This window comes from Erithacus rubecula, assembly GCF_903797595.1.
Source record: "Erithacus rubecula genome assembly, chromosome: 2".
NCBI classification, from domain to species: domain Eukaryota; kingdom Metazoa; phylum Chordata; class Aves; order Passeriformes; family Muscicapidae; genus Erithacus; species Erithacus rubecula.
Window position 1 is genome coordinate 42,597,247 of NC_136685.1, and position 144,179 is coordinate 42,741,425.

The window sequence follows — 144,179 nt, forward strand, 5'->3', positions numbered from 1 at the left end:
AAATTCTGTGAAAAAACCCCAGCTGAATGCTGTTACTTTTGGTGATCAAGAAGTGAGAATCAGCATTCAGAACTGGTAGCAAGAGGGGTGGGAAGAGCTTCAATTTGCAGCCAAACCTTCAGATGTTAGTCAGGAAAACCGGAATGACAGACTTGATCCTGAAGAAAATTCATTCTGGTCTACTCCCCATAACCTGCTGTAGTCAATTCACATCACCTAGGCTTGCAAATACCTTCTCCTAAGTATCTTCCAACATTAAAGGAAGTTCTGCTTATGCTGGGAGTTTGAGATTAATCTTTTTGTCAGATTGTCAACTCAAACCTGTTAAATTTATGCAGTGCTTAATGAAACAGTGCCAGTGCTTTATTACAATACACACAGTAAGTGCTGAGAAGTAGTCCTCTGATGTTTTACTGAACAAGAACCATTTGAGGCAATATTCTATTTCGCAGAAGTTTTAATGCTTTCCTTAAAACTCTTCCATCCACTCTACAGAGAAACTAGTGATATGTTTAATACGAGAACCAGTTTTGTCTTTTTCATTAGAATGACTTAATGTATCAGCAAGGTGGTGGCTGTTCAGAGCAGAATAGCTGTCTGAGGTTGGCTGGAAAAAAGTCAAAAGCTGGAAAAGGTTTCAAAGAGCCATGTGAGGTTGTGTTTAAAAGCAGCTTCCCCTTGTGCTGTCTATCTTATTGTGTGAAAGAATACACTGAGATTCTGGGAATATCTCCTGTACTTAATGAGAGCTCAACTGTACTGATATGTTTGTAATAGAATACGATAAGCAAGACATAGAGGTGAGGTTGTGCTGGTGGTGGAGTGGCACAGGAAGAGGGAAACCTCCCTATTGAACATCATCCTTTGAAGGTTACCTGTAGTTACAAGTTAGTTTTCACAGCTTTGAGAAATCACTATGTTTTGAAACACTACAAACAAGAGAAAAAAAACCCAAAAAAACCTCAACGTTGGATTCTTCTCATGCTTGCTGCTTGTTGGGTTTGAGGCCAGACCTTGTGTTCCTGGGGTGCACGGAATGGTCCGAGGCTACAGCATGAGTCCTGCTGCGGCTGAACTCCTGCAACTCTTTGCTGTCAGCAGAGCCTTCTCGAGGGTCTCTGCGAGGTCCTGCTGCTCTGCCAAAAACAAACGATCGGGGCTGGGCTTTTTCCAACATCTGCCTGATTCTTACAGGCAGCACCCAGAGGGGAGTGGCAGCACCTTCGCCTCGTAGCGGCCGTGACCTTACCACCGCGGATGTGCTCTAGGATTTTACGGGCTCAATCTGGAAGCTATCTCATCTTCTGATGCTCGATGCTCTAACAGCTGAGACTGTGCAAAATCCCGTTTCTTCTTATTCTCAAAGTCACGGGGGAAAATGTGCCCCGTGTCTCTAATCGCTCTGACAGGCAGGCAGGCAAGGCTCATTTTAGTAACGAAACGAACAAAGTTGAACTCAACTTTTCATGCTAAAAAGAGCCAGTGATTTAAAGCTTCGGAAACAGAGAATGTAAATTAGACATTGTTGCACGCAAACCGAACTTGTCTTTGACAGGCTAAACAGAGATTTTTATGGGAAGCCTACTCATGCCCACACGGAACACAGTTTATCTCTCGACTGTGGGTTTGGATGTTTTTATAAAAAAAAAAGTATCATTTTAAGGTGTACCGCAGTCGCACTGAGAAACCCGGTACAGTTACAATTTTGTCTGTCGGAACAATGGACACCCCCGTGCCGTAACGTGTTGTATCGAGTAATCAGGGACCGCCAGGGAAAGCGGGAAAGCAGACCCTAGGAATAATCAATGTATCGCCCACAGTGTGTGCTGTAATCCGGCACCTCCTCGCTGAAGCGCGTCCCACCGAACCATTCATCCGCACCTCCCCGCCGCAGATAAAGGGAAAAACAGGAGTGATCAAGGGGAGAGCCTCGGCTGAAAGCGGCAGGGACGGGACGGGACCGGACGGGACGGGAGCGGTCGGGACGGGTCGGGTCGGCTGCGCGAAGGGGCACAGGCCGGGCGGACCCCTCGGGTGTTCCTGGGGGGCACCGGGCCCCCATCCCCATCCCCATCCCCATCCCCACGCCGGGCTGGGGGCGGGGGCGTGTGCGCACCGCCCCCTCCTCTCCGCCGCGCTCCGCTCCGCCCGGTGCTCGGCGCCTCCCCCCTCGCCGGCTCCCATGGCGGGCAGCGGCGGCCGATTCGGTGCCGGCAAGCCCCGCCCGCCGGCGGTCCGGGGCCGGCCTCCCCCTTCCCTCCGCCGCCCCCTCCGCGGCAGCCCGCCAGCAGCGCCACAGCAGGCGCGGGGCCGGCTCGCTCCGCGCTGCCTCCCGCCCGCCCGCCCCGCCGCTCCCATGCGGGCCGGCGGCGAGGCAGAAGATGGCTGACTCGCCGGGGCACCCGCGCCCCTGCCCGCCCGCGCCCCCCGCCCGCCCGCCGCCGCCGCCGCGCTCCCCCCGGGCCCTCCGCGGCGCCGCCTGCCACCACTGAGAGCCGCCGCCGCCCCCCCCCGCCCCTCCCCGCCCCCCCAGAGCACCAGCAGCCATTTCATCTCCACCACCACCACCACCAAGTAGGCGCAAAAAATGGCAGAAATGGAGAAAGAAGGGAGACCTCCCGAAAATAAAAGGAGCAGGAAGCCGGCTCACCCGGTGAAGCGGGAGATAAACGAGGAGATGAAGGTAGGTGCCTGTGATGGGGACGGGAGCGGGGTCCCCCCCCGCACCCCCGCCTCCGAGCATGGAGATGAAATAAGAAAGGATCTCTTGTCATTTTTTTTTTTTTTGTAGGATGCACTGAATGTGTCTCAACTCCGCCTCCTGGGCTGCAAACAGAGACGAATTCACAGGCTGCAAATCCTGTTCATTGACCAGCTTTATTTATTTTTTAAAAATAACTCTCTCGTTGGGCTTTTAAGCTCCTCGGGTGCCAATGATGAGCCTATTTTTTCTTTCTTTCTATAGACACCCCCTCAGGTAGCTGCGAAGCCCTTAAAGTTAGGAAAGAAAGACATCTCTTTTAAGCACCGCATTTCTGTCCTTTTTTTCACTAGCCAGCTGCAACTGTGTAATTAAATTGTCAAAGTGAAACGTTGCGGTCTGAGTCGCGCATCGGTCTCTCACTTGAGCGCGGAGAGCCCTTTTCTCTCTTGTCCCTGTCGCCTCCTCCTGCGCTGCTCCGCTCCGCGGCTCTCGGCAGCGCAGAGGTGTCGCTGGAAGGTGGCTTGTCCGAGGGCTGCTTTCGATGGAATTGTGCTTACCGCGCGGAGGGCTGTCCTGCCTGATAGGAACCGGTGCCACTCCAGCTGTGCCCTGGCGGCCGCTCCAGATGTTGGGATGGCTGCGATGGCACAAAACCGCTATTTTGGAACTTCTTTTACCATTAAGTCGCTGTTCGAGGCTGGACCGGTCTTATTTTTTTGCGCCTGTTTTCCATGTCTGTTTCATGCTTGTTTGTTTGGTGTCTCTAATTCCCCAAAGTTGGTAACAATGTATTGCTAGACTTCAGCTGAACTTGTTGTTGTTACATGCGCGGATAAAGTGACTAAAACAGCATAGTCTGGCTACGAGATAAAGCTGCTGAGATTTAATTTGAATATGTCATTTATTAAAAGGCTGATTGTAAGTGGAAGACTGCCTGGAAAATGTCAGTCGTTCACATAGTATGTATACTATATAGGCGAGTGTATAAATATGCATGATGCCTAGTGAAAATATCTTTGCTTTCCGGAACATTGATCTCCCCATATAAAATTAAACGGGAATGCGCCGTCCCCTCCCCTCTTTTGCACTCCACTAATTTCGCTTAGGTGCCCTTTCCTGCCCAGGGCAGGCGTTCTTGCTCTTGCTGCCTGTGTAATGAGCGTGTACACGGTTCTGTGTGCACTTCAGGTGTAAATGTGGGCAAGAGTAGTGTTAGAGGCACAAACAAAATAACGTGTTGGTGCATCTCTTTGGAAACAAACCGTAGTAGCTTCAAGTCCAGAGGAGCGGGATCTTTCTTCGTGAGATATGTGACACATCCTATTTTCGGAGAGGGCTCTGTGCAGCCACCGGAGAGTTATTGCTCACTGTAATCCCACATAGTTTTGAGGACTGCAGAGGTCTGTAGTACAGGGCATTGGCCCCTCAGAGCATCGCCTAATGCGATCTATATGGATTGCAGCTTTTAAGTTTCATAGGTTCTAGAATTACAAATTAGCTAATTTTAATCAAAACATGTGAAATGTTATCCTGGCTGGATATAAAGGCTGACTGTGCTGGATCCTCTGGGTTTGTTTTGTTTACTTTGGCTGCAGGCACACTCAGCGGTTTGGGAGATAGTTGTTCTTCTACAGTATAACAGATGTTTGTCTGAAAGGGTGAGGAAGAAACAAAAACAACATTGTGTGAAGGAGAAAAATTACACAATTTTAAACTAATGCTTTGGTATTAAGCACTGGCATTAACCTTCGTGCAGAGAATTTCTCTTTTTGAATCATGGCTCACTTCTTAAGGGTAGGAACCTCAAGATTTCAGCTGACTTAAAATGTAAGTGTGTGTAAAAAGGACATTTTGAACCCATGTGATTTCTGGTTGAGAGTGAGACAGCTGTGGCAGAACCTTCCATAGCCCACCTTTCAGCATAAACTATGCTATATATCTGCTATGCATTTTTAGTCTGACAGTTGTCTGCTATCATCTAAGGAGGGAAAAAGGACAGGGAGGAAAAAGAAGTAGCTTGAATTTTTGACTGGTTGAGAAAAGTAAAATCCTGTGGTGATCATTCACCCTTTTTCTTTACTGATTAATTAAGATGTCTAGTTGTTCTTAATAAACTGGGAGAATACAATAATGTAACAAATTGGTTACAGTGTGCAAAATGTTTGCAGTGAAATGACAGAGGGAGCACAATGTGCCCTTGTGTAGGTTTGTATCTGTAATGTTCAAACAGGCTGACTGTTTCCCTTCATCTGAACTGCTTTCATCTGGACCAGTGTAAAATAAGCTCTGGTAAGTAATCACAGCAGAGCAGAAAGAAAGGAATGTATACAGCAATAGACAGCCTAAGCTGTAAAAACTGTAACCTGAGTATCAGCAGCAGATCAGATATCAAGGCTTTAAGGTAGGGGAAATGAAAGAGATGAAGGGGAGGAAAAGACGAGAGAGGGAATGGAAAAGTCAGCTTGGAAAGTAAAGGAGAAGTAGGAGGGCCCCCTCAGGGAAATTTGGCTCAAGGGTTAGGGAATTTTATCATGGTGTACAGTGACCTACTCAGGTTTCAGCCCACGTTGGATCGAATTGCCTCCCTTTGCTAGCAGTAAGAAAAAGGACTGGTGTATATGTGATTTCTTTTTATCCCCCCCTTTGGATAATAAAAAGACCATTGGTACAAGTGTCTATTTTAAGTACAGTAAATTCAAGGCACTATGAATAAGCAATAATATTACCTCATCACAGAGACTTCCTTCAAGATTTGCTGTTTGGTACAGTCAGATATTTACTTGAGAAAGATCACAACACCTAACTGCTTGCTTTAGTGTTTTCCAACAGTGGTGTCGCAGCTTGGTTTTAACATGACTGGGTGGATATTCAGGTTGCTCACTCTTTCCTTATGCCAGATATTGGGTTACGTTTTTGTTATCGCTAACCTAATGTACAGGATGGTTATAACAAATTTTAATTTGATACAATGTTGTGTGTGAAAAGTACATGACTCTGCACAGTTTTCTGATATTCCATTTCCATGAAAAATATATTGAGGAGGAACTGTTTTGTTACACTGTGACCTTTACAGCCACTCTTTCATATTTTCTTGTTTTTCCTTTTGTCCTCCTTCCTCCTTCAGATGAGGCTTTCCAGTTTTTCTTCCCGAGGTAACATTCACCTCGTGCCTTGGAAGAAAAGCAGATAGTTATTCTGAAATTCAGTTTGGTGCCGTTTTTCACTTGCTGGTGGGTAGCAGACCTCACAGATCCAAGCCTATTGTCATCAGGGAACCCACTACTATTTTTAGACCAAAATATTTGTAAAAGTTTAATTGATGAAAACACTTGTTTAGGCACAGTGGTGGGTTCCTCATCCATCTCTCCTCAGCTTATTTCCATTTGCCATCCTGCTGCCAGGTAGCAGTGCTGCTCAGGAGGAATAGCTAGGTGCTCAGCAATGCTGTGAAGTGAGGTTACATCCAGTACTGAATTGCACTGGAAGCTCTCTTGCACAGATGAGGCAATGTATCCATGTGTCTCTAGAAGTTGAAAGCTAAGAATTAATTTACCTTGTAATTTCACAGGGCTGCTCCATGCACCCAAGGAGTTTGCTATCCATAAATATTCTCAAAAACTAATTTGTATATAAAATTTGGCTTTGTTCCTGGTGCCTAAAGCTTAGGGCAGCCCCATCTGTTATCATTTGATAGTAAACTCATCAGAATATCTTTCAGTTTAGTGTTTAAATAGTCCCTGTTTGGAATTTAAAAGTACTACTGTCAGAAAGAGGAAAGTGGTGAAGCAGGCATAGCAGCCCTGTGCCTGGAGCGATCCAGTTTGCTCAGAGCACTCGGAAGATTCCAAGGAAACTCCTCCCTTCTCTCCTGAAAAGCAAAAAATATCTTTAGGAAAGTGGAAAAGCAGACAGGCTTTATCAATTGTATTATTTCAGGAGAGCGAGGTGGAGCATGCATGGAAGTTTTGTGGGATGTCTGCACAGGGAGCCTTACCTGGCAGGGCACTGCAGAAATAGTGCTTCTCCAAACAAAGTGGATTCTGCAGAATCAAAGGTACTTGAGAGAACAAAGGAAATTAAACATCATGGAGTTTTGCTTTCTGATAGCATAAATGTCTAATCACAGAATTCAGTATGGCTAAAACATAAACAAGCAAATAATCTGAGGGCTGGAACAAAGATCCAGGTTTGAATAGTGCCTCCACAATAATTTTTATTTCCTTGATGCAGTGAAAGTGAAAAGTGAATTTGTGGGGCTCTGCACTGAGTGGGTTATGCAGGCAAGGAAATGGAATGGAGCCACTATGCTTCCTCCCAGATCTGAAATAAACATTCAGCAGTAAAACCTAGAAGAAAATGAGTCTGACAGACTCATTCTCCCCTGTGTTTCCTGCCTCCATGTTTGCCAGGCCTCATTCAGTGAAGCCAGGCCTTGCCCCCTGTGAATAAGGTTCATAGAGAAGGGAAAACAAGAGATCTAAGATGGAAACACACAAATGACATAGCTTGAGAATGTATTAATTAGCAAAGATTTGGGGAAATAGTGCATTGTAATGTGAAAATCAAACTGTAGGTGTACTGTTATGATTAAGTGAATACTGAAGTGGGAATAAATCTGATTATATTTTTACTGCCCAGCATATAAGTCAGATTCAGAAAGGAGGGAAACTGCAGTCTAGTGAGTCAACATGCTCTTCTTCATCTTTCAGGGGAATTAGGGAGCAAATTCAAGTAGAAATATCAATGAGCATAACAGTTAGTTATTCTGTCTCTTCCAGGAGGGAAGATCTTTCTGTGTAGTACAAGAATAGAGAAATCATACAGTTAAAACACACAAATAACACATTGCCCTACAGTGGTGATAAGTGGTTTGGGACTTAGCAGTGGGCAAAAGCTGAATTGCCATCTATTGGGAAGGAAGGGCTTTGGCTGTGGAGTGTGACTGGGGCACTGGAGCATTTTTGGGCCAGTTTCTTTGGCAGGCATGAGCTGGTTGTGCTGCAGCCATAGTGAATGCTCGGGCAGTCAGCAGCTGTAATGGTGCTCTGTCAGTAGAGAAGAGCAGGAGGTTTGGCTCCTGTGGGATGTCAACCAACTGCCTGGGTCCACTGGCAGCTGCAGAGGGGACTGTTGTTTCCACTGTGGTCTCTAAAGCTTGTCTGCTTGGTGCATGGTGTGGCAGAATGAGCACAGAAGGATGTGGGACAGTTATTCTGTGGTTTTCTTCTCAGCTCTGGTCACACTGTGTGGCACCAGGGCTTGGTCTTTTCGTGCAGGAGACTGGACATTGCCTCCACACCTGGCTGAAGTGAGGCTCTGTGCTTTGCTTTTGCAATGAAATCTGTGGGTCCCTGCGTGGGGGCTCCCTTTGGGCTGACTGGATGTTGGGTTCCCAGCTTAGCAGTGTGATTGCAGACTTGAGATTTTATTGATTTTGAGCAAGGTTTTCTCTCTGTCCTGGTCTTTCACATCGTCCCAGCCCTTTGGCATAGCTGTGGATTTGGGGTGGCAGCCTCAGTAGTGCCTCTGCTGTCCTGTTCCTGCTGAAGCTTTGAATTGCACATTCCTTGCAATTCTCATCCTTGCACATCGTCCATCTGGTCATCCACACCTGCCTTCACATTTCCTCCCTGGTCTTTGGCAGGTCTATTATCTTGCAATTCCTCTGACTCCTATCTAGCCTGCTTGATCACTGCTGCTTCTGCTTGCCTGCTCCAGTGTTGAGTCCACATTCCTGCTTTTCTCAAGTCTAAGTGTTACAATTGTCACCCTTTCTTTCATTACGCCTTTGAAACTTGTGTATCTTTCAGTGATGCTCTGCTCTGCATGTACAAGTTGTGTATTAATATGCTTTCTTCCTTTCCTTAGCTTCTCCAAGAACTGATCTTTGTCTCATTTCTTTTTCTTCTTTCCCACCTCCCCTGCATTCACATAGAGAAAAATTATCTCATCCTTTGTGTTTTGACTATTGCCACCACACTGGTCTTTACAAATCCCATCTTGTCACCATGTCTTGAATCCATGTGTATTGTGTCTACTATTGAAATGGAAGAAGGGAAAATACATTAAAACAATGGATTAATAGTGGGCAGCTTCAGCTCAGATCTCAATTGTCAGGGTGTTACACATCTCTGCAAATGGGTGTTGTAGTCAGGAGTCAGGGAAGGTGATGATGTTCTTTGGATACCCATCTATGCAAGAGAGTCAGCGTGGAAAAATAACATTTCTCAGGTTTGACACTCATCTTGCTGAGGATGGGGTCATGCTTTCCATTTGCTGTGAACACAGTGTGGTGTAATGGAGCTCTGGCTGCTACTCACAGAGAGAATGGTATTAAGGGTGACTTGCAGCATTGTAGTAGGTAAGATAAATTATGGAGGACAATGGCTGGGGTTTTTTGTTTGTTTTTGTTTGGTTGGTTTTTTTAATCCAAGCCACTCTTTTTGGGAAATCAGTGTTAAAAAGGTGCTTACTTTTGTTGTTGCTGGCATGCAACCTCATTGTACTCTCATTGAAGCTGGTAGAAAAGACCTCATTGATTTACTATTTTATAAAAGAATCAGATCTCTATGATGAGTGATTTTGAACTGCAATTTATTTTTTGTCAATATGAGTGTTCGTTTTGGTACATCACTTATCATGGGTAGTTTAAATGGGATGTGAAAGGTACTTAAATTTGGTGCCATTACAAACTCAATTATCATTTTGACTACATTTCGAAGGGACAGATACATGTATGAATTTTCAGGAAAAAGCAAACATATGTGCAACCTTGCTTATGTATTCCTTGACAGTAATTAGAAATTATTCATTGTCTGAGTTGATCAGCAGTGCAAATAAAACACAAAGCATCCACAGGAGGCAAATTTAGAGCTAGTCAATTAATTTGGTTGCATGGGGTTTAAATTGGTAAGACTTTGTCAATTGGTCTCTACCTTGCTAGATTAGTCTCTGGGGCTGTGTCTCCATAGTTGAAATTTAGCAAAGCAAGGGAAGCTGGCAGACCTTGGCTCTTTCACACAATTTTGGGTGAGCTGCAGTGGTGAGATTTGACTCCCCAGGTCCAGGTAATTTTGTTATTGGGCACCCATGGGTTTCAAACATCAGTATCATTCAAATGATGTAGGTATTAGCCACATTTACACTGCACTGTACTCATTGAAAACTGTAGTAGTGACATAATTCACATATCATACTTACAATGCTGAGTCTAGAAGCAGAGATGGGATGGTGGAATATTTTCCAGCAGTTTGGGGCTGCACAGGTCATCCCCAGAATTGTGACTTCCATCAGATAGGAAGGTGAAAATGCAGACAGGGAAAACCAAAAGGAAACGGATGCTTTAGGGGTCTGCCCTGGGGTTTTGTTTTGGGTTTTCTTTTCCTGAAATCTGTTTGTAGCATAATTGCACAGATGATACTCTTGGAAGAGTACAAATTGCTTGTGTTTATTGCTTATAGCTGCTTTACAGTGCTCCTTGAGTGACAGGAACACCTATGTAATCTAGTGTGATGAATGAGCCAGGAGCAGTGCAGCGCTCCGAGGTTCTGGGGCACAGCGCCTGCTGTAGCTTTGAATTCAAAAGCAATTATCATCTGATTAATTTTATTTATTTGTTTAAATGACTGGAGAATTGCTGTGTTCTATCATTAGACTTTCTCCCACTCAAAAATTAAGCTAGAGCAGTTACTAGACCAAATCTGGCAACCTGCAAATTTGACATTTACCGTTTGTTTTGAATTGGTGTTGTATTCTCCTTATTCCTTTGCCTCAGTCCTGGGAGACAGTGCTTATCAGAAGCATTATTTTAGAAGTCAAGATCTTGGAGGAATATGAAGTTTGGAATTTTTATAATAAAAAATATTGCAGAAACCAAATAGAAAGGCTCTGTGTGTGGCTTTTTTGTTTCAACTTATAGTTGTCATACTACTTTAAACTGATCTTTGCCATTGCAATAATTCATTAGCTGGTTTCCTGTGGTAGTTTCCTAAATCCATAAGCTGTACAGCTCTGTGGCACTATTTGGTTTCAAAAAGCTTTGTTGCCTGGCTGCAGATTTCTTAACTTACTCCACTAAATCTCCTGGCCCAATAATGAACATTTTCTACAGAAATATTTTTTCCTCATGACCTAGAGGACATATTTTTAATAGAAATCGAGGGTTATGACAGTCATGTTCCATACTTTGCATTTTCATACAAACATAAAATGTAACCACTCAGCCACTTGGAAATTGGTTTGAAAAAAAGTACGGCAAAATTGAGACAGGTTTTCTTAAACAAACATGATAAATGTTTGTATGAAAAATGATGGTAGAATGCTTTCACAGTGAAGAATCTTTAAGTGCTTTGACTATGCAAGGCCTTATAACTGAGAAAAAACGTCTGCTGTGATTTTATTTGATTTGGTTCATGGACACCTCAAGGAACTGTAATTGTGTCAGTGACCTGCTCCAGCTGAAAAGACTGTAATGCAGTAAGATTGATTAACTGCTGGTTGAAAAAAAACTCTTGGTTTTCTGTTATTCTCTTGCTGCAGTCTTAAATATTTTATGGCAACACGGACAAGTTCGTGTGAGGAATGTATGTTAAAATATTTCTGACATTGAATGTCAGAGCAAAAGTCATAAATTACTCTCCTTTTCATTTTCTTTAAATTACAGACATATGAGTCCCTGTCATAATTACATGTGCCAGTCGGAGATTTAAATGCATTTCACTTTATGCACTTGAGTTATGAAATGAACATTAGTCTTTGAGGAGGTGGGCCAAACCTGACACTTCCTCATGTAGCACAGATATGGTTCGATTTATGCAGTCTTCCTTTCCTTCCAAATGGTTATTGATTACATAAATAAGTAGGTAATTTTTCTCTTTCAGAACTTTGCTGAAAACACTATGAATGAGCTCCTTGGCTGGTATGGTTATGATAAGGTTGAACTGAAAGATGGAGAAGATATTGAATTCAGGAACTACTCAGCAGATGGGGAAAGCCGCCAGCACATTTCTGTTCTCAAAGGTAACAAGACTTCATGTTTCTGTGCTCATATAGAGAAGGATTAATAGCTCAACCTGTCTGGTGTTGATTGTGAAGCATGTTCTGCTGCTTGTGTCTTGGTTGCTTTACATAAAAATATCTGAGAGTACCTTGTGGTACAGGGAAGCCAATTGGCTATGAGGAAAGTCACTTAACAAATTTACTGTTGGTGTATTGATATATTGTTATATGTTGATATCTATCTTCACAAATAATGCCTTTTGTGTGTCAGTTGAAAGCCATGTGTCTGTGGTATTAGTAAACTACTCACAACTGAGAAAGGAGGGAGGACTTTCTTAGCAGGGTGGCCTTAAGGAACCCTTTTGCTTCCCATACTAAGGTTGGTTGGCCTACAGCTTTTGAAAAGATTAAGAGATTTTGGGGAATATTCACACATGTAGGAACAAGTGTGAAAGTTCACTAAAGACTTCTCATCCATGTTTGTACTACATTGTCTTCTGCACAATGGTAAAGGTTTTCCATGGATGGAATTTGTCTGAGACATTGCTAAATCTTTGTGATTCAAAATATAAAGGATGAGAGCCTGTTGGTTTGTTCAGTCATTCAGTTTTTGCCTTCTGACTCCTCAGTCTCAGGGAATGGATAGGGGCTTGTCATCAGAGTAAGGAGAAGAGTAGAAAATTGCTCCATCTTGACTTATCCAACAGAAGTTTCTCAAAGGTGAGGTAAAGAGAGGAAATTCCAGCAGCTTTTATTTTCACTGTGTTTGTGGACAGCAGTGTTTGGCTTTTCTTTCTGATAGCCAGCAGCAGTATTGTATTCAGTGAGTGTTGCAATGAGTACTGACAACAGAGACCAGTGCTGAGGGACAGATGGCTAGAAAAAAGGGGAAAAAATTAGAGGTAAGGTAGAACAACCTAATTGTGTTAAAATTGAATGTTTGCAGCTTGTTAGTTCTGTAACAGCATTGGTGATCAATATTTATTTTTCATTGAAAATGTAATGTCATTAAGCTACCTTTGAAGAAACTTGTTCCTGTATAGTAATGCACTTAATTTATTTCTTATATTTATTTATTGTATTTTACTGAATGATTGCTGGCTCCACTCTGTTTGATGAAATTTGTGACATACTTTTTTTTATAGGCACATGATACAAATAATGTTTTAAGTACCATAGGTGTCGAATGCCTGTGACAGGTAGAAATTTTTGGTTTATGCCAGGGGAAAAGGGAGGGGGATAAAGCACATTTCTTGTTCTGAAAGATGGGAGAAGAGGGAGTCCCATGGCTGACATATATTAGAGAAATTCCTACAAGAAAGAATCCTGAGGTGATTTGGGATTAAAGAATTAGAATAATAACTGTCATCATTTTATGCACACTTTGCTGTGATTTCAATATTTTGTTCCTTTCTTTAAATTCCTTTCATTATTACTACTCATATTATTTATAGAGAATAGGAATTCTTTTATTCTTCAGTTCATGCTCCTCGTGCTGGTGAAGTCGCAGCACACCGAATGTGATCACCATGCAAACTAGAAATGAAGTACAAGAATAGGATGCCATTGACTAAATCAGGCACACTAAGGCTATGCATGATAAAATAATCCCATCTTTTACCTTCTGCAAAAAGAAAGTGTGAGCTTAATTTTGAATAAAATGGAACACTCCTGAAGATTACTGGAAAGTATCAATTTCTTTTAAAGGGAAAATACCTGGGGGTTTTGTGCTCCATTCTTGTATTAGGGTAAGTAATTTAATGAAGAGATTGGTGAAAGTATGTAGGGCCATTTAAGAAATTTATGTGTCATACTGTACAATGTGTTCTTTGTGTTTTACAGAAAATTCTTTGCCAAAACCAAAATTGCCTGAGGACAGTGTTATTTCACCGTACAATATAAACCCAAGCTACCCAGGGCTTGCCACAGGAAATGGACTATCAGACTCACCAGCAGGGTCGAAGGATCATGGGAATGTACCTATTATTGTCCCATTAATTCCACCACCTTTCATAAAGCCACCAGCAGGTAAATCCAAACGAACATGTAAAAATGGTTGCTGTTATTGACTCCATCCTGAGACCACTGGATCAAGGTTTCTTAGCAAATGGGCTGATTTCTAAATAAGTAAAATCTAGTCACAGGGACCTTTAAAAATGAGTGGGGGAGTGGCTTTAATCCCTTGAGTATTCTTGAAAAGCTCTCCCTAATGCAATGACAACAAACTTGGGTTGTTTGTGACACTTCTCATGCTGGATTGTGCTCTCAGCTCTTCAATAGCATTTGCTTTTTGGAAAAAAAAATGTTCTGGTGAATAAAGCCTTTAACTAAATTAATGGAAGATTATTAAATTAAAAATAGGCTACATGAAGGAAACAGTGAAAGAAACAAAGCCATCAAATCAGCATCATGTCTTTATATCAGATTAACAAGCTCATACTGGGAAAACTGTTTCTTGATTCCCATTGAAATCCCTGACCGCTGTCTCTCAAGGGTTTAATATGATCTTGATGCTACCCAGGAGACTGCACTGAGGTTTTACATTTTCATTAGATTTTTATCAGGAGTGGTTTTCTAACGTGCCATTCCTCAGAGTTTGCATGAAAAATTATTTATTCCCCTCTGCATGCTGCTTACTGTAATCTGTGAGAGGAGCTCTTACGGCTACACCAGGGTGATTAATTGTTGTGTTATTGTTTGCTGCTCCACACGGTGAGAAAATTGGTGAATCCAGAGAGGAGCAGGCTGAGTCCTGCTTCCATGGACATCCCTGGGTGTTGTTGTGGTTGTTCTCAAGTGACCAAGGCACAGAGGAATACAGGGTGACGTGCAACTCCTGCCCAAGAAGACCAGCTCTCCACACACAGGGCTAAGGAGATGCTGGCAGGTGCCAGGGTGCTTCTGCAGAGCCAGAGCTGCTTGTAGGATCAGATCCCAGGTGTTGGTCACTTCTGCCTTTCATAACACTGTCTAAAGGCAGCTGTCAAATACTGATTGATCCATGAAAGCATTTGCCTGTTGTTGGTTGTATAATAGAGTACAGTTACCCCCCTAAATTATTGTTTTATGTCATTGAGTTTTATCTCTAAAGAAGTGTATAATATGCTATGAATAATTTTCAAATGTTACTCAATACGTGCTCCTTGCCAGAGACTTTCAATCTATTTTATATGATATTTGCTAATTACCAAAGCTATTTGGGCCCATTCCTGCAGCCTTTACACAGCTAAAGATCTCAGGCCATATGGGCTGGATCCTCAGCTGCTGTTGATTTGGCCCTAAAGCTTTAATCAAGGGCTTGTGCCATCCCAAGCTATTTTCCCCTCCAATCTGAGTCACGAATGAATCCAGAATGCTGAATTTGTGGTATGTGAACACAAGGCTATAGCATGCATTGTGCAAATTGCCACAGTTGCTGGATTTTTATGACACTAAATAAGCAGGAGGAGATTGAACTATGAAGTAGAAAAACAAATTACTGCAACAGTAGTTAAGTGGACACAGGGGAATCTTGGCCAAGTCAACTGCCTTCTGTTCTTTGCCTGTCCACCTACAACATATGATCCTGTGTTCAAATGTACCTCTAAGGGCAATGTGTAGAGAGAGCTCTTCATAAGTGTTTTCTACCTTTAGGTTTTTAATTAATTCATTAGCAATGAATATTTTTGTACCTGCACAGGAGATACGAATACATAATCTCTGCCTCTTCTGACTTTATCCCATGGTTGGTAATGAGCACTAGATTACCATGACTTCTGAGCAGATGAACTTATTTATCTCACCTTTGTTTTAGAGACCAAAGCTTGGGGGAATTGGAGGGGGGAGGAGAATCACCTCCTTTGTGGGATTTGCAACAGGCATGGCTAGTAATGGTTTGTTTTATCTTAGGGCGTAGGTGCCCTAGCCATGATCACCCCAAAGAGCCTGGCAAGAAACAACTGGTAGGAAAGGGAGTACAAAGGCTCCAGGAGAGCCAATGTGCAAGGCAGTGGTCTTGGCACTGCACTTTGACACCGTTTTGTGGGCACAACATCAAAGCAGAAAACTTCAGAGTGATACAAAGCCAGACAAGAGTAACTCTGGGGATGTTTTCTTGGAGTCCCTTGCAAGCAGAGGGGATGACTTTGGAAACAGCACAAGGGTGCTTCTTTAACTTGAGCAGGCAAATGGTTAGACTCACATCACTAATTAATAAGGAGAAAGTTTACATTTTGAGCATGGGAAACAGACAGGCTGTGACTGACCTGCCATGAACACCAAAGCGTTTATCCACGTTAGAGTGGATAAATTGAGTAAGTGCACAGGAGAGAGAGGCAGCAAGAGGCCAAGAGAAAGTTTCAAGGTTAAAATTCTGGGCAGAAAAAAGGATCTTAACAGCATGTTTTGTGTGGACACACAGAGGGCAAAGTTACATTACAGGCCAGAGAGAACACCAGGCAGTGATGAACTGTAGTGACTGGGAGGCTAAGAATTAGGATGTGTCCAGAGCTTATGAATGGATGAGAAAAGCTTTTAGATATCCTACAGGAGAAAAATCTACAAGACTTCAATTTAGCTCAAAAGGGAGTGCCCATAGGTAAAAATGATACCTAAATCATGAACCTGAAGGACAGGAAAGATGGTGCAGTCCATCCTTATTGAGCAAATAATATGGAGTGAGCACTCAGGGAGGAATTATTAAGACTTTAATTCTTGCTGTATTGATCTTGAACAGAAGGGTCAGCATGAATAAAGAGGTGTCAGAGAGACAGGCTGAGGTATTCATTAGGACAGGAGTGTGTAATGGTCTGAAGAGGATAAGCAGATCTATTGAAATATTAGTTGAATAATTTTGCTGGTAAGATTCAATACAGGTAAGAGGAAGTAGAGCAGAGCATAGGGTATGATCACAAACCTGAAGAGAAGGATACTCTGCAATGTGCACAGACAGCAATTGCAGAGGTAGAAAAGATGTAGTCAGGAAGCCAAGAAAAACAGGATTTCTAGGAAGGCAAATATGCTTCTTTGTCAGAAACAGCTATCAGTTTGAAAAAGAGGAGGAAGGAGTGCTGATCCTAAACTGTCTAGGAAGCTGTCATTGAATATTTCAGCAGATTAAGTTTTCCTTGAGCATGCTGGAAACTTTGAACAAGTGTCCTATTTGCATTCATATTTTATATGACCAGGTTAAAACCTTGAAGGGTTAACAAAATTACTATTTTATTATTATTATTTACAGAATTATTATTTTTCCCCTCATGCCTATTTTGCAGTAAAGTGGTTTTTGTTTTGGTGGGGGTTTTTTGTTTGTTTGGTTTGTTGGTTTTTTTTTAATTTGAAAACCAAATAATTTTGGGTAGTCTGACTAAAATTTTATCTTCAAGCTGTTCAGATTTCTGTTTTAGTCAAACGAAATGTTAGGTTCCAATTTGCTTATATGATTCTGGAAAACATCAGAGTGCTACTAAGCAAATATAAACAGCCCCAATAAAGGCACTCTCTCCTTGCTGTACCTCATAACTCAATCCAAAAAAGGCTGAGTTAAATGCATGAGACCTATGTGTAGCACTGAGTGTCTACAGACTCAGGTTATGGTGTGTCAGTGCAGGATGCTAAATCCAGCCGTGGGAAGCCTCCAGCAGGAGAATGCAAGTTACTCAGACGTGGAGGCTGTCTGCAAGAGCACTGCCCTGATCTGCAGCACCAGGCAGGTGGACCACACTGGAGCAGTGCCCTAATCAAACATGACTTTATAAGTCAGCATCAGCCATCCAACCCTCACCTGGAAGCATAGAAGTAGTAAATGCAGCCTCCAGAAAGTTGCTGTAAGAGTCTCCTTGTGGCTAATAAGGGTCCATCTTGCTCAGCTGGCAAGATGGCCCAGCAGCAGATTCTGAGTGATCTTCAGGCTTAGTCTTGAATACAGCCTATGGCAAGAAAATGATCCTAAGATTAGTTCTGCTTGGTGTTAGAAGGTTCTTATTTTCTGCATAGCAATGTAAAGAAGGCTGGTGGGATTTTTTTGGTTGGTTGGTAGTTTTTTCTAATTTAAAAGTCGCATAGAAATAGCGATGAACAGAAATGCAAGAGCCTGGAATGACCCAGAACTAAAAACCTGCACAGCTGTGCAGAGTATATGGCCTTAGTATACAGTGTGCAAATCTTCTGTTATTCTGCAGCTTTTAATGATAGAGTAAATTTGAGAGGGCACTTAGGGTGACTCTGCCCTTTTGCTGAGGCAAGTTTGGACAGCTCTTGTTGACTGGGATGAAGGAAGGCTGAAATCAAGAGTAGTCAAAGAAGAATGCAAAAAATTCTTTCAATGTGGGTAAGAACAAGCTGCCTCCTTCCCCTGGCACCTGCTGGAGGCTATGTTGTCTCAGTTTTCCCATTTCTTTGAGTGCTCTTTGATTTATTTTATCTTGTGATCCCCATGGTGGTGCCTTGGTAGGGGGATACAACTGCTGGTTGCTCTGTCCTTTGAGCAATGAGGCTCAACAAAATCCCTCCCTTTCCTGCCTCCTTCTGTGTACAAGTGAGGCACAGAGTGCTCCAGCTGCTCTGAACATGCCAAACAAGAACTGACTTCTTGTGGTACTGTGCTGTGAAGGGAGGTCACTGACAAGGGACACAGGAGAAGGGGAGGCAAAAATCATGATGTCATGCAGTTGGCTGAGCTTTCCACAGAGGAAAAAAGTACAAGGGAAAAATAATTCTCCCTCCTAAGGTTTTTACAAGATACTGAGTATATTTGGAAAAGGGGATGTAAATCCTGCAACCCACAGATGAGTATCTCAACATAATGTTAGTTTGCAAATTATAATGACTGGAGTTGTACCAGAAGTTATCAGAAACTTTGAAGGTGAAGGAGGACTGGGCTGGAGGAATGGTATCTGGTGAGGCAAAATGTCTTAAAGGAGAAGCATTTCCAGTGCTGACTAGTAAAATCAGCCTGTGACCTAGTCTGGCAAAGAAATATTCAAATACTAAAGTAAGTATTTAGTATCTTATAGAAATAAATTAATTTTTCTGTGTTACGGTTTAGCATCGCTTTAGAATTAAAGTTTATGGGAGATTTTGTAAATACAAGTGTAGATGAGTAACTTTGTGTAACATATGGGAATAAGCAGAGTTCCTGCCCTACGAACATTCTGGAACAGCCTGCTGAAACCTTTATCAATATTTAAATTGAATTGGAGCAATCTGAAAGCATAAACTATGTTTTAAGTGGTATTTAGCAGGCCATTAACAATTAATTCCAAGATCATCTGTCAAAATTCACTGAGGAATTTGATCTATGACTACAGTAGCAAGAAGTTTGATTCCAGGCAGAACTGAGTGGCAGTGTTCCTTAAGTAAAGACCATGTTTTCAGATCTAGCTAAGTCTGTATATGGAGGAGACTTTCATTTTACTGTGCTCTGGATCCCTCTTCAGTAGTTCACAAATATCTTCTGGTTGCTGAACAGCGTTACAATTTCTCTCACTGTAGGTTTTGTCCCCTGATAAAAGCCACTGCAACAAATCCTATAGTCACTACTCTTCAAATTATTTCTCTTGTTTTCAGTTTGAAACATCACCAAATTTACACTGATCGTAGGGTTATTACTCCCTGGGTTTTTAAATGCCAGTGGTTGCCAGGATGCCTGCCCCATCTAGCCCACTGCTGATGTCTTTTGCTCTCTGTGGAGGGCCAAGTGTTTCCTTTGTGCTAAAAAGATAATAATGAAGTCCATGTATGCACCTTAATAGCACATATTCAAAATACACAGGGAGTTCCCCCTCTATTAGCTGAAATAGGTGGGTTTTTTGTTTGCATGTTTAAAACCTGCCTAAATGCCAGCTTTTGTGTTGTGCATTCAGTCCCTACAGAACTATGCATAAGAAAAAACATAGGCAGGCCATGGTTCCACAAAATTATTTTTTCAAAAGGGGCTGGGACATTTTGCTTTATTGGCAGAGTAGTGAACTTGAAGAGATTGGTCCTTAAAAGGAAATGCATTGTAGAGGCTCTGATATTTCCATAGCCATGGCTGCAGCAAGCCTTCTATTGTCAACCCTGTATTTTAATCTTCTTCTGGTGATTACTTTTTGAAGGTACTTTTTGTACCTTATGTTTGTCACATGTCCCATTTGTTTAGAGGATGAGTGCTTAAGGTGATATCACAAGGGGATCTGCAGCAATGTCTCAGGATATTTGTTCCTTCACCGTTTTTAGTTTGAGATTAATTTGGTAAAGCATTTTGAGTGTAAGAAAATTGGCTGTAATGGTGCTTGTGCTTTGCTTGGGATAAACAGCCTCAGGAACTACTTGGGGATGAAAAATCTGAATACATGCTACTTGGTTTTCTTCAATGGAGATCTGGGATTTCAGGAGCAGCAGGCGAGTAACTCAGAATTATCCAATTCTGAAATCCTGGCAGGTCCCAGTGGAAACAGTGAGCCCTTACTGTTATTGCTGCAGATGCTCAAGTCAAGTTAAGATCTGAAGTCTTTAAAAAGGAAGTTTTACAGCTTTTCATTAGAAAGTAATAGTGAAAGCAGCTAAAATATTTAAATCCACACCAGTGGATTGAGCACAGTTCCCAGCTCAAAGTAAAAGAGCTATTATAGGTCCCTACCCAAAAAACCTGGGATCCAAACTACCTGTGTGAGGGGGTGGGGTGCAGCAAAAACAAAAAGAGAGGAAAGTAGATGAAAGTAGTAGTGGAGAGGCATGGCTTCTGATAGTGTGATGGAAAGAAACTCCTGCCAGAGATGAGTTGGTTGGTTGGGAGACATGGGATGCCAAAATATTTTGTTGTATCAGGTCATGGATACAACCACAGTCAAGATACAGGTTTCACAAAGGCTCACTCTGTCCTGGTGCTGTACTTGAGATTTCAATCCCAAACACTCCTTCCTCTTGGTCTTCCTTCTGCATAAAAGTATTGTGGTTGGGCACCTTTGGGAGAGATGTTATCTTCTTGCTAGAAGAATTGAGTATCTCCTGCCAAATTTCTTGCAAGGAATTATGGAAAGTAAGGTTTTGAAGTACCTGCCCTTGAATCATCAAATAATGCAGGATTAGAGCTGTAGCTGCATTTGGTTTCACCCAGCTTTTTGAAGCTGGAGTTAAAATTGAAAATACATCTGAGTTCAAAACAGTATTAATAGAGTGTTGTAAGTTAAAACTTAGTAAACTGATCAGGATTTAACTCCAGAATTGAAGGGATTTTAGGAACATTGCACCAAACACCACAGATCGTGCTAGTTTGCTTAGATAGAGACAGGGCTGTTCATGATGGATTTACTCCATTGCAGTCATTGCCTTCCTTCACTTCTCCTCACCTCTTTAAATTATAGCTCCATATAAGATCGATTAGTGTAAACTGCTGCTCATTGGGTTTAAGAGGAACAATTTTCTGCAGCTCCTTCACATGGGTTTGAAAGGAAAAAAATACCAAACATTCTGCTTAATTAAGATCTAAAGAGGCGGTGCAAACTTTTGATGATTAATTGAAGCATGCTTTAGACTGATGCATATTTAGTTATTATAATGTGATAATTTTATCTTGTTATACAAACTACTCCCTTTGGGAACATGATTTAACACTGCAAACATTCTGTGTTTATTGCATTGTTCATTATGAAAAATACACAGGATAAAAACCACAAGGAGATGTAACTGAACAGTATCTGTGTGGTGGGTGCAGGGAGTACTGCTTCCACCTGTAATGACACAACCCAGAGGCTGAAAAACACAATATTGTAACTCCCACAATATCTCTCCCTGTGAAGAGCTGAGAACTCGGAAAAGCGGAGGCTGGAAATTTAGATCTTGTGCAGTACGTAGAAAGATTTATATAGATTTATCCATCTATTACCTGGTCTAATTACAGAGGACAACAATATGTATGTTCTACTGAATGTCCTCCTGTTCCTATTCAGTTGTGTCAGTCCCATTTCCTCTTTGTCTCACCTGTAAGAGTACCCAGTTTTGCCTGTCATAAATGTGACAGATCTGAGAGCACTTTGCAAAAGCAGGTCATAAAGTTGCAGGCCCAGATGGAGGGGGGAAAAAAAAGGTGTTATTAAGATGTATTTTCTTTCACTTCAAAATTATCTGTGCCAGGACTTGCAAATGGTATTTTTGTACTTTACAAACATGTGTCAGCATAGCTGTGTGAGTCCTAAAAGTGATGGTGAATGATCTTCATCAGAAGAGCTGCTCCAGGGAGAGCTCACATGATGGATGTAGGCATGGTGTCAGGATGAGCTCATGTTACTTTAAGCAGATATGCTAAGCTGGACTACCAACAAAAGTCTGACTACGAGCAGAGGAGACCATTGCCGATGTAGTAAACTGGTATAATTATTGTGGAGAAGCTTTCTTAGTGCAGTTCTCATCAGGAAAAGATTAAAGACTGAAGACAGATAACCAGTCTTGAACTACTGGATTTGAAATTTCCTGCTTCCGTGTGATCTCTTAGCAGCAAGTTCTTCTAGCTGGGTGCTCTAGGAACAGGGATTTGTTACATTTTCCTGAAAGCAGGGCAGGAATCTGGTGAAGTGATTTTCAAAAAATTTGGCCTTGAAAAATGAAGGTCTGTGAAAAAGTGAGAGGAATTTTATCTTGAATGGAATGCAAGATACAAATTTCTGGTGTCAGGTTATTCCAGCTTGTGTTTAGCAGATGACAGCACTTAAATCCCAAAACTCTCTTATTTCACAGTCTGAATGTTTTGAGGCTACATTTTTTTATTGCTCCTCACTGCTGGTAGAAATACATGAATTAATACTTTCTGCCAGTGTTGCAGTCCTGATTTTTGGTTGCTAAGCTTAATACACTGTAACAAAACACACCTATTAGTTCTTTTTACAAGGTCTACTCAGAGCTCTGCCACAACCGCTGTGAAGAAGGAAAGCACACAGTCAGATTTGGATCTTTATCATTGTCCCCAGCTGTCATCCATACACATAGGGCACAGCTCTGTACCAAGCATGACTTCCTTTCTCTACTGTTCTCAGCATCTCTTGTAGCCAAAAGAAAAGATTTGATTTTAGATCAAGTTTTTCCTTCTGCTGGGCTGGACCCGGTTGATGGTCCATAGAAATTTGATACTGGATGTTTTCTCTTTCATTTGATGAACTGCATTACAAAAGGTTAGATTTGCATCAAAAATTGGCTTGGGCAAATGTACACCTGAGGGAGCAAAGATGACTTGAAAATTGATATATTAGTGTCCTGTTCCAGGAAGTGCATATTCTGAACCCCCTTCTGAAGTACTGCTATTCCCTGGCTGCTTCACATGGCCATACTCAATTAATCCTTCTGTAGCAGTGTTCCTGAGTCTATTAATTTGAAGAGGCATCTAGTTCTATTATTGCTGTTACCATGAAATGAAAAGGATTGCATTGTTTAATGGCTAGGGTGAGAAAGGAATAGAACAGAGAAATAGTTTGTCTTCTTTGTCTGTCATTAGACTATTTCCTTGCCTTTGCCCTTTCCTCCTTTCAAAATGATGACCATTTTGGCTAATACTGTTGATACCTCTTGGATATCACATATCACTTCCTGGAAGTGCATACACTGGCTGGAAGTAGTTTGTAGACCACTCTCTGCTATTTTTTTGACTGTCAGATCTGTGGACCCCAGGTGAAGCCATGCTGCTTCAAAGGATTTTCTGTGAGGTGGCAGTGAAGTTCTAGACAGTTGCAAGACAGCAACTTGACACAGAAGGTCCCTCTCCTGCCCTTGTCAGGATGCATCTTAGAGGGTCTTTGGTAGAAGGAGGTGGACTGAACCTGATGTCTTGCATAACTGCCTGCAGAAAAGTGCAGACAAGTGAATAACCTGGCTTTTCCATGCAAACAGCTGCTGAGAGCCTGTGTATTTAGAAATTAATATTTGTGTGGGTCTTTCTCATCATCTGTGGGAGACAGTTCATGTGCATCAGTGAACAGGAATTGAGTGACAGCTGAGGTGTTCCCCCTATCAAATCACTCATGAAAGCCCCTGAGAATCCCAGTGGTGCATCTCTGTGTTTCCCTTTAAAAACTGTGCCCCAGACAAGCTAACCTGCTTCAAAAAGAGCTACTTCAGCACCTACTTTGCCAGTGAACTCTCTTTCAGCTCTGTAATATTCTTTTTTTTCATTTATGAGAGTTCCTCTCAACAGAAATGAAGGCTATTAGAAAGGTATCACTGGTAGATCTTCTCTATTCCAGAGATAAAATGCTTCTTATCAGTAGGGGAATATATGTTGCTGTTATCTGAAACAAGAGTCTGCTGCCTGGCTCCTTTGATTCAGAGGATCTTCTGTTGTCCTGGTACATTCAAAGGGGCAGGTTCAGTCTGCAAGGAATTGGTTTATTATGGTGCAAAGGTAGCTGAATCAGGGTGCCTTTGTAAAACATAACTACTTCAAATGTGTCAGGATAAGAAAGCTCTTGGTCTGTGCTGGAGCATTGGCATCCTGGACAAGACCAGCCTGCAGAGAAAGAGGGAGTGACCCCGTGCAAAATCACCACAGCAGCACCCTGCCAGCTGTGTGCCTGGCTGATGTTACAGCCAGCTCAGGGAAGGCTTCTTGACCCTAGAGATGGCTAGTGATAATTTTGGCCAAGCTGTTTTGATTTCCCTTCATGTTCAGATATGAAGGTGCTTATAATAGTGGCAAATCCCACTCCAAAGGGTAAGTGATACAATACATTAAACACAAATCTGTGCTATAACTTGGCCTTAAATATAGGTTTAAAGGTAGACAGTCTGATTAAAACTAAAAGGTCATTATTTTGCATTGTAGTATTTTATTTGTAGCTGTAAATCACAACACAATTTGTGGAAGGAAAAAAGTTATTAAACTGGCAATATTTATTCCAATAAGGTGAGTAAAATGCAGCACGTAGTTCTGAGTTATGATAGTCAGGGAAAGGAGCCAAATCACTCTGCTAAAAATTAGTTTGCCAATAATTTTACAGAACGATGACAGCGTAGCTTCAAAAACAAATCCTTTATAGGGAAATAGGATGGCTGCATGACAGAATCTCTAAGCTATGAATTCTCCACAGCTCATGGACTAGGAACTGCTTTAGCAATTAGTCTCCAGGGATATTTTTTTCCCAGAAGTTAGACAATGGCTGCTGTCTGTAACTGAAAGGTCATTCAGTATCATAAACTGGACATAAGAACTGAAGAATTTTGAGTTTTAAGTCAGAAAGGGTTCTGCTAACAAATTGAGTTTAGTAAACTTAACTATTCACTGCTGTTGTCTGTGAAGCTGAAGTAGGAATGATGACCACACAAGGATATTGCTGCAAATTAGTAAACAAGCTCTGGGGTATTTTTACATGGCAGAAGGCACACATGCCACATTTGTAAGACATGTTAGAGAAGAGCTCAAAAGAGGCTCAGGAACTCTGCCTGAATTAAATTTGACCAATGAATGTAATAACTGAAAAGTAACCTGGCAGATTTTGCCACAGTGCTGCAACTTCTGCCGTGCTCAAGTCTATGTTTCTGTGACTGCTGAATTCACACACAAGCTCCCTGTTTTGTGTGCTAGTAATTTCAAAATAATACAGAGAAGGGGTGTTTTATGTTCCTTCTTATTTAGCAGAGGGCTCGTGTTAGAAAACTGCCTTGGTGCAGCACCTTCTGGCTGTGTTTTATCGCCAGCTTGCTGAGCAGAGCATCTCAGGGACTCACTACAGCAGACTGTAAGTAACAAGAACAAAGCAGCAATACCCACTAAACCTTCAGCCTTTGTTACTCATTTAATGAAGAGTTGTGTGCTCTTAAGCATGCTTGAAAGTTCTCGAGATTTCCAGACATTTTCAGCAGTGCACAATTTTTGAAGCTAATCATCTTTTCCAGCCATTTTAGAAGCTTTGCCAGTCTGCTGAGTCTGGCTGGCACAGGTCACCAGCTGCCTGAGGATGAAGCTGGTGATCACAGGCAGGCACAGTTCTGCTCTCTGACAGTGAGCGAGTTAGAAATAAGATGAGCTGGTGCTGCTTGTAGCTAAGAGTAAGTGTGCAGATGTCTGAGGAAGGTGTTTGCATCTCATGTAAACATTGTTCTTATATTTTTGTTGTAGAAGATGATGTGTCAAATGTACAAATAATGTGTGCCTGGTGCCAGAAAGTTGGAATCAAGCGCTATTCCCTGAGTATGGGAAGTGAAGTGAAATGCTTCTGCAGCGAGAAGTGCTTTGCAGCTTGCCGAAGAGCTTATTTCAAGAGAAACAAGGTAAGAGAAATAAGGAAAGATGTAACTTACATAGACATGGCTTTAATCAGGCCCAGCCTGAGTCTCATTTAGCATCTAATAGAAACTCATTTCTTTTGTTTTCTCTGTTTCACCTAGTCCCACCACTTTCCATCTGTATTGTCTGTTGGACTGTCAGCCCTTTACTAACCTTCTTTCTTTCAGTTTCTGTCAGCTTGACACTTGGGTTTTTGAGAGTCAGGGAATTTAAATACTAATAAGCATTAACATAAGACTGAATTTGGCCTTAGAATCTCAGGATGCTTCCTACACATACACAGCTAAGAGGAAGTATCAAAGAAATAGAGAAAAGTTGTGTATGACAATGCCACCAAGTCCCATGGCATTGGGATCATGGCCAGTGGGTAAATACTTTCAGGGCCTAAATCTCAGTCCCATCACAATGCTGGACTTCTTTTCACTGCTGCTGGTGAACTCTAGTTTCATTCTTTAAAAGTCTATCAATTTCAATAACTTACCATTGCTACAAAATTCAGATGCTATAGAGTTTTTTGGGTTGGGGTAAGCAATGCTAGAACATCTAGAGTAATGTGAAAGCCCCTCCTACTCAATTTAAATTTAACTCTGTCTAAAATTAGAAAGCAATCCTAATATTGAATGTCTACAAAAATTGCTGTAATCACTGAAGCACAGTTCCTGAAAATGCCCTCTAGGTTACTTTAGCAGCTGTTTATCTGCAGCATAATTCGTAACATATCATTTAAAGAAAAATAGAGGAGAAACACCTCAAATTTTTAATTGTTAAAAAGGTAACTTTTGTTGTTCAATATTGTGAGCCTTTAGGTAACTTTATTGTCTTGGAAAGGTTTATCATTCATAAAACTGCATTTCCCTGAATGATGCCATTTACCCTCATGCTTCAGAACATTCCAAGCCTGTCAAGTTCAAACTGACTTCAGGTCTCTAAATCTGGTCTTTTACATCTGTCATAATAACAAATAAGTACATATGGATTCTAGACTCAAGATGCAATGTTATAGCAAATTAACCCCCTTTATAAATTTGGGTCACATCATCCTGCCAAAAAAAAAAAAAAAAAAAAAAGCCTGAAGAATTAGGTTGCAAAAATCAGCAGAGTGGAATTTTAGTGGCAGTCTTGGAGAATCAAGCTCATAGTGTCTACTGGAGCATACAGGCAAGTATAAGTCACATGAGTATTCTGTGAAGAGTGTTGTTTACATACTTTTTATCTAGAAAAAGTGTAGAAAAGGGAAATGCACACTCCTTACATGCTCCTTATTTGAAAGTAAATTCACATGGATGTATGTGCATACGTGCACTTCTATCTCATGCAGTTCTGTGTGCCTTACAATGTGCAAGGCACAGTCAAGACACTCTGGGCTGACAGGATACAAATCTCTGTCATCTAATGTTCCTGTGACTTCCAGTCATAAATTTACATGGATAAGGTACTTCCTAGTAATGGAGGCATTGTCAGTGATCCTGGTTAGGTGGTCCTGTGTGTCCAGAATGGATGAGCACCAGATAATTTGTGAAACTTTGGAGAGGCAGATGAAAGAACTTGGTGTATTCTTTCTCACTTACAGCTTAGATCCTGAAATAAGAGATTTAGATCTCCATTAAATGAAAATATATGCATGGTAACATAATGTATAGGTGTACTTCAACCTTCTAGTAACCCATTAGTAGTAGAATTCAGTAATAGTTTATGATCATGAATTCAAGCAGTGAAGCAGTATTTGAAAAAGTTCCCTTTTACCTGACTTACTATTTATTACCCTTGTGCCTTATTGGAGGCATCCTTGTCCTTGTATTATGAAAAAGGATGAGTTAGAGCTTCACATTCTCATTAGTTCCCTTTCCTACACCTCTGTTAACTTCTGGAAGATGCTGAACATTTCCATCCAGAAAGCTCTCTGTATTCATTATTTTGTATGTGTGTGTATATACAAACACACACACACATATATACGTATATAAACACAATAGATGTTCTAATATTTTCCTATATCAGCATATCCCAGTGAAATGTCCTATTATTCACTAAAGAAGTTTTAAACTAACAAAATGTCATGTGGGAGGACTTGGCAAAGCATGGTGAGAAAACATTATCATTTTTATTGGCTCTGCTTCAAAGCTAAACAAGTGAGTTAAATTTTCTTTCTCTTTAGACTTGTGGAACCTGGAATTTCACAGGATTTGACTGAGCAGAGGAAATCTGTAGCTGCCCCTTGCATGTATGTTTATGGCATTGGATGATCTGGGGACAGAACATTTAGGAAGTGCTGCTGTTAAATTAAGACAAGCACAGTAGAACTCAGCAGACCCCCATGCTTCTGGTTTTGCACTTCACTGTTAGTAACAGAGTGGAGTCTTGAGGAATAAGATCAAAAGAACCAGAATGCAATAGTTTCAGATTTAACTGCTGACCTTTGCTCTGTTACTGCTATTCCAACAGTGTACCTGTCTTCTCCATGACTCTAATGCTTATTTATGTACTTTAAGGAGTTATGCCACTCTACACTTTCTCATTTTTCAAACAGAGGAGCAAAACAGTCACGTTTCACCTGCCTTATGCATGTTTTAAACAGTGGATCTCTGCCACAATATAGTGTTGTATTACATTAAATATGTACAGCTGCTGCATTTCTGGGAGCTGATAGGACTTTGTGGTCACTTTATATAAAGGTTGAGTTTCCTAATGGATCATGTTAAGCCGTCTTCCCTTCCTTCCTAGATAAGAAGTGCTGTAATAAGTGCTCACCTCAGATGATAGGACTGTTTAAACAGTAAAGAATTAGTTATCACTAATGCCTTGAAACAGCACTGAGTAATGCTGTGACTTATCCATCCCTGAATGACAATTGCTATGTTCAGAATGAGGGATTTTGTAATCATCCTAATGAAAAAAACCTTTTCCCATGCATAGGGCAAATGCACACTACAGTGCTGCATGCCATGGATTCCCAACTGGGAGAAGGCTTAGCATGAGCCCATGCTGGAGTGCCCTGAAAGTGCTCCTCAAAGCCCCAGGTCAGCTTGGCATTGGCTGCTCCCATCTTCTAACCCCTACCCTGCACTAGGTTTAGCAAGTGCAGCAACACTTTGCAATAAGTGGGTACCTTCCTGGCCTTGAGAGCTTTGAACCCAAGGAGTTGAGTCAGAGGTGCCAGTCAGGCTCTCCTGCCTTTGCCTTTTGTCCTGCTGTGTCTATTTGTGCTCCACAAGCTTCCTGAATCCTCTGCATCCGTGCATAGCTAGGGCTGTCCAGGGACCTTCATGCCTGCAGTGGGAAATTTGTAAAGAAAAAGGCTGGTGCAACATCAAGTTGCTGTTCTTACAAGAAATGCAATTTTTGCTCCAGGTATTTTGAAGTCATGACTGTTTAAAATTATATCAGCCAGCAGCCATGCCTTGCAAGGATAGAAATATATATGTTTTGAAATTATAAAGGCTCTCACAACAGAGTAAATTTATCTAAATTATCAGACATAAATTAACAAAAAATTGAAGCTTTTACCCCATTAAGCAAAACCCAAAATATTTAGACAAGATCCAATTTAGAATGAAACCTAAAAATATCACCACTGCCACCTTCAAACAAAAATAACTGAAATCTGCATTCCTGTTCTTGTTTAGTCCAGTTTGCCCAGTCAAATGCACATAATGAATACTATATAATAACAATCTATTGTGTATAATAATACCAGTTAAAAGGAACCATTGCTAGAGGAGCGAGCATTTGGGATTAGTGTTAGTAACCACAGACAGAAGATTTGGGTGCTCCCTTCTTAGGTTTAATTTTACAGGCCACCTAATGCAAAGTTAAGTACCAAAGAGTCACGTAAGAGCAAAAAGCACTAGACCACTGAGTTTCAGAATGTGAAATTTAAAGTGAACAGTTGGATTCATAATTGGATCCAGGGAGTCTGAAGCTTGAAAAGATTAATTTTCAAATTAAGTTGTTTGACTCAATGGGTCAGAAAACAAATTTATTATAACCAAATAGCCAAATGTACGACTAGGACTGACTTCAGAGAGGTTATAAACTCTCTTCAAAGATATATTAAAGAATAATTTACTTGGTTTGACTACAGTTTGGAGACATAGTGACTGCAAGGTTCTCAGGCAGTATTTTATATTTAACCTTGTCCCTGCTTTGCACTGCCTCCCAATTAGGAAGAAAGATAGATGTTTTTGTTTACAGTGCAGTCCAATTTCATTCATACTAATAAACAAAAAGGCATAAATCAAAAAGTAAATGTAAGCTACTCTTTAGCACCATGAAGATGTAAACAAGGATGACCTTTTTCTCCCTGTAAAGTATAGTGATGGGCAGCACTGTGTGTTAGTGGTGCAGACAGGGAGTGTGTATTAAGGTCCTTTATCTCATCTGTGTGGCAAAAATGGATGTGAACTATAAAATGGAACTGTAAGAAGTCTCACACATTTATTTAGTTCTGAGTTCTGCATTATACCACTCCTCACATTTTCAAGCTGTATTTAAAGATGGTAAAGAGCATGCAACATCATATAGCTTTAGTGCTCTTGCCTGCATAATTTTTTGGTTAATTAATATCTATCACTAAGTGATAATATGGACATTTATATACAAACACATACTATAAACTGTGAGTAAACAGTAGCTATCATTCCCCAAAATTATTACTGAGGATTGTCAGAGAAAGTTCTCTTGATTTCAAGCTTAATTGTGCGGCCTAACAGTGCATGAGAGATATTTAACAATCTCACTGTTAAGTCAATGAGTAATGGCAGAAAAGAAGCTACTTTCATCTCTTTCCTATGCATCTACAAAATTTAATTTGTAAAGTGATCATTATTCATTGAGATTCAGAAAATTGCTTAAAGCAACTTGATGCAAATAATTCCCTGAAAAAAAAAAAAAAAAAAAAAGCTTAGCTGTTTCTTTAGGTTCCCTTTCCACAGTTGAAACACATGAGGCTCTGAATAGAAAATCTTTCTCCTAGAGATTTAACTTGCATTAGTCAGGTGTTCAGAAAGGTCAGTGCAGAGCAGGTGTCCCACCATCTTTGCCTGCTTTTGTCCATGTTTGGTTCAGTGGAGCTGCAGAGAAAAGCAAGATTTAATAAATGGTTCATGAAGTTGCTTCTGCTGCTGCGGGTTTGCGTAGAACGTGCGTGCGTGTATTTGTGTGTGCACATCTGCCTGTGTGCGTGCGTGTATTTGCCACAGCAGCCAATTAAAAAGGTTTCTTGCAAATGCTGGAAGGTAGAGAGGCAAAAGACAACAAATATCTCCATAGCTGTGATTGCTTTGTTGAGATATAAATGAGCGCTGATGAGTGAATGCAGATGAGACGCTGAGTCTGCAGGGGAAACTGCTCGAGTGTGGGGCACAATTGCAAACTTCTTTGAGGAACTGGCTGGAGAAGGAGGGATAAGGAAAATAACCTCATTTAGGAGATGTTTTTAAAGTTTGTGAAGGGTTGAAGGCTGCAGATAGTGACTAAGAATCTGGAACAGAGGCTGAAATATCAAGAAAGACCTGATCTGTGAAAGAAATGGGTGGCATTGGTCAGAAAGAAGACTGACATCACTGTCTTGCTGTCATCAGCTGGTCTTGTTATTTACAGGATGCTAAACCCAGAAATCTCATAGAACTGCTTCCCTAAACCAGAGCTAGGATTTTTCATGATTAGAAGAAGCAAGTGAAATTCTAAATTAACCTGCTGAGGCCATCAGTCAGAATATCTCACTGCTCATCCACAGCAAAGCAAAATGTATTGCCATTGCTAACAATGAAACCTGACTGATGCCACCAGTGACTTAATGAAGGGATCTGGCAAACCCAGCGTGCTTGCCAGTTTGCAAACTCAATGGACATTTTAATGTCCATCTGCTGCCATTTAATACTATAAATTTGAATCAAATTCCCATTGTCTGAATTACAAGCAGGTATCCAATCCAATTAAAAGGCGTGTTCACTTTTAATTTTAACCACCGTGTCACATTACATCAGTTGTGTTGCATTCTGGCTGCTTTGGTTATATCAAGATGAATATGCTAATTACAGCTGCCTCTGGTGTGGGGAAGGCATTTGGTTCAAACAAAGCTACCAGTTTATGTGAGGTGTCCTCACATTAGTTTTGGATTGCTTCAACCATTGCACTTTTCCTTTTTCCCAGAAGCAGGTTTTGTTTACATACAGATGGTACAACAAAAACCACTAATTGTGTTAGGACTTGACTGGAAATGCTTTTAAGTTTTTTGCACACTGAGTGAATGCAGTTTAGAACAATGATTTGGATTTAAATAGGTGTTCTGACACCTTAGTATTGGAGAAGTGAAAGAAGTTGCTACCTACAGAGTGACTGAGGGAGAAATATGGCCACTAGCTCTTTTTCTGGAGGTTTCTTAGGGGCTTCACTGAGGTCTTAAATCACTGAGGATAAATTTTCGAAGGGGAGAGGAGGACACTAGAGGATAACAGACATTTAAAAAAATTTTGGCAAGATAGACTTCATGGTCTGCATCCACAATATTTTTACACCAGCAAGGGGTTTTTGATTAAAGAGTTGAAACGAATAACAATGATGCACTCAGAAAATGAGCACATATAATACACACCTGTGCTTACTTTACCTCTGAACCCCTCTGGTTCCAGCCTATGTGAGCTAGCCAATTGCTCAAAAAAATACTGCTCTCCTCTATTTCATGTCTAAGCTCAGGTTTCCTTAGACTAACCTTGGCTTTGTATGAAATTAGGCACCTTCCAGCTTTTTTTTCACATGCTCAACACAGAATGAGCATCAAGAACAGTCTTTATTCCAACAAAAGCTTAGGCTAGATCTCCAAAGTGAATCTAATTTGCACAGACTATATTTGATGCCACTCTTCCCTTTCGTAATGAACACATCAATCATTAATACTAATATGAGCTGGGCAAATAAAGAAATGCATATTAAATGTTTGTTCAAAAATATCATGACATTTGAATAAATTATTGCCCTAATGGCATCTGTTCATTTATCAGTCAGCTCATTAACTTAGGGAAATATTGAAAGGGAGGTTGAGTGTTTTTTTCACTCTATATATTTTTATTTGAAAACCAAAATTAAGCAAATATGGTTTTCAAAAATATGTTTGGATTAGGAACAATGTTGTGAGCAACACCATTGGTACACACTTCTGAAAGGGTGTGTGTAATACAGAAATTGGAATTAACAGAGTAGTCTAATGGGTGAAATTCCATCCAGCACCGTGGGCAGAAGTAAAAAACCTGAGGGGCCCAGCTGAAGGTGGAAGGTAATTTCTAGTCCTAAAGTGTCTCAGGAGATGACATTGCTGTCACATTTTGCAAGTGGCAAAGTAATTTGTGCAGGTGAGGCAGCAGTTCAGTGGTGTTGCGACATTTCTTGTCAGCTGACAGTCTGTATTTAATCACTATTACACTCCCAGTGTGGTGACTTTCCTCTCCATCAGCCATAGAAATCTTGCAATAAATTCAAGGATGAAACTCAGTCAGACCAAGGGAGTAAATCACATTGTCTATCTTTTTGGCCCCTTCCAGCCAGGCAAGTTTCATCCCTTTTAAGTTTGTTTGCAAATGTCTGCTGGTTTATGGGAAGACTGAAGAAATTCTTACACCCATTAACCTTGAGTCTGGCCTTGTGAGTTTAAATGAGGCTAGGAGAGGCCAAATGGATATAACTTATAATCTGCTGGATGAACAGGAAAATGTACTACTGGGGATTGTTAGTTGAAGTCAGTTTCTTGCAGTAAATCAAGCCATGCTCACTGTACAAGCATTAAACTTGATGGGAGAATGAGGTGGGTTTTATAAAGCAAAAGTCTGAAAATGTAAAATGTCTTTCCAGCAGAAAATCGTTTCTCCAATAATATTTGATCACTTGATGGCCAGATAAATTCAGTGACTGACTGTGCTCTGTCAAAACCCCAAGCATTTACAACTCACCTATTTGAATTTAAGTTGAAAGTAAACACACGTTGTGAGTTGTCAGGCTTGATGCAATTTTCTATCTAAAATAAATGTATTCATCTGTTTAGTAATATTTAGAAACAGCTATTTGATGGGTTTGGAGGTGGGGAGCATGTGTCCTTAGATGTTTTTGGTTTATTTACTCTCCAGCCTAAGAAGCAGGAGGCCAGGCCCTGCCTGTGTCACCCAGAAGGGCTGGTGGAGGTACTCGGGCTGGAGCCAGTCCTTTGGCTGGCACAGACAGGATGAGGAGATGTGGCTCTGTTCCTGTCTATTTACTTCAGGAGCAGTGCAGAGCATCTCTCCAGCCCTGTTCTGGGCTTTGTGAGGGAAAGGGTCTTTAGTGGGTAGCCTGGTGCAGCTTTTCCTGGAGAGGTGGGAAGCCACCCAGGACTCAGCACCTCCATTAGACTGACTGAGTGCAGTGATTTTGCTCTTACCACATAGATGGATGCAGCACTGCAGTGTCCTGTATGCCTGTGGCTCTTCTTTCCCTTGAAATTTGAAGTCTCAAATGGAAAGGGAAACCTGTTAAGTTAGAAATCAAGCAACAATTCTGTCACAATAACTCCCATTATTTTTAATTTAGTCCCCAAACGTTTACAGTTGTGGTGCATAGTGCTACTATAAATTAGGTGGAAGAGACCTCCTAGAATTAAACCTAAGTCTTAAAAGATTAATCTAGAGATTAAAACAGTGCACTGACATTTAAATATTTATAGGGAGAAAGGTTTGAATTATTTCATTGTGTAGTATTAAAATAATGGTAGACTTTGGCTATTGTTGGATGGTTCATTCTCACACTTCCTTTAGCAGAAGCAATTTATCAATATCACTGCCTTGATAAGGCAACTCCTTATGAGTTTTGACTAATGAACAAGCATTAAAAGAACAAGTAGCTGTACTCCTGACTTCAGTGTGTGAAGGTGGCAACTTTATCCTAAAGAAGGAGGACCAGGAGCTCTGAATGAGGAGGTTCTAAAATACCAAGGGTTAAACAAGAGAAAGTTTAAAAAGGGGGAAAAAAGAAGCATTGAATCTCTCTGGAGGCTATTTAAGAACACCATATTAGATGCACAGATGGTATGTATACCTCTGAGCAAGGAAAAGTAGAAAGGGGAGAGTAAATCTGGCATAGTCAAGTGAAGAAGTGCATAAGCTTAAAGGGACACTGTCAACTTAAAAATCACACTTTTGCTGGAAAATTTGTTACCTACTACTGTTACAAACAACACCTATGATTACTGTAACTAAAAGATGATACAAAAAAATTCCCTCTGCTTTTTTGTTTACTTTCTTTGGGCCTGATCCAGATTCCTTTGGCATCAGTGGGTGACATCCCATTGCTTGTAATTAGCTTTAGATTGGGCCCTGTGCATATTTGCCCTGTACATTGTGTGCATGCAATTCAATTATTTTGCATCTGGTGCGTTTTCCTATTGTTTCTGTGGTTTTTCACACAGCAAGAGAGGAAAAAATCTTTTTTTTCCAAATTGGAAGTGTGGTTGTTAAATGATGGAAATGCCACCAAGGTCCTAGGCATGTGTGTAGCAGAAATACCAAATGTTTTTCCTTTTTAAGACAAAACATTTCCTTCCAAAAATTCAAAAACAGGATCAATCAGTTACAGCTAAAGGCTCCTGAGGTGAAGTGCAGAAATTCTCTGAAAGATGCAGGTATCAGGCAGTGTAGGAAGCATAGGAAAAGTGGCTCTGTAGAAAACAAAAAGTCCCCTGTTCTGGTGGGCCATCCAGCCATGGCTCTCACCTCTTCTGGAAAAGTGGAACTGTAGAGAAACTAAATTAAATTTCTTGTGTCCATCTTCACCACAGAGGATGATGAGGAAAATTCCTGTCCCAAGGACACTATCCACAAGAAATCAGAGTGTGGCCTTATAACAGAAATTGAAGTCTCTTAGGATGAAGTTATGGAGCAACTTCAGCAACTCGAGAGCAGTAAATCACCAGGAGCAGATGGTACTCAGCTGAGTGTTCCTAAGGAAATAAAAGTGTGAAGCAGCAGAGATATTGACAAGGATCTGCAATATATCATTAAAACCAGCAACTGTTCTTGAAAATTTGGAAGTCTTTTGTATGATGCTTAAAAAAACCTGAAACAAAAACAAAAAAAAGAAAAGGAGACATAGGAAGGCTAATTTCTTCTTGAGCACAGGAAGTGAAAGTTCCTAAATAATTTTTGTTTAATTTGCTTAACAGCAGGATAAACTTCAGTTGAGTAACTTCAGTTAGGCATGACCTGGCAGGTAGTAACACTGTAAAGAACAGCTGGGATGTAATTTTTATACATAACAGCTTTTAGACAGAGATATTTAGGTAATTATTTGGACTCAGGATCATGTTTCCTGGATAAGATTAATTGATTTTGATGCATTATTTGATGTCTATGGATAGTTTGATGTCCTCCATGGAAGCAGTGAATTCAGCATACCTCAGTCCATGTTTTCCTATGGAGCTGGGCATTTAAATAGGAAAATTGAAACTGATTGCATTGAAAAGGACTCATGTTTCCTGCCAAAAGAAAAATTACTTTATAATGCTGAGGAATGTTTTTATGTGTGCTATACAAATTTTTAATTTAATTTGCTTGAGAAAAACTAGTTGTTTTTTAGAAAAAAACCTGGATTTTCCAACAAAAGGCAGATATTCAATGCACAAACCCACTCAACCACATTCCCATTTTTTGCAGTTACACCGTATGGGCAAGAAGTAACAGATGAGAACAGAGGTTTTGACAAGCAAACACAGCAAGTATGTACACAGGCAGGGAAATCAGCTGAGGGAGGCAAATTAGAAGTTCTAATGGATTTGAAATTTAGTAAAGCACTTGAAATGGCATCTCATGAAATCTTACCCTCAGATTAATTCAAATTACTTTGGATATGAACACTGTCAAGTGGCCTGAAAACAGGCTCAAGGAATAAAGTAAAGGGTGGTGATAAAGAGCAGCATATCAGGTTGTGGATAGAGAAGTGCCAGGGGGACTTTCGTGAGGTTGGTCTTGTTTCATGTTTCATTAATGATCTCCAGGAGAGAACAGAGAACGAGTTCACAAACTCTGCAGCTGATACTGAGCTAGGAGGAGTTGCAGATACCAGACAGGACAGAAAATAATTCTTGGGAGGAATTAGAAATAATGAAAAAACCCAACTTGTACTTTTACAAAAGCCAGTTACTATGTCTAGGGGGGCAAAAAAATAACCTGGAAAAATTATGTTAGGAGAAGTGAAGCTAGACAACAGCCTGAAGCTGAGGATAGGAGAAGGGCAGTAAGATTGATAATGCAGATACTATAATAGTTAAGTAGTGTCTGGGCTGGTGGAGTGTTGAGAAGGATAGTTGGGTGGTTGCTGTAATGTAGATGGAGCAAGTAGTGGCAGGGTTTGGAGAGAGTTGGGATATGCAGAGCTCAGTGATCAGAAGAATCAAAGATGCTTTAGCGAAAACTAAAATGTTAAGCCTGTGGAGAAGGAGGAGAGGGCTGGGCCAGAGTGCCATCTTTTACAATTTTGATGTGGAATACTTTGAAGCATTAACACTTGTAACTGGGACCTGAAATGAACAGGTTTGCTTGGGACTGACTAAGCTGGGAAAATCAAACACTAGTAAACACTGTGGCTGGTGCTGGCAGGGAGAATGTGTACACTGTCCTCTGTATATTTTCTGCCTCCTGCAGAAATGAAAGGATAGCATGCTCAGATTCAGCAGGAGTTATTACTTCCCAAAATTGCAGTGCCCATTTTTAGATGCAACTGTTACAAATAGTTAAAGGCCTGAGCCACAAGCCCCTGAAATAAACAGGAAAGCTCTGTTTGGAGTAACAGTTGAACTGCTACTGAAATTAAATGGTATAGTTGCAGAAGTTTGATAAAACTGATGATAATTAACAAAGTGCATAGCTAAACCAAGTGGAAGAGGAATAGAAACCAAATCTCATTCATGAGAGATTTTTCCCACTGTGTCAGCCCCAGATGCATCCTATAACAGTGTAGATTATAGGAGACTTTTCATTCCTTCCTTCAGGTGTTGGCTATTGTCAGCTGCAGTTTGACAGATGAAATGAACAAATGGCTGATCACTATGGGGAGACCCATCTCCCTTATCAGAGTGGTTGCTCTGCTGGCATAGCAAGCATGAAGGGCTCTGTGACTTAATCCACATCCAAATTGACATGTTCCATTTGGTTGTACAAACACATACCTGGTCTAAGCAGGTATAGTTTCATTGAAATAAATGGGGCTACTTGGATCAGCCATAATTTTGGCCCAATGTAGGAGTTGTAATAGCTCCATTTAGTTCTTACTGGGTCTGCAGGAGCAATAGGTTTGGTTTAGTCTTACTGGAAAGTTTTTTTGTTAATATCACTCAAATGAAAATGTTTTGTCTCACTTTCAGTTATTCTCAAGTCTCTCTTAAAAAATGTCAGCCTTCATAATGCAGTTGTCAGGGTCACCACACTGCTCTTTTGGAGTATTTTGAAAATGTCAATATTTTCTAGTATTTGCTGTTGGTGAAAATATGGGAAGTGTAAAAGACTTATGAAAAGACTGAAGCAGTATGTGAGGTTGTTTTCAGTCTCACACAATAAGGACTGTTTTTAAAGAAGGGTCATGTAGAGCTCTAATTCATTATATCTGGACATCTCAGCATAAAATGTAATGTGTAGCAGCTTCACTATGCCTAACTTCTCCAAAGAAAACAATGGAGATACTACAGCATATCACCTAGTTTCTAAGTTGTTTCCTAAAATTGATTTCCTAAAGACAGCTTACAGCAAATGTGGGTTTTTGAGCTTTTTATTTCTTCAGCTATGAACTTAGATGTGAATAACTCAATCCAAACTGCAGAACAGAGTATGCAATAGCATACTGACCACTAGTTTCAAAACAAAGAAAGCATTTTGGTCTCATGAGTGTCAGCGGCAATATTTCCACTGATGTCAGTAGGATGAGAATTGAATCACAAACTTCAAGCCTGTGGTGACATTACATTATATTTGTGCTCTACAACTGTAACTTTTTGCTGATAAAGCTGTGTAAGGTATTTTAAATTTAACCTAATTAATATTAAATAAAATAAAGCTCAGGTCTGCCGCAGTTAGGCTGGATAGCTCTTTATCCTCCAGTAGCCCATGGCATGGAGGTAATGCATGTTTTTCCTCCTTCACCATTCTGCCTTATCCTTCCCCTTGCTTTATTAATTGGAACCTTCCTAGCCTTCACAATACAGCTACCAAACTTTTAACCTCCCTCTGGCTATATGTTCCTGCATTTCCTATCCTCTTCCTGCATTTTCACTGGCAAGGTTAGGATAAGGTATGGCATTTTCTGTTCCCTATTGTGTTCTGTATTTGCAGCATGTCTTGTATTGTCTTAAGGATATTTCCTTAGGTTGCTTTTTTTCATTGAAAGGTACCGAGGAGAGGAGATTCTCAGTTGTTTTTTCTCTGTGCCCTTAATGGGGTTTAACTTACCACCCCATTAAACAGTCATTTCTTACGTGCAATTGTGATTGCTGGAATGTAGGTTGCTATTATTAATCATCTTTCCATTCTTGCTGTTACATTAATCATGTGAGGAGACATGGGCGTAAGTTTGGATCCAACAGGATGACAACTTCTTGTTCGTGGTGATCCGAAATTCAACCCGTGAAGCAAAGAATGGCTTTTACAAGTCATTTTCATGTTTGCCAATTTTGAAGGCAGCACTGTGCCATTTTGCAGTACTCCATGCTAATTATGACCCGTGTGGATTTAGGGATTTCATGAATAATACAAGAGAAGCAGCAGCAGTTGGGAAAAAAAAAACCAACCACCCGGTTTCACACGTTGTTTGTGTCAGGGCTTGGTAATGGATTTACCCTCGAACACAGTCAGCACTAAGAAGACATTCTGGTTTGCAGGGCCTCACACTGTGCACGCAGGAGTCGTTTCAGCTCTGCACGCACGGCGCTCTGGCTGCTCTCCCTTTGTTCCCAAATCGCGCGTGCTCTGCCGCATACGTGTGCCCTCCCATATTCCTTCAGGAAATCTACTTTCACGCCCAGGAGGGAGAAAGTCTAGCACGTTTTCTGCATGTTCCTCCGGGAAGCAGACGAGCAGAGAGGACGCTACAGCTGTAGACATTCTGCATGGAGATAATCAGTGCCCCAGCAGGAGCACCTTCCCCACACAGCTGTACAATTCCCTTTGCTCCCTAGAAGGCACTGCACCCTACGTGCAGTTTCCAAGCTACATTTAACACAATTGCCCATCAGCACTTAGGAAGCAGTTACCACAGAAACCCAGCAGAGACCAATTAGTCACATGATTAAATTAATTAAAATAACCCAGGGTATCTGCCATCTTGCTTCTTTCTGCTATGCATAGCACATGACCCAGGCAGAGATGTAATTGGGTAGCATTATTGTGCCTTTTAATCCTAGAATCGTCTTCATACTGTACTGTAGGTGGTCTTTGATTTTTCCTTTTCCACGGGTCTACATAAATCCCTTCCCAGAGATCCGTCTTATTCCCTTGCTGCAGAGGCGCTTTATTCGTTTTCTGGAGATCTGTGTTATTACACAAAAAAAATTCTCCAACCCCCTCAATAAGCCAAGTAGTATCGAATTTACAAAACATCAGATTTAACAACAGCAAGATTTGTTATGTTTGGGATAAGAGGATTTGGAAACATTTTCAATTGCACAGCTAAGACTTTTGGAGGTCTTTAATGACAGCTCTAACAATACTTGCCAGGGAGAGCTCTGTAATATGTATTAGCACTTGACCTGAGAATTGTAAAGCACTAAGAAAAGACTGTATGTTGTGTCTTCATTTCACAAGTAATACTGTTACTGCAGTGGGGCGCATTTAAGTGGAACAAGCTGTCTGCCTTGTAATACTGCTTCCTGGGAAAGGCAGGCAGTTTGGTTTCCTCCCTCGTTTTTGAAACCTAGAAGTGCACAGTCATATTCTAACTTAGTAAATCAGTGCTTTGTCCTTGGTTGTTTGGCTGCCCTGATAATGGCATTCTCTGAATATCTATGTCAACTAGGGTTTTATTCTATTATGTCAGTGTCATACTTCTGCATGCACACAAATCATCTCTACCTGAAGCAGCATAAAACACAGAACATTGCAATTTCCATCTCGTCAGAGATTTGCTGGTAACTGCTCTGAAGTTACCTTGATCCACAGCAGCAAAAGAAAAGAAAATTAATACTATTTCTGGCCCCAGAGTAGAGAGCAGCTTGCCTCTCCAAAGCAGATTCCATACAAACAGACTTGACAAAATAGCATGCATAAATTACATGGCTCTGATGCATTAATTTGTGCCTAACAGAGCAAGTGGCAACAACACTACATCTACAATGGGTGGGTATAAGATGGAAGAAATGAAGTCTGTGGGTTAACGTATAAATAATCAACTGTTACGGAATTTGCAAATATTATGGAAGAAAACTAGCAGGTTTTGCCTGTGCTGTAGTGCTAAAGTGCTGTGCACAAACACATTTGCCAGGCTTAACTGGCTCTGAGTAGCCTGTCAGGAAGGATGTACACGTTTGGCAGTGCTCAGGCACAGATGCTCCAATACGAGATAGGGCCTGGTTGTGAGATGAGGTCTCTGTCTGCCACAGCAATGTCAGTGGCAAAAGTGACCCTCCACTAAGCAGGTATAATGTGGATCTGTGGTTTTATAAGCATTATCCCCAGTTTTCCAACATCCCTTGCATCCAGGACACATGCATGCACTCACACAAATTACCAGGCATAAATGACACCAGTGCTCTGAGTGTTTCCATTGCTCTTGTGGTTTGCTTGTCATCATTTACTTTACATCATGGGCTGCTGCAGTGTGTACAATACCTCTCACTGTGTTTGATCTTGCTATTTTTGAAATAAGTGACAATAGGAACACTGGGAAAGAAATTCTCCATGGGATCACCCTGTTCTACACTCTAGTAGTGTCATAGAAATAGGTTTAATTATGTTTCCATGAAGCTGAGGTTAACTAGAGGCAATCCTGATTGAAAAGATTGTAGGTGCAGCAGCCACATGCTCATTTCCAGAATTAAAAAAGTCCCGTAAATAAACTCATGAAAAGAATCATAAGAAAGCTTTCTGCTCTGTATTTGAAGTACTGTTTCAACAAACCTGCCTGCAAAGCCTTCTCAAAGCTTTTCTTCCTATATAATAGAGAAGAAAAATATTTCTTTTTCAGACTAGAGCGAGGAAAAGTTTTGACTGTGTTTTCTTGTCATGCTACATAAAATACACGTGTCTGAAAGAAGAGAACAGGCTCTTCTGTAACAGCTGAAATGACAGCAAAGGCTGAGGTGGCTGTTTTGAAGTCTCCAATATAAATAGGAAGGGAAGGGGTTTTCTTTGATGTGCAGGAGCTCTATCTCTTAATACAATTTTCTTGGTTTGGTTTCTGGCTTTTCTCAGGGAGCAGACAGGCTTCCTTATCCGAGTATTACAGAGGAGTGAGTAGTGATAGAGATATGGTCCCTGTCCCAGTTGACCTTGGAGTGGGGCTCACAGGTGAGAGAGCAGTGGCTGAAGGGGGTCAGTCCATATCTCTGTGCCAAGGCTGCACTGGGAGGGATGTGCTGACCTCTTCCCAAACTAGGAGATGGATCAGCTCATAGAGACCCTTCTGAGGTACAGTCACTGCTGCTGGAATGGCCACTCCAGGAGCAGACTGGTTAGAGGAAGGGATTGCAGAGAAACAGAAGCACTGGAGACTAAAGGACTTAATGTTTTGATTGTGGAGGTATTGGGCAGGATCAGCAGGATTCTAGGCTTCCTTCGTAAACAGGCAAAAAAGTTATATTTGGCCTCCTTGAAATAAGAAAAAGGGAGGATGTAAAAGGAAACTTGATAAAGTGCAAGCAATTTTGAAATAACTCTTGTGAACTAATGGCCAAAGCATGCAGTGAATTGCATGTGAAAATAAATGAGAGCAAATCAAGATAGCAAAATAATTTTGGTGGAATATTTTCTGCCTACCACAATAAGCAAAACAAAAGTATGAAGAGCTATAATCATAACAATTTGATTTTCCTAGATGTTGTAAAAACCTCATCTTTCAGGAAGTGTGATGGGGCTTTCAGCTAGACATCCTCATCTGGGAAAGCTGGGTCATCTTTAGCCCTTAGTTTGAAGTCAGGCTGAAGCCAGTAGGAAGCTTGAGCTGAGTGGCAGTAAGTGATGAGCATTTGGCTTACATGATTTTAAACAGGAGGAATGGATAAAGCATGTACTCCTGAATCATTTATGTATGAATTTTTTTTTGTGTGGTAGAGGACATGTAAGGTAGTCTTCAGAGCCTAAGTAAACAGTCTCATGCATTGCATGAGAAGGAGTGCCAGTGAAAGAGAAATTCAGTGCTCTCTCAGTCAGGAGGAAGGTAATCTAGGTGATGGGAGGTTAATTTTGAGGGATTCCTTTTTGAAAGAAATCACTGCTGCTAGTTCAGAAAGAGCTGGTGAACCCACAACAGTCTGATATCCAGGATTCATCTATTCCTAATCTCTCCACTCATTTGTATTCCTAAAATGGCTCTGACATAAAACTAGTTAGGGCAGAAATAACCTCCTGGAGGTCATCCAGGAATTTCCCTACAATGCAAGAGGGTTTGTTTAATTTAATCTCTATCATCAAAGTCTATCATCATAGTGTTACTAGATAAAAGCATATTGAAAAATAGTCTGAGGGACTGTAAGGAGGTACTTTCTCTTTTGATATATTTCAATAGCTTTCCTCAACTCCTTGAAGTTCAGAAAGTTTAAAAGAGTAAGTGAAAGTTCCCAGACTTTCCCAAATTGTGTATAGAATTGTGGGGTTGAATTCTGGTCATCCTAATCAGTTTGTCTCGAGTGATTTCAGGAAAGTAAGTTTGGGATTTTTTTTTTCCTGTTTTTTTTTTTTTTTTTTTTTTTTTTTTTGGAACAGCTGTATTCACAAGTGAACCATTGCTTTAAGCATGTTAGTATGAAGGACATTGCTGGTATTCTTGATTAGAAACAGCATACAGTCTTGGATAAATGTCAGGTGAGAACTATCTAACTAAAAGCTGGGAACAGATTTCTGGTCAGCTGGGATAAAGGAAGGTCCAGGTGATTCCAGTTTAGACATATTCAGCTTTTTCTGAGGCCATTTGGATGGGATCCACTTTCCATATCCTCTATGGCTTGTATTATCATTGAGAATTTATGTGAACTGGAGGAGGAGTCATTCTGCTGTTGTCTGTTTCTCAAGAATTGCTTTGTCTGAACATCCAACTCTTTTTACTTCTCTCAGAAGCATTTCCATTAGTCTTGACTTCCTGTGCCCATCCTTGTCTCCCTCCTGCCAACAGCTTCTGATTGCTCCCTTGACTTTTCCTGCCTGTCATACCTGCTCTTTCTGTCTCATGGACGGACCCCAGCACTTCCTACATGTCACTAACACCCACTCTGAATTCCACAAGACATCACAGGAAAACTGTTTCTAAATTCCATATAGCTAAGGCTTCCCCCCTCCTCCCCAGAAGCACTACCTTGTCTTTTAACCTGTATTTATACAAATTCCTAGGAAGTTACAGTAACTGTGTTCCTATTATTGCCCTGGTATTGCCAGTAGGTTCATAATATGGTGGCAGCACAACATGGCTCTGCCTCAGGAGCTGACTGCCACTGCAGGTGGTAAGGGGCAAATGCCAAATAGGTAATGCTTTTGTATATGTGCTTTCAACAGATTCTTAGTGATGTTATTGTTTTCTGCAGGAAAATTCTATTTTGTGGATGTGATCTGTAGATTGTTGTTCCCCTTTTGCTTCCCTCTGCTCCCAAGCACCATAGCAGTCCTTTTCACAACTTCTCCAGTCTAAATCCTGGCCCCTTTGAAAGTCAAAGGTAAAACTTGGTTGCAGAAGGGCAGAGTTTTAACCCAGGCACTGAGCAGATGCCAGTCCCATGCTGTGGGTGTGTGTGTGTGGCTCTCTCCTGGGATGAGGCAGCAGCATAGCAGGCTGAGTTAAGGGAGAGCATGCCAGTGAGAGCCAGAGGAGAGGCTGAGGACACTAAACCAGGACGTGTCAATGTTGGTATTGCTGCCTTTCTGAGCTGCTTACAGCATGGCATGCTCCTCTGTCAATTCCACTCAGATTAAAAGCCATGATGGAATGTTCCTTTTTGTGCTTCTGAATGGGAAATCAGAGATTACTTAGATACCTAATATGTGTCTGAAAAGATAAGTGGGGTTTTTTTCCCCTCCTTTGAAGAGTATTGCAAAAAGAAACAGTTGTCATGAACTATCTGTAAAATTGTTTCCTTCTCTTGAGAGTTTATTACCTTTCATCTTTCATTATCTGAAGATATTTACAGGTAGCATCTTCATTACCATGAACATTCCTGCGTGTTTGTAGGGGCATACAGTGCACAGATGCTTAGGAGACAGGTTCCTTAGTGCCCAAAGACAGGGTATTCTCATTTACAGTTTTCATTTCACTGCACCAAGCTGTGGAGCTGCAGCATAAGCAGCTTCGGCCTTACTCAGCCTGTGAGACTCAGCGACACAGAGAGTTTTGACTGGTCACATTACGTGTCATGTTAAAGAGCCTTTTGTCTCCATTCAAGCTTTCTGAAACAAGACAAATTATGATATTTTCCTGTTAATTTCTGTTAATTTCTTTCCTTAATGAGTTTCATTAAAATCAAAGCTTCCGGAAGACTGAGCCATGACAGCTGTCTAAAGACTGTTTCACTTGCTATGGGCTGTTTGGGCTGAATAATTATTTCAGCTTTGTGAGGATTATTTCTTTAAATAAGAACAATGATGCTCTGTTTGGGAAGAGGAACAAATGCTTGGAGTGGTGCAGTATAATTTCATAGCTCTGACTTGTAGTACTCAATGGCTTTAGAAATACCTGGGAAAAACACATCTCTGTCTGACATGTTTCTTAATGATTTCACTTAAGGATACAAAGGCAGCTATTTCAGCTGCAAGAGAAAGAGGGTTTTGGCTTTTAATGAAACAAATCAATTCTGCAAAAGAGAGAAGGGCTTATTCTTTGCTCTTGCATTGCTGTGAATGTGACCCAAGAATGATAGAAAAAATAAGTCTTTCTGGCTTACCATTCATAAAATATTCCTGTAAGTTGCAGGACTGATATTTTGATAAGATAATGGTAAATATTTCAGTTCTTTTGTATTCCCAGCACTGTAAAATCTTAAAGATGCATTGTGTGTTTTGCAGCTATTGCAATTAAAAAGACACGGCTTTCCAAGATAGTTCAGTCTCTTTGCTGAGCAGACCAATTTTTTTTTACACGGAAATTCTTAAATCAAGGGGTGGGAAGATGGGAATTTTACAGTAGTACACTACTTCCCAGTCAGAACTGGACACTCACCACCTGTTTTCATGAGCTGTTGCACCAAATTCCTTGTCAGAGTTGCAGAAAACCCGGCTGGTTTGACGGAGCTCGTGTTCCTATCATGAGTCTCAGATTTCAAGAACCAAATAGTAGATTTTTGTTTGGGGAAAGTGAGCATATTCTGAGATTTAGGGACACCTTCTCAACTTCCTAAATCCTTGTTCCCTGACCCCGGTTTCTAATCCTCTGTCCTTCCTGGTGCTGATTTTATCACACTACTCTTATTCCTTGAAGAGTAGAGACAAGTGATCTCTGCTTAAAATGAGATTGTAGTTAAGAAAGTGGTTATTTAGAAGAACAGCACCTTCTTGTTTAACAATGAAATTCTGCATGCTCTCTGTGTTTCCTGTGTTGATCCAGATGGATCTTGTCGCTGTCAGTGTGCCTGGAGAATGAGCAGATGCCTTCCCACCTCAGTAAGAATCATCATGGTCAAGAAAGTCTGGCACTCAGATTTTTTATCACCAGGAGTGAAAATCTTTGAAAGAGCACAGCTTAATTTTTGAGTTACAGGTTGATTTTATAAGACAGACAGCAAAGCACAACCCTGTCTGGCCTCAGAAAGCCACTGGTGTAATGGAAAACAAAGCCGAGCGTATCTGATGTAGTAACTGTCACAAGGGGAGACTTTTGGAGCTGGCCTGAGACAGCAGTCACTGCCTGATGGATACTCAGGACACAGTAGGGGTCAAAGTGTTTAGGGTAATTGTGAACTGGCCAGCTGACAGCTGAAGATCTGCAGTGAATTTGCAGTTGGGACGGTTTCACAGGGAGGAGCCTCTGCCCCCAACATAAGGCTACATATCAAGCAAAGGTGAGCTTCTGCCACTTTGTTTTCCTTCCCTATCAACAGCTGTAGCAGTCAGAGAGGTGCAGGCCCTCATCAGGAGAGGAAAGACACACACAAAGGCACATGAAAGCCAGGTGGGTGGTCCTGCACCACATGAGCCCCTTCCTCCATGGAGCACCCACGAGGGGAGCCATCCCACAGGAACATCACATCTGGGCAGCCCTGATGCATCTGGGCATTTGTAACCTGCCATCCTCACAGCTCTGGAATGAGGGAAAGTGTTTATTTTGCTCCTTTTGTCAAGCCTGAGATTTCTGAAAGCACAGGACAAAATTAAGCAACTGATTTCCCTGAAAAAAACTGAAAATTGACTTTGTTTGCTTAACTTATACCAGATCTTCTGAAAATCCAAACCTAAGTGACTTTGTTAGAGTGAATTGCATGGCTCTTTACTCCAACACTGTAGTATAAATCCAGAACCACACCATAATCTCCTTCTGTCATGTCTTAATTACTGTTGTGACATACAGCATGGGACATTTCAGCAAGAAATCAGTTTCTCTTAAAACTTTCCTCTAATAAAAAATGAGAAATAAATTAAAGGAATGAATGAAAAATATTAGCATCATAAAATCAGTCACAATTAAACACTTTTCCCAAGAGACATGCTGTCTTTCTAGTCAGTTCTTGGTTTGTTTTGCTTCAGCTCAGTTCTTTGCCTCTCTGCCTTTACAGTTTCATGATGTTTTACTGCAGAGACTTGATCTCCAACCATGAAAGCTATTTCAGATTTGCTAAGAACCCCACAGCTTCTGTGCCCTGGGAGCCTGTGGAATGAAAGCCTTTGAGTGCATGATGGGCTTGGCTCTGCCACTTTCTGCTCTGTGGCTAAAAGTAGCTGGCATAAAAATTTACTGCCTTTCTTACTGAGTGGCAGCTTTTAGAAATCAGCCATCTCCTGCATGTTACATGTGACAAATATAAAGGAGCTGGGTGCTTTATCAGAGAATTGTTTGTTTTGCAAAGAAATTTCAAGAACATTCAGTTCCAACTCCCCTGCCATAGGCAGGGACACTTCCCATTAGACCAGGTTGCTCAGGGTCCAACTCCAGCCTGGCCTTGAACACTTACAGGGATGGGACATCCATAGCTTCCCTGGGAAACCTGTGTCTCATCACTTTCATAGTCAAGAATTTCTTCCTAATATCCAATATAAACCTACCCCCTTTCAGTTTAAAGACAATCTTCTTTGCATGTGGTGAGGGGTTACCCTTGGAGGGATGTTTAGAGTTTACAGAAGTGTTGGTCACTTTTTCACATTAATTGCCACTGTCCAATACCCAGCCTGGCAGACAAACTCCAGATTTCTGTGCTTTTAGCCTCAGTGGGTGAATCTGGAACCCAGTTAGTTTTAGCATATCTTGTGCATGGATGTCTAGCTGCTTCTCAGTGATGTGAGACCCCTTAATTGAATGTAATCCATGAAAGATTTATTCTCCTGATCAGCTTACTTGTGATTTTAGACTCATCAGATTCCAGCTGTTGCTTAAATCCATTCAGCCATCAAGTCTGTCAATTTTTTTGCGAATATTCCAGGTCTGTTCCCTCCCATGCCCTAGATATGGGTCTCCTATTAGTCTGTTCTGCATTTAAGTCAATCTAGAATAACACAGGTGTTCCTGGGTATGGGGACAAGCAAAGGTGTGGAAAGAAAAAGAAAAAGCAAGTTTATCTGATCTAATTGATCCAACGAGTGGTTTTGAAACTCCTTTTCTGCAGAACTTCTGCTTCCTGCAGTGATTTGTCTACAGCAACAAGCACTTGGTGACCAAGAGAGATGAAAAATGATAGAAAAAGGAAATAAAACCCACATAGGCTTCTGTGAGCTCTCACAGCATTTACAAGCCACAGCTATGTGTGGCAGCTCCACCTTTTCGTGAAGCAACTGTTGAGGCTGCTTCACAACAGTTGTAGTTTCAGAATGTTTAGGATGTTAGCTTTTAAGTTTCTAATTACTTCCTGTGGGTGATGGAACTAAACCTAGAGATTCATGTTGATACATGCATTTATGCACACAGTGGGGCTGTTGTATCTTTTCCTCAGAACCAGCTAAAAAGCAATAGCATCTCTTGGCACAGCTGAGGGTTTTTCTTCTTTTCCACTATTGCATTCTACTTTCCATGTCCCAGAACTACATAAATGTTGCCACATTCCACCTGTTACCAGGCAAGTGACTGTAGATTTGGGTATAGAAACTAATGAATCTATTGAAGGTAATTGAAGTCCTTAACAGCTAGAAAAACTGTAGTATTAGAGTTTATTAAAAATGTCTCCAATGCTAGTATTTATTTTTTTATCCCATTTTTAGAGAAGCATGTGTTAAAGGTCCTGCTGAGGGTCTAGACAAATTAATTTCTTAGTGACTGTCCTTTCCCTTCCTGTTCATATGTTTTAGGGAAAGTCTCTGAGTAGTTGGTAATAGTCTTGCAAGCTCTCATTACAGAAGTGATGTTTTCTAGGATGCTCATTTGTAATTGTCTGAATTCCTCTGAGCAATACAGCATTCCTTAGATTGAGAGAGAAAGATCTAAGCCCCTGCTGAAAGTCATCATGAGAGTGATGACATTTCTGTTTGCTTCATGTATCTCTAGGAGTGCAATCTAAGTTGATTTCCTGGATGACCATGTAATTGAACTCAGAAATGCAGGTAAAACTGAAGAAAAGGAAACTAGGAGTCAGAATCAAATTTGTTTGTTGTACTCATATGTGCATGTTTTTTTCTTGTGGATATTTATGTGTTTCAAATCTACTTGTCTCTTTTTGGCTCAAGTCAGGATACTCAAAGTTGTTGAATTTCAAGAGTGCTGAACTTTCTCACAACAGGAATAGATTCCTAGAATTTTTTTTGTGGTATGAACAGACAGCTGGAAGGCCAGAAAAGCTGTGACCTCCTGGCTTTCAAAGCCCTTCAATGACAAACCTTTCCTAGAGCATGTAAAAGAAGGAAATCTAGTCTGTGTCCACTATCATCAGGAAACACACCTGTGTTTTACCTTTCCACCTCTCAGCCAAAGTGAGTGTATGTAGCTATGTTTGCTGTAAAAGTTAAATTCGGCTCCCATCTCTGAAGTCTCTTACCAGTCTCAGAAACAATTTAATTACCCTTTTCTGGAGGCAGAAATGATAGCCCCAACTAATTTCTTAGTTGGGTTACTTTCAAGGTTTGAAAACAGATCCAGAGTTCCCATTTCCAAAATCAGTTTCTAGAGTTTGACAGAGGCCTGAGTGTCTGAAAACTCCAGCTGAGGTCACCCTGCAGGCCAGACTCATGGCTCCTTGCATCAAGGCCATGTCTACTGGTTCCTTGGAATTACTCTCTTGTGGAGTGCTTGTGTTCTTGTTGTTAATAGCTGGTGAATGTGTCCTTCCAGAAGGCATTACACTCTTCCTGGAATAGTGCATGGTTTTGATCTGCACACCACCCAGCCTGGTGACTTGTTCTGCAAAAAGTTATTTTTATAAGTTTTTTGCACATTTTTTGAACCTCTACTTTTTACATTATGAGAGACAGTGAATAGTTAATGGATAACTACTAGCAACTTTTGTTTCGGTAGCAAAAATATGGGAGATTTTTTTGTTTGGTATCATAAAAATATAGTGCACTATATAGATTGCTATCACATCCATTGTCTCTCTCTTTTTTTTTTTTTTTTTTTTTTTTTTTAAAGTGGGTACTATCTTATGTAAGAGCTGTTTGAAAACTCTGATTGCCTTTCACTGACACTATTTCCTCTACTGCAGACCATGAAACCATGTCCAGATTTTAAGGAGCAGTCAGGCATGTATTTAAAATAACTTTTGAAAAAGCAAGTTTGCCCAGTGTGGAGATGCAATTAAAGTCAATTTTTGAAAATGAACTATCATCAGCAGCAATTAGAGCTTGAGGCAAGAACTTGTTATTTTTCTGTTTCCTTGCTTTTATTTTCATATATTTGGTAGGAGAGGTGACAAAATGTCTAACTGGGCCTTAAATTGCTCTTTCTTGTCCTGTGACAGTCAAAAGTGACAGTCCTGTCCCCCTTCCCCTTTTCAGTGGAGCAGCCAGGGTGTCACCCTGGGGGCTAGGGAAGAAGGGAATGGACCCAGTGCTATGGAAAAGCCGTGCAGCTGTGCTCCCATGAGACAAGGCAGACAGGCTGAACCTGCCTGGGCTTGGATTCCAGGGCTGCAGGACTCCTGCAATGGCATTTGGGGAGCCCCCAGGGGCTGCTGACTTTGAAGGTGCCATGCCTGTGCTAGAGAAAGTCTCCTCACAGCTGAGGGATGTGGCAGCAGCTAGATGAAAGCTTCCTTGTGGGATGACTTTCCCCCTCAGCTCCTGTTGACAGGAGAGTTTAGCTCCCATTTTCCCTTGGAGGCAGGTGGGGTCCTGCCTGAGGAACGTGTTTCTGTGAGGAGCCGAAAAGGGTGTGATTTCCTTGGTGAGACCCTGTGGAATGCCAGTGTGCTGTCCCTCCATAAGGTGCTCTCCACTATCTGTGTCTGTCAAGGAAGCTGCTGGAGCCAGAGGCCCACCCTAAGAGTTGATGTCACCTCAGGCAGTGGGGAGGCTGGACAGGAGGGATTCTTTTTCTCCAGCTGGGGAGCATCCATGGGAGGAAACACAGGTCAGCCCTGAGAAGTTCAGCACTCAGCTGAGTAAGGAATTCAGTCCTGTGGGATCAAGAGGCAAGTGTGATGTCTCCAGTCATGGCTTGCTTGTCAGGGCAGTTCCTCTGTGTCCTAAAAATGCCATCTCACCTACATTCCCCTTTTCTGTTTTGCTTGCTCACCACACTTCCTCTGCCTACACATACATGCACATATGGAGTCCATCAGTAGGTAGGGAAGGAGATGTACTACAATCTCACCTAACTCAGCACTCACAGAGACTTATGTAAAAAAATCCAAGAGCCGTGGACACACAAGCCAAACTCACTTATCAAACCTTTTACACACCCATTCCCACTGCCCTCAGGGCAGCTGTGTACCTCTGGAAGGACTGGTAGCCCATTGCTCCTCAGATTCTCCTCTAGAGAATGACACTGGTTGCTGCTGAAGATGAGCCTGACCTAAGGTACCCAGAGTGGTCATTCTTACTCAGATTTAGATAGAGAGTCCCTGTTTCAAGGTTGTGGTGAAAAAAAGCCTACCAGACATCTGCTTCAACCAGCACCTGAGTTTCCTGCCATGTGTTTCCACTACCTTCAGCCCAGTTTGCAGGGGGAGTAGAAAATGCAGGACTGATCCCAGCTTGAAGGCTGCTGTGCTGCCTTCTCAGGAAGAGAGGCACAATTGCTTTTTGGCTCCTCCCCACCCCCTCCTTGAATCCCATCATAGCGCAGACTGCCTGCAAGCACAGTAGGGCACCAGGGGGATGATTTGCCTGTTTGCTTCAGTCACTATCTGGAAGCTGTGCACTGGGATTGGGAATCACTGTCCTAGAACAAACCAGCCATGCTATTTGTGACCCATGGCAGTGAAAGTCCAAAACATGAAGTTAGGCCTGACACTCCCTCTCTAACATGAGCCATTGTGCTTTTCATCACGATGCCAGGAGTTGTCAGCTGTAACTCCGTCTTTTTTTGGCTTGTGTCACAACCTAATAAGTTATAGGCCAGCTTCTCCTGTCGATGTTTTTGCTGCACAGAAGGCTTCACATTTTGTAAGCTTTTACAGCACAGCTGTGCTCAGAGATAAAACAGAATGTGTATACAGTACAGTATGCATTCAACTGATGCACTAGATTCTTCCCACCATATGTATGGAGTGGTGTGCATTTCACTCCGATACCTCACTGCCAAAACTGCCAGAAGCAAATAAACAAATGGCGGAAGAGAGACGCCATCTGAGGCAGTGCCAGGCACATGACCCAGACTTCCAGAAAGAGACCCAGGCTGCTTTTAAAGGATTATAATGCACCAGCTTTTTTAAGCCTCACCTCCCGTCGTGTGGACTGTTCTGCCAGTGGATGCTGTGATGTGTGCCTGTTGTTAAAGAGCACTCACAGATTTCCCCTCCCTGCTAAGCAGCTGATGTTGCAGCTTCTTGCGCTCAATACTCATTTCACCTTCCTTCGATGCCAGTGATTCCCCATCAAGTTTCTAAACTGAGAGAGGGGAACAATGGAGATGTGTGAAACGCTCTAATTCTGGAAGGAATGCTACTCTAAAAAGACAGAACACATGTAATTAGGATAATGAGATTAATAATATTAGTAACAATTTAATGATTAATGTATAAACAATGGAAGGGAGACAAATGGTTGTTCCAGCTCGTTCCCCACAAAAAAGTCACTAAGTTGCATTTCACAGCATTGATGGTGAAGATGCCTGTAATAAACTGACACGGACATTAATTACACAGTTAGATGTAAGTAATTTAAATGATAATTCTGTTCCTGGAACTCACACTCTGAATATAAAAAGACAATTCCTTGGCTTCTTTTTTCTCCGACCAGGCTGTTGCTAATGAAGAGGTGATGGCTACCACCACAGTCCTCCTCCTGCTAGTAGTACTGGGAAACACAGACGGATTTTCCTGTCTACTGGCCTCAATCTTATGTTAGGCTGAACATCTGTCACTACCCCAGTGGTTATCTTGCTAGCTCTGGCCTTTGCCTAAGCTTAACTCCACTCATGATTGTGTGAAGGGCAAGTAGGTGCTTTCTTCACTTTAGTCACAGAGGGAATAAGTGCACTAGAAACAACAGAGGTCAAGACCATTCCTGTGTTTTACAGTGCCATGGCAAAGTGGTCTGGATGCAAGAGAACTGGGCCTTGAATTTTGATGGAATATATTAAATTAGGGAATGGAAAATGATGTGAAGTTTTTCAGATAGCAGCAATATTTAGTAGAATAAGAGTGTGCCTAAAGTGTTTATTTAGAGCTGGCTCTTTGCTTGATGCATTTGTACTTCTGTGTAGTGGTGATAATTAGAGCACCAGTTTCCTCCAAGACTTTCTGCCTCCTGCTGCAATATACATTGTGACCAAGACAGAGACTCTACATCTCAGTCAAACAATGGGAAACTTGTGGAGCTGTGCACAGTGGATTATAGACCAAAGACACATTGGTGCAGGTTTCTCCAAACTCTTCTTAGACAGGAACATCCTTTCAAATGAGCCCTAAACTAAGTCCTTGACCTATTGCATAGGACAACAGCAGGATTTCAGCAGGCCCAGCAATGCAATGGGTGACACATTTGAGGTGACACTGAGTAGTCCACAGAATAGTGAGGAAACACTAAAGAGGGTCAGGGCTGTAAGCAAGGTTATTGGCTAAGTATTTGCAATATATATTGGCAAGCAGGAGCTGTCTAAGGGCAAACATTAAGAGCCTGGAATAAACACATGGAAGTTTTGAAAAGCTAACAGTGCCACCATGAAATGGTAGGGGTGGCATGTAAATACAGTACATATGCCTGACGAGACATCAGTGCTAACTGGGAGCCTGCAGAGTCTGGTGAAGCCCTAAGGGATGCTTTTCCAGACAGGAGATGAGAGTGAGAAGTTGAAAAGAGAATCACAGAATGATTAAGGTTGGAAAAGACCCTTAATGTCATCAAGTCGAACTGCCAAAATTGATCATCAAGTCCAACCCATCAAAATCAGGATTGTAGGATTACATGGTAAGGCATGCAGGCTTTTGCTGTGTGGTAAGGGGCCAGGTGAGTCAGGGGCAGAGCCATTTGAGTGAATGCAGAAAAAAGAAAAATATGTTTCTTTCTGTTCCTTTTTCGAGTGGAAGGATCCCCATTTTTTAAGTCTATCTTTAAGAGTTAAAGTAGTATAATTTGGTTTTGGTTTTTTTTTTTTTTTCTGTAATAGCAATGCACAGAGTTGAAAAAAAGGTTTAGTCTGATAAAACTTGGGGTCTAAAGTAAACTGCTGGAAACACTTAGAAGTGGATTACTTTAGATTCAGAAACTTGGCCAAAGATCTACTTGCAACTGCTCCCTGTGGAAGATGGTAGTGAAGAGAGCTAGGAGGACAGAGGTGTTTTTCAGTACATTTAATCTTACTGTGACAGAAAGGAGAACTCAGAATTGGACTTCTCAAATCCCAAGGCAAGTTTGGAAGATAAATTATAGTCCGTTGCCTCCCATTGCCTGAAAAGATCTGTGTGCTCTGAGCTTTCTCATGAGTTTGAACAGACAGTTCCCTGGTTTTAGACATGATATATGTTATTGGAGTCCCTCCAAATGACAGAGGGTTGCAGTGGGCAGTAGAGAACACAGGCATGCCACTGTGATTTAGGAATAACTTTCTGCCAGTGTTGGGAGCAAGCTCAGAGGTGTTTGGATTAGGTCCCATTTGTCAGTGAGAGCATGGCATCCCACATGGTCATGACTTCTTATTTAAAATAGAGTGGGAGTTCTGGAGAAGCAGGGGTACCTCATTTGGACTACATCAGCCAAGTACTCTGTGAAACATCTTTGAAAGTAAAACTTTGAATAAAAGCCTCAAAAAAAAAAAAAAAAAAAGGTGGCAGGAGATAAGGAAGAAATACTGTACTTGTTGTTAGACCCAAAGGCAGTGGTGATATTGTGACCTCACTCCCTGACCTCTACCTGGGCTGCTGGGAATTTAAATGAATGGTCCTCACCACCAGGCAGGTTTTGCTTTTTTCCTGCTTGTATGTGCTTGTATCCCACCTTTTATTGCAGCCATCCATCACTGGCAGAAAGACTGGGAGATGATATTAAGGCTGTAGAATATGTCATTTGTACCAAACCTTCCCCTCATTTCTTTTCACCCTCTTCTTGCCTGTTCTCCTGCCTACATTCCATTCCTGTTGGGTTTTCCCCTCTCTCCAGACCAGTCATCCCTTGGCCCAGCTCATAAATGATTGCTTTAATAATATTACAGCCCCTTCATTTTCATGTGTGAATGACCCAAGTGACATGTGGCTTGTAACCAGACCAGGAAGAGATTTCTATTTCCACCCTTTAAAAGACCACAGAAAATACAGAGAGTAGGATCCTGCCTGTCTTGCAGTGGCCCCAGACAAACATTTATGGCTGTGCAGTAGGTTGCAGACACAGCCCATTTGAGGGAAAGCTTTACCAGCCAGACCTGGCCATTGTTTTTCCTTCTGTGCTCCTTCAAAGCTCAGAACCGTTTATATACCATGAACATGGGAATTGAAGAAAAAGAGTACATGTAGAATTTACCAGCTGTTTAAGTCTTATTGTTACCTTCTGTATCGATCGAATCCATTGCCTCTTAATTGGATATTGACTGTTGTGAGGCAAATAAGGCAAGCTGTCAGAGGGGGGAGGGATGGGGCACGAGGTTTATCTTAATGGTATGTTGATCATGACTAGTCTATAAAAGCCAGTGGGAGAGGAGTTCATTAAACCAGCCTGCAATTGCTTTAAAAAAATATGCTCTGAGTCAAGATGATTAATCATATATGTGACACTGCAATCAGAGAAAATCCGCATTGTTGCTCTGGTATTTACAATGCAAAAGCTGGAAATACACAAATGCATTGAAGCAAATTCACTAGGGACAGCTATCTGCTTGGTCTGTGAGCCTTAGGTAACCCTTACTAATACCATCTTTTTTTCCTGGGGTTTTTTCTTTGTTTGTTTTTTTCCTTCCTTGGTGTTGTGTTTTGTCTCCCTGCTTCTCTGGCAGGCTCATTGGAAATGTGTGCTTGTCCTGTGCCCAAATCTGTCACCTGGACAGGGGAACCCTGGTAGAAATGGCAGCAGTGACAAGGAATACTTGAACTACCTGACAGTGAAACACACAGAATACTTTGGAAATTGATTTTATCTCAAAAATTATAATAATCAGGGAACGTGAAGAGAGAGGGAAAGCTTATTGACTGTGCCGCTGTGAGCTACCCATTAGGAAAATGGAAGCTACTGGCAAGTCTGTAGTATGTTTTCATTTCTTCCCTGGCCGTATTTTAGGCTGGGTATTGAATATGTCGCAATAACTGTCAGACATGGTCCATTAGTGTCTCTGGATCAGGCCTGTCGTGAATCAGGAGGGAGATTAGCAGGATAGGCTCACGTTTATGAAGATCTCACACAGCAGTGAGAACATTTTTTGTTGAAAAAATGTTCAAAGGGGCAATAAACACAGTTTATTTCAAATTGTTTCAACGTTATGTGTTTCTTATTATATTTATTCTTTCACAATTTGGAAGTGGTTATAAAAAATTGATGGTATGGTTAAAGGTTTGTGCAGTTTGAAAAACTGGCTTTTGAGGCAGCCACCTGAACACTTTTCACACATCTCCATGCCATGAAGTGTCAGGGAGAGGGTAATGCAGTCCTGTGGAAGGTGGGAATGCTGCAGAAACTGCCAGGGTATTGGCTGATAGAGAAAGGAGAAGTCTGTAAGTCTGGAATGCAGTGGGAATGTGAGGTTCCATGCAGAGTTTTCACTTGAGAACATTAGGCAGTTCCCTCTTGAGCAACTGGATTGATGCCGGACCACCTTGGCTTACTTGTGATCACTTAACATCTCAAACCTTCTACTCCTCTTCCTACAAAAATTAGGGAAGTGATCCAGGGCAGTAGACACTGCTATTTTTAATTCAGTTGCTCTTTCTGGATGTACTGGGAGACTGAAAATGATCACCAGTTTTTTTCTAGGTATTTTATGACCCTGGTAGGAAGGGCCATAAATGTACAGGATTGCGAACTACAAAAAGAAATATATAGTATAAAAAGAAAATCCTGATTTTGCCTGGAAGGATGAGAAGTCCAGGAGGAAATCAGCTTTCTTCTACAAAGTATATTAAACAAAACTGAGGGAAAGGGAGGAAAAGTTTTATAGAATCCAGAAAGCTGAATCAATTTTTTGGTGTAAGTTTTAAGTGCAGTAGGATGGAAGTTATTACTTTAGCAGGCACTAGAGTAGTACTGGTATTAGTATTTCCTTTTGATCCACTTATGGTATTCCTTACATTATAATAGAGTTTGCAGCTTGCATTTTAAACATAAACTGTGGAGAATTTTATACCATGAAATCCTGAGTGAAAAATTTAATACACAAAGCTGGACCATTCAGAGCCATAGCCTGTGGAAGACAAGCATTTAAAAAAATTAGAAAAAAAAAAAAAAGAAGAAAAGATCCTTAAATAACTGTTTTTCAGATTTGCAGGCACATTTGTTTGGATTTTTTAGTGTGCTTCAGTTATGCAAGAAAATGAACGTGACAGTCCTCAGTTGCTTTGACAAGGATAATTTCAGAAACACTGCCCTATCATTCCACAGTTTGGCACCTTCTCCTTCTTTGTTGTAATGCATTTTTTTATGGGTTGGCTTTTCTCAGCAAAACTGCCTGTTTGTCAGGAGATTTTACAGAAAGGGATGATGAGGTGGTGTGGGCTGGGTTTGGTTAGAATATCAGGTTTGACCTGGTGACTATTTATTTTTGAAGTCAGGGAGCATTTTGTCTGTCAGCACATTAAGAAATTTGCAGGATATTCAGAATTAGATATTTTCTCAGGGCTTAATCACACTGGCCCAATCACTGGCTCCTGAAGTTGCTTCCACACCAAACCTTCTCCTGAACAGGAGGAGTGGAGATGTTTTTCTAATCCAGTCTGCCATTAGTGGTTTTGTATTTGCTTTTGAAATGGCAACTAAAATTTGAACAAAGGTTGGAGTTTGGGTCTAGATTAATTAATTAATCTGTACTGGACATGTAAGAGCAAGAACAGCTGTGAGCAAGAGCTGTGACAACAACATGAACCCTTGTCTTGCTGAGGGGATTGAACCTGCAGGGGATTGAACCTCAGGCTCTGCTTAGGGACTTTGCAGGGACATCTTTGTTCCTTCTTCGGGACTGCGGATCTTCCCTCTGGGAAAGGGACTCCACAACTGTGGAGTCTATATTGTAATGTCCAGGAACCAGGAGCAGCTGAGTATCAGGGAGAGATTTCAAGGAAGTCTATGGAGAGACCCCAAGCAACGAAATGGCAACAAAACCTGTCTCCTTGCAGTATGCCCTCTTCTCAGGACCTGGGAAGAGCTGCATGCCCTGTCCCAAGGTTTGGCTTGTCATGGTGATGCTGTTCTGCTGGTTTCTATCTACTGGTGCCTTCTTCCAGTATAAACTAGGTCTCAGTCCCTAACTTAAGGAATGGGTGGAGATGTGCACGTGTGAGTTGGTACCTGTGTTCGTGTGGCATATATCTGGGGAAAGAACAGAAGGCAGCAAGTCAGCAAAAGCCCTTCTGGTTTTCCTTTGCCTACTTAATAAAGAAGTTTCAAGAGGGCATATTCCCAATTTTGTTTTAAGTTTGTAGATCACCTCCAGTAGACAGATTGTCTCGCAGACCACTTCCCCTCCCCTTGGCGATCAAATAACATTCCTGTGGTGACTACAGCAGTTGCTTACATGGAAAAATAACATTAGGAAAGTATTTAATGTATTTTTAGCTGTCTTTAAATGCATTTTAGCAGCTGGAAACAAGGGGACTTAGTAGCATGTGACCTGCAAGCTCTCCATAGACCACCACCAAGTGTGCAGAGAGTCACTGCTGGTAAAGAGACCCCAGGCTGGAAAATGTTGGGAAAGGTGGTCACCTCTGTACTGGTCACTGGAGGTCAAACTAAAGGGATAACCTCAATTTTTGTGGGATGTAAATGATAACAACTTGGTAAATAAGCAGCCTTTAAGTCCTTTCTTTTCATTGATCTGAGTCTTGGGAGATTATATGAAATCTTGCATGGACATGTTTTCAAGATACCTGTGAGTTTTTAAAAAATCTTGGGACGACTTTAGAGGTTTGGAGTGGTGTAGTATTACAACTGTAGAGATTAGTGAATAGAGTACAGCTGAGAGAGGCAACAAGCAAGTAAATACTGCTTATTCCATCACTCTATGATTCAGGAAAATCTTGAAACCCTTGTGAAGAGAAAACCTCTCATCAAACATTAGTGGGAGCTTTTCCTGAGGGAACACTTCTCTGAGCTGAGGGCTTGCTCATTCCTGTATGTGCATAGTAAGTGATCCGGGGAGCATCCTCTCTGGACTGTCTTCCCCGGCCCTGTTCCATTCCCAGCACAGCACCTCCACTCAGGACCCTGATGTTGGGCTCCCCCACCACCCAGCCCACAGCAAGCATGTTCATATTTCTGGGAAAAACATACCCAGCAGGTGGAAGTTTAGTACTATTTTTACTATTGCTGGTACAGTGAATGCAGAGAGCATGATAATTGATTATCTGGGACAACAGAAATGCACAGGAACTAGAATTTCAAGGATTAGGTTCTCCCTGAGGACTTCCCTCGAGTTTCAGTGAAAGGAGAGATAACCTTTGTGGTGGAAACGGAAACAGTGCTTTCAGTTCCCATCTGCAGCCAGCCTCTGGAGACAATAGTATTAAGGGTGATGTGAATTTCCTCTGTTCATCGCCACGGGACAGGAGCCTCCATGCAATTATCTGCACTTCTATAGCAACGCCATTCAGATCCTTGCAGCTTATTCTCTGTCCTACCAGAGACATTCAGCTAATGCCTTTAACATATCTGGGGGTAACATTCCCGTGTTTCATCTGTTTCAAAGGACATATATGGAAATTAGGTGGCAATTTTATCCCGAGTAAGCAGACTAATTTTCTGTCACTCTGCCTTACTCAAGTGACTGTTGCTCTTAATGTTAGGTGCTTTTGGTAAAGTGGCATTAGAGTTCTGTGGACTAAGCATTAGGATTTTGTTGCAAATGCATTGTCCCATTTTAGTGGAAGCTTTGCATTAACAAGTTCCATCTTAATAAATTATTTGGTTGAACCTGCCTTGTGACTTACACTATCATAAGATCCTGCCCTTAATATTAAAATGTAAGCACAGATTTTCTCTCCCAAGGCTAAAGCTGCATAAAAATACTTACACTGAAGCTGAGAAATCCTCTGCCTGGATCAAGATAATTTTTCTCTGAGAATAAGGAGAAATAAATATCCACACTCTTTGGAGAGGAGGAAATTCTGCTGTAGATTGTTCTTCCTCTGTTGTGTTAAAAAAAAGGAATCTTGACTGAATATATAGTCTGTTTCCAAACTATTGGCATCTTTCACCAATATAGGCTGGCTGGCTTATGAACAAATAGCACAGTTTCTATTGCCAAAGATAGTTGTCATCATGCACTTATTAATGAGTACACATATCTCTGAACATCAAATGCTGTGCTATTTTCAGAGAGATCCTTTCAGATCCTGTTTTCTGTTGGTTTTTTGTTTTTCTTTTTTTTTTAACTTTTTTTTTTTCCTTAGCCTCCCACCATTTTCTTTCAAAGCTCATCAGTAGAAAGCAGAGAAAAAAGGGACCTAGGAAAGGAGGTGCTCTCATCTGTCCAGCTTCCCCACATCAGGAACTACTCCATGCGTGTCATTCCTGGCAGATGTTTGCCTAATCTGCTCTTAAAAAACTCCAGTGATGGGGCTTTGACAGGTTCCTTAGGCAATCTGCTCCAGTGCTTTGCTGTACCTGTCATTAAGAAGGGCTTCCTGATATCTAACCTGCAATTAAAGGCCGTGATTTCCCACACAACCCATCATCAGGCTGACCTTACAGCCAAGCCACCTCCACCAAGTCAACTGCAGTTTTCTCACTAGATCATCTTCACCAGCACTGCTCCTTGGGCAGTGGGCTCTACTCTGGCAGTGTGTGCCACTGCTCTTGTCAAGTGTGCAGCCTGGAGTCCCCAGGGGCTGCAATGGGCTGCTTTCCCTCTCGGATCCCATGCAGCTGGCGGGAAGCGGCTGTCTGCCAGTAGAGGGTATTGAATTAGGAGATTCAGTGAATCCCAGGAGAGGCACTGCCACGCTGAAGCTGCAGCAGTTTTGCACTGATAAAACTAGCAGTGCTAACCATGGTTCCAGGTCTCAGAACACGAGCTGATGCCTTTTTTGTCCTGGAACAAAATGTGCCGTGAGAGCAGTTGTCCCATATATTACATGCATGCAATCAATCACATCTAGCAGTTAGTATTCACATTTTTTGATGAGAGCCTTCCTATAATTATTTTAGCAGTATTAAAGCATTTTAAAAAAAAATCAGAGCAATCACAGATTTGGCTTGGGTTTTTTTTTTTTTCAGTTGTTTTCTTTTAAGCAATAGCATCCTATGGCAGCCAGGCCTGATGGCAAAGCTGTAGATGCCAGCTTGCTGTGAGTGAGGTGCTGGGGAACTGAGGCAATCACGAGGTGTGCAGCAGTGATTGAGATTGGGTCAGTGTAGGCACAGATGCATCACAATATTGCCACTGCAAGATGGATTCTGAGCCACATTTTTAATATGTTTAGAACAGTGATGAACGTTGTAAGAGTGTTTCCTTCTGCAAATTATTTACAGTTGGAAGATGGTAGTAATGAATTAATGTAAAGATACTGGAAAATTAGTCCTGACTGCTCAGAATAGGTGTTTTTTACAATGGAAACCAACTAGCTAAATTAGGTATATTTTTGCTGCCTGAGCAAATTATGGCAGTATGTAGCTAAACAGATTTTGAGACTAGGAAATTTTAGTGACATCCAAAGTTAAATAAAGCAAGGTTTAGATCAGTAGGAGCAGAAGCATGTTGAATAACCTTGGTGTAACTGACAATTTTGGTAAGCAGGTCAAAGTCAGTGGGGTTTGTCTCTGTATTTTGACAGATGCACTCCAAGCACCCTGATATCCATTTCATTTTACAAGGTGTGTGCGTGCACCAAGATAACGCTCCAGAGGGTCACGGGCAGGTTACAATGTGCCAGCCGTCACATGCACAATGCATTGCATGGTGCCAAGATAAAATTTCAGGGTTCTGGGGGGGCACCATCAGCATCCAGAGTCCCACTCAACACCTGTGCCCCACCAGTATCTCCCTAGCTGTTCATCACTAAGCATCCCTTGGCATCTGTTTTCCCGAGCTGACAGGTCTGTTTCTATTTGTGCAAGGCATTTTTAGGGCATTCATCCCCCGATTGTCTTCTAGATGACCTGAGAGGGCTTCAGTGGGTTGCCCCTATTCCTTCAAGGAGGAAAGTAAAGGACAAAGTTTGATTTCAAAATGAGAATTTTGAGGTGATTTTTTTAGAAAACACAGTCAGATTTGAATTTTGTATTCCATGCGGCATGGAGGTAGATTTGTTGTATAAGAGAGGTTTCAGTTTCAAGCTAATAATTAGAAGAATACATTTAAACCTTTGTCAATATAAAAGTGACTTCAGATGCTCAGGAATCCTCTTTCTTGTTGTTTTAAAGCAAAATTTTAAACATTTTTTCACCCCACAACTACTGAGGGCATTGAGAGAAAATACCTATAAACTGCTAGGAAACATACAGAATGAACCTTTTTCCTACTTCCCAGTTCTTGTAATAATCATCGATGTTAGGTACTTCCCAAAATACACCTTTGGGCAGATTTTGCACCCTTAAAAATGGCATTTTCTGTTGGGCAAGCTGTGTTCACGCCCCATGGCTGACAAGCAGAGGCCCCAGTCAAACAAGGGGCTTTGAGGTGCAGACCCTGCATGTTTTCCTAAAAATCAGCAGTGCTGTTAGCCCACGTCTCCCCTTTCTCAGCCCATCTCCTCGGGGATAGGCAGCAGCCTGTTTGAAGACAAACAAGTCTCAGAGCCTGCAAGGTGTAAATATCTTTCATAAATGCCAACGCTGAAGGGTTGGGTGCCGGGCGCTGACACGCGGCGACAGCAGCTCTGGCTGCACGAGGGGTGACAGTGTGCCAGCGCTGCCACGGGCACCGAGGTGGCACCTGGGCATCCCTGGCCACCTGGCCCAGGAGCACACACGGGGCAGCAGGAGGGATGGGCAGCGGGGCTGCCTGCTCCTCACCCCGCAGCCCTCGCCCCCGATCCGGCCACCCTGCCTCTGCCCTCCTCCTCTCCACCGCTCCTTCGGGCAGGGGCTGATTTAAATAGGCTGGCAGGGAGCCAGGAGCTCATCATTTTAATGCAGTGTAAAATGGAATGTGCATAATTATATGCAAGCCATATGTGAGGGAGACAGCTCAGCTGTGAATTTTGGGAGGCTGTGAGAGGGAGAGAGTGAACAGTCAGGAATCAGATGAGATGGAGCGGAACGGAGTGCAAGTGTCACTCAAATGAACAGTGTAATGAGCGTATTGCTGACACTCCTCCTTTCACCTGCTTCTCCCTTTTGCTTTAACTCAAAAGCAGAAAACGCTCGAGATGAGAAGGGAAAAATACTATATGAAAGCAGGATTGCTAATGGGCTCTGGTAATGTCTCCATTTTAAACTCCAGCTTTCTTAATTAACAGTGCAGTTACAAATAACCAGTAACTTTTAATGCATCTTCGTCATTAAATATTTTGACTGCATTTGACTGAAGGATCATTGTTCTCACTAGATGATTGCTCCTTTCAAAGCTTCACTTAAACATGGAGGGGGAATCCATTTATTTGTATTAGTATTACGTGTAAATTATGAGTATGATTTTTTTTTGGCCTTACTGTTAAACTGAAAATACAAGTACATTATCTAGGGATTGCTGAAGCATGTCAAAAAGTTTAAACGAGTACATATGTAATGTAATCCTGAAAAATGCAATGGAGTAAATTGAAACCCTGAGTTACTCAGTTTTCAGCTCAAATATTTCATTTTGGTTTTGTCTTTTGTTGTTTTAATTATTACTCCACAATGGATTTGCATGTTCAATCTAAGCTATGTAAGAAAACGGCATCCCAAGTTCTTGTATCTAAAAGGTGTACTGACTATTTAAAGAAACTTTTAAATAATGTTGTATTTTGGGATTCCCGTCTGTTTTAATGATCTGAGCTGTTATGCTTTTAGCTATTTTTTTCCTTCCATTATTTGTAAGTCCCTAAATAGGCCATTATATTTCCCTTCAGGCTAGAGATGAAGATGGACATGCTGAAAATTTTCCCCAGCAGCACTATGCTAAGGAAACTCCAAGACTTGCCTTCAAGAATAACTGCGAACTACTTGTAAGAATAACATACTTACAACAAGTCTAGATTGTTACTTTAGCACAGTGAAAACCGTTTTTTTTAAAGGCTTTTGTTCATTATGACATACATTATGAAATATGATAGGTTTTTTTTAAACTGTTTTAGCGTTCTAATGCTAGTTCTGCTATCCGTGAACAGTTTAAGTTCTCAAATTGCTTGAAAAATATCATATATTTGATGTCAGCACGTGAATGGCCTTGTCTTACTACCTTGTCTTGCTCTGGTAAATCAGGGAGAGCTATGCAGGGAGTGGCTGGTGATGCACGGAAAGCACCCCCCCTTCCCCCAAAGCACCCCAAACTCACTCTCCCATCCATCTTTCAGCTCTGCCTTGTTTTTGGGTGGTGGTGCTGTATTTTGTTCTGCTAACAGGCAATCCTTCCTTCAGAGCTCACCTATTCCTCCCCTTCATAGCTGCATGCAATCCAAAGCATCCCCTCCTTTCCTCTCCATCCCTCTCCTCTCCATTCCTCTCCTCTGCTGCGGGGAAAGAGCAAAAGCCAGGAAAGCACATACAGGGAGTCTGGAGTGTTTACAAGCCATAAGAGAGATGATATCAGCTGTGAAAGAATCTCTGTTCCAAGGCAGGGTTAATTCGCTGTTCATTTTAGCATTTGCAGCTAGACGAGATTAAAAGCAAGCAGGAATGCCTATTATATTTCTATTAAATGAATCTGTTGGGACCTAATGTTCTTGATTAGCTTGCGAAAATGAGTGCTCCACCATGAGTTTTTCTGTTTGCCTAAAGTAAACAGAGGATGAATTGTCATACATTTAGAAGAGGTTCATGCATGGCTTTCGAAAAGGGAGGTTTAGATACATCGGTAGATCTCTCCCTTGCATTCGCCTTTCTTCTCATCTGTACCTAAGTAAAATGTATCATTTGGCTAAATGGAAGTGTTTATGCAGAGTAGTACACGGGGTTTTACTTTGAAACAACATTTCTTTTTTTGTCACTGTAACCAGAGAAGAGGCGGGTGGCAGTGGAGGAGCAAGCTGTGTTTTTTCTGCATTAAAGCCGGTGCCTGCTCCCCTGGATTCAAGGCCAAGCGCTGCTCTTGGTGCCCCAGGTGAAACAGGCAGTGAAAGCCGAGCTGATGAGCAGATTACCCGGTGCTGGAGTTGCCCTCCAGGTTCAGTCAGGTGGCCACAGAAGCCCACACCAGGAAGCAGCAGCAGGGCTGGTGGCCAGTCCCTGCTCCCCACACTGGCCAGAGCGCAGAGCATCTCGGCCACACCTGCCCTACAGGGCCTGCACTCTACTACCCCACAAGTGTGCTGACCCTTGGTTAGGGAAAGGCAATGCTTTTTACAGCCACAGGTGCCACTTAGAAGGTTCAGTTTGTTACCAGTGTAATTCTCCCCAGCCAAAAGCAAGGTGACCCCTGAGATCTGGTCTTGGTCCCTCTTAAACCCTTTGTGAAATTCCTGGTGGTTTCAGGGATAGCAGTGTTACATCCTAAGGAGAGGAAACCAGACAAACACAAAAAGCAGTTCCCTGGTGTACTCTTAATTCCTGTGCCAAATAAATGAAGCTCTTTCTTCAAGGCCATGTTTAATTACTGTGCTGCTAATCAGGCCTGACAAGCCATCACAGCACACCAAGATGCTCCCAAAGTCAGTAAGGCTTCTTGGTGCTGGAGAAACTTAGTAACAGAGACAACATTATATAAGTCAGGTAATATTTCCATTGAAAATCTGCTTTTTATTTAGTGCAAGCCATTAATGAACCAATTAACCCACTTTGTGCTATTAAAATCAAGCATTCTTTTAATGCCCAGTTGCTTGTTCCTCTATTAATATGCATTTAAATTTTTGCTTTATTGTATCACCACTGTGTCTGGCAAAAGCTCAAGTCATCAAAGTTAGTCTTTCATGTGCTTTTTTGGACAAGTTTCAATTCTTGTTTAAGGAAGTAATAAAAGCAATTTGTTATAGTTTTATTTTTCCTATGCTATTGGAAACAAAATTGGCAGGAATGTAATCTGTACTCAATTTGTATGTGAAAAAAATAGTAGGCAAATAATGAATATGTACCTCTGCTATCTTTAAAGATGTATTTTAGGAACTTTCAGTGAAAGTATGATGTTGAGCCTAGGTGTGGGTGGTGGGGAAGCTAGTGTTATTTGTTGAAGATTCTATGTTTCACAGAGAGGTAGTGTTATTCCTTCTACATTTTACTTTATGGAAACAATGCTGTATTAAAATGTGCTCAAATTTCAAAGGCTAATTTCACTGAAACTGGCCATCAAGAAACCTTCTTTCGCTTACAGGCTAGTCAGTATTCCTTGAGAGACAGAAAAAAAAACCCAACAAAACAAACATGAAAGAAAGGAGTGGGGTCAGCTGCTCCTCTAAAAAAAAATTTTCCCAATGATGAAAACTTACCCAGAATCTTAACAGCACAAGTCAGATGCTGGCTGAGTGAAAAGATGTGATTTTTAAATAAAAGAGAAACTGAAAGTTGTTTATGCTTTTGAGAATGAGGGAACCCTTAGAGTTTCCAGAAGGTAGTTCAGAGTAAATAGAGTAATACTCTGTCAGGCAAAATTGGAGGCTTCAGCTCAAAAATGCTTTCTTTTCTTTAGGGTTTAGCTGCCATTTTCCAGTGAGGTTTGTCTCGGCAAGGGCAGGCTCCTGTGTTTGGGAAATGCTCATGCTGGGAGAGTGCTGCCAGCCAGGATCCAGGGCTGGGTTGCTGCTGCTGGGTCTGCGTGCCAGGGCTCTCCCGCAGGAGCCAGGCTACACTGGCTGAATGTTAACATCCCAGGTCACAGGCACACACAGCAAGCTTTAACTCTTCAATGCTTGGAGAGATTTTAAAGCATGGTAGCATAGCGTATTGCAAAAGTAACATGGAGCATGAAAAATTGTATGCTTTCTTCATTGCTTACACACCACAATAGCAGATAATTTGATGAGGTACAACTCAGGTTTTCTGTTTGTTTTTTTGTCTTTTTTGAATGTAAGAAGTTTGATAGAAAATAGAAGGAAGAAGGGTATAAATTAGGCAGGGGAAACCCCTGAAATGTGTTTAGAAGTTCTGGCCATTAAGAAAAGCAGTGACTAATAAATATTTTCATTAATATAAGAAGCCATTTTGTAGTTATGGATTAAAACAGGGTACTCATTTCCCAAGCTAAATCCATATGTGTTGTGTCCTGGGATTTGTTGTTGGACACAAAAACCAAAGTGGTTAAGATGCTCTAATCAATGAGCACATCAGATTTTCCTTTGGACTCTACTGTATTTTTGAGAATCATGTTGTCTGAAGTTTAGCTATCCATAATAAATATCAGGAACTACATAAAAGAAATCTATTTTTAAAGAGCCAGGTCAGCATGCTGTCTTGGCCAGCCATCCATTCTTCTCCCATAGGCACTGCCTCAGGATTTTAATTCCTTATTCCGTGAGTGGCTGGAAGCTTTTCTTTCAGGCACATCTCTTTGTTTCCAGAAGGAAAAGGCAGAATTTAGTCCCCGCTGTAAGCTGATTGTCAAGAAACAGTACAGTCCAGCTTATAGTGGATGTGGGGAGAAAAATGGGATTAACTGCCGAGAAAGGGGAGACTGGAGTGAAAAGGCCAGCAAGAAGCCCACAGCCCCAGCTCTAGCCGGATGAAATTCCTGAGCCATTGCCTAGAGAAAGGAAAAATCCATCTGGCACCTACCCAGGTTAGTCAGGGTAGGAAGAGTCATGCTTGGTTGCCTTTTAACAAAAGTGGGAAAGAAAAACCAGCAGTTCGTCCTTCCTCCCCCCGTTTACTCAGAATATTGAGTCAAGGTTTCAGATTGGCATGCTGCTGTATGAGGTAAAGGGGGTTTGATGGGTTAAGGAAATTAAACATCAGGTTGCTTTCCAGATCATTTGTTTATGGAGATGATGTGAGTACCACCCACTGCTATGGGATTATATGCAAAGCAAGCAAATAACCAAACAAAACATAAATATCCTGAAAAAAAATAATTTCCAGTCCTACACCTGGTTGAATCTGTGCTTTTCCTGCAGTAAAATCATGATTTTTTCATCTTTAAAATCAAAAAGTCTATTCCTAGTAGTTCTGCTCTGAGAGGATAAATTTGTGAATGCAGTATGAGATGCATTATAAGTCCTGGTGCTTGGGAGCTATTATGTAAAAGACTCAAAATAAAACATGCTTGCTATTAGATTTAATGCAAACTCACCTACGGCCAGTTATCTTTAATCATTGACAAAAAGAGGCAGAGAAAACTCTGAAAACACATCTACAGTGGAAACATGAAATGCAAAATGTTCTCTTATGAGCAAAAAGCCTTTGGGGAGGCTGTGGCAAAGCTGTGGTGAGCCAGAGCTGCAGCTAATGCTTTGCTTGAAGTCGTGTCACTGTGCTCTGCTGTTCCAGCACTGGAGGCAGAGTCAGGACAAATGGCACCTGTGGGGCACCCAGACAGGGCAGCAGGGGTGCAGGCAGGTTAACTTCAGAATTATGGCACTGGAATGTGGCAAAGATTTCATACCTACTAGACTGACATTAAAAAGTACTGAGAGTGTTTGTGATCAGATGAGGCCTACAGGTTTTGCTGTTGTAGATGAGTTACATGTAAATATGCATATGGGTATCTTTGAAGGCCTTGAGAGTTTTGGTTTCAGAAAGTGAGGCTCAAATTCATTTTTTGTAGGGTGCCTGACCTGCTTACTATGCCCCAGTGTCAAGCAAAACTGCTCCCTGTTAGTGCCTCAGCAGTAGAAAAAAAACACCTCTCAGTCCATTTAAAATCACAGTGCCTTAGAAAAAGGACTGAATTAGAGAGAAATAGCTTTGCTCATTCCATCTCTTGCCTTTCCATCCTCTTTGTCTCCCCTGCTGTCTCCTTATTCCTAGCAGAGTGGAGAGAGAGGAAGGAGTGCACTTCCCCTTGTGCTTTTCCTGGCTCTTCCTTCACCGTCTTGGGTGCAGAGCAGCAGAGGGAGAGGCAGAGCACTTCCTTCATTCTGGCACAGGCTGGGGATGTGCAGGGCATTCTGCCTGCAGGCTGGAGCAGGAGTGCTGCCCAGCAGCTCTGAGGGTGCAGGGTCACTTCCAGCCTGCCAGGTACAGTCCTGGTCAGGGGGTGATTCTGCCACCTTGGAGAGGCAGGAGGGGAGAGGGGAAGAGACCTGTGACCCTTGTGGAGTTCCAGATCATAGAGCTACCAAACCTGATGGGAGTTTAAAACCTCCACAGCCTTAAATGCTGTTTCAGCATCGGTTGATGTTTGTCTCACTGCTGGTGCAGTTTTTGGGTGGTTTTCTGATGAATTTCATCATCTCCTTGCTCAGTTTGCCATCACAGTGTGAGGGCAACTGGTACTACTGCATCAGTTGCCCTGTGGCATATGCAGTGATGCAAGCAGATGACTGTGCAAAGCCCCTGACAGCCGTCAGAGAGCCCACTGCTGGTGTCAGGGACTTTGGATCAGGCACAGAGGGCTGTCAGAGTGGTGGTTATGGCCCTGGAACAAAAATATGGAGAAAAGCAATTGTAGCAGTGAATTGATACTGATGCTCTTAAAACCTCAGTAATCTTGGCCACATGAAATTCAACCTTTCTTGTGACTGAAATAACAGTGACGCTTAGGTCATATGGTAGATTAATCGCCTGTAGTGTTTCATTTTTAAAAACTAAATTGCCCATGAGCAATGGCAGGATATTTTGAAATGAAACTCCCCAAAACCCCACTGAAAACCTTGCACTCTGTTTCTTTTCAAGTAAGGGCAACAAACCAGGAAAAATTATTCTAAATGGTTTTTTTTGTCCTTGATTGCCGCCAGGCTGAATGAAGGGCTAAGTGGTGCTCGACTTATATGCATGTTGAAGTGCAGGAGCACTGTGAAAATGCACTGAAAAAAGGTAGCACTGGGTCCATGGGGATTTGCAGCCCTGGGGAGAGAGAGCCCTGGCACCCAGCTCCATCTGCCCCTGCCTGCCTGCTGCCTGCCAGCACAGGTAGGCACCACAGGGCGTGGGTGCCTTGGCATCTGTGCCGCGATCGGGATCTCGCTGGGATAACACAGGACCTAACACAGAGCTGCAGCCTGCCAGTCCCCCTGCCACCCTGTCCCAGGAAATGATAGTCTCTGTGCCTGGCTGCACAGATCTATTTACTGGCTTAGAACAAATGCAGCCACTGTCTTGCCCGGCACACAGGCTGTGTCCTTCTTGGCACTGCTTTTTAATGATATGTTTTTCTATCCCACAATGGAAGTGAAGCTGTTCCTCACAGCATGACAGCATGACAGCATGACAGCATGGACTGGACATGGAAGGTTTTCTGGGCTGCAGGAGATCCTTCTAGGGGATCTTGAGAGATGTCCTTGTCTTTCAGTCCTTCTGTTCCCCTTCCTCTGTCCTGTACCACCATGTTGGACGTGCTACTAAAGCATTAAGCTTTTATTTCTTAACTCACACCATGTATAGGACTCCACAACCTCTGATCCAAAGCCCTGAGAAATCAATAGGATCCCTCCTGTTTACTTGAGGTGGATTCTGACACCTTATATTCTGTAAACAAAAAAAGGATTAATGAGACATGCTTTCAGACATCTCCCTCCTGTCTGACCAAAAATTGCAGTAGCCCAGCTAACAGGTAAATTTCCAGTGTAGAAAACATGATCTTTATTAATAATGTCTAAGCTGAAGGCTGACATCAGAGACCAGTTCTAGGAACTAATAGAAAACAAAGCCCTGTCTTGGCAAGTGTGAGGTAGCAGATATTATATTCTGCTGGATATAAAACCCAAACCTCACTTGTTTTACACCCAGGGTTAGTGAGTGACCATGACCTGCAGCACTGAGGAGGGGAGGGATTCCCCTCTCCTCCTGCAGAGGTGGGCAGGCCAGCACAGTCACCTTGAGAGTGTCAGGGAAGGCAAGGCTCTGCCAGTTCCCAGCAACATATAGAATACAAGGTATGAAATTCACAGAAGCATGAGGAATGGGACGAAGGAAGGCAAGGAAGGGAATAAAAGGAAAAGATCTCCCCCATGGTCAGGGATGAGGCTTCCTCCTCAAGCAGGCTGGTACCACCAGGAGCTCTACATAATCCCAGTGTTTTCAATCCAGTGAACCAAATTAAGGAGGATGGTTTGAATTAAGGAGGATGATTCAGGGCCCTAAAGAGATGGACTAAAAGGTGTGACAGTGAGAGGGGTGGGCAGCCTGGGAAGAGGGTCAATGGGAATGGGGCAGGTTTGGGAAAGAGCATGGCTACAGGCACTGAGTTTGGCCTCCTGGAGCCAAGAGTGAGTCTTATCCCCTTTGCCACTGCACCCAGTTACATATAGGAAGCAATTTTTCCCCAGTGCCTCTAATTAAGCATTTTCCTTTATCCCAATAGAGGAGCATGATTTTAGGATGTGGCATTTGATACTTTGTGAGCATAAGCCTACCTTTCCTCAAAAGGAGGCATGTTTTTTAATTTTTAACATCACTGTTTACTATTATTTTGGAAGAGAAGCAAAATGCATTTGTTAAGAAGGAATATAATTAAAATCCCATTACAGCTCCAAATCTGTCATCTTCCTTCCCAGGACAAGCATTAAAATTTTCATTAATAAATCTGCACTTACTGATGACTTCTGAATAATTTCTTTAACTATAATTTCTCCTTACTGCAATACTGTGTTGTATTACTCTACTTTTACTATTTCCTTATTTGATATGTTTACTGAAGTTATAATTTTCATATTAAACATGTTGTCACTGAAAAATTGATTTTTCTTTAATATTGAAAAAAAGTGCCCCACAATCCTTTTATTTACACAATTGTTTTTCACAAATTTAAACATGTAAAAAGTTAAGAAACTACTAGATGAAAATGCACAGTGGTTGGGTACTGGCAAAGGATCCCCAGGGAAATGATCACAGCACCAAGCTTGAGAGCGTTCAAGAATCATTTGAACAATGTTCTCTGTGTTTTCTGGAGCGGTCCTGTGCAGGACTCAACCACTCATCTTATTCTATGATTCTGTGAAATAAAATTCAGACAGTTTTTATAGAATATTAAAGAATAAAGATATGTCTTGTTCCTAGCTAAGTGAAGTGTGATAAATTAAAATTCTTTCCATATAAATTGGAAATAAAATTTCCCAAGTCATCACCCAAAGCTATTTTCTTCCTGGGGTCTGTGCAGGAGATGCAGATGACTCAGTAGGGCCCGTGGGATGCCCTGGGGGAAACCATCCCTTACAACATATCTCACCACCACCACTGTACCTCCAGCACAGGGTCAGGTATAAAACTGGCTTTGGTGCCCAGGGGCTCAGGTCCCTTTTTGCCTCTGACCTCTTAGTCATGCAAGGTTTTATTAAGGATAGGTTTTATCAGGTCTGAACAGGTGCCTACATTAACGAGTGTGACTTTTTGTAATGGTGCAGTGGGCTTAAGTCTCACCTTGCTGCCTGTGTTGTCTTCCCCATTGAAAAGTGTTTGAAGGCTTTGATCTCTTGTAGAGCCAACATACAGCAGTAAGAGAGTAGGGTTTTGAAAATCAGGAGACTGCACTCTTTATATTTCTCAGTTAAGATCCAGCCAGAGGGAAGGAGAGTTGGGAAGAGCTTGGCCACCATTCAAGTAGACTGCAGGGAGGTTTGGGGGTGCTCTGGTATGTTAAGTGTCCAACCCCATTTCACTGGGAATCGCTGGGACTGTGCAGAGCTTCCAGGAATGACATCCCAAGAAGGAAGATAAATGCCACACAGTTATCTCAAGAAGATCTGAATGTTAGGAGCACATATCTCACAGCTCACTGTCTGTGGCAGACGCTTTTTTTTTACATCTCAGCAGTGACATATATTATATTGCTTTTGGGATGGGAAGAAAAACCCAAAATATAAATCCTGCATTTTATTATAGAGTTAATACCAACAATTACATAAAATCTAATGAATTTCAGTTCTCACTTAATTGCTTCTGAGTAGTTCACTTAACTTATTATAAAGAAGCAAGGACATATTCATTTAACAAGCAGCAGCAGCCTTGGCCTAGCATCTGCCTACATTCTCTTTTCAATTAATCAATTATAGTCCAATGGTGTGTAATTACACATTAAAAAAGTTATTGGATATCACAGCATGGCTGTCCCAGGGGGCTCATGAATACACTAATATAACACACCTGTAATGACCTGTTCTCATATCTGCAAATTGCTCCCATTTCTCTCTCTCTCTCATTGCTAAATGAAGATGAGAGCAATTACCATTAACTTTTTGAGTCACATCTAGTCAATGAGAGAGGAAAAAAGATCCCTACCAGCATTCATAATAAATCTGTCTGTTGGTACTCAGAATTTTAACTGTACCAGGCATCAGGCTGGAAGGCAGTAAATGTGATCAGGATTGTAAAGGGTTGTGGTGATCCCAGGTTTGTTCTGAGCACATGCTACACCAAGAGAAACAGGCAAGCAGGGAGGTCTCATCAGATCACATCCAGGCACAATTTGCCTGTCTTGGTTCCAATCAAACCAAACTCTGGAACTGATCCCTATGCAATGGCTCTTAAGTCTTTGCATAGCAACTAAGCCGTGTTGCTGTTGTGTTGGGTTTTTTTCCGAATGCGAGAAAGAACAAAATTTACTATGTAGTGGCAGAAAGGCTTTGGTTGTGCGAGAGGATACAGGCACCAGTGCTTTCCTATTAATGCATAACAAATGAAAACAAGGAGAGACTCTTAATCTGCATAATGGAGTCTGACAGATACTAAATTGGTGATTCTAGTCAACTAAAGGGTCCAAAAATGCTCTGTGGAAGTGAGCTTTTGATGGCTCCATAACTCAAACAGGGCGTGATATCTATCAGCATTTTGATGAATGTTGTCTTGCACAGTGTGATTTTGATGTGCTGTTGTCTCTCACCCTGGGAAGAAGTGTCTGTTCTCTACAATAAGTTTTCTTGTTCTTGCTTTCATTTGCAGAGGTCCTTCAGGTGGGTGTACATGCAGATAAAAGCACATCAGTATTTTCAGCATAGCTTTTTGCTTGTAGTAATCTGAAATATTCCTATGCTGTACAGCTTTTGCCAGTCTAGCCCTAACTGCCTAATTGCAGTGAAATCTTCATCATGCCCGAGGTTGTTTCCCTGTTTGAAAACCATGCACATTTTTCCTTGTGCTTGATGTCTTTCAGGATAACAGGATAGTCCTGTGGGGTTCAGGTGATCAGCTGTTCTCAGTTGCATCCACAGTAAGATGATAGATATTTCAGTCTGAGCTTCAGCTAGGTCTACATTTCACTGTGGTTTTCAGCAGTGCCATGTTTCTTCCCAGTTCCACAGCACCCTTTGGTTTTGAACATGGTTCTATTCACATGCCTGTGACATCTCAGTATTTGGCATCTAGGCTGGACTCTCTCTCTAGATCCTGCGGTTAAGAGAGGAAGGCAAGCACTTGTGGAGTGGGATTTACTCAAAATTATTAGGTGCTGGTTTAGGATTGGTTAAAATATAAATACCTTCCATATGACACCTACATTTTAGTGACTGCAGTCAGTGGTTCAACTGCATATTCCTGCCTGTGTCCAACATCAATCTTGCAGGTAAAGACATTCAGAGGGACTGCTTTTATGCTTGAAGTTAGATATCTGCTAACTTTATGTTTACATGTCTAGTCTCCAGCTTTGGAACGGGGATGCTGTTATTTAATTGCCTTTGCTTGCAATTTGAGTTGGAGATAAAAATGCTAGAAGTGCAAAATGATATCTCTTATTTAATGTTGTGTTGTACTCCAAATAGTAAACAGTCACATCCTTGGTATTTGCAAAGTTCATTTATTATGAATTATTATCTGACACAGGAGAAAATAGGTTCCAAGATTTACTTACAGGTATTTTAAAACAATTTGACTGCCCAGATGTAGTAACTGAAGTAAGCAGAGCTGTGTGTGGATCCCACAAAGTGATCTAAGTGCTCATATGCACAATGTTCTCAAATTCTGCTCAATGCACAGCTTTGTTTATAATTGGGACCAAAATTACATTTTGTGCCTTTTTTTTTTTTTTTTAACCAGTGCCTGAATAATCAGCTAAAATGTTATAAATAGATAAAGAAACACTGTTATAGTCTAAAACTTTAATATATGATACAATATTCAATTGTACAGGCTGGTTAAATATTAAACCTAAAATACCTGTCAGTTTCCTCTCCAGCTGTGTATTTTCTCTATGTCTGATGGGGAGGAGGGTAGTATTTCACTCAGTTTTAAAAATTTGTTTTAGCTGTATTCTCCACAAGAAGCTGTAACTCTTGGGATGTCACTTTCCTAATTGAGCTATAAACTCTATATTGTACTAATACATTTTATTATGAGGAATAAACATACCTCTTCTAGACAGGCAGAGGAATAATTGACCACCTGTGGTGGGTCCCAAATGAACATTACTGCACATGACACTGAAATTAATGCCTCCTTAGTCAAGATGCCAAGCAGTCATTTTCTGAGAGTTTTTTAGTGATTGGGAAGGTAACACATCCCAGTACATTCCTACCTCATAACAATATAGATTCCTGACTGCCAAGGGTAGAAGCACTTTGTGTTCACTTGGTAACTGCCCTCCTCTCACTCTCTGTCTTTGGTGTTCAAACAGCAGCTTCATTTGTTCAAAACATTAAACAAAGGACCAGGTTCTGGCCCTAGCTAGGGATGCCTTTTCATCACTCTGGCAATATAAAGAAGCCTCAAAAGTTGGTGAGTATGAAATGTACTTAGGTGGCCCCTTTCAGTTGCCAGGGTAGTGTAAATTAGTCTCAAAGTAGATGAAAATCTGTACCAAACATAGGATTAGGTAATGCTGGAAGATAGCACTAGGGACATGGTGCTGGTGTATCATTTTACCATAGCCATAATGGCCAAAGGATGCTGGAAACTGAAATATTGAAGAGCTAAGAAGAGATTGACTCCATAGATGGAAATGGTAAATGCCTCTCTTATCAGTTATTTTTCACTTTGGATTAATAAATCTCTAGGATGGTATTTTATGAGGATCCAGTCTCTTCCTAAAACTGGAAGCATCTAGTGCCATGAGCAAAGCAAGCAGGTGAGATTCTCAGGTGTGCTTGCATCTGCAGCATACAGGGCTTTTCCCAGAGCATGTACCCAGGTGGGATGGGGTCCTTGGCAGGGGCAGGCACACCTTACAGACACAGGGGTTTCACAGGGCCAGGAAAATATGTTCAGTTTTATCTTATGCATATCTTATTTCTTCCTTTCTGAGAGATTGCAGGGGACTGTGTTGAGCAAGCGCTGCTCTCCCCAGTGGATACACTCTCTGTATTGCCACAGGGCTCTGGCAATTGCCACTGCACTGTGTTCTTTGTCACCACATCATGCACATTTAATGAGGGGTTATAGCTCATGTGCTTGCTCAGTCCAGCAGTCCAGCTTTAGTTCCCTTTTTCCTCCAGCACAAACAAGGGCTGAAACTCACCGCAGCAGAAAGCAATGGCTAAGGACTAGATGAGTGCAAGCTGTCCAAAGTTCAAATGAGATTAGCTCAAGATCACTGTGGTCAGTGAAAGCAAAGGCTGCAGTTGTGCTCCTTGCATAAATTGAGATATTTGTCTGTATTGGTTATCAAAATCCTGCTGGGATCTTGCTGGAATCTCAGCTGCCCTAAGTCACCACACAGCTGCAGTGACCTCTGATGGCTTTTCTCTCTAATGCCACCCTGGTGACACTGGTATCTCTGAACTACTGGTGGGGGCTGAGAAGATCACAGCAGTCTGCTTTGGAAAGCAGGTTGTGTTTGTCTCCATGAAATTTACTATAATCCCACCGTTCTTTGCCTCCAGTTCAGCTGTGTCAGTGTGAGTTTTGGGAGAAGCCCCTATGTTGAGGAGTTTGGCCCAATTTCTCCCCTGCCCTGTTAGAAAAATCTGCTGGAAACAAATCTGATTAACATAGCAGAGGAAATAGTTCAGCTGTAAAATACTGAAGATTGCCACTAGTGCAGGCAAGTTGTGTTCAGAAGCTGAAATGCCTTTTTGAAGGTTTGTGGACTACTATGAGCTACAGTTCATGGTCTTTGCTGGCTGTTTGTAGGTTCCTAGGTGGTGAGCTAGCAAAATTGTGTGTGGTGTGGGGAGCAAATTTTTATTTTCAGAGCACCTTTCTGAGTGGCAGAGTATAGCACATGGATATCATGGTGCATGATATGTGCATGACACAGCAGGAGGTACCACATCCCAGGTGTGCAAAGTCCTGGTCCTGCACCAAAATCTGTCTGAATGACTGCAGGTACTAGTGGCAGAGGGATGAGGTGCTGTGGGCATGGGGACCTCCCAGTGCTGTCAGGGTTCAAAAACTGCAAAGAGGGCAAATCAAAAATAGCCTGGACCTTGCTGAACTTTCAGATACTCCATGTAGCTCTGTCTTGAAAGAGGGGTTGGGAGAGTGCCTGGATTGTGGCTCTTGGAGGAAACAAGTAGTGTTTAGACTTCATGGCTTATGTTTTCTCATTGCTGTTTGTTTCCTGGGTGGGATTTGCTTGTTTTCATAGGTGTTAGCACAGTGCCCAAATGAGTTCTGTGAGGAGCCTGACTTAAGGCAGAACACCCTGAATTTGAGACAGGTGCCTCATCTGAATATATATACAGTGTACTTCATCTGAATATATATACAGTGAAAAGCTAGAAATTGAAAGGTAGGTTCTGTTAGTTCCTGCAGATGATGCTTTCATTCTAAAGCACATCTGTACTGTGCTATAGGCTGACACAGGGGGAGGAGGAATTCACTCATTTTTCTGTAAATGGAGAAGCAATGATGATCATGACCTGGTCTGAGACAAACCACTCTGCAGCCTCATAGTTTGTGCTGCCTTTTAGACAACCTCACTCTTCAATGAAGGCAGGGGCATTTTGAAGCTGTGCCTGGTGCCCCTTGCCTGTAGGCATGACAGAGAAAGAGAACAACTGAGAGGAGAAGAGAGAGAAAAGGGCACAGCCCTTTGGTGAGGACAGGGAAGTGATTTCAGGTGTTTGTGACACCACATGAACCTTGTGTGCTTAGCCTGTTCCTCAGCATGATATACCCCGGAGGGTGGAGGAAATGGTAACAAGTAGAGATGAGGTGGAAGGAGCAAGAATTACCTGCAGATGTGACATCTAAATAAATCCAAAGACAACACAACTATTTTTAGCAGAAGTGCAAACAGTGATAGATGCCACGAGGCTGCTGTCACTAAAATTTGTCTATAAGCAACATATTCATATTTAAACAAGTCAGCTTTGCACATTGAAATGAGCAAACACTGTCTCTGTGCTTGTTTGTTTGTTGTGCAGAAGCCATCAGCTTTCACTCCTTATCCCTTCACCATGGTGGTGATGCAGAGCCAATGATGATGGATCATCTGTCTAGCTTATCTGCAAGGCCACAAAACATTTATATCTTTTATGGCATGATAGGCTGTTCTCGTGCAGCAGTGGAAGAGAGAAATTTGGGGCTGCCCTTGCAAAAGTACCATCTCCTGCACAGTGCTGCCTTTCTGGTAAGCTCACTTGGCACAGTTTGTACAGCTAAGTACATCCACTGTGAAACCTGACACTGGGATGCACATGAATAAAATCACACAAAATCAGGAGAGGAGCAAGCATCAGAGAAGCTTTTGAACACAGGGGGCAAAGCAGCAAGGATGGAGTTCCTGCAGTGTCTCTCCTGCTTAGTGGGGCCCTCTCTCACCTCTGGTATAAGGCCTCCAGCTCACACCAGCATTATACTTGGCCAATTATCTTATTTAGGTATCTCATATATATTTAGGTCTTGAAAAAGGTCAACCACAGAGCGTGTCTGGGCTGGGGTTTTTGAAGCTGTAGAGCTGGAAGCTTTTCTCCTAGCACTGTTAGAAAATAATTGCTTGTGAATGTCCAGGGATTTGAATCTACATGTTGGAGCTCTGAAAAGGAGGGCAGGAAGGTTTAAAACATTATTGAAACAGCTCCTGCTGATGTTAAACTCACTGCAGATGCTGAGCAGGGAACAGGTGGAGCCCATCATGGCTGCTGCCCCTCACCTGCCTTGGTACCCTTGCACTGGGATTCTGCCTCCTGGGCAGCACCTCTTGTGACTGTCTCCAGCACAAACAGCTTCTCTGCCCTAGGCTCACACAAGCTGGTACATTTTTATTGAAAGTGCAGTGAGGCAGGGATCTTCCCTGTTGGCTGAGCTGTATTCACCTAAGTATATCTGCTATATTTCAATTAAAAATTATTTTTGACCTTTGTTTTCGGTTTCCATTACTTGCAGTTTTTTTCTTAGGCTTCTCTTCCTCTTTTGAATATCTCTCTTTCTCCATTGCTTTGTTTCTTTCAATTTAGCTATCTTCTTCCTCAGTTCCATGATAAACCATGTAACTTTTTTTAAAGCCCCCCCTCCTTCCTGTAGTCTTTGGCTTGTAAATCCTGTTAGCTGAGGAAAGTTCTTCCCTAAATGTTGTAAGGCTCAGATGTTACTAAATGTGAGCTTTGCCATGTAAAAGCCTGTCAGTCACCTGCCCCAGCTCACAGCTTGATTTCTCAGCGTGACCAAACTAGGTGGGTCTCTGAATGCAAGCCTGAGTATTTTGCAAGGAAGATTGCCCAATGCATGGTATTAGATCAGTCCTTAATGAGGTGCCTGTTCTTCCCTCAGCTTTGTTCCAGATATTCCCCGTGACCCTGGCCAAGTCACTTTATCTCTCTTTGTCTCTGCTTCCATTCATAAAATGGACATAATTGCATTTCCGAAGCTCACGTGGAATTGCGACCATGAATCCTCCCCGCGTGCTTTGCCTTTGCCTGTCCCCTTTGTGTGCGCGATGGCCGGAGGGGATGAAGCGCCGCGGAATCGGGGTTAGCCGTGCTTAGCACAAAGCTCCGAGCAGCTGCCCGGCCACTCGCCACATCCCAATAGCGCTGGCAGCAGAGAGACAGATTTGTTACTGCAGCCCTCTGTGCTTTGAGGAGCTTCCTATGCTCTCTCTGAATAGCAAAAAGAGATGGTTCCAGGGCAGGGTGCCCAGGAGTGCACAGTGGTTGATGCAGGACAAAGGGATAAAATGGCTCCTTTGAGGGCTTGCTCCACAGGATCCTTAGCAGAAAACGTGGGGCCTTAGAAGAACCAGAAGGAGAGGGAGGGAGGCAAGGTGAACGCTCCTTTTCCCTGGTTTTCCTCCCTGCTGTCCAGCCTCTTTCCTTTACCCTCCCTCCGTTTAGTTCTGTGACAATAATAAAATAAAGGAATGCAAGGTAAAGGCATCCTTAAGGCTCTCATTGTTACCAAGTAATCCTAAAAGCACTTTCTCTCATCCTCCTGCCTCCGAATGCTAATATAATTTAATTATTGTGATGTTGCAAATGAAGGTGCCCACACAAAAATTCAATATGGAATGCCAATAAGACACACACCAAAAGCAAGTGGTGTTATTTGGATTTGTTATCTGATTTATTGCCATTTACCTCACATGCCTCAGAGAGCACCACCTGAGTCAGGAGCAGAGAACCAGCCCTTTGTGCACAAAGCTCGCTCTTAAATCTACACTTCACAATATAGCAGCAAGTGACATAAAACATCTGTTTTTAAAATACAACTGGGAGTGTATTTTTGAAGCATTCTCTCCATCTCAGGCAGGGAACATAAGGGAGGTATGACTTTTGCTAGATAGATACATATCTCCAAAAGCAAGCACTGCATACAATACAATTCACATACATAACATATGTCAAAAGGTCTTCAGTGAGAATCCAAACCAGGCAGGGAAGAAAACCCAGCCTGCAAACAGTTTAAATATGTTGGCCAGGTCAGTTAAGAAGATCTGCAAGCTTGGGCTTCAGTAGCTGGGGGCACACCTGCCTGCTAGGTAATAACTGGGGGTGGGGTATTCCAAGTTTTGGTTTCTTCCTCGTGTTGCATTTTTCAGTTCCAGTGAATCAGCCTTGCATTTTGAGGTGAGCAGCACAGTGCCACAGAGGCATCCTGCCTTGCTGTGCAGTCTGGACCCATTTATCATGTTTTTCTACTCTCCCAGCCTATAAAGTCCTTCTTTGAATAGTGTGCACTGCTCACCATGCAAGCAGCTCATTATCCCAGGCACTTCAAGACTAATTTATAGGACATTTGGCTAATTTGCATAAGCCATCCAGTACACAGAACATGTCTCCACAATAAAGTAATATGCCAAAATCAGGCTTTATGTGAAAACATGAATATTGGGGGGGACAGGAAGAGACACACACAACAACATTTTTAAGAAGCTGTTGTTAGCACCAATCTTTACATGAATACCCTTGACAAAAAGTCACAGAATCCTGCCTCTCCACCTACTGTATGTGAAGCTCCCATATAATTTTCTGCTTTGAATCTTGCTCATCTTTTTATTGAGATGGGTTTTGATCCTTAAAACAGCCTTGAAATATGAATGCTTGGCACTGTTGGCTTTGTCCAAAAATGAAACAAAATCCCCCAAACTGGATCCAAATCAAGGGCTGCACATTCAGCCATCGCTGCGAGGAGCCTCGCGCATCCGCTGCTCTGATTATTACCTTGACACTAGAAGCAGGAGGACTTGTAATCCTTGAAACAGCTGACATCTGAAGCACTGATTCTTCCTGTGCTTTGAGTTAGTCACTCCTTGATCTCTGTGCCTGGCATGCAAGCCTGGCTTTCACTGAAACCTGACCTCGTGGTCCCTTCTTCTGCAGCCCTGTTTGTCTTCTGCCATTCAGAAATGTGCAGCTTCTGTCCTCAGGACTCTGAATTAGAGCTGCACAGGTCAAAGGAGCAAACAGGAGACTTGTCATCATTGGATCCAATGCCTGCCCTTGATTTAGGTGTTCCTGCATTAGTTTTTTTATTTTTTTAATAACAATTACTAAATAAGAACCTTGCAAGGTATTTTTTAAGTAAGCCTTTCCTCTCCAAGGTGACACCTGGCTTTTTGTGGTCTCTAATGCATGACTGCTTCACCTACAGTACAGATGTTTTTGCTCCCTTCCTTGCAAAGCCAGCCTGGGATTTGAAAGTCAAGTTGGTTTGTTTCTTCTCTCCCTAATATGTCTTCTGCCATTATGAGGCCTCTGAAGAGCACATTAAGTCCATATTTACCCCTGTGCAATCTAATTAACTTCCAGAATAACTGTGCAGGTGTAACAGAGATCTCAGTTTGAAGGCAGTTTTATTCCACTTATTATAATTGAAGAAACTGTTTGGCCAGCAGCATTTCTATTAGTAGTAATGCTATTTGAAAAGAAAATAACTTAGTTTTGGGCTGAATTTGAAGGAATACCAGCTAGAATTGCACAAGTGAATGCATATATATCTGCTTACTTGCAAATAGAGGCTAATTGGAGCTGGAAATCACATGTATAATAAACATGTAATCCTGATGCCATTGCTACAAATTCATTTCCCACTGTAGAGCTATGGTTTCAAGCACCTATTTCAGTGCTCTATTGTTTTGGAGGTTTCAACAGTGTTGGTTATTCATTTTGGTGCATCACATGTAGTTCCAGTTAGGTGAAACTTGCTGGGTATTTAATGTCCTGTTCAGCTTGAACTAGAAGCAAATAGAAAGAAATAATGTGTTCAGGAAGACAAGTACTAGATAAAGATTTTTTTTCTCTTCTAGAGTTTGTTACTCTATTACATGTATTGTCCTAGGCTTTGAGATTAGTATTTTTTAATCAGACTGTGCTGCAGGTTACATGGAACTGACAGCATTATCTTGAACATAATGATTATGTTCAATAAGAAAAATATATGCAGGTTTTCATTTCACTGTCTTCCAATTTGAATCAGTTTTTACTATTCTAAGATGTAAGAAGCACATTTTTTCCTCTGGGGATTTACAATTTCTCTTAGTGTTTTGATTACTTGTGAATAATTTGATAAAAAACCCCAGTGGTGTACAGCATCTAGGTTGGATTTGGTTTTTGACTGATCCCTAATAGCTGAAGCTACTGTATACAACAAAAACATTTGTAATGCTGTCAGACAGGAGCAATCTCTCTTCTGCAACTTGACTCAAATTTGTTATGTGTATAGCTCCATGAAGTTCACTAGATGTAAATACAGATTAATTATTTAAAAAGTAATAGGAATGAATGAGCTTCCAAACATGTAGCATTTAATAATTTAAAACCTGTAATGGAATTTCAACCCTCGTGCATACCTCAGATCTCTCGCTGTGCTTGGACAAGTGCCTGAGGTTAACTGGCATATCCCCACCTCTTAGTCACCTCCCCCTCCTATAGCACAGGGTGATAAATGTGCCTGGTACGTGTGAAGAGCAGCCAGTATTCTCAGCCATGCCTAATAGTAAATGCACTATGGTTAGCTGCATCTTCCTTGCCCCGCTGCTGTGTTGCATCCTGCATGAGCCATTCCGGGTACCATTCCGTGTAACGGTGCGTACGAGCGTGCAATCGTACTGAGCCACAGAGAACCAAACCCTAAAGTCAGAGTGTGAGCAAAGCCCTGCTTGATTCCTCATCCAAAAGGGTGGAAGGAGCCCACAGGGACATTGCACTTTGGTTGTTTGATGGTGGTGGATCAAGGCACCAGCTCTGTGTGAGTGCCTGTACTGTTGTACACGTGTGACAGGACCTGATTCCCATTTCAAAACCCTCATGCTCCAGGTAGGTTAGTCAGATCTGGTTAAGCTTTCTCCTGCTTGTAAAAGAATGATCAAAGACACATACTGGAAATAAAGAACATAGAAACCTCCCAGCTTGAGAGACTTGCTTGGTCTCCATTCCTCTGACAATGCATGGACAGAGTTCTGCTGGGTCCAGTTCAGAGCCCTAGGTAGGTTCCTGCTGTGATCCACCCTCCTGAGATGCCTACCTCTATTCACAGAACTGAGCTGGGCAATCAAAGTTAATATTTAAAATTCTGCTGTTTGGATTATTTCACTTCTCCTCATCCAAACTTACTCAGCAGTTTTGTCTTTGCAGAGAATGACTAATGCCAACCTGGCAAGTCCTATCTCAGTGCTGCAGCTATGTAACCTTCCTCCTGCTACTGCTCTTAGTCACTGGATCAGGAGCGCTTTACACAGTGTAAAAATAAATGGGTGTAAAAATAAATGTAAAGGAAAGCTCTTTAAATAAAAACAAACACTTCAGTTGCATTGAACAAATGCACAGTTAGGAGTCTTTGTATGTGATGGCTGCAGGTCTTCATTTGCCAGCCAGATCTCAGCTGGTCTGATGAAGAATATTTCAAGTGGTGCTCTATCCTGTGAAATTGTTGTCTGAAGTAGTTTTGTGGGAAGACATAGGGGAGGAAAAAGGCTGGAGAAAGCAAGGCAGAGTTGGTCTTCTTTGAGGAGGAATCTGAAGAGCAAAGCATACTTGAGAGCTTTGCAGGGTGATGGTTTAAATATGTTGATTTCTTTTGTCCTGGTGCGCTGCTTCCACATAGCTGCTTTGTCGTGCATGTCATGCAAGGAGAAAATCATCTGCATGGTCTTGTAAGTATGAAAGGCTTTGGCATGATGCATTTACATAATAGAATCTGTGCAGTCGCAGTGTGCATCGTGCACCCAGGCAAGGAAGGAGTGCCATCTACAGTAACACAATGCATTGCTAAAGGGTCCTCTGTGATTGTGTTCTTTACTGAACAGAGCATCTGATGCCTTCTGCTGTAATGTACCCTCCTTGGTGAGAAATTATTCCTTTGTGCCAAATTCAACTCTCAGTTACATGATTCAAATTGAAAAAACAACACTGGCTTCAGTGGAGTTATCCCAGATTGATCCCAGGATTACTAAGAATAGATTTTATTTTTGTAAATAGCTTAGTGTCAGGTATGTTCTAGTGCTAAATGTTTTCTAAACAGAGGGATGAGTAAGACCTTTTCATCTGAATAGGAAAGATAATTTTTTTCACTTCCATGCCTTAGAAAGAAAGAGGTATCAATCAATGTAAGAAGATGCATTTTGCTTTTCTTAAGGACCAGCAAATGTTTTGGCCTGAAAAAAGCATCATAGTGGGCAAGCAGGGTGTGTGAAGCACTGGCCCTCCCTCCCTCAGGTGTTCACATAAGTAAAGCTGGTTGCTGCCCATCACCCTCACAGGCCTTGGCTCCTGTCATAGGAAGCCTGGCTTCTGTGCAGGAATGTTCTTAGTAAAACAAGAGAGGCATTAGCAGAAGAAGACGACAAGGAAGTTTTCACACACATTAGTTCACCATATGTTTGGCTCTAGGCTGCAGTTTCAGACCTTTGTAACTCCTCATTTATTATTTTCAAGGTTAAAATCATGAAAAACCATGGTTTCAGATATCTTGGGACCGTAATATTCATGGTAAATCCTACCTACCAGAAACAGAGTAATCTTTTTATTCTCCTCTCCTCTCCTCTCCTCTCCTCTCCTCTCCTCTCCTCTCCTCTCCTCTCCTCTCCTCTCCTCTCCTCTCCTCTCCTCTCCTCTCCTCTCCTCTCCTCTCCTCTCCTCTCCTCTCCTCTCCTCTCCTCTCCTCTCCTCTCCTCTCCTCTCCTCTCCTCTCCTCTCCTCTCCTCTCCTCTCCTCTCCTCTCCTCTCCTCTCCTCTCCTCTCCTCTCCTCTCCTCTCCTCTCCTCTCCTCTCCTCTCCTCTCCTCTCCTCTCCTCTCCTCTCCTCCTCTCCTCTCCTCTCCTCTCCTCTCCTCTCCTCCCCTCTCCTCTCCTCTCCTCTCCTCTCCTCTCCTCTCCTCTCCTCTCCTCTCCTCTCCTCTCCTCTCCTCTCCTCTCCTCTCCTGTCTCCCTTTTCCCTGTTTGAAGGATGTGCAGACTGTTACAATCCCCATCTCTTCTATTCCCTGGCCATTATTTCATTCTTCCTTGCTCCAAATGGGAGTGACCAAGAGTAATACTAACAGTTGCTCAGAATAAGCCTCTCTCCACTGGTGATTTTGTGCTAATTAGGAGGGGGAAGGGTAGCTGGGTCTGTACCAATGGGCTCTGGGTTTCGGCCAGGATCAGTGCCTTGCAGCAAGAGAAAGTAGAGGACTCAGAATGTTTCCTCTGTGTGCAGCAGAGCAATTTCCCTTACTTGGCTTCGTCTTCTCCAGCCCCCAACTCCAGAGGAAATGGGAAAATGAATTCCACTCTCCGTGCCCAATCTGCAAGAGATGTGACATGTCTCAGTCCTGGGCTGAAACTGCTGTGACACATGTTTCCCTGATCCAGGCAGATCTTGGATCTGGCCCAGGGCTGTTCTAATCACATGTGGTTTCCAGAGAGAGGGGCTGCTTTTTAAACTCAGCATACTCTGGGACACAGGGTGGTGTGTACCATTACCAGCAAAACCAGCAGTGCTCAAAGTGTGAATCACATGCATTCAAATCTCAAACAGCTTTGACTCCCTTCATAGTTCTGTAGCCTAAAACCCAGCAATGCCTCTCCTGGGAAGTTCTGTGGCTTTTTTTTATCCATTTTTACTAATGGTCAAGTCAATCTTTCCCTAATCAAGCCAATCTTTCCCTAATATTATTTTTTCAAGTCAGTGGCTGATGCAGTCCCTCTAGGATTTTTATATGTTTGGGAAAGGTGGGGTAACATGCAGGGGATCTGTGTCAGGTAGACTGTGAGACCCAGCCAGCTCTGCTGCAGCCAGTGCCATGGTTATGTATATAGTACAGCACCCAATGTGGTGGGTCCTGGCTTGTAAAGATTATTGCATGATAAAGATTACCATGGAAAAATAAAAACTGAGGATCCCTGAGCTATATAGATGGGGGAGGCAAACACACACACAAATGCGCACACACACACACACACATATGTATAAAGCACCCAGAGACTTGAATTGTGTAAGGTTCTTGATTGTACAGGCATAAATCAGAAGAAACAGCACACCAGTCTAAGAGAGTTACACCACTGTAAAATGGCAATAGGTGTGAGGGAGAAATTGGACTTAGAACCCTTCATTACATGTAAATAAAGATTTCCCAAAGTTTCAGGTTGCATTCCTGCTTCCTATTCTATGGACTAATGAAATTTCAAATCTGGATTACAGTGCTATTCTCTAGACCCAGTAATATTACATTTAACTCTGAGTGATTTAATGACTGTTCAGTGGTGATTTTGGTTTCAGGTGAAGTGGTATTGGCCTCCAGCAATGCCTTAGGCTAAAAGCATCATATGTTAGCAAAAACCATTAACCTGCCCCTCAAACCTCCTCATTATTACACTTATAGTTCTGTCAACCGATCTATGAGCAACTGGAGTAGTAACAGAGGGGGTTTTATTGTTATTTTTATATTCTCTTGGATATTAAAAATAAAATATACTGGGGAAAAATACATATATTACTAGATATAAATTCTAGCCAGATGGGTAATTTTTCACCTCACAATGTCTGCCATATTATCAGAATGAAGTTTTGATCAGAAAACAAGAGGAATGAACATGTTTATTCATATCCTGAATAAAAAGTGAATTAATTAGAGAAAGTGAATCTAGCTTCTGAAGTCATCTGCAGACTTGGTTGCATGAGTTTCCTAAGGTTGCAGATTTCTCATTTGGAAAGATTTTGGTCAATCAGTGGGATATTGATTGAGCCTAGTAAAGTGCCCCTTTCATTTTTACCCTTAAGCTTTTCTCTGCTTAGCAGCATCTATATTTCTCAAAGGAATTTGATAGAAGAATTTGCAGTGTCAGGTGCTCCCTTTCTTTTCCCAGTTGCTGGGGCTGGATACAGGGAATGCTGCAATGCCTAGTGCATACAGGCTCTTTGTCACTGCACTTGTTGGCAGCTGCTCTGCAGAAGAAACCTTCTGTGGCTGATGTTTAGTGCAGGTTTTGAAGGGAGCAGCCCCTGTGTAGGAGTGAGGAGTTTCTGGCATGACAGAAGTGCTGGCCCTGTTGTCAGCCTGGGCACTGGTGGAACTCTGCAGCTTGGCTATCCCAAGGATGGAGAGGTTGCTCTGCTGCCTCCTGTAGTGAACATGTGGGAATGTAGATTATAAAGAAAGTTCTCCAGTTCACATTGAGGTGAATGTCCTCCTGAGGAAAGAAATGCATTTCCACTCTCTGAGGAAGAGGAAGGAGGATATTTCCTAGAGCAACCTTCACCTGCTGCCCCAAAGAGACAACAGGGCCTGGACACTCTGAGGAAGTATTTCTAAGCCCCAGAAATGTTTTTCCAGATGCTAGCTTTGATTTCTCTCTTATAACTTCCTGAATGTTCAAAGCTAACATTTCTTGTCCTGTTCTCAAGGTGTTTGCAATGCTTTCCCACTGCTGACACTTTGCACAGCTCTAGTGACAGCAGTTTGATGAAGTTTGTTTGTGACATCTTTAGAAGAAGTGAAACTCCTGCTGAGGCACTAGCAGCTTAAGGATCATACAGTAGAACCTCCTGTTGTGGAAAGACACAGACTATAGCTCACCAAGACTCCCAGCTTCACCTACTCAATGTAGTTCTTGTTTCTGGCTGCTGAGTTGTTTCCCACCATCATCTCAGGAGCAGGGGGATTTGGGAATGCACATCTTGAGAAGTGTTGGCCTGGAAATCAAGTGTTGAACATCAAGGAGACCAATACCAACATAACCTAAATCAAACTGCTTGAGTGACCAGCAGATGTTTGCCACTGCTCTGCCAAGCTGGCCTCTCGTGCTTACCCATGAGCTAAGGGCCATGAGGAGCCTGGTGGAGACAGCTGACTCCACAAATCCCTTAAATTATGCTCACAAGGAAGATGGCTGCAGACACAGCTGAATGGTCTCCTGTCAGACTAGGTAAAGTCTGGAAGAGGAGCTGTTTCTTGGCCTTTCTGTGTGATGAGGCTTGATGAGAGCTCAGGATCTGAGTGTTGGACTTTATGGCTTGAGCTGTGGTTTGCTCTGCCCCACAAACTGTTGCATGCTCCAAGGCCAACGCACTTGGTGTGGAATGAGGTTTCCCAGGCCTGGGAAGCCCATGGCATGCCCTTTTGGAAAGGGCATTCAGACTGGGACGTTCTTTAGATGCTTCTGAAATGTGAGTCTTGGTGAGACAGACTGTCTGACCTACTGAGGGCATTTAACCCCCAGCTCTCTCTCCTGCTCTTGCCCTCCATTTATCTTATGCATCACATTAATTTTATTTAAGACTTCTGTCACTGCTGCAGTAGTGGACTTAGCCAGTACTGAAACAGCCATGCAGACATGCCCTTCAATCCACTCTTGTATAGTAACCCTGTAAACACCTTACATTAAAGATGTTAGATTTGAATGCTGTTATTGTCCCATTCTGTGTTATTTTAGCCAGAAACATTCTGGGGAGAAGAACTTCCCTCTTGGCAAGCCCCACCTCACACTACATTCATTTTCCCTGAAGTTTCACCCACCATATTTGGGGCTTCACCAGTGGTTTTGGATCCAAAGTTCCTTCCGTGATTTCAAAGCCTCAGACTGAAGGTGAAAACACAGAGCTCAGTTATTTATGTATAAAATCAAATATGTAGCCACTCTGATGAAATGAGACCCAACCTGTATTTCCACTGGGCACTAGCATAACTCACATTCATTCTTTCTGGGAACATTAAAAAGCCCCCCAACACAAAGGAACCCAAAAGCTTTGAAAAGCCCTATGTTTTAAATACCACAGATGACAACTGCAATGATTCAAAAAATGGAATCAATTTATCATTAGCTATTAATTACCAAATAACTCTATTTTCTCCTTATGCTTCATGTAGCTTAGACTTCTGCATAATTAGAGTGAAAAATGGAGACAGAGTGGGTCTTGCATTTAAATGACATAAAGTCAGTATTCACTCAGAAAACCGGTAAAGATTTTTGAAAGGACAAGACATTTAGGAAGGTAACATCAGAGAAAGAAAAAACCAATCAGGCAGGCAGGCTTTGGTATCTTTTTAACAGAGAGAAACTTGTCACAGGACAGTTTTAAGTTGTAGGCAACTGCAGTGTTCTGTTTTGTCAACTGTTTTTACACAAAGCTCCAAACATTGTAAAAATCTGTTTTCCTTCACACCTAGCATCGCTATGAGCTATATTGTAACCACATTCACAGTGTGTTAGAGCCTGCCTCAGGGTTCCTTCGCAGCAGGTTTCAGCTGGAATGATTCTTTTTGTTTTTTATAATAATCACTCCATTCAAATGGAACAATCAGTATAAAAAAAATTATCACAAGCCATCTTGGATAGAAAAATCTTGCCACAATAAACATGCTGAGTGTTTTACAATAAGACATCAAAAATGGTGATGGAGGCTGGATAACTGCTTAGAGTCACACTTAGGATTATGCCTGTTACAGTATTGTTTGACATTTGGTGGTGAAAGAGCATCAGTTCCCAGTCATGACAGCTGAGGCAGGGACTTAGTCATAGTTGTCTTCAAAGTAGTCTTTGTGAATTGCCCTCCCTCTTCAGGGACAGTCTGCATGCCTGCCAGGGACCCCCAGACAAAGCCCCCAGCCCCACGGGGCAGCCCCTGGCAGCTGCAGTGCTGACAAGCAGACCCTGCACACCCTGCTCAGGCACTGGCTGTACCCCAGGCTGGCTGGTCCATCTCAGGAGGAAGCCTTAGCGTGGGCATTTTGGAGGAGGATCAAGCAGAGAAATGTGGGACACGCTGGTGAGCGACAGCAGCTCCTGGCAAGGCTGCACCCACTCTATCTCTTGGCACTGGGTGCTGGCAGCTGAATACCTTTTGTGATAACTCAATTAGCTGTGAAAAAAGCACAACAGCATTAGGATATTATGCTGATTATTGCTTACGTCTCAAAGGAGTCCATCATTTTCCATCATCTCTGGTGGAACGCATTACCCCTCTCTTCCTCACTCTGACTCCATTCTTCTGAGCATGGCCATGTCCTGCTGCAGATCTTCACCTGCCCACCTTCTCTACAGACATGGCAGTGTGCCTACCTTGCTCTGCTCCATATTTGTCTTCTTCTGAGTCAGGAAATGCTAAAAAGGAACTTTAATGCCTTGGAACAGTCTTTGTGTCAAACAAGTCGATGTGTGTGCTAAGAACTGAGCAGTGCCCTCAGAGCCCGGTATGGGCTTTGCCTCCTGAGGGGCTGTTCCATGGCAGGTTACCCTCAGAAAGTGAGCAGAAGAGGAGGTGAAGGTTGATACAGGCCCAAACTGATTTTTGCAGGAAGTCTCAGTCATATCCAGAGCTCCACTGGGGCCACAGCTTCTCTGTGCTCAGAAGTGTCAGATACATTAATGCTTGAGGTACAACTCTGGCCCCGAAGTTTTCCTGTTCTTAATTAGGCAATAGACTCCAGAAACAGGGCCAGTTGTAGGATTAGCACTGCAGGTGGGATCTAGGAGGGGACTACCTTCTGGGTGACCTGAAACCTGGTTAATGGATAAATGGAGAAAAGAAGGGAGCCACATTGCCCAATAAGCTTGGGGAGCTGTCAAGGACAACAGAGAGAGGTTTCACACTTTTAGAGACAGTTAGGTACATAGTCTTGCAGGACACACAGATCCATGTTTCTTTCCCTCTGATGCACTGAATTTTCCGCTAGTGTCCTGCTGGGAGTGCTCAGAGCCCTGCAAGGGGGCCTGGGTCTCCAGGTGCCTGGATGTCCGTGCTGCAGTGGCTGCTGGGTGTTCTGCACAGGGTGTGACTGTGTTAGAACACTAGCTGTGACTCATTTGGCTGTATGCTAGAAACCTCTGTATGTGTGTTTCCAGCCACTTCCTAATTTCTAGATTTTTGCTGTGTCCAATGTCTGGCAGACTTCAAAAACATTGAACCCTTGCTGAAAAACATATGGTTGGTGTGTTGGGTTCTCACTGGGCTGCAAGACAAGAGGGTGTGCAGGGGAGAGGCATTGTGTCCTCACCTTGTGGCTTTGGGATGGAGTAGGAGCCTTACACATCCTGGCTGGGTGGCAGTATGGAAACTTCAGGGAACTTCCCAGACCCTTCCAGGACCAGTCTGGGCTAAAAGGAAAGGCAACCAGGGCCAGAACAGGATATAGGAAATGCGCAGTGGTGTTCGTCAAGTCAGAACATATGCCTGAATGTATATAAAGAGACAGCACTTGGATACCACAGTGAGAAAAGGAAGTAGGAACTACTCAGCATAGTCAAATACATGGATTTTATGCCAAGAAGTGAGTCTTTGATAATCTTCAGCATATGTTCAGCATCTTTGATAAAAGCCTGGTCGTCAGATGTGATTCAACCCTCCCTCATGCTAGGCATACTCCAGTGGTGCTGTCCTGCACAAGGAGAGGAGCTTTGTCAGTCACCCTCTGGTTCTGCAGAAGCTGAAAATGGCATTTCTTTGCCCTAGTGGCCACCTTCTGTCCTTTTGCTAAATTTTACCATGGAGCTGATAATTGTCCAAAGCATTGTGTAAGAGGCACAGGGTCTCTTTCATCACAGCAGGGTTTTTTCCATTGCTACTTTTTCCTGGTTTCTCTAGGGCTGATGTAAATACCTCTGCAAACAGATTTTGCCAAGTGTATTTCTTAATGAAGTAGGGTCTAATACTAGCTTATTCTTCAGAGGTTAGTGGTGGACTACATCAATGTGTGAACTTGGGGCCTGCACTTGACAGCCAATTGACTTAAGTATTAATTACCTGGTGCCTAAAGCCCATGTGCAGTCCTTGTAGGCAGAGCAGGATCCTGTGTTGTGCCTGCGAGGCAGCCTCGTAGCCATGTCTGGACTCCACTTTGGATGTTTCTATCAAAATAAAGACATGAATGCCAGCAGGAATGGCTTCATTCCCGCTCTCTGTATTAGAGACATCTGAGCTTTGCAGGATCCCTCAGTCCTGCTCGGTGTTCCCGTTTGGGCAGGAGTTGTGTTGCTGCTGATGCGCTGTCTCCGAGCTGTCTCCCGGTGTAGATTGCCGCGTGTTCGCAGGAAAGCGGATAAACGACACCGAGCCATTGAGCTTATAAGTAGCACACTGGCATCTCGCCACCAAAATATAAATACATTAAATGTACAGGAGGAATGTTCATTCTGTTGTTTAGCCTTGGACGTGCCCCAGTTAGGTAAATTTAATCTTCTTGAGGGTTGTTGCGTTACAGCTGAATGAGATAGGCCATTATCTTATTACTGATCTTTCTGTCATTCAGGATTCGTGTTCTGGCATTCATGGTGTGAAGTGTGCTTGCCCCAGAGAGGTTCTAGAAGTGTTTTCCAAGGAAGATTAAGGTGCATGGGAGATCTGTTAGCACCTTGCAAGTTTTTACCCTCTATCATGGAAATGTTCATGCTCATTGTCAGTGTTGCCATTACTGGTCCAGCCTCCTGTTGGTAGAAATGTACGGAATGGTGGCTTTGCCTGTATTTGCTAGGAAATGTCTGTAACTCAGTGTCACAGCATTTATTTTCTTCCTGGTATTCTTCTGCAGCTCCTTCCAAAATCCCTGTCTGTGCCTCTGCTGCTGCTGAGGTTGGGAACAAAGCTTTTGATGACTCCAGGGTGAGCAGGGGTCAGTGTTAAGCAACAGATCCAAAGCCCATGGATTACATTAAGGAGGAATCTCTTCATTGTTTTCCACTGGTGCTGGGTCAGGCCCTCCAAATGTGATCCTACAGCATTAATGCTTGTGACTAATCCCACTGAAACCCAGGGAGCTGTTCCCATGTGTAAGCACTACCAAATCCAGTGTGCAGTGCTAACAAGCACTCTGCAAGAGTTTAGGACTCCTTTTGGTTGTACAATGAAGGGAAGGGATGAGGCAGGAAAAGGCAAGGAAAGGGAATACATGAGCAGAGAAATTCTGAGTTGGTTATGAAGAACAGTGATGTTCTGTACAGAATGCAAGTGCTTAAAAAAGTAAGACATCAGCTGTGTGTTCTACAGATAAGAAAATGTTATTTTATTGAATGGAGATATATATGTCTCACCTATCACATGAACTAATCAGTGTAGGCTTTTAGAAGAAATCTGTAATTACTCTGAGCATGTCATTAGTTAGATGCAAAATGAATGATATTGCTCCATTTTATTACCTCTAGTGATATAGCCATTTGTATCATAAATTCATTGACCTCATCTTAAATGATCAATTCTGGGAGATGGACTTGATTCATTAATTCTTAAGTGACATTTTTTTCTCCTCCAGTAATTTTCTCGTTGTTGTAGAGATTGCTTTTCTGCCTTCTTGTATGGTATTGTGAGGCATCATATTACCTGCATATTACCTGCATATGGGTCCCACATTTTTATACCTATTATTTTAACTAAGCAGCACAGACTGATTGCTTATGTAAACAAGAAAGAATTAGAGAAAAAAACAAAAGAAAATTATGAAATACATGAATGTAGAAGATAGACATTTTTCACTGATGTAGCTTCAACACTTTGAGATATTGCATCAAGGTCTCAATGTCTCATCAAAATCATCAATATCTCATTAAATCAATGAGATAATTATTGAATATTTGGTCTATGCAGGGTATTCAGAGGAACAGATTTGCTGCCTTTAATTTATCTAGCTTTAATTAATTTTATTTAGCAATAAAATATACAGAAGGGCCTGTGATCAATATGTGAGTGAGGCAGGCATACTTCAGAGTTTCTTCTTCTTTGGTGAATTATTGAAAACTGGAGAAATCAGTAGAGAATTTGTAAGGAGGATTTCTAAATATTTTACCAAGGAAGAGAAAATATTTGTTTAGCCAGGAGAGACGCAGGAACCCACTGGAGATAAACAAATCAATACAGCAATAATACAGTGAAGTGTTTCAGTGAATTTTTCAAATGCTAACTAATAAAATTAAATTATTAGAAAAGATGCCACAATTTTTTGTGGGGCTGTATTTCTCTTTCAGTCCCTTTAATTAAGGTCATGGATGGGGCTCTTCCTAGAGGAGGCTGGGTTTGCTTTCTCATATTTCTCAGGCACTTCTTTGGCAGCAGACTTACAAGGTGGTTCACTTCTTTGTCCCAAAGGAAAGGAAAGTCTTCACTGCAGCTGCACCTGAAGTCCTGCTCCATCCCTCACTGCAGACACCTCTGAGGCCATTCTCCTCCTTGTCTTTCCACTGCAAATAGATGGTGGTGGGGCAGGGTCTGCCTGCCTCAGGAGCTGTCTGGGAGCTCCTAGAACCTTTTTGTACACCTCCTACCGTACATGTGGAGACCCTCTGCATCTTTGCCAGCCCTCGGGGCAAGAGCAGGCTCTGCGAGCAGCAGAAGGAGTGTGGTGGAGCACATCCTGATTCCATGCATGCAAAATAGATAGCCTTTTATGGCTACAGCAGCGAGCTCTCACTCAGAAATTACATTAAGGTAAATTCAGCAGCTCCACTGAGTTAAATAGTATCCTATTACCTCATGGTGTAGACTCACAAATTCCCCTTTTGTCTGCTTTGAAAACAGTGGCAAACCAGAAAATTTCAAGAGGTTGATTATAGGATGGGTCCATCATGTGTGCTGTCTTGCCAGGTGGGTGGCAAAACCCACACCCGTGCCAAATATGCAGGATGGTTCGGTGCCCACTGCAGTGTGTTTGCACTATTTGCAGCACAAGCTCCAGGGCTGTCTGTGATGGCCACTGAGCCTTCCTGTGGGGAGCAGACAGAGAGCTGATACCTGAAAAAATCCAGGAGCTTTTGGAAATGGGATTGCCCCCTCTGCCCTCCTTGCTGCTCTCCCATTTCCCCATCTGCCCCACACTTGGGGGGATGCATGCACCATGGCAATGCAGGCATTTATCTCAGCAGTTCCCTGCATCTGACAGCCTTTTTGTCCATGTATTTTAGGGTGTGACACCATCACTGTGTGTTCAATGCAGGGCTGGACTTGTTTGTACTGGGGCAAATGGGGCACCATGCTGAAAATGCACCCTTGCTGATGCCACATGCACCGAGCAGCACCAGCACCTCCTCTGCTTTATCTCACAGGGCACAGTGTCTGTATGTCCAAGCTAAAAATCTGAGTGCTTCATTCCAAACTTCAGGGTTGACTTGGGAGTTGCTACTTCTCAATTATTCAGCTTGATTTAAATGTTGGGATAAAAGAGAGGGAGTGTGTGCGTGTGTGTATGAATGGGGAGGGAAGCAGGAGGGAAACAAACAGCAACCTGATGGGATAGCCAAAAGGTAGAGGAGTTAAATGGGCTAATAGCCATAGCATATAGTGTGTGTGTGTGTGTGTGTGTGTCTCTATATACATTAAAGATACACTACTGAAAACTCAAGAATGTCGCCACTGTTTATGTTAAAGGAAAGCTGAGAGTTAAATGAGATGGGTAATCAGATGCCCAGCATATGTTGTTTTGAATTGTTTATATGGCCAATAGTTATTAAAATTAATTATGCTTTTAATGCAATCTTTTCACAATCATAGCCTTTTTTGGGGTTTCTTGTGTATTTTTTTTTCCTTTATACAAAAGATAGAGTCATTTCAAAACAAGCTAGTATGGGCTATTTGGAAAAGGCAGAACAAACAATACCAGGCTATATTTTGACATGGTCATAGGCTCAACATGCTGATAGAAAGCACCAAAAATCTCTGTCAGTGGAGTATTTTGAGAACTAATGTAAATGACAAAAATGGGGGGGGAGTTTGTGTGTGTAAAATTCTGTCAAAAAAGTGAGGCACTGAAAAATCTGACATCTGTTTATCTGTTTATAGCTATGGCAAGATTACTCATATTAATTCTTGTTTAAAATGCCATATGAAGGAAAGGCATTTGTGCAAACAAGAGTCATATTTGAATTGTAGATCATGTCTTCACCATCTGTGAGAGCTGTTGGTGTTGCAAAATTAATGTGTTAATGAAATCACAATAATTTCTCTGAAGTAATGGATTCTGAAGCCTAGAATGACTATTTTTTGAACTTTGGTGTCTAGTGGTTTACAACTGGGAAAACCTTTCACAGCTTAATTAGTTCTGCAGCATTATTTAAAAAAAAAATTGGCTGTGCCTTCCCCACACCAATAGCAACACAAAAAAGGATTAAATGGAAAGCAGAGAAACAAAACAAAATTGAGCTTGCAGTGCAAACTTTTTTGCCGTAGTATTTGAGAAGTTGTTAAACAGGTCCTTGCTTGCCAAGAAGTTTTACTCAAAGTGACTTGTACACAAGAGTGGGCAAACAGCTCAGAAAATAATTCCAGCTTGCTGAAACATCACAAATTGGGACTATTTGAACCTTATACAAATATCCTGACTTTTTCCAAGTTTCTTCTTGGAATGAAGGGCAAAGAATCAATGATGCTTTTTCTTTGTGATGCCATTTTGAAATATCACACTCTTTCCAACTTATTATTTGATACCCTTAGTAAAATACTAAATGTTACTGTGAGCTGCAGTTTAGCAGAAAATGGTTTGCATTCATTTCCAGCAATTTTCTGAGTCCTTTTCCAGTTCTCACACTCCTTGTGTAGTATGGCATCTCAGATGGCACAGGCGTGCTTAGATTACCACCAAGGAGTAATCACAGCCATACTCATATGGACTCTGCATACTTACATATGCATGTTATAACAGTTTATGCTGAGGATTCTTCTCTGTGCTATGGGTTTAAGATGTACAATGCATCGTATAAGGTAGACCTGAGATCATGGGAACCAGAAAAGGGGAGGGGCATTCAATTCATTAATATGTTGGAGGAAAAAAATGGTGCAGTTTTCACAAATGTAACTTCTTTTTTTCCTGTTAGAAAAATGATGTATTTAGCAACTGAAAAATTACTTTAAAAATAACACTATGAAGAGAAGATTGCTTTTCTTACCTGATTTGATTTTATTACTGTGTTGTAGGTATGTGACTGGTGTAAGCACATAAGACACACAAAAGAGTATCTGGATTTTGGGGACGGGGAAAGAAGGCTTCAGTTCTGCAGTGCAAAATGTCTCAATCAGTACAAAATGGACATTTTCTACAAAGAGACACAGGCCAATCTTCCAGCTGGACTGTGCAGTACATTACATCCTCCAGTCGAAAATAAAGCAGAAGGCACTGGGGTGCAGCTGCTGACTCCAGATTCTTGGAATATACCGCTAGCAGATGCTCGGAGAAAAGCCCCATCCCCAGCGTCTGCAGCTGGCCAAATTCAAGGCCCTGGACCATCAGCGTCTACCACTGCCTCTCCGTCTGACACTGCCAACTGCTCTGTCACTAAAATCCCCACGCCAGTTCCCAAACCTATTCCCATTAGTGAGAATCCAAATATTCCACCAGTTTCTGTCCAGCCACCTGCTAGCATTGTGCCTCCAATTGGTGTCCCACCTCGCAGTCCTCCCATGGTGATGACAAACCGTGGGCCAGTTCCTCTGCCCATATTCATGGAACAGCAAATTATGCAGCAAATCCGTCCACCGTTTATTCGTGGGCCGCCTCACCATGCCTCAAATCCTAACAGCCCTCTGTCAAATCCAATGATTCCTGGAATTGGTCCCCCACCAGGTGGTCCCAGAAATATGGGCCCCACCTCTAGCCCCATGCACAGGCCAATGCTTTCCCCCCATATCCATCCCCCCACAACACCTACCATGCCTGGAAATCCTCCTGGCTTGTTGCCACCTCCCCCTCCCGGAGCTCCTTTGCCCAGTCTTCCCTTCCCCCCTGTCAGCATGATGCCAAATGGTCCTATGCCTATGCCACAGATGATGAACTTTGGATTGCCATCCCTTGCCCCACTGGTGCCACCCCCAACTCTACTAGTGCCATATCCTGTCATTGTCCCTTTGCCCGTTCCCATCCCCATTCCCATCCCCATCCCTCACATCAACGACTCCAAACCCCCCAATGGCTTCTCCAGCAATGGGGAAAGCTTCATTCCGAGTACCTCCAGCGAGACGCCTGGGGCAAAGCCAACCAATAGCTCTTCATCCCCTCGAGAGTCAAAGCAAGGATCATCCAAATCCTCTGACTCATCACCGAGCTGCTCAGGCCAGTCCCTTAATCAAGCTAAAGTGCTTCAGGAGCACAGTAAAAATGAAGTTGTTGATTTGACTGTCAGACCTAGTAGTCCACTGAACAGTAAATTTGGTTTCCCCAGTGTGCTGCAGGGTCCACAGGACGGTGTGATAGACCTAACAGTAGGCCACCGGTCTAGGCTGCACAATGTCATCCACAGGGCTCTGCACGCCCAAGTGAAAGTGGAACGTGAACCTAACAGTGTTGTAAATTTGGCTTTTGGTAGCTCAGACAAAAGGAACTGCAGTGACTGCAGGGACAACTGCAGCCCGGTTGACTCAAAAACGTTACCGTGCAGTGACGGAGCTCACTGCTGTCCCGTCTCCTTGGCCGCTGGCACGCCGGGACTGGAAGCTGGCGCAGCGGTGTGCAACGTCATTGTGAATGGCACAAAGAGCACAGAGGGTTCCAAGAACCCGGAGCCGCCCCAGGAGCCCAAGAAGGCGCAGCCCCCGGAGGAGCTGGCGGTCAGCGAGCTGGAGTCCGTCAAGGAGAACAACTGTGCTTCAAACTGCCACCTCGAGGGAGATGCTGGCAAGAAGACTGGGGAGGAGCCCCTGGCTGGGGGAGACAAACAGGACCCGAACCTTAACAATCCAGCAGATGAGGACCATGCATATGCTTTGAGGATGCTGCCCAAGACAGGCTGCGTGATCCAGCCTGTGCCAAAACCAGCAGAAAAGACTGCTATTGCACCGTGCATTATCTCAACGCCAATACTCAGCACAGGGCCAGAGGATCTGGAGCCACCATTGAAAAGGAGGTGTCTCCGAATTCGAAATCAGAATAAGTAAAGGTTTGTGTAATCACTACTGCCTTCTGTGTGAATAGAATTCAGTATTTTCAGGTATGAGGTCAAACTCATGTGGATGTGGCTTTTATGAAACAAAAAGTTACAAATTCCAGTTTATGAGCACTTTCAGAAAACTATTGATATTTGTGTTTTAGTATTGTTTTTTGTGTTGTATTGCATCTGTACTTGTCAGTACTCCATTCATCAGCAGCCTCATTACACTTTTGCTCAAAGAACATATCGTGGTGGTTCTGGCTGTGAAGTTATTGTGCTGTGTCTGTCAAAGTCAGTGGTTTTCTGCCTAGAATATTGTACAGGTCTGGGCCATTAATCTGCTTGCTTGTTTCAGCTGAGTTACACAGCAGCTCAAGCCTTCCTGATGACTGAAATTGCCCTGCAGCATAGCATAGAGCCGGATGACCCAGCAGGTTCCTGCTAGCTCAGATCCAATGGACTTAGCAAATGTTCCAACCATCTAACTTTGGTCTGCCTCCAGACTGCACCCTGGCTTTCCAATTAGCTGTTCTCTTGAGACTGAACTTCTCTCCATGAGCTTTCCTTTCTCATGTGTTGGTGCCTAGAGACTGCCTGCTGTTTGAGACTTGCATGCTATAGCTTATTGCAGCAAAACCTCTGCTGTAGGGCTTTACTCCCTTACCTGAGGTGTCTGCCTTTAGTGCAAGTCTCACACCTTAGAAAAGCAGCTGAGATGTGCCTCAGCCCTGCACTTGGTTTGTGGATCCTGGTAGGGCTGCAGAGCAAGGTAGAGATATGGGTAACTCCACAACCCCCATGGCTTGTCCAAGGACAGTGCTCCAGGTGCCGAAACCTCTAATCCTTCATTTCCAATCCCTCTGATAGCATAGTATCTTTGTAAAACCCTTAGTTTAGTATGTGTCAGATGCTTCAAACCTGTGAGCAAGGAACTGTCTTATGAATCTTCCCTGTCTATCATCCAGTAATGGCTCTGGCAGTCACTGTTGTACCACCTGAACTGGGACAGGAACCCCTTCACAGTTATACACCCCACACTCACACAATTAGACCAGGTTTCCTCACTGGATCGACCCCAGGTTTTCCATATCAGAATTCTGAGATATCCCAATTCTTAAAATAATTTCATCTTGGTGCAATAAATAGATAGCAAAATCACAACTTGAGCTGATGCCTTTGCATAGGGATCCAGAACAAAGGAACCCCTGAGCTTTTTAACCTTTATATCCTCACAGTCTAAGCACAGGAGAGTCTGGAGGCTGTTGGGGTTGAGTGTCTGGTCACCCTGTGTCCTTTATAATGGAAAGGATCAGTGCCCATTCCCATCCTCCTGCCATCCTCATGCTTGGGTCCTGCCCCTCCCAGAGCTCACCTGCAGCTGACACTGCAGCTGCACACTGAGCTACCTGCACTGAATATATTCCTTAACAAAAGTAATGTAATGGAATTTATTTAGATTCACAAGCACGGAGAGCTTCTTTCAGGAAAAAGGGAAATGGTGGGAGTTGCAAGAAATCTGTTCAGCAGTAAAATACTGATGGTTTGCCGGATGTGGCTTGGGGACATGCCAGATTTCATTACAATCCGTGGAATATTCTGTAGCCTGCAGTAAATGCCTGTCCCTGGTAGCACAAATAGTGACTGCAGTGGTGTTTGGCACCTACAGCCACAGATAGCAGCAGCAGGCTGTGTAATCTGGGCCGTTGCAGTATCTCCCTGCTCCATCAGTGTGGGCTAATTGCACCATCAAAGACACATAGTATAGTCAGGGTTCCCCTCTCGTTTGTTAGCACTGCATTCCCTGTGCTGATTGCAGGGCTGGAAACATTACTTCCCTTCAACAACAGTATTTATTTACTTTTTTCAGTGAAACACAACCATAAGTCTTTGCTGTCAGCATGTGCTGACATGTTTAAGAGATACACTAATAAGAATAGAGGACAATTATCACATTCTTGGACAAGTAATCAGCATATACAATTACTCAGAGGTCAAATGACTATTTCAAATTTTTACACACTCATAGGTCTTATTAGTGGGGATCCCCCTGCTCACCTCATAGGTTTTATTAGTAGGGATCCCCCTGCTCACCCCTGAGATATGGAATGTATGTCCCTCAGCAGCAATATCTTTGTTGCAAACCCCAGCGTTACCTTTGGAATGTGAAAGATTCCCTTCATGAGTGTATGCATGCTTCTACCTAGGGGTAGCAATTTGATCTAGTGAGAAGGCCACTATTTGGCTGTATCCTTTTTATTAAATTTTAGGACAGCCATGGTTAACCCTTCCTTTTCCCACCTCATTGAAGCACCTCATAGCTGCTTATTTCAAGACACTGCTAGATTTGCACATTTATGTGCTTATTCTGTAGTCAAAGACAGGCTGATTGTTGGCATCTGTTTCTGCTTGCCTGAACTGTCCAGGCTGCAGCAAAGGTCCTAGTCCCAAGAGGAGTTTAGTAGCATTCAAAGCCAGAGTTTAAACCCTCAAATAGAGTTCTGGCTTCACTGAATGTGTATTTTTGCCTGTTGACATGATTATTCATGACATCACTTCATGGATAGTATTTGAGGAGAAAGTGGGCAAACTGAACAAGCTGCATTGGAAAGACAAGGATATTTTATCACTCAGTTACTGTCCTCATCCCTTTGTATTATTTAAATGTCAATAACTGCCACTGTGATTATCCTCAGGAATAACTTTTCATCCTGAGTTTTACATATTTCTTTGCCTCAGCATAAGGGCTGTCTAACAGGGAAGTTTTCAGGTTGCCAGGCAAGATTAATCTGACCCAATACAGACATCTGTAACAAAGATGCAGCTGAGCTAATTGCCTAAACTCTCTTTAAAACCAACCTAGAAAAGCAAGCACTTCAAAGAGACAGCTGAGCTCATCCCAGAGTCAACAAGGAAGACAGCTCAGACGAATTGTGCCCTAGGAGTGCCTATTTCTGCCTGCAGTGAGGGAAACTGAGGGTGACTGGCACAGACATAGATGTCCACATAGATGCTGGAAGTTAAGAAGCCCAGCTTAGGTGTCTGCTGTACCTCTGGGTTTTGTGCAGCAGCACAGCATGGCACGGTGATGGTTATTAGTCTGTGTTCATCCCCTCATTCCTTCAGAAAAAGAAAAGAAGTAACCTCTGTGCAGAAGATATGGGATACCAGGGTCCTTATGTGCTCCAAGAGAAAGAGGATACCCCAAATACTCTGCAGAAGTAAACAGCATGGTAACCATCTCATTCCAGTGGGTACCTCAGTGAAATGCGGGTGGGTTTTGAGTGTCTCAAGGCACGCACCAGTGATTTGTGCAGCTCTGATGATTGATTTGAGGTGAGGACTCTGTGGTTTCATGCAGAGCCCTTCTTTTGCTATTTCAGCATTGCTGGTCACAGCCAGTCTGGGGGAAGCAAAAGGGCTCTGCCTTAGATTTCTGCCCTCACTGCCTGTGAGGACTGAGCAGGGCTCAGAGCCTGTCTGTGTCTATGCAGAGGGGACAACAAGGGGAGAAAATATCAGTGTAGCTTCTTGCACTGCAGCCCTGACCTCTGCCAAGCCCATGGGTTAGCTCCTCCTGCCCTGGTTTTGGGAAGCAGAGAGATAAAACCTTTCTTCTGCAATCCATTTGTGGGGAGGATACTTCAAGAGAGACTACTACCTCATAAAAATTCTAATAAATTACAAAGAAGATAGAAGCTGCACTAACATGTGTTGATTTGGGCCCTTGGAGGTTTGTACTGATAGCACTGGCCACACTAACCTGGGAGGAAAAAGTCCAGACAGTTGTCTTTTTCTGTCTTGCTTCTCACCTACCCAAATTGGAAAATCTGAACATATTGCTCTAATGTGCAACTTTTCCTGGATTTTATTTCCCATCAAATTGTGTGACAAGAAGAAAATTAGCCAAATATTTTTACGCTAGAGTTCTGGACAGACAGATTGAATCCATGTAACAGCAACACAGACTCTCTAAAAAGGAATCAGTGCAAGCGTAACCTTTTTGGGCAAGTTTCCAATCCCAGGATTATTTAATGTACCAATTACTTGATTATTGAAAGTGCTAATCAGCAACATAATCCTTGATGTTAAAGTTTAGTTTCTCCATCAGGATGTGGACTGTCAAGCTGTTCTAGCTTGATGCAATTTGAAAAACTATCAAAATATGTCTCAGTGCCGAAGTCCTGCTATGATCAAGGAATGAAGCTAGGAAGAATATTCTGTTGAGTGCTACATTTTCAAGTTTGAGCAATGTGAGTTTCTAAAATTAGCAGTGTTAGTGTTGCCTGCCTACATGCTTTATGCCGTGGCGGGATCTGTTTTAACCCACCAGCTTTGATGTCAACATTTCCTAAAGCAAAGAAATGAAAACACTGAGGTCTGCTTGGATTTAACATGATAGTTATGTTAAACTAAATGAGAAAATGAAGTGGCACATGCTAAACTCACAACTAGCTTCTGTGTGTGCATACGTGTGTGTGTGTTGAGTAATCCTGTGTTGGGGACAGAGGGGTCAGGAAAGGAAGGAGTTTTTCTGCTTGGTGCGTGGCCACCTGTAGAGCCAACCTGTAGGTCCCAGGGTCAGCATGTGCTGAGTGAAAGGCCCAAACCTTCAGTTGTCTAGTCCATGCATTGTACTCATAAAAATATACAGCATGCAGAACACTCAGTTCAGAGCAGAAGTAATATATATCCCACTTTGAGCTCCTCTGCCCATAATGGTCCAGCACAAGATTTTCTGCTCTGGTCTGGATTCCTGAGGCCAGGGCCATGGCTATGAACCTCTTTTTTTTTAGCCAGAGAGATTTTATCTCTCTTTTGTCACTGGGGTATCTATCTACCAACATCTTTCTTACCTCTGCCCAGCTTGCTATGATCAGGACAAAATTTGACCTTTAAGATATACTTGAAAACAGTTTTTCTATGTTTGAACACATTTCTATGCTAGTCATCTTTGTTGACACGGTACTATGGGCCAGAGCCTTAGCTAATTTTATCTGGTTATAGTTCCACTGATGCCAAACTAATTTAAATCAGCAGAGTAATTGGACTCATACACTTAACACCTACTCTTCTGCTTCAGAAGTTTTCCTTCACCTGGCTTCTTATGAGCCTACAGAAATTTTCCATTTATCCAAAGGGGGAGAGGAGAGACTTTTAACACCACAGAGCCTCAAACACATTTGCTTGGAACTGAGGCTTTGCCCTTGAGAACTGCCTGACTCTAGCAATATGATCTTATGTTTCAAAATTGCCTGTATATCTTCTCAGGTATATTAAGTCAGAAAAAGGGTTTCCCAGGGAAGAAAAAAAAAAAAAAAAAAAAAAGAAAAAATGAGAAAAGGGTTCTCAAAATAGTGAAGTATAAGATGACATACTTCCAGGGTAGCTTTTAGCTCCCACATCTTGCTGCCGGGGTGTGGGAGTGCTAACTTCCGTCTCAGTGGCAGTAAATAGCAGGCTCGTGGTACGCTGCCACAGATCACTGCACACTCTTTGAATCAAAGGAGCAAGTGCTGATTTCTGATGGGCTCCTCCTGCTTTTCTATAAAACCTCCTAGGACACATGTTTCAAATATGGAATCTGATTCTTGAACTCAGTTTAGAAAATAACTACACATGGTCTGATTTGTAAAGGTAATAAGCATCCAGGGCTGCTGGCAAATAAAACACACAGCCAGAACTTGACAGCAAAAAAAAGGCATAGCTGAATTGACAGACCCACAGAAATGAAGAACCTATGACATCTGCAGACTGTAGTCAACCTGACAGCTCCCAGGATCTCAGACCACTGATTTCAGAGATAATTTTGGTGCTTACTTGCCATTATTACTTTTAATTGTCTTATGAAATGAAAATCATTTGAAATGAAATGAAGCACCATGCCATCCCCTGAGTTGGTACAACCCACATTCATATTGAAACCATGAGTTGCTCATAATACTTTGCCAGGCTTTAAAGACTGCCCAAGCACTTTCATTAGCATAAAGTCTAAAATGCTTCTCTTATTTAAGTTGGTTCAAAGCAGGTTTGGCTGCACTGAAAAGTGTTAAGTGTGAAACAGCCCTATGGGGAGACTTGAGCTCTTTATCAGCCTGTCCTTGGGCTGTCGAGCTAGAAGTCAGTGGTGCAGGGGAATTTTATGGGGGTGGGGAGGAAAGCACAACTCATAATTAAATACAGAGTCCCTAACAACAAAGACCATAGTAAAACAGACTCTTGTAAAAACACTTGTAAAAACATCATCTAGACATCGATTGCCTTGATATGCAGGGGCCAAGATGCTGGATGGTCTGTGTCTGATTGCCACTGAAATCTGATGAGGAGTTAAGCACCTCACAGCCTTTGTGAAGCTTGACCCTGAAACACCATAGCCAACTTAAGTGCAGAGCAGTGAGCTCCAAACAACTGTGAGGAGCTTATAAACTATTTAGCAGTATTATGAGCAATACCTGAAAGTGGAAGAGAAAGGAGCAAAATATTTTTGTGCACTGTGGTTGTGAAAAAGTTGAACGTATTCAAGCAGTGAGCCATAGATTTTAGGATAAAATTATTGTTTAAAAAATACAGTGGAAGATTGAAGAAAAGTAGAAACAAAGCTCTTTGAGCAAGAAGTCAGGAGGAAATCAGACAGTGGCAAGCAAGACTTTCTGCAGCAATTTTTGTTTCCAGATTACCTGCTGAGTCTCTCCTGCCTAATTTTAGGTCCCATAAAGGTAAGCATGTTTCTGGGTGCCTCCACCAGCCAAAGCCTCACGGCTGAGACCTACTAATCATGACCTTATTTACATTATTTTGATAATGAGCTGCAGTGCACTCGCAGGACTGAAAGTTGTCTTTGGAAACGTGTGTGATCATCTCGTGAGAGCCGTGAATCAAAGTAACCTCTAACATTCTGCAGAGCCCTCAACTATTTAATGTCTGCTTCTACCATGAAAATTACAGCTGATTAAATATCTGGGCTTGATCCTGCTCAGTCCTGTGTGCACTCAGCATTTGGTGCCTCTAATGCAAGCTGAAGGCCCTCGGCACGTTACAGATCGAGGTCCTGCCTCCGACTTCTTTGCGTGGCTTTAGTTCCCCAGACACAACTTTGGTATTTGCAAAGAATGGTATTCCTGTACAACATGTGTCTCAATTTGTAATGATATCCACCCTGCAGCTGGCTTGCTTTTCCAAGGGTTTCTGAAACATTGCTGCCTTAAATTCGAGCCAACCTTCAATAACAAATTATCTAAAGGCAAAGAGGCTGAACTGCCTTTGCTGAGGGGACACCCATGCTCCCTGCTGTGCTCCATCTTCCAGTCCCAGTTTTGGACTTTGATGCTGTGTAATGTAATCATCTTCTATGAAGGCAGATATTAAAAAAAAAACAAAAAAAAAACCTAAGAAATAGGGGGTTTTGGGATCGGGTAGTGTTGAGTGAAATAACTATGGAGTTCTGACCTCTCTGGAAAGATCTGCATCCCATCATCAGGTGATTGATATTGGAACCTATGGTTAGAGCAATTTTCAGCCATTTATTTGGAGCCCATGTGTGGTTAAATGTAAAACTTTGTGTCTCCTGCTTATGCTCCAAATATTTATAAGGTTTCATGAACCACTTGTGCTGCCACTTCTATGTTCCTTATCCAAAAAGAGGAGAAAAAAAGCCCTTTCCCACAGGAATCCTCCAGTTGAGAGAATCTTGAATACGACTAGAAAGGATGCATGTTGAAGTCACATTTGATTTTTGACCCTAAATTTCAAAGATCAATTAAAATGCCAATTCAGTTTTATTTGAAGCAGTTCACCAATTATTGCTGAAATGGTTATCTTGGTAGTAAAAGTGTTGTTCCTATCTTCTTGGAGTGAGAAAGAGAGAAAATCTAGAGCGGTGTTTGGGCCCAATGCAGTTTTTTCAGTGCCCAGTTCAGTGCAGAGGGTAAGGGAGGTGCCCAAGGATGCCTGGCACTGCACTGATGTCTATGCCAGGTCTCATCCACTTGCTCCTGATGTGTTCTGGATGAGTTATTATTCTTCTTTCTCCTACAAGATAGTGCACATGACACTTTGCCACCTGAGCATGCCCCCTTGCTTTTGGATGAGTCTGCATCTGCTCTTGCTTGGACTTGAAAAGAGCCACAACAAGGGCTGTGAAACCCCATGGGGACAGTGCCAGGCATACAGTCCTGGCTGGTTATGGACAGTGGAGTTGTACATGGGAAAATTGGAAAATATTGATTGCTTTCTGATAAAGGATACTGAAACTTTTCACTATGAAGATCCATTGCTGCTTCAGAAAGTTCTGTTACTGTAATTGTTATAATTTTGTGGCCCACAATAACATTTCAGGTTAAAAAGCCAGGCCCAGGTGTAGTGCAGATGAGGAGGAAGGCTCTCCCAAGGAGGTGCAGGCTGTGGCTCAGCAAGACACCCATCCATACCCCTACCAACAGTTAAACTGCTTTTTTCTGGCTATTTAATTAGTTTTACTGGAGGAATCAGGTTGAATAAGAAAATTGAAAAGCACCTTGGAGTAGTGTTTAGGCCCACAGGAGACTGCTGAAATGCAAATCGAAGTTACTATTCTGATTCAGACAAAATCAGAGGTTTAAAGAAGAGCTGTCACATCACAGTGGTTTTCAGGGAAGAAGAGTAGAAGCTGTCTTGGTTTGGTTTACCTTCTATTTCAGTTTTTCAGTTTATTTTGTTTGGTTCAGTTTGGGTGGGTTTTTTGTTTTGTTTTTTTGGGGGGGGTTTTGAGGGGGTGTTGTTGTGGGGTGTATTTTTGGTTGTTTTTTGGTTGTTTGTTTGTTTTGGTTTGGTTTTTGGTTTTTTTTTGTTTTGTTTTGGGGTTTTTTTTGGGGGTGGGTGGGTGGGTGGTTGTTTTTTTATTATTTTTTTAAAAATACCTTGCAAAATTTCAGCTTTATCCCAGATTAGAATGGGAGAATTTCTTGAAAATTTGGCTGGTTTTTTTTCCACAGGAAAATCTTATCTTCTGCCACATCTGCACACCATTGGGGAAAAGCACACTACTTACAAGGCTGGCAAACATACTGGTGCTGCACTAACTGGGGAGAATGGGCTGCCTTGTTGTTGTGGATTTAAACCAAATCACCCCAGTGTAAATCAGGACTGGCCCTGTCAGGCTCTGTAGAGATTAGAAATCCAGAACCATGATGGCATTTTCCTCTTTGCATCATCCATATACATACCTCAGAGTGCCCCAAAATATGAACCAGAGACTCCCTGACAGTGACAGCCTGGAGGAAATGGTGCAACAATTTATAGAGTTGAGGATGTCCTTACCAGTTCTGCCTAGGCAAAAAAGGCAAATCCCAGGACTCTTCCCCAGTGCACTCCCTGAAGTCATAATGTTTGCTCAGATTGCAGCTCATGTTTCAGTAGAACGGAGAGCCTGAGTTCCACAGGTGACCCCAACCTGAGGTGGATCTTTGCTTACAAGGTCAGAGCAGAAGGAAATCACTACCTTTGAAATCCAGAGTTGTTGCTTAAGGACTCAGCTTGTTTTCCCACTCATGTTAAAAGTCCTCCCTGTCTTGCAATGTGGCATCCCTTCTTTAGCTCATGGAAAGACAAATCAGAGAGTATTCAAAGGGGAAGGTTTTAATAAAGAAGCTTGAACTGCTTTAAGAATTGTAAAAAAGAAAAAAAAAATTAAAAATTACAGAACTGTTACAAGTAACAGATGATTCCCAAGTGTTTCCAGGGCTGAACTTGCTCCCATGCTGACTTTAGCTGCACTCTTGTGGTTTATTTTCAGAGCAGTTTCCCTGAGAAAATAATTGCAGTGCCTTTACTCTAGGGCCATGCATGTCCCAGATGAACTAGGCCCCCTTTTAGCACATCAGCATTCATTGTCTGGGTGAATTAAGTACAGTGCTAAATTATGGAAACTCTGCCATGCCAGTCCACATCAATGGCTGTTTCAGCCCTCCCCACCCAGTCTTTAATTTTTCCTGAACAATAAGATGTGAATCTGGAGACAGAAATGTTCAATGGGGCATAGAATGACAGGGAAGCAAACAAGGAAAAAAACTGTGTGTGTGTCTGGATGTGTGTGTGAGTCCAATGCCATGTCAATGACAAGGCTCCTCTGGGGGAGCAGGACATGGCTGGAAAGGACACTGTGTAAAAACAGCTGTTTCTGGTGGCCACCAGGAGCATGCCATGCTTGGCTTCTGGAGCAGTGCAGAAGAAGGACATGTCCCCACAGCTGAGCCACTCAGCTCCTCAGCATGGAGGGGCAGGGAAGTGAGGAGCACTTCCAGCATTCGGCTCTACCAAGCAGGACCAAGCTTCCCACCACAGGACAAAGGGCTGTAGCTCTGCAGCAGTGCCTGGAAAGAGCTGGATAATGGCAGAGGGGGAGCAAACAGTGGGGAGGCTTTGTCTAGCTGCCAAACTGACCTGCCATGCTCTAACTCTGTGATGCTCTGAACAAGGGTTAAATCCTCCCATGTTGAGCATCAGCTACAGAGGAAGCTCTGTGTGGGTGGGTGCAGCCTGTCACAGCTGCTGTGCTCAGGTTTTGGCTGACAGCCCCACAGGGCACCAGTGCAGCTCTCACCTATTGCAGGGAAGCACTGCATCACTGAGCACACACCGATGAACCTCCAAGCCACCTGCTTGAGCTGGGTCATCATCCAGTTGAGCTGTTCTCCTTTCACCCCACGTTAACAATAGGGCAGAAATGAGCCTTCTTATTTGTTCTCTTTCCTTCATCTTTTCCATGCTGCTTCCTGGGTTTGAACTACAGCCTCTAACTTCTAGGTGGTCTTCCAACCCAGGATCAGCCCAGCCCTACTTGACTTTGGAAGGCAAGCAAAACCGAGTGTGCTTACCTCAGCACAACTCACATAAGCTTAACTCCATGGCTTTACCGTGATGAAAATTCTTTTTGTGGTTGATGCAATTTTTCTATCTGATCAGCAATATTTGATGTGTGTTGAAGGCAGGTTCAGCTAGGGTGAAGAGCATATGTCCCTCTCCTAAAAAGTAATTTGGGTTTTTTGGGGGGAGATATAAATAGCTGACTTTATTGTGCTGGTCATGCACACTAGTGCTGGCACGAGGTGCATAGCATTGAGCTCTGAAGCAGTGATGACTGGTGTGTTCTCATTTCTTTATAGAACTTTGCATGCTATGCCTGATACAGATTTTTATTTTGTAACTTGATTGGTACAAAGATGCATTCATCAAACTCGAGTACTGCCATATGAGCCGGTCAACAGGGAAGGTCCTTCTCGCCATTCTGCACACCCTGTTACTCTGAGCCCATCTGCACCAGGGGAAAGGAGACAGAACTTACACAGCTAGATGTCTGATCCAGGCAGAAAGCATCAAGAGCCACTGAACTTCTTTATGCCTTCCCTCCCAAATCCCTTATTGGTCAGTGCTGTACCATGTACCATGAGACTGGTTAGTGAGGGATGGAAATTCATTTCCATTGCTGTATGGAGAGGGAGAGCAGCATGAGGCTTCCTACAGACATTACAGGTTTAATTTTCTCTGCTTCCCTTTTTGCACCAAGACTTCACAGCCAAAAAATGTGACAGAAAGCACAAACATTACTCCTTAACCTAGATATCATGGTCTCCATGTCATGAAAGTTCATGCTGGTTGACATACTCCATGTGCCTTCCAGTCAATGCTTTAAGGAGGGTGGAGGTTTTGCAGGGGGATACAGGAACATTGTTGAGAGGAATTGCAGAGGAGCCGGTGTGAAGGGGAAGATCGTGGAGCAGACTGAGAAGGAAAATGTGCCCCAGCACCAAAACTAAGGCTGATAAGTATTGCAGAGTTTCAGTCCAAATCTGTATGGGATAGCAGATGCCATCCAAGTAGGGAGACACAGAGAACAATCCCTGCTAGGTAGCTTATATGGCCAGCTGACAAGGGAAGTAGAGGCACACGAAGCAATGGTGTATCTCCCTGTAGCCCCTAGAAACACTAAGGCTCAGGAGCTTATAACTGCCAGGGTGTTGTTGAGAAGGAACATCAGTTTCCAGTTTTTTATCACAGGAATTCCTCCACCTTTCAGCAGCAACCTGGAAGGCTGTGTGTCCCAAAGGCCCTTGAGGCACGAGGGGCAGGCTGGGCAGGAGTGCCTCAGCCTGGCTGCCTGCCCAGTGTGGGGCTGAGTGGGACACGAGCTCAGGCAGTGCCCAACCTGCCTGCAATGAGCCTCTTGCTGCTCCCCCTGACGCCCTCTGCTTGTCTGCTTTGCAGGAGCGCTCGCTGACAGGGTACCTTGCATGGAGAAAGGGAGCAGAGCAAACCACGTCACTCCACTGAATGACACCAGCTGGTCCGCTCACCACCCCCTCTGGCTGAAAGTCCAGCAGAGAAAGCAGCTTCCTGTCATGAAGCCCCTCCGAGGAACCTCGGTCCCACGGGTGCCTTTGACCCAGAAGACAGCACATCACAGATCCACACAGTGTGCTCAGCATTCCTGCGACCACCCCTCCTCTCCTCTCGGAACGCTTTTTCCTCTTGGTTTCTTGCTGGGGGGGATTTTTCACCCGGGTTTCAAAAACCACACGGACCAACATAGGTACTTTTCCCTCACTGACTTCGAAGTTCGGATATTTGAGACTGGACAGTGATACGGATTTTTTTAATTTTTGTTTTTCCTTTGAAAAACTGCTGTGGTTTTGCTGCTACACTAAGAATCGTGATTTGCATTGTATGGTTTTGGACCTATTCAAGTTTTGATGGGGGAAAGGGGTAATACTGGAGTAGCAACGCTTCAGAGTCATCTCTGTCCTACCCATGATGCACTTTTAAATGAAGAGTTAGAATATTTTATTGGCTAATATACTTTCCTTGTTATTTTTACAAAGGCCACCTTTATCCTTTCTAATGCCATATTTTCAGTGTTACACTTTTATGGCTTTTAATTTTTGATTTGACAGATGTAAGAAGCAGCATGAATAGTTTATACTGTGGTTTTTCAGAGACTGAATGCCAAGAGAACTCAGTAAATGTTTATTCTTCTCAGCTTTCTCTTTAAATTCCCCTAAATAGCGCCCCATTTGGGAACAGAGCAAGAGTGTTGAACTAAAGACCAAAATTCCCTCAAGGTGTAAAATAATCTGAGGGGAATATTTGCTGGGCGTCACGAAAGACTTGGATGAAATTTCAACCCTGATGGTTTTCAGTGATCCAGGAAGGCAGTGAGACAATCTCTCCATATGCATAGCCCTTTCATGATAATTAGAATGGTATGGACAAACCAGTGAAAACAAGGGTAAAGTGAGAAAGATCCCCCATGATTCTGTTTCACTGTTTGCTTTCTCCTGTCATGGTTAAGAGAAATGTGCAATTTGATCCTCAATCAGTGGGTGGAGGATAACAGGGTAGAATTTACTTGTGTGCACTTGTACAGTTGTAGCCAAGAGTCCAAAAGTACACTAGAGCATGTTATACTGGCACTGAATTGGTAAGAGAGTTGTGGAGTATCCCATTCTGACAAATAAAAAAGAAAAAAAAAAGAAAATAAAAGAAAAAAAAATACAAAAACCCATAAAAAACCCCACAAAAAATCAAAAAGTAAGAAAAAAACTTAAAAAAAATTTCAGATCACCTTGTGATTCAGTGTAACTGTTTACTAACTCGAATAAAGCAATTGTTCACTCTTGAGTGTTCAGAGTACACCTTTTCTATAAGGCTGCTGAGGAGAAGAGAGGAGCAGTTTGCAGGAGCAGAGTCTCTGTGTCAGTGGTGTTGGGAGCAGGGCAGCAGAATCAGTTGAACCAGAGCCTTGTAGTGATGGTGCACTATGAGCACTATGTATATACTGTATTTCTATATTTTCCTTTGTACAGATTCACTTAAGTCAAGCTACTGTTTTACAGGTGCTCCTTATTTATTAGAGCTGTGAAAGCTTGGAAATCACACCGGGCGAGTAAGCTCGCTTTTTAAAAAAACAAATAAACAAACAAAAAACCAACAAAAAAAAAGGGGTGGGTGGGGGGGAATCCAACAGCTCCTGAGTCTAGGGAGAGAGCTCAAAGACAATTTGATGAAACATCTTCATGAGAGCAAGAATCTGAAGCACCCTCAGTGTGCTCTGCTTTCCTTTCGGTCTTGCAACGCTTTTCTCTCTCCCTGACTGGTGTCAGATTTATTAAAACAAAATAAATCTCCAAGAAAAAAAATGCACTTAAATGTGCTGTTGTTTTATTTTTCTTTTCTTCCCTTCTTTGTGCATGCAATTATTCATTCCTCTACCTGCCTGGTCAAAGACAAAAAGACCCCTGAGTCTGAAGCCACAGAAAATTATGTGTAAGTTGTTCTTGAAAGCTGTATCTATGCCCCTTCCATTTTCGTGCCTCCCTCGACACTTCTCAGTTTCTGCTGTGTTTAAAGCATGGGGAGAAAAAACCCTGCACTTAGCACAGTGCAGAGTTAGGTCCTGATCTTGGAGAAAATCCCTGGATAGATGCAGCGGCTGCAGCTTCATTGATTTCGAGAGGATCTGTGCAAGCACAGTTTCCTCATGCTGCCTCTGGGGCACTGTGCAGAGAGTATTCTGCTTGCCTTTTGTGAGGATGGGGCTTTTCTGTGCATGAACTCCCCCTGAAATCAGAGGTTCTTCAAAGCACCAAACTCCTCCCTAGTGCTCCCAGACCTCTGCCACAGCTATCTCACACTATAGCATTTGCTTTCCAGATCTTGGCCAGCACAGCCAATGCTGCTGATGGAGGGCTTGGAAATGTCCGGTGGGCTCTGGAACTATTTGACTGATTTCATTAACCAGCCATGTAAGGCAAACAACAACAGCCTAAGTGTGCTTGCTTGGAAGGGCACGCAGAGTAAAGCTTGTCTCCCTAGTAAACAGCTTGCTGCATCTCTATTTATTCATCTGAACTTGGCTGTAAAACGAAGGCCGTGTGTATTGATTTTGCTTTTGTCAGTGGTCCAGAATTGTTAGCACACATTTTCACTCTTCTGAAAAACAACAGACTCTTTAGAGAAATCTTTCTCTCTGGTGAACTGGTTTTCTTTTCCAGAAATGGAATCAGCTTGTCAAAAATCATCGGGACAGCAGAGGTAGAGAAAGAGATCTAGGCTGGAGCTGGCTTCACATGTTTCCAGTGATCACAAACTTACCCTAGCTTTCCCAAGAATTTGCTCACCTTATACTTTCTTAACATCTTACCCAAAATTCAGAATGTGAACAACTGCTTTGGACAGCTGAATCAGTTCATTGTTTTCTATTGAAAAAATATCTCCAGCTGCATATACGGGGAGAAATATCCAAGTATACATAAACCTTGAGGAAAATGCAGACCAAATGGTACAATACATTATTCAAGAGAAACCTGCTTTATTTCTGAGGCCAAATCCATCCCTTGTACGATGCCAACAAAATGAATGGAATTGCACAAAGGATATAAAGGTCCTTTGCAATTAACAGGAACCCAGCAAACACTTGCAGATCGGTGCTCGCTTGCTGCTGACATTATTTATTAAGCACTAAGACCTAATAGCCAAGCCAAGCTCTTTCCTGGAGAACTCACCACCATGGAGCCAGACAAAGAAAATCCTGTGCATTGGGAGATACAGGGGAAGGTTCCTGCGTGCAGCAGCCATCGCTCCAGCTCTTGTTCATGTGTGCTTTTGGGATGCAGAGTGTGTCTCCATCAGCAGAGAGGCAGTTTTGCCTCGGGTCTCAGAGCAGCTGGCAGTGCGTGCATCCCTTCACACTGCTGGGGCAGAGGGGCAGCTTGCTGAGATCAAGCTGCATGGGCCCTTCTGCTAGCACTGAATTCTTGCTGTCAGCAAGAATTTTGCCCTTGTGATAAAAGGGGGTCTGCGCAATGTAAGCACTCTGCATTAATTTCCCCCCTGTTGTCTTAGATGGTTTTGAGAGCTTTATTTGTTTTTTCAGAACTACCACACATGACGGTTTTTTGAGTGGCCCAATTCCGTGAATAAGGATGTCCCTCAAAATGAAAACAATTCGTGCTTTTTCCATGCTAAATGATAGAAATAAATTTGCTTTGTTCAAATAAGTGCCATGAGCCAAATTTGCAAGGATGCTTATCCAAGTGAGATATCCCATTCTGAGGTCCATATTTGGACACTCAAATCAACACTCAGCCAAACACATGCATGAGGCATTTCAATGCCATTTGGAGTGTCCATATATAGAACTGGATGCCCAAACTTCATTGCCTTTGTTTTAAAAATAGACCTGGAATATAAAGACATCATTTAATAATAACAACTATGACAAACATTCTGTGTGCAAACTAAGGGCAAATTTGCTGATGCTGGTTAAGGTTGATTCCCCTTAAATTGCTTTTGATTTACAGAGGTGTAACTTGGAAAAGAAGCAGTCTCTTAAGTTGTTTTGCCTTCCACTCTCACTTGACATGGAGATTTGATATTTGGGACCTGTGAGTAAGGAAAGGTGGCACTCAGGCAGTTTCCACACATATGTGCAGCAGGGGGAGAGAGAATCTGGAGCAGAATCGAACCTGCTTCATGCTGAATATAACAGCTCAAATGTTTTGAAATAGGGAGAACAGCTTTACATAGGCTTACACACATTTTAGTTGACATTTATGTGGTGCTGAGCAAAGAAATGAATTGCTACCTGGAGCAATCCTTGGATATTTTGCACAAAACATGGGAAGCCCCAGCAAAACACAGAGAGCTGTGAAAAATGCAGCAGAACAGCAGCTTCTGGCTGTCTTCTTCCAGTTGTGGTGGGAGCATGGCTCCTCAGAGGTGCCATGGGTGCTGACTGCAGGGCACTGCAGCACCCCCAAGAGTGTCTGATGGAGGAGTGCCCCTCAGCCTGACGTTGACCAGCCAAAACCTGCTGGGACCTGAAGTTCTGTGACAATGTGAGGAACAGACTCGGCCACAAGGAAGAAGAAAAGAGTAACTTAGGCCTCTGACAGTCTCTTTTCTCCAAGCTATTCCCTGACCTCTAAAGTATCACCTATCTGCTGGAGCAGGTGTGTCCCAGTCACTTCACCCACTGCCCTACTGAAATAAGTTTTGCAAGGATACTCAAGACACACAGAGGCAGCCAAATGCCCAGGACCTTTCCTTACAAATGATGCAAATATCTAAAAGTTGTCCACTGTTGATTAGACATCAACAGTCCAGGTACATGACTGTCACTAGAGAAGGGACAGCCTCACCTGCTCCCTCTTGGAGCTCTCTGGCATCATCCCATGCTGCAGGTGGGTTCCTGCCCCACAGATGGGAAGGGAAGTGTGATTATTATTTGCTGATAAGATAGCTGAGGATAGGGATGTGTTGTGATTCCCAGCTCTCAGCAGGCCTGCTCTTGAAGGACCTGGCTGGACCTATTTAGTAAAAGAAAAAAGCTTGAGGAAGAAATGCTGCCTTCTTTTTCAGAAGAGAGTTGTACTCTGGGGGTTTGCTGAGGGACCAGGAAACTCAGCTTCACTCCCCTTCTTCAGCTGAAGGAATCAAGCCCACACAAGCACATGCAAAACAAGTTGTTGAGAAAGGCTGTTATCCCTTCCCATGTCCCAAGCCAGAATCAATATGATACAATCTGTCCTGGCTGGTCTACTAGGGCACAAGCTATGCCAAGAAAGGCAGGAGAGGTTCTCTTCATTTCTCTGGGATGAGATCTGAAGATGACATCCACAGTGCCAGGAAAAGGAAGCACAGTCCTCCAGTTAGGGTTTGAGGCTCTCTCCTGGACCAGGAGCATCTGCTCCTCCTCCCAAAAGGGCTTTAGAGTTGATGCATTTACTGACCCATTACAGAGCCCAGTTCTGAAGCAGAGGAAGCCTCCCCTAAGCCTCTCCAGGAGCTCACTCCAGCGTGCTGCAGCCCCGCTGTCCCGCACGCTTCCCGGGCCCTGGGCACAGCAGGACAGGGAGGGCAGGCAGCCAAAGAGCTCCCTAGGGAAGCAGCACTGGCAGCATCACCCAGGCAGCCCTGGAGCAGGGGAGTGTGCCAGGCTGGCAGGACTGCCCCAACACGTCTGCCCCACATGTGCTGGGTGATGCTGGCCCTTCTCATTACCTGCCCTTGCCTGAGCACCTCAGGACAGAGATGTGCCTTCTAATTCTTGCCAAAGCAGATTGACTTAATGCATCCCACTTGCTAGTGGGGTCTTTGGCATGACAGGCATTATGTGAAACATAATGTTTGGGACATGCACACACACACAGGGCTTGGGACCAGCCCGCTGCATAACTCCAGGTATCTCCCAAAACACCTGGCAGAGCAGGGGCCCGAGTGCTGAAGCATGGCTGGGTGCTGGGGAAAGCTCCTTGTTGCCTGCACACCCTCACTAGAAGTCCAGCAGGATGATTTATGGACAGGGTCAGGTAGAGGAGCTGACACAGATGGGACAGAGAGGATAGGTGCCAGCCCACAGGCTTATTGTTGGTCGGCATCAAGGGAATGAGGTGGGAAGAGGGGGGAGCACGAGTCGAATTCCTTAATAACGTGAATTATAAAATCATTTCCTGTGTTAGGGGTTAGGAAAGAGAGCGCAGGACCCAGAGATCTTCCAAACAGAAAACAGCTTTTGTTAAGGCTTTTGGCCTAAGGAGTTCGAGGAGGATGGGGGGGGGCGGTGGGAAGGGAAAGTGCTGGCACATTTTTGGCTGGAAGCCTCAGACAACATATTTTTTATTCTAGTCTTTATTTTTCAAAATAAAATTATGGCAAAGCAGCAACAAAGAGGGGGGAAGAGAGTGAAATAAGAAGGAACAGTACCCAAGTATTTCCCACTTCTTTCTGTCCCTGCCATTAAACACACAGGGTGTCCTTTATTATATACAGTAGCAGGATTAAGACAGAAGCCCGAAGGCTAGGAATGCAACAAGATACTTTTATACTTATTGATCCTTTTTGGTTTTTTAGGGAGATTGTTTTCATGAAAGTTTAATTCACCTTTTCTAGCTTTTGAGTCTAACTACCACACACTTTATCCCGCTTCTTTGTGAAATGCTAAATCCATCGGTAGGTTTTAGTTTTCCTGGTGTAACTTTTCAGAAACTGTATATCTGCATAGCAACCCCACTGCAGGCAGCTTATGTCACGGTATCACATGTCAGAAAGATGAAAAGAGCTCCAAATCTGAGCTGCTCTGCAAACTTATGTCCCCCATTCTCAGACATATATCTTCTGTACTTAATATAAGTGTCAGGAAGGCAACTTCAAGGCCAGAGAGGTGCAAAGTTTTATCTCAGAGATGACAAAAAAAAAAAAGTTACCTCAATTCAGCCTTATGCAGAGAGTCAAGTGAGAAACAAAGATTGTCTTTTTCTTCCTCTCCCCATTCCCCCTGACCCCCACCTCCCTGTGTCCCTGTTGTCTGCTTCCAACTGCAACCTGAGCCTGAATCCTGAGCCCAGTGTCCAGATTAGAGATTGTTGACTCAGATTTAGTGGTGAAACTTGAGCCTGGCCCTGTTGATGGCATAGCCTTGAAGGAGCAGGTTTACTTCAAGCCAAAAGAGAGATTACATGTCAGACGAGAGCCTGCCTTTTCTTTATCACAAACTTCCTGATCTCCCTCTGTTCTAATAGTGTGTGTGTGTGTCCCCCCGCCTTGTGCCCATTTTCAATTCCTTCTATAGGGTGTCATAAATCAGGAAATTAGCAAGTGTGTAGCTGCCCTTTGCCACAGGCAGAGACAATGAGCTTGCTGTGTTTTTAACCAGTGGGTAGCACTTAACATAATCAATGGAGAGCTACGTGCAGAAAGGATGAAAAATTTGGTCTCCGTCTGACCACTTACAGGGTATTTCTCATCACCCAGGCAAGCTGCTTTTATGAGAATATGACATGCCCTGGAAGCTTGCTCTCCATTTTGCAGGAGAGTCATTAAAAGAAATCATTACATGTTTTTTTTTGTTCCTTGGCACACGCGCTGCTTTTCCTTGGCTTCTGATTTCATCCATCTTTCAGGCGCTTCGTGCCTTTAGTAATTTATGTGCAAGATTTTTCCAAACCTCCAAATGTTTTTCCATTTGGCAAACTGTGGAAGCCTCCACAGAATGTAACTGTAGAGTTTTCTTGTACTTCAAAACATGAGCCCTGTTAGCACAAAGATGCATCTAATACTTGTAATCTGTACATAAAAGCTATAAATTCATCTAAGACAATCAAAGACATCATTCCCTCTTGTGAGTCTTTACCAGCCTTGTTGCTGTAACCCTTTCCTTGGTACATGGAAGGAGAATTTCTCGATGAGCATTGTTGTTTTCTTTAACTATAGTTTTTGGAACCTTTATGGTGCCATATGGAGAACTATTTTATTCTGCTGCTGGTAGATTTCTCAGTACAGGCTATAAATTAGATAATTTTCCTTGTGTCTGATAGCCACACACTATCAGTCAGACACATTTGCTCTCACAGGAAAATCCAGGAGAATTCAAAAGAAAAAGATAATCTTCCCACCATATAGAATCCAATGGAAATTTTTATTCCCTACTCTAATACTTACAGCAGTTGATTAAAAAAAAAGTATAATGTATTTCACTGCCCATTAAGCTCACAGGTTTGTAGACTGCCTTTTCCAGAAGTCACCTCATATTGCTCCTGTCCAGCCCCAGTATTTTGACAGGGATACTGCTGGTGGTTACCCTGGCCAGGCTTTTTAAGGGCTGCTAAGGGGATCAAGAACTCCTATGCATTTTGAGGAGACTTAAGGAGGTTGCCCAGCAGGGTAAGCATGGCCTCAAGGAGCAGTTAGGCTGCCACAAGTTGCAATCGGGGCTGCTGTGGCTTTCTTTGGGAATGCAAACCCAAGAGATTCATTTAATGTTTCTGATAATGCAGTTCAGTGAGTGATGTCCCCAAAATAGCAGGGTATGTAACCACGAGAAAAGAGATCTTTTTAGCCATCCATGCTCCTGGGAAATTATCAGACACTGAGGAACAGGAACAGGAACAAGTATCTTTGCTTTTATTTGTTTATTTTCAAAATCCCTAAGTAGTTTACAAGGTTGCACTATAAAATACTTTCATTTGCTGGAAATCCGAATTGGACCAGGTTCCTGAAAAAAGAGTCTTTTTTGCCAGTAGAAATTGGTCCAGTGCAAGCCTAATGTATTATTTACACAGAGTTGTGCTCCATCCTTGCCTTCTCAGCATGTACTGCCCTGCTTGACCTGGAAATAAATTCTCAGTGAGACTATAGAATAACTGGTGGGATGAGTATCTTCAACAGTCCTTCACCCAAACTCCTGCATCTAAACTGAATTTACATGGGAAGAACTTTATGTGTTTCACTTAAGAAAGGACACCTCTTCTGTTTGCCAGTATAAGTCCTCCCTGGAATTGCAGATCCCTGGATCTACCCTGGCACAGGAGAGAGGTGAATCAGACCAGCAGCAGGGACTCCTTTTTTAAAGAAATGAGTCTGAACACTGAGAGCTCTAACAGTCCATTCCTGCCTTAGTGTCAATCTGTGTCAATCCAAAGAAAGCAGAGGGAAGGGTCAGTGAAATTCTTCCAGGCAGCACTGCTGTGATGGAGAGCAGAGTTAGTCTCTTTTACGTCATTCCTCAGACTGCCAAACTATGATGACATTTCTCAGAGACACACATGACATCCGCATTAACAGCTGAAGATGTCATTGCAATCTGAGCTATTACCGTGAATTTATCGCTGTTATATCACTTTAAAATAAACTATTCCCTTACTAAATCAAATTAAGAGTACTTTATCAGTGTGGGTGTGAAGCACATTTTCTTCTCGTAATTTCCTTCCTCTTAAGGGACTCTAGACTTTTGCTTATCTTATTGGGTTGATGAACCCAATGCTCTGTTGTCAACATGCATTAAAAGGAATATCTAGCTGTTGAGGGAGAGAATGTGTGGAAAAGACCAAGGACACCTGGGCACAAGTATGTCCTTTGCCCAGGCTATTAAACTGGAGCATTTTACGATTTTCACAGCTCTTTTTTAAACCTAGTTTTTGTTTTTGACTGGCTGAGTGCTTTTCCTGCTCTCTCAAACTCTCCTGCATTGCATCCAGTTTGCTCTTCCAGAACTGATTGACTAGTACAGCAGGTCACCACCCCTGCTGAAATCAGCCAACAAGCCGACCATAACCCCAGCAGATGTTTGTGGTTTATAGGCCAAATGAGAGCCCTGCAGACCAGTGAAATACCAGCAGCACAGATGTGGAACCTGGCCACTCGACACGAGCAACACAAAGCGCCGGCCTGCCCAGCCGGGCTGGGACTTGCAGAGGAGCAGAAGGTCTGAGAGACTAATTAGCCTGCAGAGCCAACACGCTGGCCTATGCTCCATCATTCTGATCAGCACACAGTCCTTTAATGAAACGCCACACGAGTGAAGTCAGATGAGGCCCCTCTCTAACTTCACCTCGGAGTCTGGCAATCACCTGAGTTCATGATGTCCCCAGAATGTGCCAGCCAGCCCTGCCAGGCTCTGCCACTCGCCCCAGCTGCGCTTGGGATGGCCAGCCAGCCTCATTACCATAGTTCTGCACTGCTCCTGTATTCTAAATGCAAAGCGGGGACACAGAACCATGACACCTCCGAGAAAAAATGAATGTTGGGCTTTTTTTATTTTATTTTATTGTTTTTTTAAGTTACAGAAGCTGCTGGTAATTACTGAGGAAAAGAAAGACCAGCAGCTCTCAGCAGGACCCCAAAGAAACTGAGGATGGCACAGGCCATGTTCAACCAGCCTCTTTTGTGAAAAGCATGTGCTATTTCTCTGATGAAAAAGCCAAGCTATGTTCTTGTGCTTTCTGACAAGACAGACACAAACGATCTTTGTGGGTCATATTAGCTCCTGAAATCTCCGAGGTGCCTGGCAGTGCAGATTGCTGTTGGAGCATCGGGAAGGGATTCCAAGAGCAGGTAGGGGAACTGCAGCAGCGTTGAGAGCTGCCTGCCATGCAGAGAGAGACCCCAGGTCTGACAACGAACAATTTGAGCCAGCACGGAGCGGGGTGGCAGGGCTGAGGGGCGGCAGCAGGGGTGAGCCTTGAGGAATGGATGGATGGACGGACAGACGGATGGGTGGATGGATGTGTAAGGAAAATTAATCTGCAAACACCAGAGGTTTATGTCCAAAAAGGAGACAGAGGAGTCCTTTTTGGTTTATTTGAATAAAGGGAGAGGCCATGGCACATTCCCCCCCTGGATGTCTCAAATTTTTGGAGGATGCAGCCTCCATTTTTATCCTATTTTCCTGGCCACATTTCCCTCTCTCTTTCCCCATTGGCTGAGGTACTTGAGAGGCACAGACTTCCCGTAACACCTGACACCTGAGATTCCCCTCTAATGTAAAACCCTTCCTTTTAATTTTTAATTCTTATAGAATTCACAGTTCCCCCCCCCACCCACCCTACCCCATTGATTCTTTCATCTTCTGTTACCCAATTTCATTTACCAGAAAACCTACAGTTTGTTTGTAAAGGCAAATCTCTTCCCATTCATGAATCAGTGCAATCCCTCCCATTGTTTCTTTTATCTCCAGGTGCTAACTTTATCTACCAACAGATCTACAACTTGTTTGCAAAGACAAATGTAACATTCCTGTTGGATGGATGGATGGATGGGTGGATGGGTGGATGGATGGATGGATGGATGGATGGATGGATGGATGGATGGATGGATGGATGGATGGATGGATGGATGGATGGATGGGTGGATGGATGGGTGGATGGATGGATGGATGGATGGATGGATGGATGGATGGATGGATGGATGGATGGATGGATGGATGGATGGATGGATGGATGGATGGATGGATGGATGGATGGGTGGGTGGTGGGTGGGTGGGTGGATGGATGGGTGGATGGATGGGTGGATGGATGGGTGGATGGATGGATGGATGGATGGATGGATGGATGGATGGATGGATGGATGGATGGATGGATGGATGGATGGATGGATGGATGGATGGATGGATGGATGGATGGATGGATGGATGGATGGATGGATGGATGGATGGATGGATGGATGGATGGATGGATGGATGGATGGATGGATGGAAGGATGGAGTCCCAGGGAGCGCGGCCCGCCCCCCCGCCGCCCCCAGCGCCACCTGCCGGCCGCGCCCGGCGCTCCGCGGGCTCCCGGCGGGAGCGGCCCTGAGGCGGCTGCGGGCCGGGATCCGGGATCCCCCGCGCCCATCCCGCCGCCCGGCCCCGGCGCGGCCGGAGCCGCGGCTGAGGCCGTGCTGCCGCCGCCGGGCGAGCTGCGGGCTGGCAGCCGCCAGGTGTCAGCCGCGCTCCGGGCTGGCCCCGCCGCTCCCGGGACCCGCCGGGCTCGCAGCCCGCCGCCCTCCGCCGCTTCTCCCCTGGAGTGATGGGTGCCCAGCGACGCCTCCGCGGGCCGCTCTCCGGGGCTTGCAAGCCGTCAGGGGGCGGCCGTGGGCGATGCCCGCGGCTCCGCGGGGCCCTGCGGGTGTGGGAATCTCGGTGTTTAGGGTACATCCATCGAAGCTGCTGAAGAACCTACTTGCGTCAAAGGCACTGAGATCTCAGGGGGCTTCAAGGACTCTAAGCACTTCAGCAGGAATTAGAGACAGGAATGTTGTCAGAGTGTGTGTGGTTCAGGGGCAGAAGCACCACCGCAGATCTCTGGGATCAGCCCTGCTGTGTTTTGACCCTGCAGTGCAATTGCTCTGGCCTGAAACATCATCAGCGAGGTCTGTGGGGCTGAAGGGTCTCACACCCACTGCAGGCAGTGCATCTCCTGCAGGGATGCTCTCATGGCACCCTGGGTCTCCAAAGGAATGACATTGCCCAGGTCCCTGCCATGGGATCCCTCTCATTCCTGTGGACAGTCCTGCAGGCTGCTCATCTCCAGGCCTTGATTCCCTGCTGGGAAGCTATCACACAGGATCTGACAGTTCCAATAAACCTGGAGTCATTGAGCTGGTGGATTTTTCCAATGTGATCCAACAGTTCTTTGTAAAAATCAATAAAATAAATCTCCTGTTGTTGGGAGGGCACAGGAAACAACAGAGTGATTAACTTACTCCTAAAGCATGTGCTTAACTCATGCAAACAGAGAAGGTCTTTTACTTTCTGCTTTGTGTGTAGTTATTTATGATGTCTACTGCGGAGCCAGGTCCCAAAACAGTGTTCCTTGTCCCTCAGGTAAAGAGCAGGAAACAGATTTCTCACCTGTTCTTCATTATGAGCTCCAGAGTTCATTGCAGATTGACATTGGCCTCTACTGTGCATCAACTTACATCTACCCCTCTGCAGGACTGTGAGTGGTTAAATGTCTCAGAAAATGCTTTGTCTGCACCTGGAAATGCAAACCCTGGAAGGGAAAGCAGAGCACATTTGAAAGGAAATGATCCTATTCTGTGAATGTATGTGATCCAAAGAATCCTTTACATGTGACGATTTCTTGGATTAGCTCTGTTAATCCCACATGAAGTCAGGATGATCTCTCCATGGCTCTCCTTTTGAGTTATGCTTGTAGAGCAGGGGGTGAAGGCTGCTCCCCCGTGTATGGTCTGTTACAGCTAGAGAGATGAGATGGTGGTTTTGGCAGTAGATAACTCTGGATTGTGCTTCCATGTAACTGTTTTTGTGCTCCGTTCTCTGAAGTATTTAAGCACAGAGAATGGCTCACTGAAGAGGTTTCTTCTTCTCAAATAAAAAGGCATATGCAGATTTCCTGCAGATTATATTCCACAGAAACAAAAACAAAACCAAAGAAGATATATACAAGTAAAGCTTCTTGTAGGATGCCCTGAGTCAGGGGCAGGTGTGCAAGGCACCACAACCTTAAAGAGAGAAACTAATAGAAGAAATTTCACTTCAGGATCAGAATTAACCTAAATTGGATGCAGAAAGTGACTCAAAAGATAAAAAGAAAGTAAACATTCATGTTTCTTCATGTCCAAAGTGCTATTATTGAAAATGTGAACAGAGAAAAACAGTTATTTCCACAGTTCTAATAAAATTACAAAGGGGGTGTAGATCTTTAAACAGTTCCCAAATACTCCTTTGGGATTTTATCTGTAAAAAGTTCTATAAAACTTTGTGTATCTTTAGCTGTACTGTTCTTCTTTATCATTAGAATTAATTAACAAAATATCAATAACCACTATCTTTCAAATAAAATAAAAAGAAATTAATTAAATGGGATTCCCAGGCCAAATGGAATACTTTTCTGCACCATTTTTTTCATCCAGGAACCCTGTTTGAAAAAGTACAAGAAAGATTTGGGGTGAAGAGCAGTGATGCTGTTTCTTTGAAAAACTTTTCTGCCCCTGTCCTGCCTGTGTCCTTGACAGATCCTTTATTTTTATGTCTCTCCCCACTTTTTCTGACTCAGAAGGGAAACAAACCTGATCTTGTTCAGCAGGCAACACTGGGGAAAATAATGTTGTGAACCCCTAGGCCACCTGCTTACAGATGTATGCATCTTTGTGGCTGTTCCTAGGGCAGGCTCTGTAGAAGGAACCTTCTCCCCTGTAGAAGGAACCCCTCCTCAGCAGCTGTGGGTAGTTTCAGAGTGTTGGAACAGAGCACAGCTAATGAATGGCCTGTTAATGCCTCTATCCATGCTTATGACAGTTAGTAAAGGCACTGGTGACAAGGTAATTTTTAATAGGATGAGCAGTATGTCAGAATACTAATAAGGCACTAAAAGAAATGATTTCCAGGGCAGTCACCTCATTGCTCAAGTGGAAGAGGGGACTATTCCCTCCGGCCCTTTCCTCAGAGCTCCCAAGGACTGTCACCTATAACAATTCAAATTCCACAGTCTCTTCTGAACTAGTGCTTAATTGAGAAAGTACTTCAGAGAAAAAAAAGGGACAATCCTACACGCCACCGAGTTTCCCAAATCTCACTGAGTTTAACTTAAGCCTTGCTTAAGGGCTCAGCTACACTTGGAGCTTTCAGCTGGTTAATTATTTGCATTGTCTAAATAGTCCCTGCCAGTGATTGAGCCCCTCAAGGTCACAGACTGTCTAGAAAATAGGAAAAAAACAATCCAAAGACCTTTTTTGGCATAGATAAGATGAATACCAGCCCCTACATATAGACTGGTACAGGAATGCTATGATATAGTCCACACTGTGGTTGAGCAGGACCTGCTTACTTGGACATAACTGTGGGGAAATAAATGGGTACTGAGGATGGGCAGCAAAAGGGGTTGGAGGTTGAAAGGGTTTACATGCAAAGGACAGGTAGAGAGATACATCCATCCTTGCAAGGAGAGAATCACAGAATAAAGGCAAAGGAGAGGTAGGTTAAATACTGCTATTTACCTTTCACAGCCTGGAAAGGAATGAGGTATGAGGATTTCTTAGCACTGCATGTTAATCTGAGGATACCATTGCCACAGTACTTTAGAGGCAGAGGAACTTTAAAAAGGGAAACATGTTTACAGAAAGACAAACAGACTTAGGATTTCCAGAGCACAAGCTGTTAGCTGACAGAGACTGGCAAAACACCTGGGTATATCTGTGGTTTTTGCATCTTCTGATGATGATTCCATTGAGTGCCAGTCAGAGGGATGCTACATTCTGAAATGTACTTGGAACTTCCAGGCAGTTCTGCCATAACTCAGACAACCACTTGCACACATAAAAACCAGACCAAGTCAGTCCTTAGACTATTCAATGGTAAACCTTGAAGATACACACAGTTGTTGGCATTTTGTGAGCCTTGTGCCCTAATTTTTCACGCATTGGTGCAGTAAATGCAGAGTGCACAATGGAATAATATTGGCATGGTTATTCCCTTGTGTGGTAGGGAAACTACCATGTCTTACATGCTGACAGGAAATGTATCAAGGACTACTCTCTAGAAAAATGGTGTATGTTGTAGATCACTGGCTTAATAATGGAAAAGAAACACACTGATCCCTCAATTTGGAAAAGTTACTACACTTTACTGCAAATATGCCTGAAATACATTGCAAAAATGTGTCTCAGTCAGATTTCTTTGGAAGAAACATTACAATCCTCACTTCTGCAAGGAACCCCACCAAAATCAATGAAACTATTCACTTTAAAAGCTTATTAATGTGAGAGCACGTTTACTTTACAGGAACCAGCAGCAAGAGCCCTCTCTTACCAACCAAAGATTTATCTACCTCACAAGGATTTATTGCTCTGAAGCTAAGGTTGAAACATGCATATCTGTATATCCCTGTAATTACAGTATGTGTCCTTTCAATTGCTTCATATATCTTAGAGACTCTGAGTGGCCTGATAGCTGTATGTCAGTGAGATGTGAACTGATCCTCTAAGAGCCTTTGTGCTTAAATGTAATGTTTTCAGAGCACTTGGCACCACTGATGTCCCTGGTTTTAATATTAGTATCATCCTGGTCATAGGTAGGGTTATTAAACAGTAGCCAGTCTGCCTTTTGCAAATGATAACTGCTTTTTAGTATTATTTTACATTTTCCTCTAACTTCTGCCAGCAGCCCCAGCTGTTTGTTCCAAACCTCCCCTGGAAGCTTTTAGCCAACTTGGATTAGCTCTGCAAAAATCACTGTTGCTGTTTGGTTCATCCTGGGGGAGGAAGGGATTTGTAGGAGGAGGAGAAGGAGGAGGGGAGGCAGAAATGAGCAGTGAAGCTGGAGAGGCAGCAGCCTTGTGTTAAGCAGCTTCTGACACGACAGAAACTTTCTCCACCCATAGTAGATTTGCTGTTAGAGTACCCTTTACCCTTTCTTTCCCATGCCTCAGTTATGTTGGATGCAAAATCAACTGTTTTTCTGGCAATCCTCAAGCTGCAGGGCCAGAAACTTCCCCTTTTTAAGGGGACAAGAGGAACAACACACAAACCATCGTTTTTTACTATATTCTTCCAAATCAACGATCAATTGCATTTACAGGGCAAAACTGGCAGCTGTCACCACAAGTCTGACTTACTCCTGATTGGCAGACACCAAAAAATCTGTGTATATCAACATCAACTAATGCTCACCTGTCACCATCCAGCCTGGCCTTGTAGGCTGGCAGGGATGGGCATTCACTACCTCTCTGGGCAGCCTGTTCCAGTATTTCACCAGTAGCATAGTCTCACCAGTCTCATTGAAATGGTTTTTTTCCTTGTATCTCATCTAAATTTATTCCCATTTAGTTAAAAACCATTATTTCTTGCCTTATTGCTACAGGCCCTGCTAAACCTGATAACAAAGTTTGTCCCTATATCTTTCCTATAAGCCCTTTAGGTACCGGAATGTACCCTAAGGTCTCCCTGGAGCCTTTTCTTCTCTGGCTGAGCAACCCCAGCTATCTCTGCCCTCTCAGTCTTAACAGGGAAGGTGCTCCAGCACTCAGATAATTTTTGTGGTCCTCCTCTGGACTTGCTCCAACAATTCTATGCCCTTCCTTTGGAGACCTGGGTGCAGCACTCCAGGTGGGGTCTCACAAGAACAGAGTAGGGGGCAGAATCCCCTCTCCCAACTTCCTGGTCACAACTCCTTTGACGCAGCTCAGAACACAGCTGGGTTTCTGGGCTGTGAGTGCACACTGTTGGATCATGTACAGCTTCCAACCCCCAAGTCTTTCACCACAAGGCTGCTTTCAGTCCTTTTGTCCCCCAGCCTGTATTGATACTGGGAGTTTTCCCAGCCCAGGTGCAGGACCTTGCAAAGTAATGAGGAAAATCCTTTTATTAGAATTCTTGAAGTTGAGCAGCACTGTAAAAGTCTGGGCCAAAATTTAATTATTTTTAGTGACAAATACTAAATCAATATCTTAGTTTTATTTGAATGAGATTCTCAGGTCACAGAGTTACAAATGATGATGAGTAAAGTGCTGGCTGGGTTTTGGTTTCCCTGGAAGCCACTGGGATAGTGCTGGGGAGTTTCAAGACCATACAGTTTGTGTGGATTGCCAGTGGGATATGAGTTGCACTTTGATGACCCTTGTGGATCATCAAACCTTCTAACTCAAGATATTCTATGACTCTGTAGCTCAGAGCACCTTCTACATGTTGCAAACCAGCCAGCAATGCAGAACACACCATGAACCTTTCTCAGGAAAACCAGCTGGTCATCTGGAGCAAATGCAGAGCTTTTGGGGCCAAAGGTGCCTACTTCCTGAATTGGATTGGCTGGACATGGAGGAGCTCTGTCTCCTTCTCTGGGATTGCTGTGGACAGAGCTGTGGTGGGAGAAGTCCTGGTGCACCCTTTCCCACTTGGCTGGGGTGCTGCACTGAGGCTCACACTCTAGACCTTGCAGGGTCAGGGGTGTCCTGCGAGGGAAGGGGAGCCAGGAGCCAAGGGCTGCTTGCTGGGAGTGCAGCAGTTCAGCACACAACATCTCTGTCTCCTGTCAGGCAGGGCTGAGTGTCCTTTCCATGGAAACTTGGCGGGTGGTGGGATGGCAGGTCCAGGGAAACTGGCCAGAGCTGCACTGCTGCTCAGGGATTACCAGACAGGATTTTTTGCAAACCAGGAATGCAGAAAGCTCTTGTCCTGGGTAAGTCATTGTGGCCTCTCACCTCAAGGTGAAGGGAAATAAATCCTGGGCTGAAATAACATTCTGATTTACAGATGCAAGCCCCTTCCAACATGGAACACGGCAGCTTGAGCAGCTCTCTCTGTCTCGGGGGGCTCAGTCTGCCTGCAAACCACAGCAAGGTCAGAAAAGGATCTCTTTGGGTTAATTCAGCTACCCCAGCCTCACTTCAGGAAAGTTTTCATTATGCCTGGAACGTTGGTGACAGCTATAACTAAGGCTGCCAAAGTGTTTCCATTATGTTATATCTCTCTGTTTTCACTTTCTTGCAACTATCCAAAAGTTTCACCTAGAAGGTTGAAATTTTCCAGGCCTCTTCTCTAGTTGGAGGTGAAGGGCTTTGTGGAAAGTTGGAAAAAAATTAAAAGAGAGGGAAAAAATTGTTCTGCTCTTTTTGAAACTGCAACATCCAGGCAGAGATCATAATTTAAGAGAACAAAATTTGACAAAAGCAAACAGTGCTATTGTGCCCTCAGAAATGGCTGACATTTTGAATTTGGGATGAATTTCCAAATAATTAAAAAAAAATATTAGAATATATGGCTAATTTTTATTTTCCTTTTTCTTTTCTGCATCCTTTGCTTTTAGCTCAAGGCATCTTTAAGCAGTGCTGCTTGCCTTGTGTTGCTCAGCCTACAGCTCCCTCTTCTCTCTGTGCACAGTTCCAGGCTTGACACAGGCTCTGTGACTTGAAGCTCCTCTCAAACCCCTGAGTCAGATCCTGAATGGTTCCTGTGACCAGCAGGGCTCTTGCCTCTGTGCACATTTGCTTGTTGCCTGAGGATAGGTCTGGTGAATTTGGGAAACTTCTGTTGTGCTGGTCTCTGTGTTGTGAGTCTTGAACTTGCAGAATTCTCCATGTGGAGCTTTAATGGAAGCATCCATTCTGAGCCAGTGCTGGACTGCAGACTGTTAAACCACATGGCCAAAAACATGAAACTCTAGGTAATAAATTTACAATAAAAAAATCAATGAACATGAATAGTGTTTTTATTTGCAGAAAATGTAGGTGCTGGGATTTCTCTGGTAAAGCAGAAAAATCTGAAGCTAAGTAAGCTGTAGCAATTAATCATGCTTCCTAATTCTGTTTACTTCTTAAACTGGAGAGTCTCTTACTCAGATTGCTCATTTGAAATTGGTTCTGAGCTAAAAAAGAGTTGCAGATCTAGGTCCTTGCAGCTGGTGTCTGAAACTATACAGTTGGCTTAAAATGAACCAGTAAACATTTGAAAACCCCTGCTTCACAGTTCTCTGCAAAAGAAGCAATCAGTCACGTCATTAACCACCAAAGGAAACCCAGAGTGCTCCATTTGTTCTAATGGAGGCGTTTTTTCCTCCTAATATAACAGATTTCCTTGGAGGTTTGCATACTCTTTTGGGTAGTTTTTCTCTGGAGAAGGCAGAAGACCACAGCTGCCCATGGCTACTGTTGATGCTTCTTGTTCACAGGCAGTAACAGGACATGGGTTTGGCTGTGAAGGACTCATCTGCTGATGAGGGATGGTAGAGCCAACAAAAATACCCAAGTCAGTAAAATCAAGACCAAGTCAAAATACTTCAAACTGGATAAATAAAACACAGGAGACAGCTTCATGTGTGGAAATGGAAAATTAAGACCTGGAAATTTAGAGAAAAAACACCCCCTTCCTGCCTCCCCCATTCCTACAGTCAGCTCTGAATTTGTTGTTTTCAGATGAAGGTTTTCTTGCAATTCAGCTGGACTATCCAACTCTAAAATATACAGGAGGAGATTTGTAAACCATCCATTTTATAACAGTACTCAGAACTCTGTGATCTGACTTATGCTCCTGTCCCTGCACAAAATGTCCCTTCATTTGTGAATCTTCATGGATCTTGCTGAAAAGCTTTACAGACAAGGGTTCATCTTCAGTTTTATGCCCTCATAAAGAGTGGACGGGCTCTATTTGCTGAAGGAGGTGCTTCATTTCAATTAGGATTCATAGCCTTAAACTTCCTGGAACTAGAGGCCAAAGCATTTTTGTTCAGAAACTCAAAAGTGCCCAGTTCTTCCAAAAGACAACCTGGTGGCAGGTCTTTTATTTGGCAGCTTGGTGGCTTATTGAGGTGTGGAATATGCCATAATAAATTTACAGTCCCAGTGAGGGGTGTTATGATTTCTCTGTTTTGCATGCTAACCAGTGTGGTGATTAGAATCTTCATCTCCCAGGAGAAAGCTTTAAATACCCCTGCCAAGTGACATAAGGCAGAAGGATGTTTATTTTGTGTACTTTGAAAATAAGAGTAAGGTGGAGATTCTTATTTTAGTGCCAGCTTAGAAACCACTGCCTGTGCTCAAAATCAATCCATTAGGGTCTCCAGGACCTTTCCCTGGTGAAGAATATGGTCCTTAGGGACCTTTTGGTGGAAGTGACATTAAAACATAGACCTGAGGATCACAGTTTGGGATGTTTGTCCCTGAAGTAGAAATTGCTCATGGCAATGGACACAACAGTCACAGTAAGGGAGGCTGGCTGCTTCACAGAGGAAGAGTTTTGTGTCAGGGTCTTCATGGGTAAAACTTGAAGGATCTCAACATCCCTGAGCCTCTGCCCAATGGCTGACCTGTGCAAACTAGTCAAAGGGCTTGCAGGTAGAGATGCAAAAGGAGAGAGACAGGGAAATATTCAGGAAGACAAGCTGGAAAGAATTTCACTGGCATGGATCCAACTGTAGCTTTTTCAGAGCGACACATGGAGGCAGCAGTTTGGGAAAGTTGAACACTTTGTCAATCAGGGTGCTTGGGAGAGACTTCAAGTAGAAACCAGGTTCATCTCCTATCTCTGGGATGTGCAGTTTGCTCTACATGGTGATCACTGCATTCTTGTGTATGTGTGTGTGTGTATATAAATAATGTATCTGTGTCTCTATATAAGACAACTTATCCTACTTAACTGTGCCTAATTTTAAGCTTGTGGCAGCAAAAAGTTCAGGTGGATGCCAGCACATGAGAAATACTGTCTAAAACTATTCCTTCAGAGAAGAATTGTTATTAAGTGTTGTGTGCAGGCAGGTAAAGTTGAGGTAACTTGACAGAGTTAACATAGAGCACCCTGGCAATAGGAAGAGAAGAACTGGGAATTGCAGTGGAGGTCACTGGCCTCCTCTGAGGCCACTTACAGCCGTCATATTGTACAGGTGCAACAGAAAATGAGTTCCCTGGAACCTGCATTTCATGGCTGTCAGCATTTCCCAATTCAGAAGGCAGAAAACTTCTGGCTGACGTTTTGTTTCCTAGACAGTGATCTTGAAGCCGGGATCCACCAGGAAGTGGATTTTCTGGTGGAAAATACAAAGTTGTAAGAGAAGAGCCAAGCTGTTCTAAGTGAGGAGAGCAAGGGACAGGGAAGCAATGATAAATACAAGGTTAGGTACTAAGTGAAGAAAGGATACAGAGGTACAAGCAAAAGTGGGAAAGTACGTGCAGAAAATACAGAAAGTAGAGCACGGACAAAAAAGACAGAATTCTACCCAAAAGGAAGCTGCACATAGCTCTGAGAGAAAGCAGAAGATGTGTTAACAGAAATGAAAGTGAAGAAGAAAACACCAGACATCACCAGCCGGCATCACCTTGACTGAGAAATTCACAGGCAAGATTTTCAGTGCCAAGAAAACACAGAGCCAGGGATTCAAAAGGCACATTGGTATCAGGCTCTGATCCTCTGGTCTTGAGCCCTTCTTGACTTCTGACAGGCACTGCTTGCTCCAGTGAGGATATCATGGACTGCACAACATATTTTCTATTTTCCTGGGCCACATATGCTTCTCCTTCAAAACAACTGTTGTCTTTCAGCATTTTCCCTGTGGAGGAGAAACTTCCCTTGAATCAAAGCACAATATTTCCTGTCTGCTGACTGTACACCATTACACCCCTTCTTCCCCATGGCTTCTTTGTATGCTCAAGAAAGTGTCTGCTTAGCAGCATTGGGGAAAAAAGAGGTTTGGATCCAAACACAACACTAATGGGGAAAGAGAGGAGCAAAGGGTATCAACAGTGAGGGCCTCCTGCCTGTACCCACCCAAGCACAGAGGCTGAAAAATGTGCTCTGCAGGCCAGCCAAAACCACCAACCTTGAGTGGGACCATGGTCACAGTTGCAGGGCTGGCATGTGAGTGTGCATCTAATCCTATGCAGAGATAAGAGTGGAGGGCAAAATCCCACTCTCACCAACAGCCCAGTGAAGTCTGAAGTTGCTGCTGAAAGTCATGGAGGGGTGTCAGGTGTGTAGACACCTTCTTTGAAGTAAGTGGACAGCAGAAGTGAGGCTGCTGTGTCCCTGCAAACCTCATTTGGCACTGGAGGGAGGAGTTTTGCCTAAAGCAGCTGACTTTTGCATGACTGTCTCTGGAAATGTAGATGAAGAACATTTCATACTGGAAAAAAGCCCTGCTGTCGAGTTAGCTATTGGCACTCTTCATCTTCCATTTCCAAGCAACTGGATGGATTCTGAATTTGGCTGTGTCTGGGATAGGGAAAGCAGTACAAAAGGCACTGATAATCAAGGAGTGCCTCCAGCTCTCTAACCATAATAAAACTAATTTTTGTACTCTTCTTTGGACACTGATGGCAAAATTCCTAGTCTCTTAGTAAGAGAGTTGAAATCTGGAATGAGGGTTGCATCAGTGGAAGGAAGCCAGACTTGCAATGCTGTATGTGAGCAAAAGATCTGGATGACAATCAAGATGCAGCATTATAATGAAACTTTTCAGGTTGTTTTCTTTTTAATTTTGTTTGTGGCAGGAGCCAGTTCTAATTTCACTTACATCAGACTATGTCTGATTTTAGGATGCCTCTCATGCAGCAACAGCATGCCTGAAATCAAAACTAAGCATCCATGGTTCCCATTCTCCTCCTAAATATAAATTTCAAGGTGGCAATAAATACCAAAACAAAAAAGATATGTAATTTTAGTGACAGTGAAGCAAATTGATGCAGAATGTGTGTGGCATTTTTTCAATTTTCCTCTTGTTTTCCTGATGGTGTTTTGTGCTAAACATTACATTTGCAGATGCAGAATTTAAAGAACACTTTATCTTCAGCACTGAGAAACATAACATGTAATTTGCAGCTTCAACCAAGAGTGATGGCCTTATTAGTAATGGGAATTTACTGATTAACTGCTGTTAGCAAAACATCATCTTCAAACCCGTTAGTCTCAAACTGGCAGCCGCTCTGTCGGCAGGAGCTTTTTTATTTCGTCTCGAGGGAGTTCTGTAGAAATATTTCTCATTTAAACAGCTTTAGCCTTGGCCTTTTGGTGATTTTTATGGTCTCCACTAATAGGTTAACAATTGGTTAAGAGCAACTATCAGCTTAATGTCAAGTCATTCACAGGGAAAAGTTCAAGGAGAGAAGTAACACTATTTCAAAAGAGGGCTTATTTTTGAACAAAGAGTAAAATGAATGCGAGAGAGAAATGGAAAAATCATCACTGGGGAGGCAAAGCCAGGGATCTGAGTGGGACCAGGAGAGGAGTCCTAGGGCTACTGGGAGGGTGAGGGGTGGAGGTGCACCAGAGTGCCCTGTGCTCCTCAGTGGCTGGCATGGTGTCACAGGGAGTGTGTGTTTGTGGGCTGACAGGCTTCAATCCCTGCTGCAGCTACTCCTGGAATGCTACTGGGGTGAGCTTATGCAGATTCAGCTGCTGCTGTTTGCAGCTCTTTGTGGGTGCTCCAGGTCCCTGCAGTGATTCCCAAGTTCAGAGAACCCTAGAAACCAGCATTATCTTCTTATAAACCATCACAGTCTTTTCTCTTTGTCCATAGCTCCTTCATCAACTTGTCCCACTTTTTTTTTTGTTTGTTTGCATGTTTGTTTCAGCATATTCCTATTTGGCTTACAATTCCTGTCTTTCCTGTTTCCTCCCAGTCTCAAGCAATACCACCAGTTCCCAGTCTCTCATATAAATGAGAGATTTTTGTCCATTGTCCTACCAGCCTTTCCAGCAGACCCAACTCTGCAACCCTGCTCAGGATACATCTATCTCCTTCACACTCTCCAGGCACTAACAGAGCGCTGAGCAAGTCTTCAAAGGACATGTATGCTCTTGCTTCTCTTTGCTTCTGTGCCAGATGTCAAAGTGGCCTCACACAGCTGGGAAGGGCTTGCTCAGCTCTCAGTGGCATGGGTGCAGTCAAGAAGGCATTGGCAGATAAATACATTCATCAGAATGAGTATCCTTGCTGGGGCATGAACAGGGGCTGCTTTTTCTCCCAGAGCTCTCATACAGACAGATCTTGGAATTATTTACAGTGTTGTAAAAGTGCACAACATTGCCTCCAGAGTAAATCTCTGCTGAACTGGAGCTCTCTGATCCTTCTCCTGGATGTGCAGAGTCAGGCAAGGGCATGGGAAGCAACTCCCATCTCCCGACAGTTTTTCCATCTTAATAACTCGTCTAGACACAATTTTTAACCAAAAGTTTTCCTCAAAATAACAGTATATGAAAATCCTTCCCAGATGTGTTCAGTGTAGATTACCACGGCAAAGGTGGGCAGGCTTTCCTTCTAGAGATCTGAAAAACCTGGAGACACCCTGGCATATTACACTCCCCTTTTGCCTGGTATTACCAAATAAGCAGGTTGTGCAGAGGGCTGTGTAAAACATCATCACTTTCCCTATCCCAGCTCTTGGACCACAGGTTCCTGACAGATGTGCAAGAGGCAGACAGCTGCATGAACAAGTGACTCATATGGTCTTGTATGGGGAGAGTTCTTATATGGGGAAGGACAGCCAAGCCCCTGTTGCCATCACACCAGGTAATCAGGGGAAAGAAAACAAAATAAAAATTTACATGATAGTTATAGAAGGCATCCAGGTCTTTTGTTTGCTTTGCACTACCAGTTTTATCAAATGGTGTTTTGCTCTCTCCATATAGTGCATGTATATGTTTTTATAAGCACATCTCTATATGTATATAGCCACACACACATGTGTATTCATCGATTGCCTAAAATCTAAATCATGGTCTGTTTGCTGGGCAAGGCAGGAATGCTGATGTCTTATTTCCTTGTGTGATTCCTTGTGGAGCTGGGATGTGAGGCCCAGCTGGGATCTTTAGACAGCATAGTAAATGAAAGTACCTCATGGCCTATGTTATTCAGTGATCTTCAAGATCAATGCTTGCTTCCTGAAGTCCAGTCTACTCTATGCACTTCATATAATCAAAGGAAGGAGTTTTCTCCCTCCCCCCACTATTTGTTACAGACAGTGTCTGAGCTTCAAACTGAGGCCACAGAGCCCTTTGCAGACACATAAACCAGCGATGAAGTTGAATTGCTTCACCTCAGAAACCAGGCTCTAAATGACTTCAGACAGCTTCTAAATATATTCAGTCTGAAAGAAAACTTTCTTCTGGCTTTAAAGCCTGGAGATAAAAGAACTGTCTGGTGAAAAAAAGGCAAATTTCTCCTTGTCAGAAAAGCCAAAATGCTGCACTTGATTGTTTAAGGGCACAAGGGAAATATATGGCTTAAGTCAGGCTTGTTGTATGAACTGGGACCTAATTCCATGACTCACTTGAAATATGAACATCCATACCAGGCAGAGGAACCTCTGGCCATCAGCAGGAGTTGGCTCAGGCCTCCTGTCAACTCTGCCAAGGCCTTTGGCCTCTCAGAACTGGGATATGCACTTTCCTGCTCTTTCTCCTGTCCCTGGAATAGAAGCACAGTGACAAGCCACAGCTGGGTATTAGCAGCAGCTGAGCTGCTGTATGTCTCACAAGCCTTCATTTTTGGTCTTAGCATGCAAAGGCATAGCTTAAGAAGAAACTGCTTTAAAACATTTTTTTTAAAGTCTTCCTTAAATTCAGGATTCATAAAGGGAGTCCAGAATCAATGGAATCATGGGGTGTCCAGATTTATCTACTTTTTCTTTAATATTAGTTTTTTCACCTGATTTCTATCTGATTAGGGAGAGAAATAACAAGATAGGACCCAAAGACTATTATCCAGAGTCTGTACTCACTTCCACTGACATGGATGGCAAACTGACTTCAAGGGAAACTTCATCAGGCTGTAGATTTGATAGCATTATGGAGGAAAGTGTAATTAAAGGGCAGAAAAGAGGGGAATCATCCAATGCAATGTATTTCTTGGATAGCTAGAGCTGACTCTACATAACAAGGAAAGCATTTCTTATTTTCTAAGGGAAGTTTTTTAATGGTAGTTGAGCTGAGATTTTTTTGGGCTATTTTTCAGACTTTTTATTGAGACATTCCTAGAGTATTCCACTAGCCGCCAGAGTACAAAGAAGGCAGATCAACCTTGAAATATTATGGTCTTGGGACAACTCTTGCTCTTGTTTTCTCCCCAATGTAAATCCAGAATAACAGTAATGACTTCAGCTGAGCCACCTCAGATTTACATCAACACAAATGAGAGCAGGGCCTGCCCATGCAGAGGCAGCCTGAGGGATTAGGCGTCTGCCTGTGTGTTGTACCCTTGCCTCAAATTGACACCCCAGCCTTAATTCAGTGGAGAGCCACAGAAGCTGCTTGCCCTGCAAATGAGCACTGATGCTAATGTATCGCAGTGGGGATTTATCAAGGGGCTGGCACCTCGGTATCCATCTCTCATTTGCATAGCAGAGAAAGGTGAATAAATACATGAGATTAGTTCTGCACTGGGCAGGATAGGAGGTAATTCTGGCATTAGGAGAGCTGCAGGCTCAGCCTCAGGGAGTGTGGTAGGTAAAAGTGCTTTGTGTGTTGAACACAATGAACACTTTAGATGCATAAAGACTGGGCCCAGATCTTTATTTAAAAAATAAGGTTTATTAGAGAAAACATACATAGAACCAAGTAAATCCAAATCTTTATTAAAAAATACAGAAATAATTTTGCAATAGTAAAAGAAAGTACTGCCTTTTTCTATTAAACATAAATCTGGAGATTTAGGACCTTTTTACTTTATCACAGCTGGTCCCCTTCCATACCACATTCTTAAACATACTCCATCAAATTGTGAAACCCAAGCAAAAGTCTGCTGTACAAAATTAAAAACATTTAGACCAGTAATACTCAGTAATACTTATTTAAGATGCAAACAGTATCATACAGCACACAGAACAGGCAATATACAGCTATACATTAAAACATGCCTCTAAATAGTGACAGAGAATCCACTGGAAGGGATAGGTTGAAGTTAATACAGAACAATGTCAGAAGAAATAGAAAAAGAATCATAGTTTGACACTATATTTGGTAACTGGCTGCACATGTATTGAAACACTGTTCATATGAAGAATGAATATATTGGACCCACTCAGACAGAACATGCTAAATTGAGTTATTATTTGGCTCAGATGCATGAACATGTACGAGGTGTACATATGGTGGGCAGGTGCATATCTGTGTACATACATCAGACCAGTGAGTACATACACATAGAAAGGCACACACCTCCATAGCTGAAGACAAATCACTTCAATAAAACCCTTTGAGGCAGGGTGAGAGCAATACTAATACACTGTTTGTCATAATTGAGCCACTCCTGGGACTTCAGGCATTTTATTCACGTTATCCCCACTTGTAAGTTCCACATTCATTTTACCTCAGCTCTCCCATGTTTGCATATTGTCAAAGTGAATACAAAATTATTCAATATAATGCAATGGTCACTGTTAGAGATGATTTACTGAGGGAGGATTTGACTGAGAAACACCGAAGTATGAAAGGGTTTGCATTGTTTTGCCAGTAAGTGGAACTAATGGGCAGATGTCTTTTCCCTGATGATTATTAGCATCATATGGTAATCCTGGCATAATTAAAATAGATCCTGTATGTCACCTTTAGAAAGACTTTTTGGTCAAAAATGGAGAAGGTTTGTATTAAGAAGAGATGTAGGCATCTAAATCTATGTAGGCATCTAAACAACCCAAATTGTTTATTATCTCCTGACAATGAGAGAAAAATAATGTTAAAATATGGTGCTAAGTAAAATGAGTGGACAGCAGAGAAAGCATTAGGCTTTTCAGAACCAGAAATTACCTATATTCAGCATGTTGAGCATTCAGCTTGAGACAAAGCTCAAGAGTTACAGCAATGATAATGTTCAGGCTAGGCACTGACTGGCACAGAACTGCATTGCTGCATGGGGGCCTTGAAACTGCTCACAGGCTAAGATGCTTGCTTGTTCCTCATCGAAATAAAGCAAAACAAAACATTGCTGAGGCAAAGATGTGTAAAAAAAGAATGCAGAAACCCTGACTGTTCTCTCATCAGTGTGTGCCATGGGTAGCCTAGCACTGATGCACATGGGGGTGATTTGGGTTTATACCAGCATCAGGAAAGAAGCAGTGGGGAAGGTTTACCCAGCAGGACAGGCTCAAACACCTTGTAAAGCTGAGTGGTGCTATGGACTGAGGATAGGGGTGGGAGAGCACTGAGAGGAGTTGACGTGGTCTTTTCTCTCCAAGGGAGCACTCAGGCAGCATCACTCCTGTCACAGCCCATGGGACTGCTGTTGGCAAAGCTGTACTGCCAGTACAAATAAATAAATAAATAAACAAATAAAGAAAGAAAGCCTGCTGCCTTTTGCCAGCAGGTATAGAGTAGGAGCCTGGTGACATCAGCATGGTAGTGTCAAGTAAAACCACACAGGACAATGAAAGGAGGGGGACAATCTGAGCCAAGGACTTTCAAAGGTCCTCAGCCTAATACACACCTCATACCGAGTTATAAAATCATAGAACAGAATCATAGAATAGTTTGATTGGGTTGTCAGTGTCATTCAAGCCCATAATCTTATCATGTCAGCACATTTTTAATAAATAGGAAAACTAGTTATTTACATTCTATTTTCAATATGTAGTCTAGCAAATGAAGGTATCCTGGTGAGCTACTGTATGTGAAACAATTTCTCTGTGTTGTGTGCTGGATAAGCACCTGTTATATGCATGGGATTTGGATGAGAGCAGTCACAAATGTGTTTTTCTAATGTTGTGAGATGTGCAGATGTGCTTATCAACAGTAAGTGATCTAGGCTGTAATAAATGTGGGAGTGTCAGAATGCAAGATTGTGAGTTTGAACTCTTGATAGTATCCAAACTGCTTGTTTAGCCAACTTTTAGTCTTTCTAGCAGATATTATATATGCTTGAAAAAATTAAAGTAACTGTATCATCCCTTGATATCTGATACCTGTTGCAAAATGTCTACTCCTAAAGCTGTGTAGTACCAGGAAAGAGCTGTCATTCAGCTTTCAAGGTGAGTAGATACAGAAAAAATCCCAGTGTTATAAAATATCTGCAAGATGTGATGAAAGATACCTTACCGATATAGCTGCTGCAGAAATTGAGGCTTCTTTTAATGTTCTTAACAGAACATTAAAAGTCAAAGCTAACAATCTTTGAGCCCAATTAGTAATACAAAAACTGATAGCTGTACATACATCAAAAAAACTCTGTACATGCTTCATTAGCCCTAGAAGCTAATGCTGAGCAGTTGAAAGAGAGCTCAGAGCAGCATTTAAAGAAAAAAAATTAAAAGTGTGAGCAGGAGTTACTCTATTTTGTGGCCTGATTTAGGGCTGCCACTTTCCAGCTGGATAGAAACTGCTCTGCTCTCATCCTTTGCAGTGTTTGGAAACAGAGACCCCAAGCCAAGATCTGATCTCATTCCTACTGGTAGAAGTGTGTAGTAGCCCCACAGAAGCTACAGTCATTACTCTAAACTCACACTTGTGTGCACCCATGTGTGCTCTGCCCTGCATTATTGCATGTATTTCAGTATGAAGGATGATGCTATAAATATTGAAATGCCAGTTGTCACACAGAATTTTTTTCCCCATTCTTAGTATAAGCTTAGAAGCATGGCCTTCCCTCACTTCTGATTTTGTCTATCCCACCACCTTCCAGCTGGCCAACATCACTTCTCTTCCTCCTCCAACTGGATGGCACTTTCCTACCTTCTGTTGGTCTTATCATTGGCAATGGGCACCTCTTCTTTCCAACCAACTTTCTGATGCTGGCTGAAATCAAGCTGGACCTTCTCCAAGCCTGGGGAGGCAATGCTGGTGGCTCTGTACACATCAGTGCTCACACCTGCCTAATGGTATGCCATTCACAGGCCAAGCCTGGTCCATGTGGCCAACAGCAACAGGGTGGGAGCCAAGGATTAATCCCAGTGAGCAGTGTAACAGTGACTCTTCAGAACAAGAAGAGTTTTTGCAGCTTGAATATTAATAGACAGCACAGGAAAAGATGGAAGCTAGAGGGGAAAACTGCACTTATCCTTTATAAAAGTGCTGAGTCTTTAATGAGATATTTATTGCAAGTAGTCATCAGCCAACTAGTTAAAGACCACTCTCAAGAAGTGCCTTTCATGCTGGTGAATGAAAGAAGTGGAAGAGTTTTTTGTATGAGATAAAGCGTGTGTCAAAAAAAGTACAGACAACCTAATTCAAAGATGTCAGTGCATGGTAGTCTATGTCACAGCAGAACTGGTACAAGATTATCCTGTAAAGGGCACTTGATTGAAAGGAAAGAAAGGGCTGCAGAAAACTAGACAAAGAGAGAGGGGAAATGGAAGAACAGGGAAGAGCCAAAAGGTAGAGAAGGAATTGTGGCAAGAATGAAGGAGGCATGTACATGGTTACTGAGAGAGGGAGAGGAAGGAAAAGAAGGAAAAAGAGCAGTGCTTCAGGAATGAAACTGAGGAGAAAAAAATGAAACTACAGTGGGAAGAGAAGAACGGAAAGGGCTGGGAAACTCTAGGGGGAAAGGCAAGATAACAGAGAAAGACTGGGGTGAAGAAGAATGAGTGCAGGGCAGAGGACTAACTGACCTTTAAAGGCCCATTTGGGTGCTATTTTTCAGGTTCATAAGGATGCAGTTAGAGGCTGTGTGAGGATAGAGATGTGGACAGCACTGGGAGAAAAGCCAAAATACAGTGAGAGTAGAGGGTCTTGTGGGTAAGCACTAGATTCAGCCAGGAGGATTGGGTTCAGATCCCTGGCTTCACCAAAGGGCAGGCTTAGGGGTGTTGGGAAGAAGG

The 144,179-nt window shown here is 42.7% G+C and overlaps 1 protein-coding gene across 3 annotated transcripts; it reads left to right on the plus strand.

The window, feature by feature from the left end:
• Nucleotides 1–2,319: 2,319 nt before the first annotated feature.
• Nucleotides 2,320–115,040, plus strand: SOBP (sine oculis binding protein homolog). 3 transcript variants are annotated; one of them, XM_079298701.1, is made up of 8 exons: nt 2,321–2,683; nt 11,584–11,722; nt 13,544–13,729; nt 25,761–25,912; nt 64,978–65,073; nt 98,761–100,715; nt 107,376–107,419; nt 112,941–115,040. In XM_079298701.1, the coding sequence occupies exons 1-6, from the start codon at nt 2,588–2,590 to the stop codon at nt 100,711–100,713; spliced, it is 2,622 nt and encodes an 873-aa protein (XP_079154827.1). In that variant the 5' UTR covers nt 2,321–2,587; the 3' UTR covers nt 100,714–100,715; nt 107,376–107,419; nt 112,941–115,040. The 3 variants fall into 3 exon arrangements, with proteins under 3 accessions (XP_079154828.1, XP_079154827.1, XP_079154826.1); XM_079298700.1 differs by lacking the exon at nt 107,376–107,419 and having other exon boundaries at nt 2,323–2,683; nt 112,941–115,037; XM_079298702.1 differs by lacking the exons at nt 64,978–65,073; nt 107,376–107,419 and having other exon boundaries at nt 2,320–2,683; nt 112,941–115,038.
• Nucleotides 115,041–144,179: the final 29,139 nt, after the last annotated feature.

Coding starts and splice junctions, on each gene's coding strand:
- SOBP (XM_079298701.1), top strand. CDS start 2,588: ATGGCAGAAATGGAGAAAGAAGGGAGACCTCCCGAAAATAAAAGGAGC. Junction 2,684..11,583: donor AGATAAACGAGGAGATGAAG/GTAGGTGCCTGT, acceptor TTTCTCTTTCAG/AACTTTGCTGAAAACACTAT. Junction 13,730..25,760: donor TTTCATAAAGCCACCAGCAG/GTAAATCCAAAC, acceptor TTTTTGTTGTAG/AAGATGATGTGTCAAATGTA.